General features: G+C 42.2%; 10 protein-coding genes, 1 long non-coding RNA gene, 1 other non-coding gene and 2 pseudogenes across 24 annotated transcripts; 9 read left to right on the top strand and 5 right to left on the bottom strand.

Annotated features, from left to right (window-relative positions):
• Positions 1-8,488: 8,488 nt before the first annotated feature.
• On the bottom strand, positions 8,489-12,155 carry LOC115679883 (isoprene synthase, chloroplastic-like). Its single transcript, XM_030603602.2, has 7 exons — positions 11,862-12,155; positions 10,645-10,912; positions 9,952-10,324; positions 9,585-9,803; positions 9,359-9,497; positions 9,006-9,254; positions 8,489-8,850 (listed from the first exon to the last, which is right to left on the bottom strand). Exons 1-7 carry the CDS (start codon positions 12,063-12,065, stop codon positions 8,548-8,550), a joined length of 1,755 nt encoding a protein of 584 aa, XP_030459462.1. The 5' UTR covers positions 12,066-12,155; the 3' UTR covers positions 8,489-8,547.
• A 492-nt stretch (positions 12,156-12,647) lies between these two features.
• Positions 12,648-14,326, top strand: LOC130139052 (uncharacterized). Its single transcript, XR_008817306.1, has 2 exons — positions 12,648-12,760; positions 13,956-14,326. It is a non-coding gene; the product is annotated as an uncharacterized LOC130139052 (long non-coding RNA).
• Positions 14,327-17,959: 3,633 nt separating this feature from the next.
• LOC115679885 (geranylgeranyl transferase type-2 subunit beta 1-like) lies at positions 17,960-23,596 on the top strand. 3 transcript variants are annotated; one of them, XM_056315220.1, is made up of 11 exons: positions 17,964-18,106; positions 18,599-18,730; positions 19,135-19,186; positions 19,312-19,462; positions 19,741-19,857; positions 20,194-20,260; positions 20,357-20,505; positions 22,129-22,262; positions 22,345-22,443; positions 22,559-22,634; positions 23,116-23,596. In XM_056315220.1, coding segments are annotated over exons 2-11 (951 nt in total). In that variant the 5' UTR covers positions 17,964-18,106; positions 18,599-18,728; the 3' UTR covers positions 23,220-23,596. The 3 variants fall into 3 exon arrangements, with proteins under 3 accessions (XP_030459471.1, XP_056171195.1, XP_056171194.1); XM_056315219.1 differs by having other exon boundaries at positions 18,599-18,767; positions 19,133-19,186; XM_030603611.2 differs by lacking the exon at positions 18,599-18,730 and having other exon boundaries at positions 17,960-18,106; positions 19,133-19,186.
• Positions 23,597-30,435: 6,839 nt separating this feature from the next.
• Positions 30,436-33,018, top strand: LOC115679978 (xyloglucan endotransglucosylase protein 6). 2 transcript variants are annotated; one of them, XM_030603719.2, is made up of 4 exons: positions 30,436-30,731; positions 31,058-31,158; positions 31,630-31,823; positions 32,364-33,018. In XM_030603719.2, exons 1-4 carry the CDS (start codon positions 30,548-30,550, stop codon positions 32,782-32,784), a joined length of 900 nt encoding a protein of 299 aa, XP_030459579.1. In that variant the 5' UTR covers positions 30,436-30,547; the 3' UTR covers positions 32,785-33,018. The 2 variants fall into 2 exon arrangements, with proteins under 2 accessions (XP_030459579.1, XP_030459580.1); XM_030603720.2 differs by having other exon boundaries at positions 30,648-30,729; positions 31,052-31,158.
• Positions 33,019-38,733: 5,715 nt separating this feature from the next.
• Positions 38,734-39,915, bottom strand: LOC115679996 (calcium-binding protein PBP1-like). Its single transcript, XM_030603741.2, has one exon. The coding sequence runs from the start codon at positions 39,314-39,316 to the stop codon at positions 38,945-38,947; it is 372 nt and encodes a 123-aa protein (XP_030459601.1). The 5' UTR covers positions 39,317-39,915; the 3' UTR covers positions 38,734-38,944.
• A 599-nt stretch (positions 39,916-40,514) lies between these two features.
• On the bottom strand, positions 40,515-45,720 carry LOC115679981 (G-type lectin S-receptor-like serine/threonine-protein kinase At4g03230). Of its 3 annotated transcripts, none has more exons than XM_030603724.2 (8): positions 43,852-45,718; positions 42,750-43,229; positions 42,380-42,526; positions 42,077-42,288; positions 41,787-41,997; positions 41,395-41,632; positions 41,137-41,287; positions 40,515-41,036 (listed from the first exon to the last, which is right to left on the bottom strand). In XM_030603724.2, exons 1-8 carry the CDS (start codon positions 45,176-45,178, stop codon positions 40,728-40,730), a joined length of 3,075 nt encoding a protein of 1,024 aa, XP_030459584.1. In that variant the 5' UTR covers positions 45,179-45,718; the 3' UTR covers positions 40,515-40,727. The 3 variants fall into 3 exon arrangements, with proteins under 3 accessions (XP_030459584.1, XP_056171424.1, XP_056171423.1); XM_056315448.1 differs by having other exon boundaries at positions 40,941-41,036; positions 41,157-41,287; positions 43,852-45,720; XM_056315449.1 differs by lacking the exon at positions 42,750-43,229.
• Positions 45,721-56,608: 10,888 nt separating this feature from the next.
• On the top strand, positions 56,609-56,690 carry TRNAS-UGA (transfer RNA serine (anticodon UGA)). Its single transcript has one exon. It is a non-coding gene; the product is annotated as a tRNA-Ser (tRNA).
• Positions 56,691-59,817: 3,127 nt separating this feature from the next.
• LOC115679982 (uncharacterized) lies at positions 59,818-61,567 on the top strand. 2 transcript variants are annotated; one of them, XM_056315450.1, is made up of 2 exons: positions 59,818-60,649; positions 60,783-61,567. In XM_056315450.1, exons 1-2 carry the CDS (start codon positions 60,009-60,011, stop codon positions 60,943-60,945), a joined length of 804 nt encoding a protein of 267 aa, XP_056171425.1. In that variant the 5' UTR covers positions 59,818-60,008; the 3' UTR covers positions 60,946-61,567. The 2 variants fall into 2 exon arrangements, with proteins under 2 accessions (XP_056171425.1, XP_030459585.1); XM_030603725.2 differs by having other exon boundaries at positions 59,843-60,596; positions 60,783-61,556.
• Positions 61,568-64,341: 2,774 nt separating this feature from the next.
• LOC115679858 (frataxin, mitochondrial) lies at positions 64,342-67,643 on the bottom strand. Its single transcript, XM_030603567.2, has 5 exons — positions 67,384-67,643; positions 67,029-67,101; positions 66,575-66,622; positions 66,385-66,479; positions 64,342-64,670 (listed from the first exon to the last, which is right to left on the bottom strand). The coding sequence occupies exons 1-5, from the start codon at positions 67,605-67,607 to the stop codon at positions 64,541-64,543; spliced, it is 570 nt and encodes a 189-aa protein (XP_030459427.1). The 5' UTR covers positions 67,608-67,643; the 3' UTR covers positions 64,342-64,540.
• Positions 67,644-69,955: 2,312 nt separating this feature from the next.
• Positions 69,956-74,725, top strand: LOC115679861 (uncharacterized). 5 transcript variants are annotated; one of them, XM_056315228.1, is made up of 6 exons: positions 69,956-70,306; positions 71,428-71,675; positions 71,786-71,856; positions 72,452-73,592; positions 73,683-73,829; positions 73,994-74,725. In XM_056315228.1, exons 3-6 carry the CDS (start codon positions 71,806-71,808, stop codon positions 74,605-74,607), a joined length of 1,953 nt encoding a protein of 650 aa, XP_056171203.1. In that variant the 5' UTR covers positions 69,956-70,306; positions 71,428-71,675; positions 71,786-71,805; the 3' UTR covers positions 74,608-74,725. The 5 variants fall into 5 exon arrangements, with proteins under 5 accessions (XP_056171203.1, XP_056171202.1, XP_056171201.1 ...); XM_056315226.1 differs by having other exon boundaries at positions 69,958-70,306; positions 72,392-73,592; XM_056315227.1 differs by having other exon boundaries at positions 69,957-70,306; positions 71,428-71,856.
• A 1,377-nt stretch (positions 74,726-76,102) lies between these two features.
• Positions 76,103-78,836, top strand: LOC115679862 (UNC93-like protein 1). Its single transcript, XM_056315633.1, has 4 exons — positions 76,103-76,261; positions 76,320-77,534; positions 77,672-77,891; positions 78,662-78,836. The coding sequence occupies exons 2-3, from the start codon at positions 76,375-76,377 to the stop codon at positions 77,889-77,891; spliced, it is 1,380 nt and encodes a 459-aa protein (XP_056171608.1). The 5' UTR covers positions 76,103-76,261; positions 76,320-76,374; the 3' UTR covers positions 78,662-78,836.
• A 113-nt stretch (positions 78,837-78,949) lies between these two features.
• On the top strand, positions 78,950-81,847 carry LOC115679863 (UNC93-like protein 1; annotated as a pseudogene).
• Positions 81,848-84,861: 3,014 nt separating this feature from the next.
• On the top strand, positions 84,862-106,469 carry LOC130139198 (UNC93-like protein 1; annotated as a pseudogene).
• A 4,049-nt stretch (positions 106,470-110,518) lies between these two features.
• Positions 110,519-114,652, bottom strand: LOC115679983 (universal stress protein PHOS34-like). 3 transcript variants are annotated; one of them, XM_030603727.2, is made up of 3 exons: positions 113,842-114,648; positions 111,144-111,194; positions 110,519-110,839 (listed from the first exon to the last, which is right to left on the bottom strand). In XM_030603727.2, the coding sequence occupies exons 1-2, from the start codon at positions 114,542-114,544 to the stop codon at positions 111,187-111,189; spliced, it is 711 nt and encodes a 236-aa protein (XP_030459587.1). In that variant the 5' UTR covers positions 114,545-114,648; the 3' UTR covers positions 110,519-110,839; positions 111,144-111,186. The 3 variants fall into 3 exon arrangements, with proteins under 3 accessions (XP_030459587.1, XP_030459586.1, XP_056171386.1); XM_030603726.2 differs by lacking the exon at positions 111,144-111,194 and having other exon boundaries at positions 113,842-114,649; XM_056315411.1 differs by lacking the exons at positions 110,519-110,839; positions 111,144-111,194 and adding an exon at positions 112,299-112,754 and having other exon boundaries at positions 113,842-114,652.
• Positions 114,653-115,173: the final 521 nt, after the last annotated feature.

The raw sequence follows: 115,173 nt of genomic DNA, 5'->3' as shown, positions 1-115,173 counted from the left end.
TGAAGACAAAGACCTCAGGAGTCAGATAGCACTGCATTGTTTAAACTTACCTAGTTTAATCCATAAATTAAGTAAAATAAAAACAAATGCTAAAATAAAAAATGCCGAAAACTGAAGGGCGTAAAAAAGCAGTGTGCCTAGTAAAAGCAAGGTCAATGCCCACAAATGAAAAAAATGCCGAAAACTAGGGACATAAAAAAGCAATATGCCTGGTAAAAGTAAGGCCAATGCCCAGAGACAAAAAGTGATCAAAAAGTGAATCCGATTGTAAAGGAATCTGTATCCCCAAGCGAATTTGCAATTGTTGGACAAAAGTCCAAAAAAACCAAAGCTTGGAATTATCCAGGGGAGTTTGCAAAAAAAATCCCGACGGTGAAGAAGAAGACCGGTGACAATGCCAATATGATCACCAACTTTCACCCCTTATACACACATTTTTTAGCCCAACGATTCTTTCATCTCTTGACATGTAAACCGAACCTACATTATGTCCCTAATGAAGTCTCTTCTGACTAGGGCACCTGAGTTAACGTAGAGTCTCAAATGTTTATAAACATCGTTGGAGGAAGTGCGAGCAAGACTACTTCTATCTCATTTTGCAGGGTTCTTGACTTGTAAACCCGGAGATGATCGCAGAGTATTTCCTTTCATGGCCTTAACTCGGACAGTCTCTTTTGTTAAGCCATTGATCAACTCTGCATTACAATCCTGATAAAGATCTCTCATATCGGTAAGATCATATCGCTTACGAGAAAATTCATACCCTTGTTGATGTGACAATGGTCAAACTAAGTGCTTTCGATGTTCCCGCATTCATGGTCGGGACAAATAGTCCTTTTCAATGAGAGCAAGTAGAAGGTCCTTTCTGACTAAAAGTCCCTCGTTCAACATCTTAAGAAGTCCACCTTGCTAGCAAAAATTATCTCAATTGATAATTATCCTCAATGGATATATGATGATGCAAACATAGCAAAATTATCAGGCATGAGCTTCCAAATGGGCATTCTAGAATAGCTTAGCTTGTCTATATCCTTGATGAATGCATGCATATTTGTTCTAATCATCTTTGACAGATAAAATGTCCTTAAAGACTCAAAGAGCGCCAGACATTTGGATTGTCTCCAAAGACGTCCCAAAAACTCTCGAATATTCTCTCCAGTGGAGCTGATACCGTTTACAAAAAAAAATTCAGGTAAGTATTTTTACCAATGACTTTTTCAAAAAAAAATTCAGGTAAGTATTTTTACCAATGACTTTTTCAAAAAAAAATTCAGGTACCTGCGATTATTATGGTACCCCCGAACATTGGACCAATCCTCTGTTCACTAACCAAATATTGGACCAACCCTTCTGTTCACGAGGTACCTACAATTATTATGGTATCTCTCGAACATTGAACCGACCCTCTGTTCACCAGATACCTACGATTGTTATGGTACTCCCCAAACATTGGGTCGACCCCCTCTATTTACATCAAGTCTTTTCAGGTACCTCAAACAGGATACAGGTGCTTTATCAAGCAATCTCCGAACATTCGGTTTGATTCTCTTTGTTCACTCAGCTGTTAAAATGCTCTGAATCATCCTAAGCGTTTATTGATCAAGTCTTTTCAGGTACCTCAAACAGGATACAGGTGCTTTGTCAAGCAATCTCTGAACATTCAGGTTAATTCCCTTTGTTCATCAAGCCGTTAGATGCTCTGGACCAACCCAAGGGTTGATCGGCTAACCCTTTTCTTGATTATCCAAAGTGTAATCCGGATATTTCGCAAGATCCCTTTTCTCGATTATCCAAAGTGTAATCCGGGTATTTCATGAATTTTCTTTTGATTATCTGAAGTGTAATCCGGATATTTTGTAAGATATCTTTTCTCGATTATCCGAAGTGTAATACGGGAATTTCATGAATCTCATTTTCTCAATTATCTGACGTGTAATCCGAATATTTTGTGAAAATCTTTTTCAGGTACTTGAATTGTAATCCAAGTACTCCCCATAAGTAACCTCAGGTATGTTTTTATTTGCTTTAGCATGCATTATCTTATATCGCATAAAAAAAATGGGACTCATGGTCCGGCAAAGAATAGCATTCATTGAATATGCACGAGCCAAATTTAGGAGTCATTTTATCTTTGAATACAACCTCTGCAAGCTCAATCTCTGCGAGCTCACCTTCAAAGGGGAGCAGCTATTGACATGTATTTTTAATTGCCCAAAATTAATTACACAAATTTTAGGGGTTAATGTCCTTAATTCCTAAACCCAAAAAATTATTTAGTTTCAATTGCATTGCATATAGACATAGGTGCAATTTGCAATATTAGAATATATTTTTTCTTTTTTTACAAAAAAAATATTTAAAAAAATTAAAAAAAATTCGGAACCCAGCCCGCTCTCTCCCCCCCCCCCCTTCACCAACCCGGCCTCTCTCCTTCTCTCCTCCTTATCCTATGTTCTCCCTTGCCCGGATCGGCCGCCTGGGAACTGCGAATTTTCCGCTCCACCACGCAGCCATGGCCACCAAAGTCGTGGCGCAGGCTAGGCCGATGCAGGGCCATTAAGACGATGACTTCTGGGGCGGAGCAGCGGCTGGCGACCACTATATAAGCGGCAGAGAAGAGAGAGAAAGGGGTCGGCTTTTTGTAGCAAAAACAGAGCATAGAGAGAGAGAGAGATCTGTGAGAGTAACCAAGAGAAAAAGGAGCGAGCTGAGAGAGTTTGCAAGTCACCAAGGGACACCAGCAGCCCGGCCGTTACTAGCAAGATGACTGGAAACCCACCCCGAAAGCAGTGCCGACCGGTGAGTCTTCCTGGTATCACCAAAGCCCTGTTTTTCGCTATTTTTTAGCAAAGTTTGGCTGGGACTCACGCCAGCTGTTTCGCGCGAATCCCGACCCATACCGTCGTTCCCCATAGTCCATACGTCGTCGCCGAAGGTAAGCATATGTCGCCAGAGTACGCCGGAGCCCGGGAGTAGGTCAAAAACCCTCGATTTTCGCCGTGCACACTAGGTGTTCGATGAAATGCCTCAGTGAGGCCAAGTTGGTTTTGGTCGCCGGCAAGCAGGTGGTCGGACGGCGAGTTAAACGGCTGAAAAGGCTCGGTGGTGGTTCCTAGAGATGGTTATAGGCCGAAGTCAGTCTGGGTCGGCTAATAAGAGGTCAAATCTCGCTTGGCCGACGTCCCTACGGCTTTTGCATGCGGGGACCGACCCGACCCGATTCACAACCCGGGTCAACGAACCAAGTTGACCCTCGGACCCGGTTCGGATACGAAGATCCGACTCGGGTTCAACGCTTTTGGTCAAATCCGTTGACCCGGGTCAGATTTGATACAACTCGGGGTCCGCCGACCCGACCCAACCAATATTATATTATTTTTAATTAAAATATATTTTTTTAAAAATATTATTTTTTTATCATCATCATCATGATTATTATTATTATATTTTTTAAAAATCCTTTTTTATTTCTTTTAAAATTAGAAATTAGTTTAGAAATTAATATTTTTGAATATTTTTCTAAATTATGTGAATTATTTGATTAATTATTGTGCTTAAATCTGATAATCCTATAGGGCTATCTAGTAGTATTTTGCATATTATTTTTCCACTATTGTAATATTATTATGCATTTTATTTTTAATCAGAATATAATTGCATAAATTGTCGTGTTCTGAATGTTATAGCCTTAGTTAGGAGTAGAATCCTAGGCTGCATATCTAGTTTAACTGCTAATCGTTTATGATTATGCACTCGCTTGATCACCTCACTTATTAGGAGAAAGGTCCTAAAATCAATTTAAATTGCCTGACAAATATTTTTTGAAATGAACAGGGTAAAAAGGTACCAAAAGGGCATTAGTTACCCAACTAGTGTAATCAAGTCCCCGAACTCATTTAATCTCTGGTTCGGAGTAGAGTGATTCTCCCATCACTTTACTTAGGTGTCTAATCGACCCACTCCAAACCGATTAGTGGCGACTCCTTGATAAAAATCATTTGCAGATTAAAAACCTAAACCTTAAGTTGCGATGTGGTATGGGTTTGAGAGAGCCCGAGTTAAGTCCCAGACCTAAATTTAGTTCGTACCAGGCGAGACCTCCTTTTTTATGTTAAAAACCAGAGGTCAATCGCAACAATAATTGCCACAAAGGAATTTCCAAATAATAATTAGACAAGCAAAAAATATCCAGAAAATCATATTCTCAAGCTCTGATACCAATTGTTGTACTATAACGCAGAAGCTAAGGTAGCGAATGATAACCATTCTGTTCCGGAATGAGTTCCTGAAACAGAAATAGCTTTTTCTATTTCTAGTTCCAGGATGAGTTTCTGATAAAAAAAACCCTTCTGATAACGAAAAAAAAAATTATTTTTGAAACAGAAACCCGTTTGATAACAGTACAAAACTTCTATTTCCTGAAACAAAAACCAGTTTGATAAACAACACAAAATTCTATTTCTAGGAACAAAAATCCATTTTTTTAGAAATGGAATAAAAATAATTAGAAAATCCAAAATATTCCTAAAAATCTCAAAAAAATTCAAAAAATCCAAAAAAATTGAAAAATTCTAGAAAAATTCATCACAATTTTCAAAAAATAAAAAAATTCAGATTTCGGGAAAATAGGAAATTTGTTGAATTTTTCAAAAAAATCAAAAATTTCAAAACTTCATAGAATGGCTTAAAATACCTGTGATCACCCACTTTTAGTGAAATTTAAATTTTTTTAGGTGCCCAAAAAAAATCAAAAAATCAAAAATTTCAAAACTTCACAAATAGTTTAGAATACATGTGACCACCCACTTTGAGTGAAATTTAATTTTTTTAAGGTGCCCAAAAAATTCAAAATTTTCAAAACTTCACTGAATAGCTTAGAATACATGTGGTCACCCACTTTGAGTGAATTTTTAATTTTTTGAGGTGAAAAAAAAGTGAAAAATCAAAAATTTCAAAAATTCACAGAATGACTTAGAATATCTGTGGCCACCCACTTTGAGTGAAATTTAAATTATTTAAGGTGCCGAAAAAAAAATAAAAACATAAAAAAATCAAAATTTTTAAAACTTCACAAAATTACTTAGAATGCCTCTAACCACCAACTTTGAGTGAAATTTAATTTTTTTAGGTGCCCAAATGGTATTTTTTATTTTTTTATTTTTTTCGACAACTAAAGAAAATTAAATTTCACTCAAAGTGGATGGCCACATGTATTCTAAGACATTCTGTGAAATTTTGAAATTTTTTATTTTTAGCTTTTTTTTCTTTTTTTCGGCACCTAAAAAAAAAATTTCATTCAAAGTTGGTGGCCACAGGTACTCTAAGACATTCTGTGAAGTTTTGAAATTTTTGCTTTTTTGATTATTTTTATTTTTTTTCGGCACCTAAAAAATTAAATTTCACTCAAAGTGGGTGGCCACAGGTATTCTAAGCAATTCTGTGAAGTTTTGAAATTTTTTATTTTTTTATTTTTTTCAACACCTAAAAAAATTAAAATTTCACTCAAAGTGAATAGCCACAGGTATTCTAAGCCATTCTGTGAAGTTTTAAAATTTTTGATTTTTTGCTTTTTTTAATTTTTTTAGGCACCTAAAAAAAATAAATTTTTGCTCAAAGTGGATGGCCACAGGTATTTTAAGCCATTCTGTGAAGTTTTGAAATTTTTACTTTTTTGCTTATTTTTATTTTTTTGGCATCTAAAAAAAATTAAATTTCGCTCAAAGTGGATGGCCACAGGTATTCTAAGCCATTCTGTGAAGTTTTGAAATTTTTTATTTTTTTATTTATTTTTTTTGGCACCTAAAAAATTTAAATTTCGCTCAAAATGGATAGCCACAAGTATTCTAAGCCATTCTGTAAAGTTTTGAATTTTTTATTTTTTGCTTTTTTTAATTTTTTCGGCACCTAAAAAAAATTAAATTTCGCTCAAATTGGGTGGTCACAAATATTCTAAGACATTCTGTGAAGTTTTTAAATTTTAGATTTTTTGATTATTTTTATTTTTTTTGGCATCTAAAAAAATTAAATTTCGTTCAAAGTGGGTGGCCATAAGTATTCTAAGCCATTTTGTGAAATTTTGAAATTTTTGATTTTTTTATTTTTTTTTATTTTTTTCGGCACCTAAAAAAATTTAAATTTCGCTCAAAGTGGGTAGCCACATATTCTAAACCATTATGTGAAGTTTTGAATTTTTTGATTTTTTGCTTTTTTTCCCACCTCAAATATCGTGACTTCTAGATGAACATGTGTTTTGAAGAAAGAGTTCTCTCAGAAATGATTCTTATTTTTGGTCTAGAAATAGAAAACGTACTTTTTTTTTGTTCTGATTTCTGGTTCAGAATCAATTCTGGAACAAAAAGTTGTTCCAGAAATAGAAAAATGAAATTACGTTACCAAATGAGTTTCTGGTCCAAAGTTATTTCTGGAAACAGAAAACCAGTTCTGGATAGAACCAGAATGGTTATCATGTGCTACCTAACTTGGATTTTGTAACTTAAATCAATGCGAAATCACTAAAGAAATAAATGAAGAACAATAAATGACACCAAAGATTTATGTAATTCAGTCCGAATATCAGTACCTATCAATAAGGAGAGCCAGTAATAAATAATACACTATAATCGAAGAAGGAATTATAATTATTCACACGCTCGAATGTTTTTCACGTCTATATTATATTCAAATTCAAAGTGTTTATAAATAAAATAATTCAATATGATATAAAACTTACAGCAGAAATCACCGGATGTTCAGGCTTAAAGCAAAGCTGTACGTACGGCTCAAAAACAAGAACGTCTAGACGTTCTTTCTCTTTTTTTCTTCGTGCAGCTACTCTTGCTTCAAGGAATCCCACGACTAAAGAACCTACTTTGCGGCTGCTTTCTTGGAGTCCTTAGGCCGCTTCCTTCAACAACCCATTGGCGGCCACGCTTCAAGGAAAAGAACAACCTAGGGCTAAAACTAAAAAGAAAACCTATATATTTTCTTTTCTTAAAACCCTAGCTGAGCCCCCGTTTCCTATATGTTATAGGTAACGTGGGTCCCCTTCTTTGTCTTGTAGTGGCAGAGGACTTCCCATTCATCTTTTTATTTCTTTCTCTTGTGCGGTCACAACTTCAGAAGAAAAAGAACCCACTCAATCCTTTAATCGGGGTCAGGTCTCGTACACGAGCTCAAACTCGATCAGAAACGATTGGCACGCGTGAAGTTGTGTTGTTCACAGGATCGAAGATTTTATTTGGAGACGTTGTCTCCATACAATCATTATTGTCCTGCAAGCTATAGTGACGGAATCTACACGGAACATACACTTAGCGATGATTCGTTGTTCTTCCAAAGAAGCAAGGCCCCACCTTCTGGGAAAGGGATTGATGCCCAGATGTTCAAGAACCGAGTTGAAGACTGGGTTCAAATGCTAGAATCGAGTGGTGTCGTATGGACAGTCCCTTGACTTGCAGGCCTCATTGCAGGATTAGCAGATCCTTAGAATTATCTGGGCTCATGCTCGTCTTGGGACCATCAATTTTGCTGGATTGATAAACCGATCGATTTTCCTCGTTATTTCTGCAATTCTCTTAACATGCACCGCAAATAACGTCGATTTCTTTTTCAGGGTCTTCTTCAAGTCCGAGCAGTCTTTACTTACTTCAATTGTGCAGAATGAAATCCTCACGAGACACCAAGAGTACTCCCACTGCTGATACTAGAAAATTCCGAACCTGAGTATTTTCGGATTCAAACTCGACACATGGAGGCGGGATCGCAATAACACCTCCACACACGTCTCCATTCATGGGGCAAGGTGAGGAAGGGAGAAATTGAACCCTCAGCAAGTTGTGCAGCTGGATTTAGTGGTATCACGAAACATATATAATCGAGTAAATTACCGCAATTCGGTAAGAAGTCCTTTTCTTTTGTCAAACTGGATTATTGTCACTGGGTCTGATCTTTGTTCATGTGTTTCTTTTAATGCAAAACTAATTCGAAATTAGCATCAAATGTATGCACTTAGGGAAGAAATCAAAGGGACAAGGTAGAACCTCTGAAACAATGAGTCGTCTTGATAGTAACTTAATGATCGAGATGAACAAATATAAAATAATCTGCGCGTGCTGAATTTATGTGGCAGCAATAAACTAATGTAGAATAACGAGACGTTAAACCACTATTGCCATACTAGTTTTGAAGTCCCATGCATTGCACGGACCTGAAGTTGATTGACTGAAATATTTCTCGTTAACAGATAGATATTCACAGCCATTAATTATGACCACTGCTCAACATCTGAAAAGTTCTTTTATAAAAAAAAAATGATTGATCTTCTCGTCATTGGAATCTTCTCTCCCAAAATATATAAAAAGATCTTTCAGTCCGATTAGATGGATTGAATTAACTTTTGTACATTGAGGGCCTTATAGTATAGTAGGATCCACCTACTTTATTTATGGACCGGCTGGACTCGACTGTTTGAATGAACCAAGGCACATGCATCAAGTCCACACAATACTTTTTTTCATGTCTATTTGACATGATTTTGTGCAAACTAATTTAACCATGCGCAAGAGAAACAGGTGTGATTATCAAGGAGTGCACACGGTTCCATGACTGGTCGTCTGGAGCTCCAATCGCATCTCCATCCTGGTACACACAATGCGCCATCCGGGCAAGGTTATAAGCCATCTGCACGAAAGATTTATTGAAAGTCGAGTCGTCGACCATATATTTGTTCATTTTCTTCCATGCCGTGTCGATCTGTTCTGTAACGCACTCGCGAGCCTCTGACTCGGAGACCCCCTTTTCTTGCATGTAACACCGTATTGAATTCGTGGTCTCTCCCCTCTCCAGCTCAGCCTGTTAGGATCATAATTTTGCCATAATAAGCTATCTAAAAGATCATGAATATGTGGTTATTAACTTCACTTGTTTCGCTACAAAAAAAAATGCTTGTATAAGGTTAATTGCGACACAAGAAAAATTGGACTAGAGAAAGCCGAAAGAATGCGTACCGATGAGGTAGCGAGATCATTGGTAAGACGGAAAATCAAGGACGGCAACCGCAAGAGATCATGGTAGTGTTCTAGCGATTCGAGTTCCTCCTTTCTCATGCTTGGGCTTGATAAAAAGTAGGCATGAGTCAACATGACCTGTCCTGATGATGATACCCACCCATTGTTCAAGTACTCTTCAACTCCTGGGACGATCTTATTGTAACTCCATTTTGCTTCTTGCAAGAAGGCTTTGCACAGATCATACCACTGCAAAAGAATAGAAACACTCAATTTCCGCATTAGGTAGGAAATTCCTAGAACTCGGATGCATATATGGTCAATTGATACACCAAAGAGGTTTTTGTGCGTACCGCTTTACTTAGATACGGGAGGACATTTTCCCCGGTCTCCTTTAGAGTGTCGTAAGCCATCTCGTTTACGCTGTTGTAGAGAGCTAAGAAGCACAACTTCATATAGCCAGGAAGATCTTCCACAGCATTGATGTCCCATCTGAAACCACACAGATGACAAGGTAAAACTTCCACTTCTAAAATGCATGAACATTAGTATCTCCAAGTATATCGAAGAGAGATGGACCTGCGGACCGCCTCTGTGAATAGCTCCAGTTCGTCCAATGTGCCAAAAACATCGTACACATCATCGAGGACAAGGATCAGCGAGAACGCTTTCGTCACCCCTTTCCGACAAATGCTGAGTGAAGGTTCGTGTGCAATTCCAACCGCCCAAAAGAAGCACTCCATAAGTCTATCCCTCGCAAAGCTCAACCTTTTTGCGAGGCTAACATTATTCCACCATCTGCAACAACTCAGAGAATTAAAATTTCAGAGTATGCATTGCAATTTTTTCGAATGCATATCAAGCTTTCGCAAGTCTAATATCCTTATTGCCCCCATCAATTCCATCATCAAATATAGGATTTATCCTTATGAGTTTGTAGACTAACCCTAACATTTCCTGAAGATCTCTTTGGAGAGTTGATTGCGAAGTGTTGAACTCCGTCGCGGCAAGTTCGAGAATTGGATGATTCGTGTATCCATATCTGCCATAAGCTTCAATGGATCTTCGAGCTTCTAGCAATGGCATTCTACGGTGCAGAGGCAGTTCCAATTCATGGATCACTTGGTCTTGAAGATCTTTGCTAACGTCGCTATTGAGGTTTTTGAGATGCTTGATGGCGAATGTTTTAGCCTTGTGCAAGATGTCTTCTTCTTCGAAGGCCAAATGGGAGGCTTCGTATAGACTCAGCATACCTTGGACATCACCACCAAGGATCTTCATAAAACTGCCGCTTTCTTCCATGAAAATCTTAAAAACATCTGTTTATTCGTAGCCAAGATTAGTCCATCTGATTAGAGAAAGATACTATGCAGTTGTTCATTAATAAATTCTCTAATTCCCTAATATATATGTTCATGGGAGGATATGGTGAGGTCCTATGCTGAGAGCCGTTATAGATGTCACTACAACAAGTGTTTAGCGTCTCATAGTGATTACAGAATATTTGTCTGTCTCTTATAATCATTTCGAACCTTCACACACAAAAGTTAGTATAACAAGAATTGCAAAAGCATCTTGATCCGAATTTTGAGAATTACCTTCTAATTGTTTTTGTTTCATCAAATTTACGATGAATTACCTTGAGAAACTTCGAAGCCGTGCTGTCTAAGAACCCTAAAGCTGAGAGCTGTGCCGTGCAGAGACTTGTCAAGGCGCTTATTGACCGCACCCGGAGAGAGACATCTGCGAAGAGCTCTCGAAATGTCTTCCCCAAAGTGATGTCCCAGTCCTAGGCGTTGAATGTCATCAACCAGAGCAAATATGGTCATGGGTTCAGCAGTTTCGTCACTAAGAGCACCTCTCACTTGTTCTTCCAACACTTGTGCCTTTTCTTTCCGTTGCTCAACCTACGTTAGAAGAAAGTAAAATCCATAGCTTAGTTTTTGAACCCTAGGAAAAAAGCAAAGAAGGAAACATAATTTTTCAAACCTACATATTGGGTCTCCTATAAAGTGTTGATACTTCAAAGAAATAGGAGGAAATCTACTATCTCAAGATCACATTTGTGTCAAATGCCTAGGATAATGACACCTATGACTGACTTCTTAAAATTGAAACAGTGTCGAATGTGTGCAACAAACGTAAAGAGAAACGACGATAGAGGAATTCCACATGCTCTAGATTTTGTTTGGCTTATGTTGCTATCTAATCACAATCGATAGAGGCTCGTATTTTTCTCCATTCTTGTTTAGAAAAAATTCTCTCCATCACAGTATTCTGATTAGTCGATACAAACATGGATATCACCCACAGCTTGCAGTTCATCCATCATAGACATGGTTGGAGGAAACTAGGGACGAAAGAAAATATAACCAATTAACAAAAGTGATAAATCTTAGTGATGAGGCCACATGACCTACCAACTACGACGATATAGAGATCATTAAATCAAATTTCATAGTCATAAAGTTATTAGTCTGGTGCCTAACATAAAAGTATGACACAACCGGATTTGATCAACAATTTGTCCTAGGATAATTGTCCTTTTCAATACCGAGAATTTATTTATGTTTAGTCGAGAACGAGAGGATAATCAAAATTTCAATAAGACTAATTCTCCCACCAATGCACTGAACTACCCCATCCAGTGGCTAGTGTACGATCCAAGTGTATTTTGAGTGAAAGACGTTGTAATTTGAACACTGAATCTATCGTATTCGAAACAAGTGTTTGATTACTCAGCTAATCATTATAATTAAGTTGGATCCAAATTACAGAAACTGTCTTTATTTTTTAAAAACTTTAGCATAAAACATCTCGTTGAGAGAACAAATGGCTAGGCGAGCGGTTCTTCACCTCACGACGAGATCGACGAACTTCATCGGCCACAAGGGACTGAAGGTAATTGTAAGTCCAGACAGATGGCTGATAATTGGCCGATCTTCGTCCTCCCTGAGGATCAGAGACCTGCGTGCTCGCGGAACAATGGACTCGACCATTAGCAACCCTCTGAGAGGAAAGCTCCGGGAGGTAAGGTGCGAACAAAAGATGAAGTGCCATGAATCTCGCGAACTGAGCCGAACTGAACCAAGCCAATAATATAGAAAGTGAAGACTCAGCGACCAGTGCACGCTCTCGTTGTCGACAGTCCCATATTTATACTATCTTTTCGATTTCCTACAACACGTCGTTGGAATATACTGATAAATTTTCTGATGGTCTCAGGTACTTCGCTTGCCTTTCGGTTTCGAAGCGATGTCGCCGTCGACGCGGTGGATCACATCTTCTTGTCCTGTGTTTTTCCATGTTTGCTCGATCACACGTTGCTGGATTCGTCTCTCGTCCAATCTTTTGTCGGTGTTCTGCTCGATCACACGTTGCTGGGCTCGTCTCTCGTCCACCCATTGGCGTCGTCGTGTTTTTTACTGCAACACCCGGTCGGAAACGTTTGGTCCACGTGTAGCTGTGTCGTTCATAGGATCGAAGATTTTATGTGGAGTCCTTGTCTGTATACCATCATTATTCTCCTGCAAATCTACATAGAGCATGCACTTCGCGACGATCCGTTGTGCTTCTAGAGAAAGCAAGGCCCCCACCTTCTGGGAAAGGGATTGATGCTCGAATGTTCAACAACCGAGTGGAGGACTGGGTTCAAAAGCTAGACTCTAGTGGTGTCATATAGAGGGTCCCTTGGCCCGGGCTTGTAGGCCTCATTGCAATCGGGCTTTGAGCGCTGAGTTTCCAAACTAAGGCGCGTGACAACGATTCTCGTCTTCGAACGTATTCTTCGAAATGATTCTTTTTATTCTCATGCCGAATTGATTCGAGCGCATTTAAGGCGTTTGTTAACGACCCAAAATTCCATCTCTGGAATAGAAAAAGAACAGAAATGCGTTTGGTAACGCCACAAATTTTTTTTTTATTAATAATATTTTTAAATATTTTAATATTTCTTTCTTTTTTTCTTTTCTTTTTTTCTTTTCCTCCTTCTTGGCCATAGCCTGCTCGCCGGCCATGACCCGTAAAATATTTTTTTATTAATAATATTTTTATTAAAAGTATTTTTTCTTTTTTTTGGTCATGGCCTGGTCGCCGGCCATGATCGATAAAATATTTTTTATTAAATATTTTTATTAAAAATATATTTTTTTATTTTTTTTTGCCATGGCCGGTAAAATATTTTTTTTATTAATAATATTTTTTATTAAAAATATACATTTTTATTTTTTTGGGCCATGGCCTGGTCGCCGGCTATGGCCGGTAAAATATTTTTTTTATTAAAATATTTTCATTAAAAATATATATTTTTATTAAAAATATATATTTTTATTTTTTTTACATGCATCAGTCAGCTGCACTATTTGAAATATTTTTTTATTAAAATATTTTTATTAAAAATATATATTTTTCTTTTTTTTTGCCATGGCTCGATCGCGGTCATGGCCGTAAAATATTTTTTTATTAATAATTTTTTTATTAAAATATTTTTATTAAAAATATACATTTTTATTTTTTTTTTGCCATGGCCGGTAAAATAATTTTTTTATTAATAATATTTTTTATTAAAATATTTTTATTAAAAATATATTTTTTTTCTTTTTTATGGCCATGGCCGGTAAAATATTTTTTATTAATAATATTTTTTATTAAAATATTTTATTCTCGTCAGATCCGGCGAGGGCGGTCCTCGGGCTGGACATTAGAAGCTAAATTAAAAACCAAGAAAAGGAAGAAGAAAAAAAAATTGATTCTCAAAATTGTTCCCAGAATCAAGAAGCTACTTTTTTTTTATTCTTGATTCTGCTCCAAAACTGATTCTGGGAACAATTTTTGACAAAATTGTGCCCAGAATCAAAAAATTAAACAAACGCATTTCTGTTCCCAAACTGATTCTGGGAACAAAAGAACAGAATCAAACACTGTTTGGCAAGTTGTCATGCGCAGCCTAAGTGGGTGTGGGCGAGCATTGAGAGACATTTCCCTAGTACGGGGAGGATAATTGACCCTTTTGTCGTTAATGATGACGGCCTGGGATGTCATATCTCAAGATCACATTTGTCACATGCCTAGGATAATGACACCTATTACTGACTTTTTAAAAATGAAATAGTCTCGAATGTGTGCAAGAGACGTAAAGAGAAACGAGGATAGAGGAATTCCATCTTTTCATGGCTTGCTCTAGATGTTGTTTGGCTTATGTTTCTATCTAATCACAATCGATAGAGGCTCGTGTTTTTCTCCATTCTTGGTTGGAAAAAATTCTCTCCATCCTTGTTTGGAGAAAACCTCCTCTAACCATTATTCTGATTAGTGGATACAAACATGGACATCACCCACAGCCTGCAATTCATTCATCATAGACATGGTTGGAGGAAACTAGGGATGGAAGAAAACGTAACCAATTAACAAAAGTGATAAATCTTAGTGATGAGGTCAAATGACTTACTAATTATGATGATATATAAATCATTAAATCAAATGTCATAGTCATAAAGTTATTAGACTGGTGCCTAACATATAAGTACAACACAACCGGGTTTGATCAATAGTTTGTCTTAGGATAATCAAAATTTCAATAAGACTTATTCCCCCGCCAATGCATTGAACTGCCCCCGTCCACGTGCACTTGATAATGCTCCACACCATAAGTGACCAGTGTACGATCCAAGTGTATTCTGAGTGGAAGACATTGTAATTCGAACGCTGAATCTTTCGTATTCGAACCAAGCGTTTGATCACTCAGCTAATCATTATAATTAAGTTGGATCCAAATTGCATAAACCGTCTTTGCTTTTTAAAAAACTTTAGCATAAATTTCTCGTTGAGAGAACAAACGGCTAGGTGAGTGGTTCTTCACCTCACAACGAGATCGACGAACTTCATCGGCCACAAGGGACTGAAGGTAATTGTAAGTCCAAACATATGGCTAATAATTGGCCGATCTTCGTCCTCCTTGAGGATCAGAGACCTGCGTGCTCGCAGAACAATGGACTCGACCTTTAGCAGCCCTCCGAGAGGAAAGCTCCAGAAGATAAGGTGCAAACAAAAGACGAAGTGCCATTAATCGCCCGAACTGAACATAACTGAACTGAGCCAATAATATATGAAGTGAACACTCAGCGAACAGTGCACGCCCTCATTATCGTCAACAGTCCCATATTTATACTATCTTTTTTATTTCCCACAACACGTTGCGAATACACTGATAAATTTTCTGATGGTCTCAGGTACTTCGCTTGCCTTTCGATTTCGAAGCGACGCCGTCGTCGCGGCGGATCACATCACCTCCGTCCTACGTCCTATCTTTTTCCATGTTTGCTCGATCACACGTTGCTGGATTCGTCTCTCGTCCAATCTTTTGCCGGTGTTCTGCTCGATCACACGTTGCTGGGCTCGTCTCTCGTCCACCCATTGGCGTCGTCGTTTTTTTACTGCAACACCTGATCGGAAACGCTTGGTCCACGTGAAGCTGTGTCGTTCATAGGATGGAAGATTTTGTGTGGAGTCCTTGTCTCTATGCCATCATTATTCTCCTGCAAACCTGCACGGAGCATGCACATCGCGACGATCCGTTGTGCTCCTAGAGAAAGCAAGGCCCCCACCTTCCGGGAAAGGGATTGATGCTCGAATGTTCAAGAACCGAGTGGAAGACTGGGTTCACAAGCTAGAATCTAGTGCTGTCATGTAGAGGGTCCCTTGGCCTGGGCTTGTAGGCCTCATTGCAATCGGGCTTTGAGCCCTGAGTTTCCAGACTCAGTGGGTGTGGGCGTTAGAGCATTGAGAGGACATTTCCCTGGTACGAGAGGGACCGGGAAGCAGGATTAGATCCTTCAAGTTATTTGGGATCGTGATGGTCTTGGGCCCATCCATTTTGCTGGATTGACAAACCAATTGTGTGTCTTCTTATCTCTGTGAATTTCTTAGCAAGCACCGCAGGTAACGTCAATTTCTTCTTTAGGACTAAATCTATCAAACCGGATCGTAAACTTTCTTAACCCATATTTGATGGATTGAGTTGTTATATGATTTAATTATATTCAATAAATGGTCATACATGAGTTTAGAATGGTAAAGTTCAAAATAATAAGGATTTTAAATGGGTTCACAACTTATTTAAACCCAACTCACCTCTATGACTCTCTCCCTCTTGCCCTTACTTCACCCCGTGCTTACTCGCTCACCCCGCGCTCTCACCTCAGTTTAGATATGTGTTTTCCTAAATTGAGTTAAATATTAAAGTGTTTTGGCAATATATGTTGGGGTGGCGCTATTTCCACTACCATATTAGCTAAGACACTCCTTTTTTTCTAATAAACTTACAGAAATACCCTCCTCTCTCCCTCTCTCTTCAATTTATTGTTCTTCTTTTATCAGGCCAACCCATTTCTTTTTCTATCAAGCTAACCAACAAAACTGCCTTTTATTTCTATCATCTCTCTTATTTTATCAGTTTCACAATATAAATGTTAAATTCCACCCAACAAGATATTATCTTATCCTACATCCTATTATCATTTTGCCTAGAGAATGTTGTTACTTTTACTTTATGATTTCATATTTTTAATCACAAAAGTTACCTAGAATGTCAGAAATTTCTAGCTTTGATGGCTTATGAGCACACAATTAATTGCCTATTTTTTATCAAATGGTTTGAGGGAACTTTACTTCAAAGTTGGAAATTAAAATTCCACATAATCATCTAGCCGATTTTGACATTGTGGGTGCTTTTCCGAAATAAGTTCGTAGGGTTTTAAAGTTAAACATCGCTGGTTTGTGCTTTCTTATGAGATTTTTACGATTTATAAGAATTGCAAGATGAGTGTTGACAATTTATTTACACCTTCTTCACTTTCAAAGTCACATCAGATTTTTCATAACAGAGTTTTAAGCATATTTAAAAGTTTTAATCCATTTGATATGAGATTGAGTTTATAATCGATATTAATTACTTTCTTCATTGTACGATTAGAAGAGCAAGAAGTTTCATTTTTTTCCCTTTATGTGCCTATTTTTTGTTAATATTTAGTATGATCTACATATAAATATTTTTGACATTTGATCATGCTTCTAACAAATTAAACTTTTTCATATTTTGATCAAATTTTCTATTCCATTTTTTATAAAGATCGGCTAAATAGTTAAATTGAATTTTAATTTTCAACTTTGAAATATAGTTTCGCTCATACTATTTGATAAAAAAAAATGGGCAATTAATTGTGTGTTCATACGCTATCATAAATAGAAACATTTTGTGATTGAAGATATGAGACTATATATTAAAATTGACAATATTGTCTAGGCAAAGTGATAACAAGATGCATGGTAAAACGATATTTTGTTGGGTGTAATGGAGCATTTGTATTGCGAAACTGACATGTGAGATGAGAGAAATAAATGTAGTTTTGTGGATTAGCCTAATAAAAGAAGAAACAATAAATTGAGGAGAGAGGGAGACATGAGGCTATTTCTGTAAGTTTATTGGAAAAAGGAGTGTCTTAGCCAAAATAGGGGTGGAAATAGCGCCACCCTATATGTTGGGTTGGATATGAGTTTGTGATGGATTGGATCGGATATGGGCCACTAGATTTATATTGCATGAAATTGATCAATTTGCGTCAGACCATTTTCAATTCGACCCATTCATTCGATGGATCTATTGAGGATCAGCAGGCAATCCGTGCAGCCTTTACTTACTCCGATTGTGCCAAATAAGACCGGACACCAAGAGGGCTCCCCCATACCTCGTACTAGATAAGTCCCAACTCAAGTATTTTCGAATTCGAACTCAACACATGGAAGCGGGGATCGAAACAGCGCATCCATGCGCGCCTCCACTCGTGGGGGCATAGCTGGTGAAGTGAGAAATCGAACTCCTCACCTTCCGGATCACAATCCCGACCAAACGGTACTAACCGTAGACGCCGTAATCAAATATGCTACATTACGTAGCTCTGGCTCAGTCGACATAGGCTACATCCTTCGCTTCGCTGCTAAGCAAAAGGGACGGACTGTAACGTTCTTCGAGTTCAAAAGACTCCATTTTTACGTGTAACGATCAGTTTAGCAAGGGCCCATTGACTGGGAGCCGATCGCTTTGATAGGTAAAGCTCTTGATTTCGCTCACCAGCATGCAATCTCTCCCTCCGCTTTTCGTAATCCAAAGCACCCATCTTGTCATTCGTCGTCGAAACGATCTGTTTGTACAAATTACCTTGATTCGTGGGTCGTTTGTCAACTAGATTGATTGCGTAAAGTGATTGGAGTTCTTGGTTCGAGGGACAGAAACTGCACTCCATAGTCGGGGTTGGGTGTTTGTTGTCAACTAGATATTGTACTCTAACTGGTTGACGAATTCCCCAGAGGACTTCCCGCAAACATTTCCCGGTGCTTCGACTCGACCAGCACTCACTCACATTGTCACATTTGCCTCCGCTCTCCGTCATCGGCTTGAAAGTAGCTCACGGCTACTAGTTACTTGACATGACTAAATTATGGATCTTGGTTTGAATTGCGGTCGCCCTTGATTCCCCCCTTATTTTTTTGTGTTTGTCGGTTATGATTCTGTCTATTGAATTGTTGCATTTCACGTTCAGGATTTCCCTCATGTAGAGCTCCATTGATTAATGAGTGCCTGCGCGCAAGAAATGGTGCTGGAAATATGTTCCGGGTTCAATTTTGGGCGCGAGTTCTTTGTCAAGCAATTCGCTTAAAGCTTTTGTGCAAATAGGCATCTAAAAATTCTAGCTTGGGGTAGTTAGAGAGGTTGTGGATGTTTCTTTGCCTGCTCTTTTTCTCCTTACAATGAGCATCAGGAAAACTGTAGAGATCAAGCTGAAGCTTGTCAGCTGAATCAGATTCATGCGGGATGTATTGTGTGCATAGAATCTAAGACAACGTTAGGTCAGGAATATGTCGTTGCTTCCTTTTACTGGTTTGACTTTGGAGTATTTTTTTAATAAGTGCAACTAAAAGGAACAGGTGCAAAGGTTCCAATGATGTTGTGACTGAATCCATGTGTTTGATTTTGATGCTACTGGAAGTATATTCTAATTCGGAATAGGAACTCTTGCACTTGAGGTCTGGAGTTGTAATGTTGCATCTGAAAATTTCTGTCTGAATATTGACAGATGGGGGAGCTTGTTGGCAATAAACATGTCGAGTACATATTATCAGTTGAAAGGGTATCAGTATACAATCCCCTTCTTGTGTTTCCTACCAATATATGAAAATGACCAGGTACGTTGATATCTGCTATCCAGTATTTCAGTTTTTTACTGATTTAGTTTTTTGGTGATCTTGTGGTCAGAGGAAAGATGATTTCCATTCTGTGCTTATGGATTATTTGAGAATGAATGGAGCTTATTGGGGACTGACCACACTGGATCTTCTTGGAAAACTTGACACCGTGAATTCAGAGGACGTTGTTTCGTGGATCATGACATGTCAACATGAGTCTGGTTTGTACGAATCTGTAGATCTCTTGGCTTCTTTCTCGTGATTACCCACATCAAAGATGCACCTAAAAGAAACTAACATCTTAAATAGTTCGTCTTTTAGTATAGTCCCAAACTTGAGCTACTTATCTGTTTAAACTTTCCTTTTTTGGGGCTAGGATACTGTGACTCCATCTATTAATGACAGGTCTCGGGGGTGGTTAATGTTGGTGTTGCTGTACTCTCTATAGAACTCTTGTTCAAAGAGCAAGTCTGAGCATCTGTCAGGGCTCTATGTGCAGGCGGCTTTGCTGGAAACGTTGGACATGATCCACATCTGCTGTATACAATCAGTGCTGTGCAAGTTTTAGGCCTTTTTGACAAATTAGATGTTCTTGATATCAATAAGGTGACTGGTTGTATCCTTCATTCTTTTGGAATAGAGCATTCTATAATTTTAAACTCTTGTCATGGATGAAGAGTTCGTGTTGTTCTGCTTTTCATTTTTGGATGTCATCTAGTATTTAACTTATAGAGGACGAACTTGTGAATCTTTATCCTATGTGTTTCTTTTGAAGTGGTCATCAAATCTGTCTACTTTTGGATGTTGTAGAACCTTTGTTAATCTTAGTGCTTTGTCTACATATTGCCAGCCAAACATAAATCAGAAGGCTCTCTCTGAGATTGATTTTCTTGATGTGGGATAATTTCTGGCATGAAAGCTTTTATATTGTTGTGCCTATACTTAAGCTCAGATGTCACATCACTGCAAAAGGAAGATGGATCCTTTTCCGGGGATATATTGGGAGAAGTTGATACTCGGTATTGTCCTTGTCATTGACCTTTGGGATGTTCGTACTTCTTAAGGATGTCGGTCAAATACTCAAAACTCATTTCACAATTTTTTTCTCTTCAAAGATTCTCGTACATTGCCATATGCTGTCTTTCAATACTAAAACGCTTGGATTCGATGGATGTGGAGAAGGCTGTGAAGTACATTTTGAGTTGCAAAAATATGGATGGCGGGTTTGGTTGCATTCCTGGTGGAGAGTCCCACGCAGGGCAAAGTATGTCATAACCTTATGCTGGAACTTTTTCATTGATTTTACTTTCTGAAAGGTGCTTTGGAAGTCAAATATTTGTGTATGCATAGGGTAGCCTCTTTCTGTGGTGAAAAATACTGTTCTATCATCACAAAATAAAATTCTGTTCTAGGTGGTAAGAGAATATTTGAAGTGCTTTTAGTTTGCTCAATTTTGAATCTTATAATCACTTGCAACTTTTGAATCACACAATGATTATTCTATCTGCTCCTCCGTTGTTATTTGGAAGCCAAGCAGTACCTTAGCATATGTAACAAAATTATTTAGAAGCATTTCTGGATGAAATTTGGTCCGGCATATCTCCTGCTTCTATTGATATCCATGATATACTATGTCAGATTCACACAATTAATCTCACTTTCCAGCCAACCATCTTATGGGTTGTTTGGAGAAAGATGTGAAAACCTGGGCTTTGGTCAATGATGATATGCAATGCAATTAAATAAAAAATATTATTTTCTTGTTTTAGGAATTAAAAATTTAATTCCTAAATTTTGTGCAATTTAATTGGGCTATTAAAAAAAATATGTGTCAACATATGCGCAGGGCTGTAATTAAGAATAGCTGGAATTCATTTTTGTAAGACTTTTTGAAACTGGACAAGCTGTCTTGGACTTAATTCCATACTAAGTTCAGTGGCTTTTCCTTTGAAATGGTGGCAACCAGTGATTGTCTGCAACAAAATATGTTTATTGTCACCACCGAGGATGGAGCATAGCAACATGAGACTGATAGGAGTGGAGGAGAGATGGCAATTTTAAAATCAAGGGTTGGAGAATAGTGTATATAGTGTCTAAGGAAAATTAGTTGCCTGATTACTTGTTTAAGATAGAGATGGCAACTGGAAAATCAATTCGAGTTTTATTGTCCTTTTTCATGTCAAGCCGATGGGTGCTTTTGGTTCTCCTTAACAGTTAGTGTCAGTTTCAAATTATCTTTAGCTGTGGCTTTTGCTTTTTAATAATAGTTGTGACTTTTCTCACCTTTAGTAATTGAAGTTGTAATTGTGCAATTGGTATTTCTGCAACCTTTACTCAACATATGATAAAAATGTTGGTGAGTTGTATTTCTACATGTCATCCTATAGCATGTAAACATGTCATTTTTTACATGGATTCTCAATTTGAAACCTAGAAAGCAAGAAGAGGAAACTAGAGAGAGCAGCTTCAGATTTTTATGCATTGCGACTTCTCTCATATTTAGTAATTGAAGTTGTAATTGTGCAATTGGTATTTCTGCAACCTTAACTCAACATATGATAAAAATGTTGGTGAGTTGTATTTCTGCATGTCATCCTATAGCATGCAAACATGTCATTTTTTACATGGAATCTCAATTTAAAACCTAGAAGCAAGAAGTGGAAACTAGAGAGAGCAGCTTCAGATTTTTATTCTGCTACTTGCTTTTATGCATTGGATTTTGATTGGCTCTTGTTGCGAAATACTAGTTGATGGAGAATCCAGTAGGCTGAAAAAGGAAGTCAGTGGCAAAACCCCTTATAGATTCCCTTTGTATTTAATTTTCATTTTTATCTTCATGGATTTAAGCATATGAATCGGAGAGAGATTCACACAGCCATTCCTGCAGTATTTGCTTGTGTGGGTGCTCTGGCTATCACGGGTTCACTCCATCACATTGACAAGGACCTTCTCGGCTGGTGGTTGTGTGAACGCCAAGTCAAATCCGGAGGGTTCAATGGCCGCCCGGAGAAACTTCCTGATGTGGGCACCAGAACTAATGTTTAAGCTATTGCTTGTGAATATTCTTGTCAAAGTCTGTACTCATCTTGTTGCACTATCACAGGTCTGCTACTCCTGGTGGGTCCTATCTAGCTTGACTATGATTGACAGAGTTCACTGGATTGACAAAGAAAAGCTCGTGAAATACATCTTGGACTGTCAGGTTATTTATTTGAATGTCCTTCCTGGGATGCATATAGAACTTCACGGTATAGAGTTCCTGTCTTGTGTTTTGATTATCAGTTAACTCTTTTGATCCGATGGCTTTGTGATTTCAGGACACTGAAAATGGTGGAATATCTGATAGACCAGATGATGCCGTAGATGTGTACCATACGTATTTTGGAGTGGCAGGTAATTAATAGTTAGATCTTGGCATGATCCTTTGCAATCTCTCGGTTGAAATTGGCTAATCCTATCAACTGAATAAGTGCATTCAGTGTTTCTTGATATCCTACCATAAATCATGTGATTTATTGACAATGGCTGCCTCGTACTATGACGATGCGATATCAAATATGTTAGAATCTCCATTACCTGCACTTAAACTCAATGCTCTTGTTAAGGATGAAGATTAGGTAGTAAATTGGTCAAGAATGCAAATATTAGCTGATAAAGAATATCCTAATGAACTCTTTATTCTCCTTGTCTTTTCGGTGTTGTTTTCTCCCTCTTGCTTTTCTTGTCCTTTTTTTCCCTTCTTCATTCTTCTCTTCTTTTGTTGGGTCGGGGGTTGTTTCATGCCTCTCGATTTACTTTCTTCAGCTAGAGTTATCTCCGGGCATATTGCTAGTTAAATCTCTAAGCTTTTTTTCTGCTTGGTGGGTGTTTTCAGGTCTTTCGCTTCTTGAGTATCCGGGAGTTAAAGCCATAGATCCAGCATATGCGTTGCCAGTCAATGTAGTCGATAGGATTTTCTTTGGCAGATGTTCAACCTGACAGTCCGGACCGCAAACAAAAAATATTACACTTTCGTGATTTCTTGAGTCCGTTAGCTTCTGCTTTGTGGGAGGTCGGGAGAAGAGCAGATCTGGAGGTGGGAGACGGCGAGAGAAAGCAGAGAAAAGATGGAAATTTTGCTGTAAAATGCCAAGATTTTGGATTAATTATGATGGTTCCGAGATTGCTCTCATAAAAGCGAACGTGCTCTCTTACATAGTACCGCATATTTCACGGATTTTTTCTCTGGTTTTGGAGCTTGGACATGCGCCTTATCGTGGAAAGTATATGTCCTCAATAGTAGACCAAGATCTCTTCTGCTGCTTCGATGTGTGTTAGAGCTGCGTAGAAAGATTCAAGAGTTTTTCGATTTCGGATGCCCGTGCCCAACAATAGTCCTCAAAAGAGCTATCAGTCCTTGCATCTTTTTCCTCGCAACGTATAGCAGTAAACTGGGCGCATGACAAGTATTGCAACACTTCTGTAGGTAGGTAATGATGGACACGTCAACTTAAGGATGAATCCATGAATCGTGCACGATTGTGAAGCGATGACACTCATCGGGATGTTATTCCTAGAAAAGAACATATTGGTCGAGATCGATGTGATGTGACCGAGTAAAGAAAAATGTCTGAACATCTTTTTCTAGTGTATCCAAATGAAGGGAGATCGAACGTTCCATGAAGCAGTGACGACATTCAAGTTCTTTTCTATTTCCTCCCCAAAAAAGAGACCTTCGCAAACGCTGTGAAAGATCTAATTATGCCTGCGATTCGCCAATTAGTATCCGGTGGCCTATATAATCAAATGGTGCGTAAGGCTAAAGCCCGATACCTTACTCGGAAACAGTTTTCTTTCCATGAAAGGGCGGTGATCGGAGTGAAAACGGAAAATGCTTTGTAGAAGGAGCCGAGCAGAAGCGGCCGACGATCACCATCGATCCAATCGGAGACCGGACAGCGCAAAAAGACATCATCGGGTCCGGTGGTGTCCCTCCCAATTATTTGAGTGGGTGAGCTTCGTTTGGCTGTTCAAGGGAGGTGACCCTTTTCTTTGTCTCTTCTCTACGTGTGTCTCTTCTCGAGGGCATAAAGAAGAGCCACCATTTTCAACGTGCCCAGCAGAAATTTCCTCAGCCACGATGCCCAAGTTGATACAAACCAAGAAAATTTCCTCACTTTTAACGTATCGAGGGTTCTTTTTTATACCTTACGGGGGTCTCCGCAGCCTGCTTTTGGTCCTGCGAGAACTTCCATGGCTTGTTCTCATCAAGCGGGCTTCATAATATGTTCCTTATTTTAACTTGTCAGTGCTCGCACACCATGCACCATCAATTTTCCATCTTTATCTTTTAAAGGGAAAACGAATACCCTTTAAAAGTTTTATATTCTAGTGATCTCAAGGTCCGGACGAGAACCGAGATTGAGCCATTTTAGGACCTGCTCAGTTCCGTACCACGATTCTCGAGTGATAAATCGAGAAAATTTGTAAACTTTTAACGTTTTGTCCTTAATAAAATTGAATTATTCCAAATCAAATATATATGTCCAATAAACGTTTCGAGTATGTTCATTAGCACCATCGCACGGGATGGTGTTTTTTCTGTTTTTGGTCATTTTCTATTGTGCTTCTTTTATAATTTTCTTCCCTAAGATTTTATTGGGTGATGCGAAGATTAGGAAGAGAGTTGGGGGGCATCGTCAATCCATAGGGATCACGTGCGACGGCCTACATCGGCACGAAGGTCAACTTGTTGTGTTCTTCAACCTCCGTCCTTTTTTGTTACGTGGTTAGACGGATTCATCAACCCAAGCACTCCCACTCCCCGATTTCGACTCACGCGCAATCCCCCTTGTCTTTTCTTCACACATCCGTACGAGGAGTGTACACGGGAACCGAACCGGACCTATCGGTTCTTGGCAGTTCCAGCGAGAACCGGAAATATTTAGTTCAGTTCCCGATTTCAAATGCGGAACCAAACCGCCAGAACTGGACCAAACCAATGGTTATAATGTGTGAAATTGATCGTGCGAAAGGTAAATATGTCAATAGGTACAAGATAAAAAAAAATTTACGATAAATGTGTCACAGTGGGTATCGTTTGAGGTTTTTTATGTTAACGAAATTTATGGTAAATGTGTAACGGCGAGCCTAGTTTGAAATTTTTTGTGGATTTTCAACAAAAAATAAAAAAATAATTCTTTATGTTGACGGTAGAATTCACCTTGTCTAGGGCGCTCTTAGAAAGATTTGATTACATGACCAAGATATAGATTAGAACTAATGGTTAATATTACGAAAAACCCAAAACGGGTATATCTGTGATAAATTTACTCCAAATTAATTTTTTGACTACCAAAAACCCTAAACTGGTATAATTGTGACAAATTTACCCCGAACTAATTTTTTTACCATCAAAAATCTCAAACTGGTGCAATTGTGACAAATTTATACTCAGTTAGTTCTAGTTAAATTGGATTAATACCACAAAAAAATCACAAACCAATATATTTGTGATAAACGGAGGGTAAAACCTCAAACTAGTACACCCGTCAACTGCCACGTATCATCTAACTCGGTAATTTGACGGTAAATTTTAACGGAAACTAACATAGAGCAAATTTGTCACATATACACCAGTTTGCGGTTTTGGTTTGTAGTAAATTTGTCACGGTGGATCAGTTTAGAGATTTTCGTGATATTAATCTTAGAACTAATCAAATGGGTGATCCTGGACGGCGCCATTCCTAGTACGAGACCTTTAAAAAATTTATTCATACCCGCCGATGATTCGAAAGCATTTGTTTACATGAAATGCTCAGGGCAAGCCTCCACCAAAGTTGCGTGCGTCAAGTTCTCTCGTGTAACATGGCCCCCGTTTAATTGACCTCTACCGCTTAGAATTTGCATCGATTAGCCGCTTTAGGTCTTCATTATAGTCGATTACATCGGCCATAAGTGAAGATAGGAAAAACATGAAGATGTTCCATGTGAAAGAAAGGGGAAGTTTATCCATGAATGAGCTCGTGGCGTGTCGAAACCGACACGTTATTTTGCGGGAAAGGGTAGGAATTTCTGAGAGCAGAGAAAGACGTCATGCTTGTAACAAAGCGTCTACTCCGTCAACAATGCCTCTACACTCGGGGCCATGTGGTGTGATTTTCTCCCCGAAGTTTTCTAATTATGGAATTGAACTTCTATTTAAGGTCGAGCATCGCCCATGTGCCAAGGTAAGTAAAAATTTGGTATTTATCCGCTTCGAAATTGACCCGGTGACAAGGACATGTCATATATTCTCAATTTAGAGAACGATGTTTGTGGGTTCCATTTTTGTCCTGAGGAACTCGGATTTTAATGAGGTTGTGGTGCTTGTTGGTCGTTGAGGACGATGCCGACGAGGACGATTCCGATGAGGAACAACCACCGCTTGGAGCAGAGCGGCCATTATTGTGACCCAAATTGAACAACGGTTCAAAAGCTAGATGAAGAAGAAGATGATAAGAAAAACAAATATGAGATGCATGAGCTCGCCGGCCGGCAAGCTCGGATTTTATTTGAGACTGAGTGTCACTTCAGTTCTTTATTTCAGATTAAGTGATTACTTCATGCCCTTATTGTAGACAAAATTCATTCTATGCCCTTTTTGAGAAAATAATATCACTTCGGACTTTTATTTAAAATTTTCTCAAAATAAAATAGTAAGGCATTTGGTAGAGAGTTTCGTCTATAAAATTTAGGAATTTAGATCACAAGGAAAAGTTTGTGTGATTATTGGAAACTCGAGATAAAATGCACCCTAGAAAAAAAACCTAAATGCAAAATGACAAAGAGGGATCGCTCGCTCGTACCTCGCCCTTGCTTGTTTGAGTCTCGCAACCCTTGCTTGTTCAAGTCTTGCAACCCTTGCTCGTTCTTAACTTACCCTCGGCCCTCGCTCGCTCGCACTCGCCCTCGTTCGTTCGATCCTCGCAACCCTCACTTGCTCAAACTAAGGAAATTAGGGAAAAGTGTCAAAAAAGTCTTAAACATTTTATATAAGTGCCGATTTGGTCATAAACATTTATTTGGTGCCAATTCAGTCCTAAATCTTTTAATATAGTGCCAATTTAGTCCTTCCGGCTAATTTTGGCTGTATATTGCTAATGTGGACTCCAACCGGATTATGTGGCACCGCCGGCGTTGACGCGGATAATTTTTAATAATATTTTAATTTTTTTATGATTTTTTTCTTTTTTCCTTTCTTCTTCATCTTCTTCTTCCTTTTCCGGTGACCGGCCATTGGCCATGGCCCAAAGGGCTAGCCTCGCCTGAGCGAGGGTCGCCGTCGCCCGGCTAGGCGAGGGCAAGGCCTGGCGAGGCCGACCCTTGCCCAGGCCAGGGCGACCTCGTCGAGCGTCGCTCGGGCGAAGGAGACGCCCGGCGAGGCCACCTTGGCTTGGGCAAGGGCCAACCTTGCCAGATCTGGCCTGAGTGACGAGTAAAAGCAAAGACAACTGGGCTGGCTGTGCAGTGGCGTCGGGCGAGAGGAACGATAGCGCAGCAAGCAGCGAACAGGAGCCTGGACTGGCTGTGCAACGTGAAGACTAGCGAACATGGACTAGATGATGGTTTAGGATTGAATTGACACCAAAAAAAAGGTTTAGGACTAAATTGGCACAAATGTAAAAGGTTTATGACTTTTTTGACACTTTCCCCATGGAAATTATGTTAGTTAACTTTTACATATTATTTTGTTATAAAAATGAAACAAAAAAAAAAGAACAAAAGAAAAACAAGTTTTCAGGTAGATCTTGCACTCTGCTATAGTACTTTTCGACAACGAACAATTTATTCAGACGCGCTTTCCATGTATTTACATGTCGTATATATGGATTAGCTCTTCTATGTTATTATCATTGTAACTGTTTGAGCAATCTCCATCCTTCTTGTCTTTTGTATTGCCTGATGCGTCTTTCAACCTCAAGAATTTCTAGAGATACCTCTTCACAAAGTTCTGAAGATTTCTTATTTTTTCTGTGGAGACGGATGGGAATAGCTGGAACGTCCGCAATTCCAAAATCGGTTTTAGGGCAAATAGGATAAGTTCCAGGTTTTAAAAATTAGGAACCGGTTTTGACAAAACCGGTTTCAGATTTCAAGTTAGAAATCTACTCATCTTAGAATTAATTACTCTAGGAAAAAAAAGATTTTACGATATTTTTTACAAGCAGAAAATGAATCTAGTGACGACATTATTAGGAGATACATCGTCATTTCGTTTTGCGTCGAGCCAAAAAAGAGTGATGATACAGGGGAGCACCATAGAAGCGCCAAAAAAAGGCCGTGCGCAAAAACATCTCGTGCCACGTGGGAAAGCGCGACTGGTCCGTCAGATATCCTTTCGGTGTGGGGGGCTGTCGTCGTACAATTGGATACACGACTTTTTCAGGGTATTCGATTTTCCAAAATATTAATTAATTAATTAATAAAAACTGACGGATCCATGATGCTGCCCTGCCATTGGCGGCACCGAGAGCTCGCTCGAAGACGGGACGACGACCGTACGTCACGTACCATCTGTTTTTTTTTTGTCATCATCACGATCAGAGGACTTCCAGGCATGGCAGTCCCACCTTGATCAGCGTGGACGCGGCTGCAGAGTAGTCCCATCCATCCCCCGGCTCCGTCCCTCGCTTGTTTCAAAATTTTCATTTATTCCTCCTCCTCCTTTTTTTTTCTTTTTTTTTTCATTTACTAACTATGAAATCCATTATGGACAAGGCTAATCTTGAAAAAAAAAAAAATTCACACCGATAATATATGCTATAGTTACATACTATGGTTACCTCAATCCATCATTTAAGATGTTTTAACATAGGATGATACAAGACAGTCCCTGAACTTCAGCAAAATGTGCAACGTTACACGTATATACGTTGCACATCGTGCAACGTTATAAGAAGTTACGTTGCACATTTTGCCGAAGTTCAGGAACTGTTTTGTATCATTTTTTCTTTTTAACAAAAAAAGAAAATGTCCACCCCTTACAATAACGAGCTTACGAAAGTCTCGTGGAGCCGGAGTAAATTTAACTCGAAAAATTTTACTCTAAAGAATAATGGTAGATGTGCACCATATGGACAGAGTACCAACGTACACATAAACTGGACCCTTACTCGTCCCGACCCTCTTTCGCCTAATTCCCTCACAAAAGAGGCAAAGCCCGTACCCCATTCAATTCCCTTGAATCCCCACCATGCCAACATGTCCATCTACTTCAACCAAAACAAAAAAAAACATGTCCATCTACAAATTGCTGAAAGACACCATTAACCCTAAACACAACTCCATACATACATACATACATACATACATATATATATATTTATGTGTTATATGTGTGCGTAGAACCCACCTTATAAACGTGATCGACATTCCCGGATTACCCATCTAATCATTACAAAGCTTCATAAGTATTTAACCCCCCCTTTGCACCTTTTTCAAAACTTCTACGCCAATTATACGCATTGGATTTGACAAATTGCAAAAAGAAGTTACACGTTACATCTGTCACGTTGAAGGTGTGGTTCGCGCACCCCGAGGGCCCCGAAAGATTGAAATAATTGCATGGCCCGGACGATATGATCTCTTCCTTCTTCTTTCTTTTTTTTTTTTTTTTTACATTACGTGACAGACTGACAGTGCATGAATCCACTTTGGGTCAGTGTCCAGCTGGCCGCTGACGTCAGCAGAAGTAAAAGAAGCAAGAACGAGGAAGGCAGGAAAAGGAGGAGACTAAAAAAAAAACAACAGAACAGGTGGACCCCACTCGCCCCCGTTCCCAAAAACCCCGAAAAAGGAGGACCCCTTTTTTTTTTTTTTTTACTTCGGGACAACTGGACACAACCACTCCCCACCCAGCTGTAGCTGCCCACGTGTCGCAACTCCACTGGCCCTCATCTGCCCGCCGGTCGCATTTCGGACAGCGACGTGTCGTACGGCGTTGCCCCCCCCCCCCCCCCCCCTCTTCAGTGACCAGCTCTCGCCAGCTCATTGGCCACGGCAACGGCTACAATTTCGATTTCGATTTCGAGAGTCAGACCCAAAATCCGAAAGGGGGACGTGGCTGCACGCGTGGCGCGCGGCCCGCGTGACGTGGCAAGTGGGTGTCGCGTTGCGGAGCCGACGCGAAGCCAATGCGACGCGGCTATAAAAAGGTAGGGGGTTGGTCTCGCTCCGAGCAGACCCCGAGTGAGTTTGAGCGAGTGGTGAGAAACAGAGCAAAGACTTCAGAGTCATTGTGAAGAAGCCTCTCTCCCTCTTCTTCTTCTTCTTCTTCTTCTTCTTCGATGGCTGTCCTGGTTTTCTCCAAAATGTCTGTTGTGTCGTTCGGTTTGGTCGTGGGTCTTGCGTTTGCGCTGGTGGGTCTGGTCACGAGCGCGAGGTTTGATGAGCTTTACCAGCCGAGCTGGGCTATGGATCACTTTGTCTATGAAGGAGAGGTTCTTAAGCTCAAGCTTGATAACTACTCCGGTAAATATTGAGCAGAATCCTCTCTTGTTCTTCGACGAAATGGGACCTTTTGCGGTTCTTAAAACCAAGAAAGAGAAAGGCGAAACCCCAAACACAGTGCGTTTCTCGATGTTGAGATGAAATACCCATAACCGGTCCTGCGTTGGTCGATGCTGTTTCTGGTTATCCATCGTCACTTCACTGTTGGGTTGGGGCGTGTGTTTTTTGCATGTGATCCGTGTTTACTGTACTTCTAAGAGAGGCTTAATAAGAGACCAGTTCATTGGCGAATGAAAAGAGTCGATGAAGGTGATGGGTTCTAACTCCTCTGGTGTGTTTTTTTTTAGGCGCTGGGTTCCAATCGAAGAGCAAGTACATGTTCGGCAAAGTCACCATCCAGATCAAGCTCGTCGAGGGCGACTCTGCCGGGACTGTCACTGCTTTCTACGTGAGTATATCAACCGATAATGCCTTTGTTTTTCTTCATTCCAATGGGTGGATTCATTGAAACAAGGCTATGATAATGATGGAGGAAAGGAAAAGGAACGAACGAAAAAACTGAGCCAAGAGCTTTTATTTCATGGCTCTGGGTCCCCCCAGTAAATAAATAAATGAAGCGTCACCATCAGTCCCATTGAATTCAGTTTGACATGTTTCCAGCTGTGGACAATTTAATCTTGGATTCTACTGAAAAACAATGCGCATGTAGTAGTACCATTCACCGTAGCTTGCTAGGAAACCTAGCCTGCAGACCTAGTTATGAATCTCGTGAACACCTTTAATGTAAGATGGGAAAATATTTCGCTTGACCAGGATCGTATTGACGTCGGCATCAAGCCGCCAATAATTGCATGTTTTATCTAAATGTGTGCTTACGGGTTTATTAAATGTCGTGGTGTGTCATGTGGCATGGGTACAGATGTCGTCGGATGGACCGAACCACAACGAGTTCGACTTCGAGTTTCTGGGCAACACCACGGGGGAGCCATACCTGGTGCAGACCAACGTGTACGTGAACGGGGTGGGCAACCGAGAGCAGCGGCTTGGCCTGTGGTTCGACCCCACCAAGGACTTCCACTCCTACTCCGTCCTCTGGAACCAACACCAAGTCTTGTATGTTTACTCCACTTAACTACGTTACACAAATGCCATTAGGGATAAAAACACGGTAAAACATTAATTACAGCACGTGTCGCGCATGTTTTATGCACTTACTTATAAAGCCCTAGTGAGAGATATTGATGATAAATCTTGGTTGTCATGTGACTTGATCTAAATCTGGTGCGGTTTCATCTTTCCAAAGTTGCGTCCAAAGACAAAAGAGAGTACCCTGAGAAAAGAGGATGGAATCTTGGGGAGGAAACTACAATGTTGAGTGGACTACACATGCCAGGGAGGAGAGAGGAGAGAGAGGGACCTCCATTTGTCTATTCTCTCCTGCTTTTGCTTTGTCACGTATATCATTTCTGCACATCCACATTCCTTTTCCGTACTGAAAACACGGGTTCATTGTCCTTATCCCTTGATCTACTAAGCAAGATTTTCAAGGTTAATATTTAACATATTGAGAGCGATCACATGGTATTATCTACTGCAGTACAACAGTCTGAGTCGATGAGTCAATTGGGTGGTCCTTGGTCTTTTGTCGTGTAGGTTTCTTGTGGACGAGACTCCGATCCGCGCCCACACCAATTTGGAGCACCGAGGCATCCCGTACCCGAAGGACCAGCCCATGGGCGTGTACAGCTCGATATGGAACGCCGACGACTGGGCCACGCAGGGCGGCCGCATCAAGACCGACTGGACCCACGCGCCCTTCGTCACGTCCTACCGCAACTTTGACATCGACGCATGCGAGTGCCCGGTGACCGTGGCGGCAGCCGACAACGCCAAGCGGTGCAGCAGCGGTGGGGAGAAGCGGTACTGGTGGGACGAGCCCACGGTGTCCGAGCTGAGCCTCCACCAGAACCACCAGCTCAAGTGGGTGCGGGCCAACCACATGGTCTACGACTACTGCATGGACACGGCCCGGTTCCCGGTCACCCCGGCCGAGTGCGAGCACCACCGCCATTGAGCGAAATTCCCATGTGAAATGGGATCAACTGGCCCGACGCCGGCGGGTCATGGAGGTCGGATTCTAGGGTGTGAAGGAGGTTGGGTTTTGTAAAAAAAAATCATAAGAAAAGCCAAACATGTTCTCCATGTTCTTTGATATCTTTCTTTTAAATCTTTTGGTGGTGTTGGATCTTCTTGCAGCATGTAATATAATTTCGTTTCGAATGAAAAGCCAGGGCTATAAATATTATAATTTTCTTGTCATTGGCCAAAATGGGTATTGCAAAAAGCTTGCAAAATACGTTGGTTTCCATGTCTAAGTCTAGCCTCTAGGGATGATGCTGGGAGAATGTTTCGGTGCACTGAATCACGTGTCTAGGGAGAGGATGCTGGCGTGATCGGTTCAAGTTTTTGGCGGGGTTTCGATCCAGTAACTGCGACATTGTCGCCACTCACGAGTCATGATTTGAATCATAAAAAGACTGGATGAGGTATGGACCACACCCCTCCATGATTTTTGTTGCGGAGTTGCATCCTATCAAAATCTCCTGTGCTGTGTGGCCCTCTTGTCGTAACAATCGTCCGAATTCACTAGCGTCGTTCCGATCTTTTGGCAAACTAAACGTTACAATCGATCGATTACAGCAGCAAAAGATCAAAGCTGCGGTGATATGTGGGGGGTGAAATGAAATGATTAGAAAGATTCTGCACGTCCCACTACCACCATCATCCATAGCTACAGCTATAGGACAGAGATGCAGAAAGATGGGATGCAGAGTGACGTGTTGAGCAAAAGCCAAAGCCACCCCTCCTGTCATAAACTGCCATGATTTTGAAAAATAAAATTCCCGCAACAGGAGCTCAAAAGAACGTGCATTTAATTTTTAAACCAGCTAACGTTCTGCACAAGAAATTGGGTCGATATTGAATGGTGATTTGACAGATCAGTACGAGAGCGCTCATGAGCTACCAGCGGCAATGATTCGTAAGAGAAGATATTTAGGACTTTGAAACGAGATTGGAGCGCCGGTCAAGTGTTTCTTGGGATGTTCATTTGAATTCTTAAAATAATATATTCAAATATCAATGTAACTTCATGTAAGTTTTGCATTGCCACACTAATAACATTTTAACATCTCGATAAGAATTTTTCAATCTTTCGAAACCCAAGTCGAGGCTCCTGCACCCGTCGATTTACACTCAAAATGAACGGTTCGCTAACCAATGAGTTCTCGATTGTCGAGGACCCAACGGGTCTCGACCTTGGAGGCTTTTATGAGGTCGATCCATCGGAACCGAATCTTAGGCAAGTTTTCGCTAATGTTTAAAGATGAATTATTGCTGCCACTTGAAATCTGCCAATGACTCCATGAAAAAGCACAGCAAGTTCCGTGAGATTGGGAGGAAGTAGCTGAGGAAGTGATGGCGATCTTTATAGCCACGTTAATGCATTACAAGGGCAATACGCACGCGCCCATACAGTACGAAAGAAAGGGGAAAACATTAACCGGGAACGAACCGATTGCCTGGCCGGGGGTCCCTCTTTTTGCCCAAAGAACCAAAGTTTGGCACAAAGGGTTGAAAACTGTGGATTCATAAGTGAACATGAATGAAGAGGCATTATTGCATGTCTCCTATCTTCTCTTACCTGACATTCACATGCACCACAACCACATATGCATTGCCATTGCATGGCCATGCTCCAAAAAAATCTAATGGTTCAAATATAGATTAGATCTCCACCCTTTTAGGGAATATTTCTTTTGAAGTATTTGGTGTATTAAGACACTTTATATACGAATTATGCTGAGGTTATGCCATATTGATTGTGGAATGAGCTAGTGGTCGGTTTATAAGTGTGTGGGAAAACCTCACCGTTCGAGTTAGTTTTTGGGGTGAGAGAGATTCAAGATCACTCAACACTGGTATCAGAGCAGGTTACCGACAAGTCTGGACCTAACAATCTCTTGGGAGACACGAGTTGTCACGGCTCCGATCCAAGCCTGATGTGTGAGGGAGGGATTATTAGTGCGAGGGAAAATTTCACCCTTTAAGCTAATTTTTGGAGTGAGAAAGGTTCAAGACCAGCTTACAAACAAGTCTGAATCCGAGTATGAGGGAAAATTTTATTCTTTAAGATAAATTTTGGAATGAGGGACGCATAAAACCATCCAACAAATTATAATTGAAATTGCCTGTTTGCTAAAGATAAAATAAAATTGGAGTGAGATTCCACTATCACAGCACAGTTTTTACCATGTGAATGATTTGACTCTCTACCAACTATTTGGATTGTAAAGTGAACTTTTTCCATACGTAAAGAAGAGGGTTAAGGGTTTGGAGGAAATTAAAGAGGAAAAAAAAGAAGAATTTCCCATCACTAATCAAAACTGGACGACCTACTTTTTTTTCTGGTGTCGGAGCGACTTTGGGCAGTCGAGTCCAAAAGCAAAGGCATATTATAATGACATCCGGACAAGACCCCATGATCGATAAAGATGGCAATTTTAGGAGGTGCTAATTGGAATTCCAAAAGAATAAACTAGTTTGTTTAATTCGATCAGAAGAGAAAAGATTCGTGCTTGTGAATTGGGCAGGTCAATTCGACCAAATAAAAAATGGGCAGGTGAAATTATTGCAAAAAGCAGTTCATCACTAGGCTACCACAGCTGATAAAAAATAGTTTTATTTATTTATTATCTCTTGTTTTGCTGAGATTTGATAGGCACTACGACGTTGCAAAGCATATTTATCACATTCGCATAATTGAAGGCCGATCTAGAAGTGACTAAAATTGGATTTTAAGGGCACCTTAAAATGTCAGGACGAGCTTGCTTTTTTTATTGAATAAAAAGCTACGGTATACTTTCCGGCGACCGCTTAGAAAAATATTATAACTTTAAAAAGATATAATATAAAGAATGAAAAATGCATGTAATCAAGTTAAACAAACAAAATTAAAATGCAAATATTGCGAAATTTGAAAGGAAAAAAGAAGAAGAAGTGTGTTGTTTTAAATTTTTCGTGGGTCGTGATTATGGTCAGAAATTAGAAGTATGAAAATGGTCTGCATCCTCTCTCTCTCTCTCTCTCTCTACAATTTATATTAGGAGGGAAAATGACAAAAATGGTTCATGAATTTTATTCCAATATGCAATATGATTCATGAACTTTTAATTTATTCAATATAGTCTATGAACTAATGTATAATATCGTTCCTGAACTTTTAAATTGTTTAATACGGTCCTTAAACTTTTGGTACATATTCAATATAGTTTGTGGACTAAATAGAACATTTATCAAAAGATTAGGGACTACATAGAATAAATTGAAAGTTCAGGGACCACATTATATGTTGAAGTAAAGTTCAGTGACTACATTGATCAAATTAATAGTTCAAGGATCGCATTGCATATTGGGCCAAAATACAAAGATCATTTGTGTCATTAATCCTATTAGGAGTGATCGATTTTAAGGTGGATAAATTTCAGTTTTTGGAACCTATAACCTATTCCGTACACCTTGGAATCCACCCTATCTATTTGGTCCGATTCCACAATTTACCAAGGAACCGACCAATATTTTTTTATTGTTTCATTTTTTTACATTACATTGGAAATTTCAAAAGAATATCGTTCAAACGTTACTTTATGCTTTTTTAAAGAGTGTTGTGTTGTATTCTCTATTCAAGAGCAAGAGCAAGAAATGAGAGAAGAGAAGCTGCAGTCCGAGAAATAAGAAAGTAATAGGGTTTGGGTTTTCAAAATAAGTTCCAAACAGCTAGTTCTCAGGTGGGTTCAGAACTTAGAATTGGGAACCAACTGGCATGGTACCGGTTCCATTTGGAATCGGGAATTGGACCAGAATGAACTGGGTAGGGCTAGTTCAATTCTGGTCTCGACTGGACTCTGAATCGGTGCTCACCCAATATGCCCTTTGCTATGACAAAAAAATGTGAAAAAAGTTGTTACAATAATGAAATATCACTAGCCTTCTTGAAACTTAAAAGAATAGAAGTGAAAATTGTGGAAAAGGATAAGCCTCTAGTCGATCAAATCCGACAATGACCAGAGCAAAGCTTTCAAGGTAGCTAAATGTCGAGGCAATAATTAGTCATCACTTTGACAATTGTATTGTCATTTAGTATAGACTTGATTTGATTTGCAATTGCAATGTGATTTAACGGGAGACAGTCCCCCACTGCCATATTCCCCCCATTGTCTATGTCCCTCGAATCATATCAATTTCTGGGACTAATTTACTTTATTCGACTGCTTTTTAGCTCCCCCATCAAAGGTCATGCACTATGTGCACCGAAAAGTTGAATGGGATTGATTGGTGAAAACTTTGGGAAAAGAGCAGCTCTTGCATGAATGATTTGTCAGAGTTTTATTAAGGTAATCCGCTGAAAACTCTTGTCCTAATGTGGTATGCATCGAAGTCTACAATAATAGTAGAACAGTGTACTTCTCGCTGGAGAGGAAACATTCCACTTCTCGTCTAGTAGACTACGAAATCAAGGATCGCCCTCGTGTGAGATAGTACACAATGGAGAGATCGACTTCGATAATCGAGTAAACATGAGGCTTGATGACTCATATCCAGCCTCCCCAATCTCATTGGCTGTATAGAGACGAGATAGCTCGCAGGCTCTGCGAGGTTTCATTCCAAACGGTTAATCCGAGCAAGTGTGGGTTTGTGTTATGTCACAAAGAGAAAAGGATTGCTGGCTCATTCGGGATACGGTGTAGATATGTTCCGACCTGCCCTTGAGAAGTGGAGACGCAAACTCCAGGAAAATTATTTGCTTGAATAATCCCGTGCTCCTATTCTAAAGCTATTTCTAAAGATGAACGATTTCGCTCGCAATAAAGTAAGAAAAATTTTGCTAATGTCTCGACGAGAGAATGTAGATCGATTGATCACGCAGAGAACGTCGAAATGAAAAGCGCGAAAATATGGCTGAGTCCCCTGGAATGGTTGTCAAGCAAGCATCCATTAGGAGATACGTTCAAACTAAACGAGCATGATGACATTGAAGTGCTTCAGATGAACATGGACAGAGAGCGAGAGAGCTGATGCATCTTATGCTTCAAGGCAATGAAATGCTGTCAAGAGGTTGCAAACGGGGTTTGGAGCTGTCTCAAATAGCCCATTGGACTTGGAGATTGGGAGATAAGGAGCTCAAATGGGCCACCTTGAGAGAGAATGGACCTGGTGTTTTCCCTCTTCATTTTGTGGTTTTTCTCCCGTGACAAAGACCAATCTGAGCTGATCTCCAGGGACACCGGGACAGCATCAAAGATGGTCCGGCACGTGGGGACAAGGAGCTGCAAAACTCGCGAATCTGACACTGCCATTCGTTCATTGAATGCTTCTCATTTTGGCCCGGTGGGATCCTAAAGCCTGCGTGCAGCAACGGATTTCAAATGACAGATCCTTTGCAATGCTTACTGATCTCCATTGGGGTTCATCCAATCAAAAACAAACAGGAAAAAGGGTATCTCCTTGTGCCGGCCATCTGGTACAATACGCCAACATGAAATGTGTTCTTTACATTTGATACGAGGGTTCTGCAAAGTTCGATGAGACTTGGGGCATTTCAAAGAGGTTTTGTGCAAGCACAAGGGGCAACTGGGAAAAAAGCACAGTTCAAGAGTAAATTTGAGATTTCTCGTAGCAATACATAAGGGACATTTTGAATTTTTTTCCTTCATTGGAAATCTGGGAACTTCCTATATAACATGATGCATAGTATAAGATCCGCTCCATGTTGTTCCTTCACATTTCGGAGCTCGATGCAGATAGCGGAATAACATGGATGTAAAGTTTGATTCCGCGAACTTAATACATATCAAGAATCGGTCGACCGCAATGACCATAATCAGGATCGGTGGAGATTGGTTTTCGGGTGGATCGATTCTTGACCTGGATTGGAATTACAGCGGTGCGGCAATTGCGAAAGCCCTTTCAAACATCACAGTAAATCCATCATTTATTGCTTGATGATGATGTTGTTCTTGATTTTTCTCGAATTCAACATAAACCAATGAAAAAATTCAAAACAAAGAGGACATAAGTACAGGGGCAAAGACTAGAGAGAGGAGGAATCGAATTCAGATCTCCGGCCAAGCAAAAGTCGCCTCTCCGATCTTCTTTTTCCCGGAAAGCCATACGCTTCACGACGACCTCTTCCTCCCTCTCCTGAACTCGCCCTCGACGATCTCCTCGAACCACGCCCTCGACTGCTCCATCAGCTCCGGGCTCAGCCGGAACATGAGGACGCAGAACTCCATCTGGCTCAGCACCCCGTCGCCGTCCACGTCGCCCTCCCGGAGCATGCCGGCGAGCTCGTCGTCCCCAAGGCCCTGGAGGCCCAGCACGGCGCTGTTCCTCCTCAGGCTGTCCAGCGTGATCACCCCCTTGTCCCTGTCCATCAGGAGCTCGAACCCGTTGCACAGCTCGAGGATCAGCCCGTCGCCGCCCAGCTTCTCCGCCATCGCCGGCAGCATGTCCTCGAACTCCACCCTCTTCTCGACGCCGCCGTCCATGGCCCGGATTCAACGGAGCAAAAAAGCCGGAAGCTTTCCTCTTTCTTTCTGGGCACGAAGAGCGATGCGATCGTGGGTAGCTCTGCTTTTCGATGTCGATGAATCGAACGCAATGCGTGCAGACGAATTTATACCCGGGCGCGCGTGTAGATAAGAGGGTGACATAATATTAAAGAAAGAAAAAAACGGCGAGACCGCCATGGATGACAGCAAAGGAACAGGGCGTCATGTTGGTGGTCGGGGTGGGTTGATTCCCTCCCCGTGCAGAGCGAGACAGACAGCTCTGTTTCTGAGAAGCAATGTCGGGGGCAGTCCCGTCACTCCCCCGCGCCACGCACCGCTTCCGTCGAGCACCGCGAGGGGCAACCCGGTCAATTCGCGGGAGCCGTGTCTCCTCGAGCAGAGCTTCCTTGTCTGGGTTGACTTGCGGGGTGGGTCGTGCCTGGATGCATGGGTACAGGGTGTACATCTGTTCACATGCAGAGGCAGAGAGGATGAAGATGCTGCGGCACACGGGGTTTGACAGTACTACTCTCATTTTTTAGTTCTAATTGTCTAACTTTGGTTCGGAATCTTAGGAACGGGTCTGTTTTGCTTCCGCATTATTCTGTTTAGTTTATTCAAATGCAGGTCGCGAGGATCAAATTCAAATGGCGCAACCAGAAATCCGAAATTCGCTGGTAGGATCATCACCTCCTCAAGTCAAGCATCGAGACTCGTTCTACGGATGATATGATTGATGATTACCGATCACCACGTAGAAAATACATGCCAACTTGTGTTTTTCCACGGGATCGGTATGGATTACACTGTTCCTCGACGATCGATTCAGCTGGTCTACTAGACATTTTCGCGTGAAGACTTCTCAGATGCGGAAAACCATGGCCGTATCTACGGCCATTAGCATCTGTTTGGTCAAATTTTGACTGCTGAAATAAACAGCAAAAGAAGGAAGTTGAATAGCGCATGTACGCATTTCTTCAGCTGCAAATGGGTTTGCACTTGTCTTGTACGCGTACACTAAGCACAGAACATACATCTTGGTAGAGCAATGGAAGATTATAATTAATACATCATAACTCTTGACGATCAGACCTAATCGTTTGACATACTTGATCTAATTTATAGGTCCGGATACGAATCTAGACAAACTGCTGAAGAATGTAATATCAGTTCAAGCTCGAGTTGAACGTGACTGAACCAATACGATATGGCCATGTAGCTGATTCGTCCAGTCAAATGAATGATATTATACATTGTACAGTACATCTCCACAAGAAAAGCATTGAACGTAGAGATCAAAATTGCCTCAACACATTTTCAAACCAACAAATGATTGCATCGATGAGATTCATTTCTAATGCACATGAATTCGATACCGAACTAAAAAGTAGGGCCCGCGCTCATTCTGCTACCGGCCGTTCACCAGAGTAACTGTCAGTCCATTGAAAGAGCAGCTTTCCAATTTGCTAGACGTGGTTGCCCTACTCGAGGGGCATCGTCTCACGACAAAAGCCGGTTGCTTAGGGGTCGGAAGAGTAGCAGTTTCGTTGCCTAGCATGAACACCGCATTCGACATGGTGGGGCGATCGTTCGGGTCTTCTTGTACGCATAATAGCCCAAAGTTGACGCACCTCAGATACTCGTTCGTGTTGCAGCTTTTACGGAGTGTCGGGTCCATCAAATCCAGCGCCTTCTCTTCTTTCCACAACAGCCATGCCTGACATTTTTTTTTTGAAGTTCCAGAATCATTATGTGTTGGGACATAGAAAGAAGGAACTTACTTAAGATGCATATATAGGAGTCTAATTATCACTCACATAGCCTAAGAGACTCAAACCTTGCTCAGCCTGATAGAATCCCGTGTTTCTTTTCCCGCTGAGCACTTCGAGTACCACAACACCAAAGCTGAAAACATCGGACTTATCTGAGAAGAATCCGTCCAGTGCGTACTCTGGGGACATGTAGCCGCTGCCAAGTAAATAGTCAGTCATATAGTTAGAACATGAAAATGAGAGGAACATCAATAAATTTAGCCTTCTAGGACCAGAAAACAAGGGATAACTACTACTACTCACTAAGTTCCGACTACTCTCTCTGTGTTCACTGATGTTTCTTTGACTCCAAATATCCTCGCCAATCCAAAGTCGGATATTTTGGGATTCATCTCCTCGTCCAGCAGGATGTTGCTCGTTTTCAGGTCCCTGTGGACGATTCTCAACCTAGAGTCTTGGTGTAGATACAAAAGCCCCCGGGCAATTCCGAGTATGATCTTAAAACGCGCGTTCCAATCCAATGACACGCATAAAGTCCTATCTGCAACATATTGATATATCCCATAAGGAGCATAGAACTTAGATTATGTTAAAAGAATTATGGGCTTGCCTGAAATGTTGATTTTTGAATCGGTTTGTTTGGTGAACGTACTATAGGAGTGAAAGAGGTTAGTTACATGAGTATACAAACTAACCAAATATAAAGGAGTCTAAGCTTTTATTGGGCATGTACTCATACAGCAAAATCTTTTCATCTTCTTCCACACAGTAACCCAAAAGCCTCACGAGATTCCGGTGTTGAAGTTTGGCGATCAAGACAACCTCGTTTTTGAACTCCTCGAAACCCTGACCAGAAAAACTCGAGAGCCGTTTCACTGCCAATACTTGTCCTCCAGGAAATTTGCCCTGCTAGGAGAAAAGCATTCTTTTAGCTGTGTGGCGAATTGAAGTTAAGCTTTTAACTGAGTGATTGGTAATTAAGTACCTTGTAAACAAGCCCAAATCCTCCCTGTCCTAGCTTGTTTATATTTGAGAAATTATCGGTAGCTGCTAGTATGCTCTCCAAATCATAAGACGGAACATCAATCCCATTTGTACTATTCTCTTTGAACCGACCCGAGTCGATCAATTCTTTAACTTGTCTCTCGCTGTCATATAGTTGACGTGCAGAATATCTCCTTATGTTTGTCCAGTTCTCTGAGTAATGACAAAAGCGGCACACATCAGTTGCTGTCCATATGAAATAGAGTTGAAGTCACGGCCAAAGAGCAGATATTTACTCATTTACCTTTTCTCTTGCCGGAGTTTCTCCTATGTATGTAGAGAAAAGCAACAGTGCTTAAGAGAACAATCAGAACAAGAATACACGCGAACGTTATGGAAATGATGACAGACGGTGGCAGCTTTTTGCTCGATAGACTTCCATGCTTGTTACCTGCAAAAAGGACTGGTCCTTTAGTTGGAGACAAGCCGATGCTAGTCTATCCTTTCTTTAGGCGACAAGCAAGTCCAGAGAAGTACGTAATTAGAACTATTGCTAAACACTCAGAGTAACTTGAAAGCAATGAAGATGATTGACTCTGATTCTATCAGCTGGGTACTAGCTGTCTATTTAAGTCGTTAGATTGAACAACATTTTTAGTTAATAGCATGCTCACCTCTAGTACAATTAAGGGATAGAGGATTCCACCGAAAATTGGGTTTGCAGAGACACCTCCTACCATCTAATGTTGTGCTACAAGTTGAATCGGGCCAATCTGTGCAGTCTGTGGATGTAATGCAGGTCGGCTCCGGTGGTGGATCCCAAGTAATCTCTATCTCGTCTATGCCTCCTATTAAGGATTTGGGTTTACTGCTTGTTTTGCCACCGCACGAGCTTGTCAAGTGAAAAGGCAGAGACCAATTGAATTCCAGGACCTTGCAACTATCTGCTTGTTTCAATTTGATAAGGAATTTACGTGATTCGGGGATGATTCGTGTCACTTGGTAGGTGCCATTAGGCAATTTGAAATCGACTGTTCCTGTAGATGTGTTGCAGTAGAAACTACTATACATGGGGTCTCCGCATTGTGATCCAGTGCTGAGGGGATATGGAACCAGGTTTGTTCCACAAATTTCACAATTTCTAGCTGTAGATTCTGCAATATCAGCACATGGTAGGGAGTTTTAGGAGCCATGGAGTTCAAGTGGAAATGTTGTAAATGCATAGATTTAAGGTACATATATGGACACTGATGCTGTTTTCACTCTGAGATTGACAGGCAGTTCCTTTTAGCGCACTTCAGAAATGCAATCGATCATCATAATAGAATCTCTTTTTGTCTTTAAACACAAGGGCATGATCAGAAGTATCTTGTGACACTACAATAGAACTGTCAAATGATTTTACTAGTTACCGTACCAAACAAAGGATGGTAATGTTTGTCTGAATTCAATTTTTTATTGTTCCCCACGAACTCAAGGATGTTGAAAGCTCGAAATTCATTCGAGAAAGACACGGACATGTATTTAACGTCTGAATTATCCAAAAGTCAGTTTGCTGAGATAGTTCAATATATAGTGAGGGACTCGCACTCCGATTATTTCTGTACCATTGTACCAGGAATACAGAGCAGAATAGAGACTTTTTGTCTCACCAGCTGCATAAAAGGGCCAGGAACGTTATTGAGGATAAAGCTCCCAAAATTAGCCATTTTCTTGTCAATTCTTTTTAGTGTTGAGTAGTGAAGTAGGAGACCGTTTTAGGATGAAAAGACTTACCTATATCAGAAACTGCAACACGGATGAACAGATCGCGGCCTTCATCATAACCGTCCTGAAGATTATTAAGATTCTCTGACCAAATCCAGCAGAGCCCACCACCTGAACCTCCATGTGCCGCAGCAGATTCGCCTTCTTCAAATGAGTAAGCCTGGCACTGGCAATTATTAAGGCACTCTTTCTTGCACTCCATTTCGTCTGCAGCCACGAATTCTGAGTCCGGCTTTCCCACTTTCATCGCCTTGAAACTGAGGAATGTCTCGCTCCCGGCGCTCTTGCTGCACAATATCGACTTCCTAATGCACCCGCCAGAAAAGTCCCCTGAATTCCACAAGTCCGGTGAGCTTGGATCAAAACCCGGCAAGCACTTGCACGCCACATCGGCATCACTGTTGCAGCTTCCGAAATCCCCACACATGTTATACACACTGCATCTGTCCCTCGGCTCCGCCCAAATGAAAGCCCAGACCTTTTCCGTGTCGCGCTTTAAGTACTGAACTTGGCCCGAAACACTCATGATCAGCCTCGTATCGCTGTACATCGACGATGTGAGGTATGGGATGGAAGCGTTGTTGTCTATGCTGGTCGTGAAGTTGGACAAGAAGTATGAGATCGAGTATGGCATGTCGTCCGAGGTGATGAACTTCCCCGAGACTCCGCTTTTCCAATACCGGATAGATCTCCTCCAGACCACAAACTGGTACTGCCCATCTTGATCCAGCTGAAAAGTGTAGTTCCCTGGCGACGGGTCGTCGTAGCTTCGCCACGAAGTGAGGGTCATGTTCTCATCCATCTTCATCCCCGGAAGGAACGTGTCGGTCGGGTAATCAAAGCTCTGCCACAGAATCCTCATCCCCAAGTGAGACTCTGGCTCTCCACTCTCTCCTCGTCCGGCCACGACTAAATTACCTGTGTCCTGTAGCTGAACTTTCAATGCAAGACGTGATGATTCTTCAAGATTTGTTGCCCAGTAAGATTTTCCAGTTTTGTCCAACACTTTGAGGTTACCATCTTGTGCCAGGGTCAAAACTCCACTCACATCCAACACAGGGTGGTCTCTGTTAGCAACCCAAACTACGGTCCGTGGGTTGGACTCGTAATACCATATTCCGAGGTACCTTCTGTGATCAGAGCCTGAGCTTCCATTGGGGCTGAAGAAGCCAAGTTGAAAGGTCTCTCCATCAGAAACGAGAGTGTCTCCGTGTTCATCACTAAGTGGACCGCCAAGTGTCATGTTGTCTCTAGCAGAAGAACAACACAACAGACTGGCAATGATGATTGCTGTCCTCACGATCCATCTTCTTCTTTTAAGTGTCGTAAATCTCATGATCCTGAACGAATGATGATGAGAGAAAGGTGGGTCTTTGGGTCAGTTCAGGTCTTGGACTGGAGACAAACAGTGGCACTTAATAATGTCTTGAAAGAAGTTAAAAGGAGAAAAGGTTCCAAATGTGGCGCTGCTCGGGAAGAAAAGCTGACCACTGCCTTTTGCACCATTGACAGTGTTGTCCACCGAAAGCAGAAATTTAACGAGCGTCAGGTTGCAAGAGGAGATGATGGCTGTGAGGTGATGCTAATGAAAACTGATGACTCGTGTGATTTGGGGAAGACGAAGTGCCTCAGCACATCAAAATGCCTGTGTTTCAAGGAGTGCGAGGTCTAAGGTTTGAGTCATGTAAGGTGTAAGCTCTTAGGATAGCGTGACCTCTAAGGTCCCGGAAAAGTAAATCCTAGCAAGTCCTTCGCCCCCACATGAATGGCCTACACCTTTGGTCAAATCTGTGTGCCTGGCATCGTGTTATACTTACCGCATCCGCGCATTCGGCAGTGTGTATTGCTTATACGACGGGCTCGTTAGCTAATATTTGCATCTCTCTAGCATTCTTCCTTTTCTTTTTCCAGAAAAAGGGCGTCGCTGCTTTTGAAAGACATTTAGCAAACGCTTCGTAGTTGCAGTGCTGCTTCTAGAAAACTATAATATCCAATTCCAAGTTGCTACAACTTTAAAACATGCATTACTAAACGCACAAAGTACAACACTTCAACGAAGTAAGTGTTGGACAGCTTTGATTATATCCAACATACTTTCCATCCACCGACATATTTATATCATAGATAACATGACAAACGAAGTTGATCACGGTACAAATAATGCATTAAGCCGATACTTTTCTCGGCCGAACTTAATGAGGTTCTCATTAAAAGTTAACGCGTGTATGATCTAACCAAATGTTAGCTCATTAATAACCTGTAATTAGGAAAAACAAAAGTATGATAAATTATTGGGGGCGCAAAAGGGGGAGCATTAGGTCAAGATTGGTAGCTGATGTTTATGGTTTGTTTATTCACCCCCTTCTTTCCCGTTTCTGGGATCAACATGTCTGCAATCTTTAAACTTTAAACACGGATTACGCGGGGTCTCAGTTTCTTGAAAAATCAAAAAAGTTAGAAACGATCATGGCTAAATTCTTGTTTTTGGCTCTTTCTGGTTTCCACCCAGCAGATGGGGACCTCCCTCCACTCCCGTCAACATCACAAGTGGATTTAACTTTGTAAAGTCGAATGGACAAAGAAACACGTGCATGTCCTCGGCGCAGATGGAGACAGCGAAACCTAGAATTGGCTGAAATTACGACCCTTCTCAATTATTATTACGTGCTCATTCTAAACATCAGTTCTTGGCAATAGGGTTTGATGATTCGACACTTTCAGTGGCCGTCTCATTCATATACCAGCACCCTATGTAGATGAATGTTCGCAGGAAGGTGCCGGCAAAGGTTGAAAAGAAGATGATCACAAGGCCACAAATGCTGATTTGTTGATTCTTTCATACACAGGTGCAGTATACAGAGTCCAGCGAGAGAAGTGACTGATCCAAGGAGTTCCGTTTTCTTTGCGCCCTTTGTTTCGCATGTGGGACATCACTCCATGCTAATGTTGCTGCTGTCTTCTTTAGGACGTTGTGCCAACACGATGATTGAGCACTCGCAAGTGAGCACAGAAACGTTTAAGGAAGAAAGGGAGCACGGATATGGTGCTTTAAGGGACCTTGAATAAGTAAACTTAGGTTTACAGAATAACGGAACATATATAGATGATCAAATCATTAAGCATTTAGCGAACTGGAGATCCCGTGCGGTAGTGATGGACATATCGTTTCTCGATGAAGCTGGGTATCTTCACTTTTCAAGAACTCTGATGTACCGGCATGAATTTCACCATGCCCTCTTAAGCTTCATTCTTCTGAAACTACCATGGAAGTTAGCCAAAATGGATGGAAATCAAAGCCTTTACGTGGCCTGCTCAAGGTGAAATGATGCGGATATAGATATCTAGGAACGGATTTAGAGTGGGGGGAAAGGCAACATCATAGCTGTAGTTGTGAATTAGACATGAGTGGGCCAATAAGTAAAGGTGACACATCACGGGAGCTTAAGAAGGCAAGAGGAAACTCAAGAAAGCTTGCCCATTTTCCCTGATGATCTTTGTCTCGTAGCATTTGATTCGCTAACTTTAGAACGCAGATAGAGAGAAGTGGGGCACGAGAATGATTTGTTTGGTTTCTGGGTTTCTTCTGCCCGACAGGGACTTGGATTTACCTGCGAGTTAAAGCTTATGCTAGGGTTGACGATTGCGGTGGGGATCGATGTTGTTATGAGGTGACAAAAGGCAATTGTACTAACTTGTCGAGGGTTGAGTTGACGGGCATGCGAGATGATGACGAGGGCTAGGCGTATGGATGACGAGGTTGACTCATGTTATTGGTTTTGGATCGATTGAAAAATTATCGCCAAAATTATTGAAATCTTAAAACTGTCACCAGAAAAAGTATATGCGAATCTACATGTCAACGTATGTATATTGTGAAAGTTTCAAGTGATCGGGATTGAAAAAAAGTCAAATTAACTGCATCGTGGGATTTAGAGTAAGTAAAAACTGAAAAGTAAAAATCTGTCCAAACACATGATACCGTTACGTGGAATGATTGTATTAGACGGAAATTGAAATCAATTCATATATCTTTGGAAGGAATCTCTTGCTTTTCAAGAAAATAAATGGGGTCATAATTTTTAGGTATTAGCATAAAACGTGATGAACTAATTTTTGTCAAAGAATGCCTTGATTTCTACCAGAAAAAGAAGGTGAACTTTTGTGAAAGTTGAAAGCAGGTGATAAGCAATGTAAAACGTTAAGAGTTTAGAAAATTGAGCATGTAATAACCGTTTTATTCTTTGGGGAAAAAAAAGTTGCAAAGGTGGCTATGAGCCATTCTTTTGGATATTGAGATCTTATGCAATTGATTCAATTATTTCCTTAAAAAAGATTATGAAACATTGTGCTTCAATTTTTTTTTTTTTTATAACCCGGGAACCGCCGTACAGCCGACAGCCGGCGTTTGTGCTTCAATGTTAATAGCAAATCACGACATTAAAAGCAAAAAAATCAAGTCGATTTACCCCCTAACTCAAATAGGAGTTGTTAATGCCAAATTAGTTGGTAAACTCTAATTGAAATTAGTAATTTCTAAAAAGAGTTAATAAATTTCGAAAGTTGTCAGCCAAGGCAAATCAAAGTGATACCTCAATTTTGACAAAAACAAGTGATATCTCAATTAAAAAACAGTTTGTGAATTAAACAAAAAAAGAAAATAAATGTTGGTACGAAGCAACTTACTCTAAGTTAGTAACCGAAAACTAGCTGAAAACTTAATCGGAAAAAAGCGGTGCATGACTCACATAGATGTTTGTAATTTCTTATGGTAATTGGTAAACTCAAGGTGTCGGTAACAATTATATATAAAAGTTTATAAATAATAAGATAGGTTGTTTCCTTACAAATTGTCAAAAGCCACGCAATCATCCGCACTAATGACCGAGTTCTTTGGTCATACAAAATCGTAGTAAACCTTACTAAATATGTTTAAAGAAGACTATTATGGGTGCGTTTGTTTTAGGAAAAGTATTTTTCGGAAATCCGTTTTCCACACTTTTTCACCGAAAATGATTAGTTAACCGAAAATACTTTCCGATCAAGAAAAACATTCATGTATAAAATTAGGAAAGTGAATTCCCTAATCTAAGAAGGTGAAAATACTTTCCGAAATTACTTCCCTTTACTTTTTTAATATTTTATGCTCTTCTTTCTTTTTTTCTTCTTTTCTTTTTCTTTTTTTATTTTTAAAAATAAAAATATTTAAAAATTCGATTTTTTTTTTTGCCAAAGATAAAATCATGGGATTGAAATCATTTTCCAAACATTTTTCAAATGAGATCCAAACACCAGAAAATATTTTCGATCACATATCACCAAACAAAGGAAAACTAACTATTTTCCTGAAAATTAATTTTCCGGAAAATATTTTCAAAAAACGTTACATTTTTCGCGAAACAAACGCACTTTATGTGACCAAATGAAAAGAAGGCTATTTGGATAGCTTACTTATGAGCATGTGATGACTCGATTCTAATTCCAATTTCGAGAAAGAAAGCTAGCTGAGCTAAGGAGACGCTCGAATTTCCAAGGTAATTATTTAAATGATTCATTCAGCGTTCGACCCACAGCTCGAAAAAAGAGTTTGACAAAATCGCCTCCCAACAAAGTCAATGGTATTCAGACAAAATCATGACTCTGTTGAAAGAAGCTTTCTGCAGCAGTGGAGTAACCGAGATTGACCATATATTTCCAGGCTATCACATCTTTTGGACCACCTGAATTGCAAGATTCAAGGCAATGATTAATTTGTTATTACCTAAGTCCCATTTCTAATGCAACCAAAAAAAAAAACAGTCATCTCCGTGCCGAGAAACTTCTGTCGCTAAAGCTGTAGACTAGCGTTCTCTTCTGGTCGCAATGGCGGACGTGAAATTTTGAATGAAAAGGGACGTAAGCTAAGAAGCCCTGACCTACAAGGACGAGGTGCAAACATGCCGGATGAAATTTGTAAGAATGTTGTATCGAACACCTAGCAATTGAGATGGCAATGGCCACTGTTGGGCCCTCTATGGTGAAGGGACGTATCGAGAACCGAGACAGAACGGTCACGCAGAAAACAGAGAAAATAGACGATGCACGAATTTACCCGGGTTCACCTCGATTAGGGTTACGTCACCGCAAAGAGATTTCACTATGTTTTTTTCGATTCTGACCACTCAACTCGTACAATGATCGGAAAAACGAGCAAAATATATATATGCCCCAAACGGGCCCAAAACCTAAACCTATATGAAATCTCTTAATCTCGCACTATACGGGCCAGCCCAAACCCGTTGAGGTTTCGGGCGCCGCCCCGAGCCCCCGCTCCACTCACCGGCGAGCGGGCCGCCATGGCCAGGCGGCGGAACCCTCGTCGGGGCGCGCCCGAACCCCCGCCGGACCAGGCGTAGGCACACGTGTCGGGGGCGCTACCCCCGAACCCCCGCATTCCGCACGCATGGGTCATATGTCGTCGGACAACACTTCAGTTTCCCTAAGCTCACATGGGCGTACCCGGTGTGAGAAATAAGGGTCCCCGAAGTATTCGCCAACTCCAACATTCTCCCACTTGGTGGATACTTCGCGCAAATGAGGGCCTTTCCAATATCATTCTTCTTCAATCCAATCGCAGTAGAGCACCATTCAAACTTCGCACCTGTGACGGCTTTAGTAAGGAAGTCAGAACTATTTTCTACCGTGTCAACCTTTACAAGCCGAACCTCTTTCTTCTCTACCTTTTCTCGGATGAAATGATATTGTATATCAATGTGTTTTGTGCGTGAGTGAAATGCTGGATTCTTAGCTAAATAAATAGCCCCTTGATTATCACATCTCACCTCTATGGCACCTTGCTCAAAACCGAGCTCCAAGCACAACCGCCGTAACCATACGGCCTCTTTTCCAGCATGAGTAAGAGCCATATACTCAGCCTCAGTAGAAGAAAGCGCTACCACGCTTTGCCTCCTGCTCATCCAACTCAATGCAGCACCAAACAATGTGAAAACATATCCGCTAGTGGACCGTCTACTATCAATATCTCCACCCCAATCAGCATCTACATGGCCTACGATATCAAACATGTTTCCATTCCCTGTACCTTCAAAACATAAAGAAAAATTCAAAGTTCCACGAAGATACCTGAAAACTCTTTTGATCGCATTCCAGTGTTCTCTACCTGGGTTAGACATGTATCGACTCAAGACTCCCACTGCTTGGGCTATATCCGGACGCGTGCACACCATAGCATACATCAAGCTACCCACTGCACTCACGTATGGAATTCGTGCCATCTCTTCAGCTTCTTCATCCGTTTTTGGACATTGTTCCGCAGATAGCTTGGTCCCTAAAGGTATAGGGGTACCAACAGGCTTGCAGTCTATCATATTGAATTTCTTCAATATTTCTTTTATGTATTTCTCCTGCCCTAGCCACAGCTTCCGTTTCTCACGGTCCCTCCTAATCTGCATGCCCAAAATAAAATTTGCAGGCCCCAAGTCTTTCATTTCGAACTTTTTGGCCAGCAAACTCTTCACAGAATTCACCATCTTCACATTATTCCCGATCAACAACATATCATCCACATATAGCGTGAGAATGACAAACTGATCGCCCGTTCTCTTCACATAAACGCAATGGTCAGAATTTGAACGCACAAAATTAAGCTGGAGCATGTACGTGTCAAACTTCTGGTACCACATCCTCGGTGACTTGCTTCATCCCATATAAAGACTTTTTCAATTTGCACACCAAATTCTCCTTTCCTCTTACTTCAAAGCCTTCTGGTTGCCTCATATATATCTCCTCCTCCAAGTTCCCATGAAGGAATGCCGTCTTTACATCCATCTGTTCTACCTCAAGATCATATGCAGCTGCTATAGACAGAACAAACCGTATCGAGGTCAACTTCGCCACGGGAGAGAAAATCTCGTCATAGTCAACTCCCTCAATCTGAGAGTACCCCTTGGCTACAAGCCTAGCCTTGTACTTCTCTACAGTCCCATCCGGTTTCAGCTTTCGCTTGAACACCCATTTACACCCAATTGCCTTTCTATCCTTAGGCAATTTACACAAGCTCCATGTTTCATTTTTATCAAGCGACTGCATCTCATCTATCATTGCGAGCTCCCACTGATTCGCATCATCCATAGATCTCGCCTCTTTTACAGAACTAGGATCATCTCCGGTAATGCTCAAAGCATGAAACGTACTTAAAGCACTAAGTGAGTATCGAAGTGGTACCTTTCTTTCCCGCGTCGATCTCCCGAGAGCCGGCATGCTATCGTATCCAGGGTCTTCATCCGAATCTGCATCCTCGACTTCATTAACCGAGTCCCCTTGCTCCGATTCAGAATCAGACTCTACTAGCGTGCCTTGTGGAACCATCTCCACAGTTTCAGTTTTAGGACTTTCTTCAAGCACTACCACTTTCTTGGGCTCATCACCTTTCTGTGTGCCAACCTGGGGTTGTGATTCACGAAAGACAACATCCCTGCTATATACAATGGTCTTTGATTCTGGATTCCACAGCTTATAGCCTTTGACCCCTTCCTTGTATCCGACAAATATGTTCTTCTCAGACTTGTTGTCAAGCTTGCCCCGCTTCTCCTTGCGTACATGAACATATGCGTCACACCCGAACACCCGAACATGGGACAGATTCGGCTTCTTCCCAAACACTGCCTCATATGGTGTACGATCCTTCACTGATGAGGTCGGTGACCGGTTCTTCAAATAACTGGCTGTGGCTACAGCTTCTGCCCAAAATTCTGTCCCCAAACCTGCCCAACTCAGCATGCATCTTGCCTTTTCTATGAGTGACCGATTTAATCTTTCGGCTACCCCATTCTGTTGAGGCGTATATGGAGTCGTCTTCTGCCTTGCAATACCATTATCCACACAAAATTGCTCGAACTTATCCGAACAGAATTCACCTCCATTATCTGTACGAAGGACCTTGATTTTCCTGCCCAATTGGTTTTCAACCAAAACCTTAAATTCTCGAAATTTCTCGAATACATCTGATTTACTTTTAATAAAATAAATCCAACTATATCTCGAAAAATCATCTATGAACGATACATAGTACCTGGATCCTCCAATAGATGGAGTCGGAGTAGGTCCAAAGACATCGCTGTGAATCAGCTCGAGAACCTCAGTTGCTCTTGTACCAGTGTGTTGGAAGCTAACTCGGTTCTGTTTTCCATGGAGACAGTGTTCACAGAACCCGAAACCCATAGAGCATTTTGGAATTCCTTCTACCATCTGACTTGAAGCTAAGGTAGACAATCCCTTTTCTCCGATATGCCCTAACCTCTGATGCCACAACATGGACGTATCATGTCCATCTTCCTTGGCCTCTTCAGAAACGAACCCACTACCAACAGTCACTGTTTCCCCGAGCAGCTTGTATAATGTCCCGTAACGGACTCCTCGTGCAATCACAATAGAACCTCGAGTCATCTTGCACGAATCCTTATCACAGCTAAAAATAACCCCCGAATCAGCCATCGTACCGACTGATAACAAATTTCTACTCATCAAGGGTATGTGCATCACGTCTGGAATAGTCTTCACCGTGCCATTACTCATCCTCAGCTTCACCCTGCCACGCCCGACAATTTGAACTGCAGTATCATCTCCGAGCATGACATCCCCACCATTATATTGCTCATATTCACAAAACCAGTGTCTATGAGGCGTCATGTGGTATGAAGCACCGGTATCGATCAACCATATATCCTTGTCTGACTGCGCCATACACGCAGCAGCCAAATACATATCTCCCGCATCGACCTCCTTTTTACCCGAGGATGATTCAGCTTCTTTCTTAAAAACTGGCTTGTTTTTACAGTCCCGCTTCACATGGCCCCACTCTTGACATTTCCAGCACTGTACCCTCCTCTCCCTACTCTTCGATCGCCCACGAGATTTGGATCTGGGTCCTCTCGGATTCAGAGTCTTCTCTGCTGGCCTTCCCCTAGCCGCCAATGCCTCTTTACCGGAATTTCCTGATCCCTTTCTTCGTGTCTCTTCCGATAACAAAGCAGAACACACACTTTCATACGATAATTCCTTATCCCCACCACCGATCACCACAATCAGGTTATCCCATGAATCCGGCAGTGAACAGAGCAGTGTTATTGCCTTATCATCATCTTGGAACTTAACACCGATTGATACGAGTTGACTAATCAATGTGTTAAAGTTATACAGATGTGCAGAAAACGATTCGCCCTCATGCATCCGAAGATTATACAGCTTTTTCCTCAAAAACAGCTTATTAACCAACGACTTACTTTGATACAGCGACTCCAGTTTCTGCCATAGGTCCCTGGCTGTAGGTTCCCCCATCACGTTTGTCAGAATCGAGTCTGCGAGACAAAGCCGAATCAAACCCTTTGCTCTCCGATCAATCCGATTCCAGTCTTCAATCTCCTTTGGATCTGCCGGTTTGGAAGTTGAATCCGTTTCCTTCACCGCTTCCTTGCCTATCACAACACCAGGTTGTGCAGCAACAGGCCTTTCCGTTTCGATTGCCGACCAAAGTTCTCGATCACAGAGAAGATCCTCCATCTTCATCTTCCACAGATCAAACCGCGTTCCGTCGAATTTTTCTATCTCAATTCGTGATCCTCCTGACATCTCGAATAAACCCTAATTCCTCGAACAACTCCGGCTCTGATACCAATTGAAGGGACGTATCGAGAACCGAGACAGAACGATCACGCAGAAAACAGAGAAAATAGACGATGCACGAATTTACCCAGGTTCACCCTCGATTAGGGTTACGTCCCCGCAAAGAGATTTCACTATGTTTTTTTTTGATTCTGACCACTCAACTCGTTACAATGATCGGAAAAAGCGAGCAAAATATATATATGCCCCAAACGGGCCCAAAACCTAAACCTATATGAAATCTCTTAATCTCGCACTATACGGGCCAGCCCAAACCCGTTGAGGTTTCGGGGCGCCCCGAGCCCCCGCTGCTCACGAGCGGGCGGCCGTCCGTACCGACCGGCAGGAACCTCGTCGGGGCGCGCCCGAACCCCGCTCACGCCCAGCACAAGACGTGCACGTGTCGGGCGCCGCCCGAACCCCGCATTCCGCACGCATGGGTCATATGTCGTCGGACAACACTTCGGTTCCCTAAGCTCACGTGGGCGTACCCGGTGTGAGAAACAAGGGTCCCCGAAGTATTCGCCAACTCCAACATATGGGATCTCGTTCATGCCCGTCATTTCGCTAGTTATATCCACGAGTAAGGTCCAGTCGTACAGAACCCGATGGCATGCCCTAGAATTAACCCTGATCACGAGCCTACCGATCCAGTCAGCATGCCGAGCGGCCAAGGCTCGAAACACAGTTTTGGGTGAGCGTAGGGCGAGATGTTTCCACCCTACATCGGCCTTCTTTAGCCAGCCGAAAGCCCGAACGGAGAAAAACCGATACTTCTCGATTCATGGGCGGGTTTGATGAAGACTTCTGAGCTCGACATCTTGTCCGACTCGCCTAGACACACCCATTGGTCGGGTCTACATAGGTAGCATCACGTCCGTGGTGATCGCCGATATGTTGGTTGGAAACCGGTCGTGCCGCGAGAGAATTTGATTTGCAATTGGCCCCTCGACTTTTCTCGCACGACCACAAATGTTTTTTTTTTTTACTTTGGGCAAAACCCCACATGGAGTTGAATTATTTGCAAAGGCAAAGCGAAACCAAAAGTCAAGGTCCGGTCGTCGGGCTTGTCGTCCCGCGATGTGGTGATGCATGTGTCCCCTCCCCTATTCGCTGGCGACGGCAATGAAAATTGGTGCACGGTGGGGAACAAGATTTGACTTCTTCGCAACTTTGGAAGGTGCAACGCAGCTCTCTCTCTCTCGAGGAGCTGGTTTTTCCATGATTAGACATTCGAATTTTTGATTTTGCGACAGCCAATCGCGCGTCGCGAACCGACGACGGATGTGTTGGAAAAAAAAAATCAATAAGAAAAAAATGAAATCGAATTTTGAGACGGGGAGCACCCCGTTTTTAGAAATTATTTTACCTCGTAACGTTACTAATGGATATTCATAAAAATCCTTCAAGATATAAAAAAGTCTCGAACGATAACACCAGATAACGATTATGGTATTTTTCAAGGAACTCTCATAGAGAAACAATTGAAAACAGTGGCGGTATATCTTATGAAAGGAACGAAAATAGAAGTTAAAAGTATTGAACCGGAAATATTAAATAGACTGAACAGATACGATCTTTCAAAGGTAGTATCTTCATTCGTTTACAAACAAAATACCAACAAGATGCTCGGTTCCTTTGTTTGTTCTCGATTTTCCCCGTTAGGTATCCCTAACATTTCCGAGTACTTCTTAAGCAGCCGACGGCTCGCCAGATCGCCGCTCCTGCTTTGGCCGTCGAATGGCGACTTCATTCCCCGGCACAAGTCGTCCGCGAGTGATTTGACCTCAACTCGCTGACTTCATCCCGATCCGAGCTTAAATAGCTTCGGCATCGAGCTGACTCGGAGCTTGAAAAAACAAAAAACATTTGAAAGCGACATTGCGGGCCGGACCGGGACGTTCAGCCTCGATGCGTGCCAATCAAATCTACGAGATTAACCACGCGAGAAGCAAGAATTAGTTTCTCTTACCGCCGTCGAACTTCGATAGCTCGAGCTCAGTTTTTAACTGCGCGTTCATTTCTCATCAGAATCTTACATTCCACGGTGGCGTGAGCGAAGTGTGACTTTGTTATATATTAAAATTGACGAATGAAGTAGCAAGAACGAGTCGATATGTCCGAGTGGTTAAGGAGACAGACTTGAAATCTGTTGGGCTTCGCCCGCGCAGGTTCGAACCCTGCTGTCGACGTCCTTTTTTACCTTAAAATTCTCGAATCATTTTTTTATTATTTTATTATTCCAATTTTTGTGGGCCTTCTTTGCACGTATTGTTTGGGTCACTCGGCCCATTCCGAAGGCTCTCTGGGCTTCTCTAGAGAATTTCAGCCTTCTCGCATCTTGTGAAGTTTGGACTATCACCAACAAAAAAAAAAAACAAAGAAAAAAAAAAGGTCTAATCACTTTTCACTCTTTTTTTTTTTTCCATCTTCAGTGACAAAAACTCGAATTCTTTCCCCTTTTTTTTTTTCTCCCCCTCCCGGTTTCTCCCGAACATTTCGGTTCGTTTCGCCCGTCTCACGACACCGTGAGCATGTCGTGAAACCGAGATGAAAAGCCGACCGTGTCAAGTGAAACGCTCAACCTCGGCCAATGAGTCGACCAAGACGCACAACACCTTGAAAAATAGTGAAAAATGTTCAAGACCTCGTTTTAACAAGTGCTTTGAGATTCTTTTCTCTTTCTATTTTTTTTATTTAGCCGCGTCGGGGTCGGCTTTCACGCGCTTCGACGAGTCCGCCTCCCCGGACGATCTAACTCGATGCATTCAAAATTACACTCTACGAGAACTCTGACATCAGCCCGAGATATTGTATTAACCATGCTTAAGAATTAAGGGCGTGCAAAACGGACAGCCCGAACCGGACCGGACCGGACCGACCGGTTTGGTTCCCAATTGCAAGGGGGGAACCGGACCGACCACAAATACTTTTTTTTTTTACATTTTTATCTCTTTAAAAAAATTAGTAAAATGTGAACTAAAACCCTAAGTCTACTTCGTTGGCGAAAAATTAATAAAATGTGAACCAAATCATCAACGTAAATTCATGGACAAAAATTAGTAAAATGTTAACTAAAACTCTAGGTGATCGGTTCCATTGGACCGGATCGGAACCGGTAACCGATCACTCCCGTTAAGAATGAACGCACCAAAAGACGGCAAAATTCGTTCGGACTTCCACGCTTTTTTCCCTCAAATGGGGTATCCCCTCTTCGCGCAATTCAAAATGCCTTATCTGGACTTCCCATCCTCGTGGAAAGGAAAGCCACAAATCTCAAAACACCAATTTTTTCCAAACGGTCGATGAGTGCCCCCCCCCCCCCCCCAGCCCAATGGGCACCCTCGTAAGTGCGGGCAGAAGCCCCCAACCCCACCACCCCCACCACATAAATTGCCAATTTCCTCTTTTTCTTTTTCTTTTTCTTTTAAGGTAATTATTTAATTCAATTTGATTTTAAATTTTAAAATGCCATTACTGCCGCTCCAACGCTAAAGTACAAAGAGAAGGAAAAATTCCTGGTCCAGTATCGTCCCCTGCTCGCTGCCCGAGGGTCCGACGAAATGCCCCCCCCCCGCGGGGGGGGGGGGGGGGGCCCCCACCCGACCCGACCCGGGTTGGTTCGGGCGAAAGCCCATGGTGGTCCTGCTCCCGCCGAATCGGATCGCGCCACGTGAGCGAATCTGTATCTTCCAGGCCAGCCGCCCATATCCACGCGCCACGTGTGCGGCGACACGTCACCCGAGAAGCCGAGAGGGAGGGAGGGAGCGGGGATAAATAATATCCCGTGCACGAAGCTGCAGGGGGGAGCAGCGCTCGGTCCAATGAGGTACGAGAAGGTCTCCCTTCCTTGCTTCCTGAGGAGCCGACACTTGGCAGCCCCTCGCCCCCCCTCCTGCGCGCTTTTCTCTCGTTCCCCCAAATGACGAATCTACCCCCGGTCCCGAGCGCGGCGTCTCCCCGTTCTCTCGGGTCGGATGAGGAGCTGTGCAAATTTGTCTTTTCACGTTCTCCCCGGTTGCGAAATGCGAGAAGACGGAGGAGCGCGGCCTCGCCGTCGCTCATTTTCCGTTTTCGAGATTTTGAAAAGCGGAATTTATTTATATTGCTCCGTGTTTTTTTTTTTAAATCGCAACGCTCATTTATTCATTTATTTATTTTCTTGTTTAGCGAGTCTTTAAGATTAAAATGAACGATTCAGAAAATATTATCTCGAGAACAATCGCTCTTCTAATAATCGCTTGAAATAATTAATCGATTGGAAATATTTTATTAATTAACAGTAGTTTATATCTTAACATATATGTGGATAGTGGTATAGATATTTTTCGTCCGTTTATTTTCGTAAGCGATGCGAGCGATCGTTTTCGGGAAAATATTTTTCGAACCGTTCATTTTTTTTCGCGAAACAAACGGAGCTTATAGTCTCGTATCCAAAATCCAGTTGGAGATGCTCTGTTTAATCGAGAATCATAAGAGTCTAATTTTTTTCGAACGCTTACCTCAAATTAGAATAGAAATCGAGAGGTCGAGACCCTTATCCAACTTCCTTCGAGAAGAATGTTAAGAAAGCAACTGCCGGTACACCTATAGTCCATAGAAAGAGATATGGACCTCATGCACCTTTTCATGGAGGCAATCCTTTCCTTTCCACGGATAATACACTCCTTTTAAAACGCGGCAATCACTATTATATCAGCATGAATATATGGTATTTGGATTTCGCCACCTTTTTATATTGATGTCCATTCAGATTTCATTTATTTCACAAAAAAATAGATTCGTTTGAGATAATTAGTTAATAAAATATGTGTATTAATTATCGACAACAATCTATATCCAAATATTTTCGCTTTCGTTGATTTATTTTTCTGGGAGATACAAACAATCTATATCCTCTCATATGGATTGGCGACGCTGAATCATCGACTCAGGGACGTCCAGAATGTCTACGGAATTTGGGGAGGTGAATTGCGCATGCGCGAAGGTGGACACACGAGTTCCGTTACCGCGCTTGAATAACCAAACCAAGAGCTTGGATGGCATATGTCGAGGGAGATCGCACGAGCATAAAGAGAATATAAGCCCCGCCGCCAAACGACGCGAGGCAAAATTGCAACCTCTCAGATAAAATACTCGAGGTGCGTGGATTCTCTCTTTTTCCTAATTTTGTTTTCCTTTTCGATTTCGATTTCGATTTCATTTTATTCAATTAATAATGTGATTATTATTATTCTTGATATCCAAAAACGAGAGACGCACGTGCCAAAGTAATACGAGGTTAATTAGTGGTCTGAAAGCAAAGGAAAGGAAACGACCGTTTCCCACGAGACCACACCGCACCACACCACCACAGGTTGCTGCTGCTGCTTTCTCCTCTGCGCCCTGTGCATCCCCCCACTCGTTCGTACAAGCTAGAGATAGAGAGAGAAAGAGAGCGAAGGAGAGAGAGTTTCTCTTGCAGCAGCAGAGCAGAAGAAGGCGGTGGAAGGAGGAGGAGGAGGAGGAAGATGGATACGGCGAAGACGTGTGCACTGTGCAAGGTGCCGGCGAGGACGTTCTGCGAGTCGGACCAGGCGGCCCTCTGCTGGGACTGCGACGCCAAGGTCCACGGCGCCAACTTCCTCGTCGCCCGCCACTCCCGCACCCTCCTCTGCCACGCCTGCCAGGCCCCCACCCCCTGGAAGGCCTCCGGCGCCCGGCTCGGCCACACCGTCTCCGTCTGCGACTCCTGCGTCACCGGCGCCCGCGGCGGCGGCGCGGGCGGCGGCGGCAATGACGACGATCTCCACGACGAGGACGAGGACGAGGACGACGACGCCGACGAGGAGGAGGACGAGGACGAGGACGAGGACGGCGGGGAGGGAGGAGGCGGCGGCGAGGAGGAGGGAGGCGGCGGGGATCGCGACGAGGACGGCGACAACCAGGTGGTGCCGTGGTCGTCCACGACGCCTCCTCCGCCGGCGGCGAGCTCGTCCAGCAGCGAGGAGTCGATCAGCAATTTGCGGTGCGGGTATGGAGACGCGGAGGAGTGTGGAGCGGGGAGAATGTGCTCGTCGAAGCGGACGATTGACGACCGGACGGATCTTCGCTCTCAGGTTCGTGATCGCGAACATCCGCGAGGTTTCTTGTCTCTGCTTTCCTCGACCCCGTAGTAGATCTGTGCTGACCGATGTGTCGCGCGTGAACGATTTCGTTTCGGACGCATTCGAGTTTCCGTAATTGCCTGTTCGATCCGTACTTCAGTGGTCAAAATCAACGACTCTTGGTCTCTCGATGTGCAGGAGAAGCTCGAGCGCTCGTCCTCTCGGCCGACTCACCGGAGGCCAATGCTGGCGGCGAGGACGCGGTCCAGGGACGGCGAGGCCACCTCGGTTGACTCGTGGAGGCCGTCGAAAGACCGGCGGGTCGGGCGAGACGGGTCCGTACAAGGTCCAACCTGTCTAGATTGAAGGGATGGCGGGGGGCGAGGTATAAGGCTGTGTGATGTTCATGAGCCCCTTCCATCGCGAGTGTCGATTAACAACATCATCGTCTAGCCTCGATCGATCCGATCGAATCCCGGCGTCGGCTGATTAATCGATTCGGTAGCCTTAGCAGTAGCTAGCTTTCGGGGGTGTGGGGAATCGGTTCGGATTGGCTGTGGTGGAGATTGTAATGCTGATTCATTTGGGAGTAAAACCGAATTCGAAAGAGTGAAATAGTACCGTGTGTGCTTTCATTTGAGAGCATCGTCCCCTTCCAATTCTGGTCAGCTCCAATTCAATGGTCCCTGTTTCCTCCATCCATTCATTCACACCATGTAACATGGGGGATCGTGGGGGAATTCGGACACATGGGTATCTCCGAAATCGACAAGAAGCTTCATGTGCAGCTTCCATGATTGTCAAGTGCTTGCTTCGTTTTCATGGGTCTGTCTCTTTTTGGCTCGTAACAGGACATTTTACAGAACCCCCCAACACTCACAAAGGACAGAGGAGATGGGCCGCTGGTGCTGGTGCTTGAGCTTGACGTTGGAGGCCATTAGTAATTTGTCTGCATCTTCGTTCCAGTGACATTGCCAAGACATATTTTGGTCAAGGACTGAACCCCATCCTTTGTCGCGTTCATTTCTTTTCAATTCGATGTGTATGTCTCGAAATCGTGGCTGCGGTGCTCTTGGTATCATCCGTAAGCGAAGGGGCCAAGGCGCCGGACGAGCCGTCTGAAGCTATAACGTATGCGTCTAGAGGGGCCTGAATCTATGAGAAAAAGTCAGAGAACTGCAGCGACGACGCTTGACGCCTCTAGGACCGCATAACATTACCCGCCTGACGGGCACACGTTTCTAATTTAGTGAAGATGGGGTTCCAATATCTCCGTCGAGACCGCCGCCGCCGCCGCCGCCTATGGCTAGGGGACCACCGCGCCGGCTGGCCTGCCGAGACCTTTTCGATTTGCTCCCACTTTCTCTAATCCGGGCCGTCGATTTGAGCCGGGGTCCGGGTCTCGTCCCGGGGTTCCCAACCGGGGGAGACACTTTCCGATCGCTTAATATAATGTTTTCCCAGGTAAATATCTGGGCTTGGCGCACCACCCACTTGACTTCTATTTTAATGCCCAAAGACCGGATTAGAATAAGCTCCTGTCCGTCTCGACTTTAGAATTGATTTGAGGCCACACTTTGTGGCCGCCCATCACCATCAAAGATGTGTGTGGGGGGGGGGGCTGAAGCGCTTCCTTTCTTCCTTTTCTAAAAAAATGCCCCGAGGACTTTTGGCGGAACGAGAAACGATCTCGACCACGTTAACTCGCGACCGCGGAGCATAGAATATGCGGAAGAGGAACCCTCCTCGGGAGAAGTCGCGGTGGTGATGGAGGATGAGGAGGAGGAGGAGGTTGAGGTTCCGATCCCCGCATGGTCGCGGCGGAGGCGGCGGCGGCTTCTTTAATATGCGCCTCGCGCGCCGTCCAAATTGAGGATTTTAAAGTTAAATTTTGACTTTCGGGGAGGGGGAGGGGGAGGTTGCTTGTTGGGCAATGGGACGTATTTGGGTTCGAAAAAGGGGACAAGAGAATATAACTTGGGAGTAAAGGAAAGGGATGCCTCTCTTGTGGCGGAGGTTTCGTTTCGAGCTTTTTCGAGTGTCCTGAGGAGGTCCCCCTCCTCCCCCCTCTTTTGTGTGGTGGAAAATGGGAGGTTTCCTGAGCGACGGTGAGCCAAGGATGATGGGAAGGGAGCTCTTTTTACTGATCTTAAAATTCTGATCGGGCCCCGCCTCCCGATGCTGTTCGGGGCCCGGAAAATTCTTTGCTTAGATTAGGATTCACGTATCCGCATGCGATCAGGTTATCTGAATGCAATTAGATCTCTCATGAGACTCGCGTGATTTTTTTTTTTATATTTTCGATCGGAAGGACTTGCATAGCTAATAGTCATCAGGGACGCGTATCTTGTGAATCCGAGCTTCGGCGGGTTGTTTCTATATCTGACACGGTTTGCTTCGGCATCAATATTGCCCATTTCGCATCTTTTTCTTGTCATTCGTCGCTAGCTCTCAAGAGATACGTAATCCCTTTCGGGGATGGTTTTTCCCAATCGTAATTAGTCGCCTCGTGGCATACGTACTTTTAAAAGCGTTTTGATCAACAACTTTAGATGCATTATCTTGTGATCCAACCGCGTTACAAAACCCCATGGGGCTGGGTTACTCGGGAGCAATAGAAACAGATCTCTCTTTTATTGAGTTAAAAGTTGAAATTCGCCGAAATTAAAAATTAATTATCGAAATATCTCTACCTCAACACATATGTGAACCCCAAAAAACCTCTTGAAACGTAAAATTTCCTTTCCTTTTGTGTTATTAACATGGCTCCAAGGGGGGCACATTACACATTGCATACCAAGCACAATTGAATCTTATCAAAAGATAGGTGAAACGCTGTACGTGCGCGACAACTCATTACACTGACAAGACAGGAAATCCTGAGTGGGACTCATCTTATCTTTGGTCAACATAAGTCAAATCCAACCAGTCTTTTAACTAATCTCTTGTTATCCAAATGGCCTCCCTAGCTCGCATGATTGATTCGAAATCCCAAGGATCAAATTGTTAACGGATAATAGAATAATATCCAACATTTTCGTATAATCAAAAAATAGAATTGAATATATATAAAAAATTTTGAGATGACATTAAATAAATCAAAAATTTCAAAAATGATATTGTACATTATATTCAAGTTCAGAGATCACATTGAACAAAAATTATACATTGAGCCAAATTTCAGGGTACATTTACGTCATTTTCCCCAACGCTAATTACGTGGCATTGCTCAATCTGATCTATAAGCCTTGCATGGGTCAACGAGCAACCACTTTACTTCAGCAGCCGACTTATATCCTCAGCTGCAAACCAAAATGAGCAGGAAGGAAGAACATCTCTGAACTCATCAACGCAAGGAGGATAGACCAAGCTACCGTTCAACCAATTCATCATCGCCCACAATGATGACTGATGGACGAAAGCTTTCAGATTAGGAAGGACGGGATGAAAGACTCTTTAACACTCTTAGCTCAGAGTGCAAGGTATCAAGATAATTGTACCGCATCCCATAAATTATCGCAAATGTTTGCTAAAAGTTGCATTGAGCAGCAAAAGGTCGCAGGACGGCCTACCATAATCCAACCCCAACCGTGATTCGTCCATGGCCGCCAAACGATTTTGGCTGACATACGCGCGCGCGCGCAGAGGTGACATTGAATTGTTATTCTATATCTCCTCACCTCTAGAGAGATGATATGCTTTGCCACGAAAGTTTAACGAAACGGCTGAAACTAGTGTGAAAAGGGTGCCTGTGAGCTTAGAGCAAATCGGCCCTTAGATCAATGGATGGGGTTCAGTGCTTCAATGGTTAGAAGCTCAGTACAGGCCAAGAGACTGTGATTTCACACCCATAAACAGCACATTAATAAAAGCTTAGCCAGGGTCTTACATCAAGCAGCAGTCCTCTCAAAGTTTTTTATTTGAGGAAGAGAACTAAAAATGGAAACTAACATTTGCTAGGAGAGACTAATAGGTTGACCGCAGAGATTCTCCAACTCTGTCTCTAGGACCTTCAAAAGATTAGCCTTGGTTCTTCTGTAAACCCATGACTGAGACTCCTGATCCCAATCAAATCTAGACGGACCACTGCAACAGGAACATAGTATTAGATCAAATGCTCGCAAATCTCTAAACAGAGTCTAAGTTAGGCAGCTTCCATTACGGTCGTCGTTGATAGGAAACAAAATAGTGGCCCACAACATTTACTATAACAAACACCACTAGCATGATCTATGAAGCCGTGCTGGTATCATAATTATTCTGCGTGGATGCACATCAAGTACTAAATCAAGTTCACCATCTTGCCACTCTCGCCATGGAAGCAATGGCAGCCATTGTATTTGAAGATGACCTAATAAGAGTACTATGAATGAGAATTATTTGCCCTTACCCCAGTCTATTATGAACTATGAAATATTTGCTGCTTTCCCCTAGCAACACTTGGAGGCTACTCAGTCCCCTAAACCATCCAATTTTTGCCCCATTTTATACCCTTTCCGATCATTGTAGGCACCATTCGATTTCGTCTTTTGGAAGTCCGGCCAAGGTCTACAGTTTATGACAAGACCGCATTAAATTATTCTTACATCCTCCAACTGTGAAAAATAAAAGTGTTGCAAATATGTAAAGAGAACATGTTTTGTAGATAACGAAGCTGGAGAATTAAGTGTCACCACATCTAACTTATTCTCGAGACCCTTGGAACCAGGTTATCTTTCCACAACCTTTTTTCATCTAGAAACAGGCTTCAAGAACTAGGAACATTTTCAGGTCGCAACAAATTATATAGCTGAAAAAGAGTTATCTATAGGAAGTATTCTGTCCTCAAAATTTTCAATTCAGCACGGTTTGTCCCTCTAGAGCATTTATCTGCCTACTCATTACAGCCAGATCCACTGACTTATGATGTAAAAACTTAATCGAGAGAATCAATCCATCAGGTTATCTAAGTGAACTAATAGCCACCCGTAGAGATTTACAATCAGGGACTAAGTATGACAATCAAAGAAGTTGAGTAGGTTAAGAATGCAAGCTACCCAGTACCGAAGCAATGGTTAGACTTGATTCAATCCACTCTGATGACCATGCCGTTTATTCATCAAGACCATTTACCAAGAATTCAGATCCCTATCAGATGTAAACTCAATACCACTTGTACAGTTTGGCCGCCATCATTCTGAGAGAATTTAGGAATCGGAAGTCCTTCCAGACATATTTCAGATGTACGACACTGAGGTGTTGGAGTCCAATTGGCTTCTAAGATACGTCGCCTTGTTAGTCCGCAGCGAAAGGAGCTACTTCACCAAGAAGAATGTACTCCCAGTATAACTATCTAAAACCACTGGGCTTTTTCAGGCTACAATGCAGCAGAACTAAGGATCATGACACAGCTGGTCAAGCAACACCACCGAAACAGTAAAAGGCATATGGCACAGAAAGCAAGGACAAGCATCCTAGAAGATTTAACTATGGTTTAGAAATTGTTTTCAGATACCAAATTCTTCATCGACGCAAAACAATATAATCCCCAGTTAGTTCGTTATTATGTAAATTCGGTCATTCTGAGGGAGCTAATACAGTTCCAAAGGAAAAGATAGGGACGAACTACCGAAGGATTGGCCCTTCTCCCAGCCACGGCCACTAGTTAAGTGATTGAATATTCTTTAGAGCATGCATCTGGTAAGCAGTGACAGTTCAACAGGAGGTCTTGCTGATTTGTTTATGATACACTCAAAAGTTTGCAACATCAATACATCGAGCATTTAATGTTGGGATCATAATCAATTAACACGTTTCATACCTCACTGGAGAGGAGAGCCAAATTTGCCGGTTTGGTGTCTGTTTGTTCAATACATACGTGCCTAATTCCCCAATTTTGAGGGTTAAAACATCATTCTGCCAACATCCAGAAAAATTGTTCAGGTCAGTTTGACTTTTGAAACTCACCAAATTAAACAACCAAATCTTGAACACTAATTAATCTCTCTTACCCCATAGTCTATATCAAACCCATCAATCTCAACGTCATCCCCATAATCCTGCACGCACACAAAGAGATAAGGATGCATGCCTTGGCATTTGGAGCCATCGCTGGTTTGCACTTGAAGCAAGCATCAATAAACACTTGCATATAATCCCTCCCCAAAATACAGACATTTTCTACCTGCTTCAACAATAGATTTTCCACTTTACAGCGGCATAGTATGAGCATTCAATCAGTTTTGTACTGCATAGCACATCAGAAAAGAAATGACGCAGAAAGCTATGATTTTCAACTTCATTTATACAAAGAGAAAGCGCTCCTGATATCTTCACAGTCAAATTGCATTCTTTTTCTTTTAAAACTGCGAAACAAGAGTTGGCATGCTTGATAGACCAGAACTCTCACAATTAAACAACCCCATCAAATCACAGATTGAACATATTCAGTGCTGGAATCATTACCTCAAACTTCTCTTGCAGGTCATGGATGGTGGAATCTGCTAGCCTGTGGAACTCATCCTCCTGCAGTAAAGAACTGTGTACATATTAATTCATTAGCACAACCGCTGCTTCCCATTGACAACACTCTCGCATTTAAAAAATTTGCAGTCCCTTCCTTCTTAATTAAACTAGCATCATCTCAACGAAACAGTTTCAGCACGGCCTAGCGAACTAGACAGCAGAACCATGATAAGACCCATTCGACCGACAATACGCTAGAGCTAGACAGATTGGATATTAAGCTATTACCCACCATTTTCCCGCGATAGATTCGAACAAATACAGGGAAAAAATCGAAACTTGATAGATAGAGTACCGATAGTCAATGGCGGCAGGGCCCGGGGGATCGCCGACGCCCAACGGGCCGGACGAGAAGCTTCGAGAGACGCGTCGAGACGGGAGGCCGGCACGACCGGCGGAGCCTCGCGGCGCTCCGGATGCCACGAGAAGCTCGCGAGGGGACGCGCCGACCGGAGAAGGACGCGGGCGGCGCTGGAGGGCTCTCGAGAGCCGCCTGAGAAGAAGCGGTTTGGAAGCCATCGTTCGCAGCGACCGGGAGACGGTACGGCGACTTCCCTTTTGCATTCCGGTTGAAAAAACGAGCGCTTTGCCATCTTTGTGGGCTTTGAGATGGTGGGCTTTGATGGCCCAAATGGGTTCCCCCCCCCACCACCCCCACAAAAGTTGACATTTGGCATACAATGAAAGGGCCAAAAATTTGCCCAAAATTGTCCATGAAAAGTCCATAGCTTGTGTGTGCGTGCGTGGGGCATGAAGGCCTTCCATTTGATTACGGTTCTCGGGTGAGCACCGGGTCCGGTTCAAAACTCGATCGCCGGTCGCGACTCCTAGGGGTTTCTTTTCCTTCGAAAAGGAAGAGAGTTTGGCAATGCCGATGGAGTAGGGATATCTTTGGCTATAGAAGGGGGTGGATCATCATTGTCGACCACTACTTACAAATCTAAGCCTATTTATGATATGGTTTAATCTCCGTTTGATTTAATCTCCAGCAAAAATTATGTTGTGAAATTATGAGTAGTGTAGGCATTGAGTGCTCTCTATATATTAGTAAAACAAGTGATTTTTTTAGGGCTATGCCTCTCATGATATTGTATGGCAACTTGGCAAGTTTTATATGAGCAACCAAAAGGGATCCAACCGAAGCAAAGGCAAAGAAGACTAGAGGATTAATGTTAAATTTTGGAGTCGGACTCGTAATCAAACCATATAAATCCGCATTCTCCCCCAAAAATACACACTTTGCGCATCTCGGATACTTGCCGGAGATGTGTGGATGGAGCGATCTCACATTCGATGGAGATTAACAGGGTGTTCAAAAGAGCCATCAATATTTAGACATGAATTGTGGTGCTTTAAGGATCGGATTCAAAGCAGGCCCCGTTTCAATGTCTAATTCAATCAAGCACAAAGACCGCAATTAGTACTTGCCGGGGTTCTTCCCGGATGCTAAAGCAGTGGCTTTGGGAGCACCTTTTTGCACTTAACATGCAAAGCAAAAAGCAGCGGTTTGCCGATTTTGATAAAGTCGATCTCGTTGTTTCTATTATAAAAGAAATGAATAGGATCTTGATATCTCGACGAATGTTGTCCATATTGTGCATTTTGATGCTTAATGTCTGCCCTATATGATCACGTGTAATCGCATGGACCGAACGTTTACATCCCCCATTGCCCGAAACGAAAAGAAGATTGCCCCATTGATTCGTTCTTGTTCTTGTCTGTATAAATGTACCACGCCTCCAAAAATTTGTCCCTTTTTCCCTTCTTCTTTTTGGCCATATACATAGAAAGTACGTATATTTTTATCGACCGAGTCGGATTCCTTTGTCTTTTAGTGATATTGAGCCCTTTTATTTGTTTGTCGTCAAAAGGGTATCCTGCTATCGACCCCTTATTTATCTCGCCTCCTCGATTATCAAACTTCATCATATAAATTCAGGGCAAAGCTTGAATTTATTGCATCGGCAGAACCGTATACCACCTTCAAGCAATTATTTCACGGCTTCTAACATTTCATATGGCCCTTATGATTTTTGTCGATTTCTTTTTGTGGGGAAGTCTTTTGCTAACACATTATAACTGCACGGGAAATGATTTATCGTTCTTCCTGTACGGTATCCCTCTCGTTATGAGTAACCGGTGTAATAGAAAATGGAAAAGGTCTCTTAAAGATGGCTAGGTATCGAACGATGAAGAGCTAAAATTTTAAATTGGAAATATAACACAAACAATCTCTAACTTTGGCCCAATGTGTAATGGGGTCTTTGAACTTTTAATTTATTCAATGTGATCCATGAACTTTAATCAAATGTTCAATACAGTTCTTGAATTTTTAATTTGTTTAATACCGTCTCTGAACTTTAAATATGTATTTAATTTATTTTTTAAATTATATAAAAATATTCAATGTAGTCATTTTTAACGATTATATTAAACAAATTAAAAATTTAAGGACGACGTGATTTTGCGTGATTGTCCCTTTCAATTTTTTCCAACCTCGTAGCTTTTTTAAATTTTGTGGACGGTTGAAGCCATCAGCTCACGTTCGGGTGGGAGGTTGATTTCCTGGGGGAGGGAACCGAAATGCGGGAAAAATTGTCGCTTTCCGGGGAAGAAGACAATCCATCGCCAGTGTATAGGAAACTGCAGATATGGCGGCAACTTGTTCGGTGATTTATAAAAGGACGACATTCTCTCTCCTGAACGATTCAATTCGTGGACGCCAATTTCTCCCCCTTTTCTCCTTCCGTCCTTTTATCAAATTTCCTTCCTGTTTTTCCGTTTTTCCTTGGGGCCTGATTCGAAAGGAAAGTGGGAATTTCAGTCCCACCCGATTCAAATTCGCGTTCAAAATTCGACCCCCACGTCGTCTTTTCGCATCTTTTTCCGTGGGAGCTGTGTTCGATTCACGTACCCTTTTTTCTGGAGTGGAATTTAGGCGGCGAGTAAAGTAAAACCCAGATGGTATAAATTGCGTCCCCGGGCGGGCCTTTCTAGGGTTTGCGTCACCGTGTTGTCCTCCTCCCTCTCTCTCTCTCTCTCTCTCTCTCTGTCCTCCCACCACCAGCCTGAAGCCGAGCGTGCGCTTTTTTGCTTGAAGATATAAAGAGGGGTTCGAGAAAGTTGGGATTTTGGCGTTGATTTTTGGGTTGGCATCGGAAGACCCAAGAAGGGTAATCTCCTGAACGAGGGGTCGCCCGCAATCTGGCTTGAAAAAGGTTGAATCTTTGTTTTCTACTGGGGGCGTTGGATGTGTGGGTCAACTGGGTTTTGCTTGTGATTCGTCAAGATGTTCGTTTGTGTTTTCTCTCGAGCATATGACGTTTGACAAGAAGAATTTTTTGTGAGTTTGTGTGAGGGGAAGAAGAGACGTGTGCGGTGGAGAAAGTGGTTTCTTGTGAGCTATCCTATTGAATTTGATGAGCTGCTGATCTATTCAAAAATAGGTCTTGGCTAATTTCTGGTCAAAAGAGAAGACCGAAAGATATTCAGGCTTCAGAGAGGCATTTGTCAACGTTGGGATTGTCTTGACTTCTGGTCGATAATTTTGTTATTTACTTATAAGCGGATTTCTTGAAAAATGTGAGTATTGCCTGTTCAAGAATCATCAAGCAACGAGCAAATTGATTGTAGATTGCATGGATAAGGTCACCGCCTCAGGATTATAGGGAGGTAGACACAGGCAAAAGAGAAACACAAGAAGAATCTAGATTCTGTTATGGTAGAAAAATGTTGGATGAGGTGGTTGTTAGGTTCTAAAGTTCCTTTGAATTCAGTTCTGGACGGGTTCATTTCTAGTCTCGATTCCAATGTTGTTCATTATTAATCCGGACCGTTGGTCTCTCTGCCCTGTTGATTGCTGTACACTTTGTTGTTAAGAAAGAGAGTTACATAGGCATCATGTTTTGTTTCGCCTTTGGGATAAATAAAATTGTGGCTTACTATCTGCTGGGTTTGGTTCAAGGAGGTAGCTTGCATATATAAGATTGAGACGCCCTTTTCTTTTAAGAGTTTGCTTTATCGCGTGGCAGAGAAATATAAGAAGTTTCGTATTATCAGGAGCTATTTCATAAATTCGGGGTTAACGGATTTTTGTTGTGAACTTTTGGCGCACGTATCATTGAGTTTTTGCTGCAAATACTGCCATCAATCTCATTGAGTTAGTCCATACAAATCACTTCATCTGTGTCTGGTATACCTTAGTACCTTTTGAAGCATGGTTAATACGTAACTCACCTTGTTTTTCTTAAAGCTTAGTTTTTTTTTTTTTTTTTAAAGCTTGTTGGATCTTTTCCCCATGACAATAATGCAAAACTTAATCATTTTCACGTTCTATCAGGCCAGGATCCTGTGGATGTTTGGAATTTGAATTTATAGCTGCTCAGATTGCTTTTCACTCTGGCCGCTGCTGCAAGATTGAAGGCTTCTCCCACCTTTGTGAGGGTGTGGGGTAGTAATGAGAGAGCAACTTTGCTTTGTGTGTTGAGACGATCAAGATCATCATATGCTTGGAGACTATGCCGTGTTTCTGAAGGCTTGTTTCTTGATTACGGTTAAAGCCATTGCTGACTAATCTGAACTTCGATGGTAGCTTCTTATCACATTGTTGGGGAAGTCCGTTTTTTCTTTTCTTGGGCAGAATAAATTGCCATATATAGCTTTTGATGTGATACAAAGTAGATTGTGTGTGGATGTAGCTCTGCTCAGTATTAGCACGATGGTTCGATTTTCCTGCTTCAATGGTCACATGTATGGTCACAAACCAAAGGTAACTCATCACTCTACTCTCTTTTCTTCTTTCTTTTTCAATTTTGAAGACAATTACTTGCATTCTTTTGTTATTTTGTTTGACATTAGCGCACACCAAATTAAGCTACTTCCAACTTGCACTCACATAATTAGTCCCTTGTACTGCACTTCAAGTAGTCCTGAAGAAGTTTACTCCTTCATTTCAAAAGTTGTTTGGGTGGAAGAGGGTATGCTTTTAGGCAGAAGTTCAGTGTACTCATTTGAAATTCCGAGAAATTACAAGGAGAATTTGTAGTGTGAGGCTTGATCATAAATAAATTTAAATCTGAGGGCATAATTGCTTATTTTATTATTTAGGTGATTTAATCTAAACTTCACTAAACATGTAAGGGCTTACATGCTGTTAGTTTTTCTTGGTGGATTTACTGAAGTGGTTTTGTTTTGAATCACATCTGATCTAAAAGTTCATACACTGTTACAGATTGGACTTGTGTCCACAGTTTGATTCACTCATTCCCCTTCTTAATCCTGTATCCTTTCCTTTTCTCAAGCAGAAATCAGCACATCCACCTGTTGAAGCAGTTAGTGAGTTTCAGGGTTCTTCTGAATTTCAGGCTTCGGAGAATGCCATGAGCCCAAATTCATTGCTTTCAGAATTGCATGGAGATGGTGAGATGAACAAAATTGTGGACAAGGTTGCAGATTCTCTATCCATTGGACGAGGTTGGAAATCAGAAGAAATGGGGAGTAAAGTTGATAATATGGAGATTGATACAAGGGATCTAAACACCGGCCATCTCAAGAAAATTCAATCTCTTGCAAGTAATTTGCATGGATTCTCATTTGACCACTGTAGCAGGTCAGTTACGGAGGACGTCAGCGATGAATTGGGCTTTATGCCATTTGGTGAATATCGTAAGAATGGACCCTTTGATACATGTCAAGTGCCTAACCATAACAAGAAATCAATTTTTTCAATTGGAGATTCACAAAGTACTGAGAAAGGGGTCCTAGAAAATTCTGAAGCCCAATATTGTGGAGAAAATGCGGGTGACTCTGGGGATCACACACCTCATACTTCTCCAGAGTTAGTTAGACCCCAATCGATGCCCAACATTGGTGGTTGGTCTCCTAAGTCAGGTGAACATCCGAAGGAGCACTTGGGACTCAGAACAAAATCTTCTGGGGACCTGTTCGATCTCAGCACGAGCCAAATAGGGCCATCCATTCCTGAGCTTAAAGATCAGTTCTCCCCTCAAGAAGAAAGAGATGTCAATGTGTGCAAAGGTAAAAATATTATCTATGAAGATGCTGTTGGTAATGATTATCATGATTATGATTATGCTGGTTCAGCCCAAGGGGGGATTACTCCTATTTTTGATGAGAACTTCTTGAAACCCCATAGAGGGGAAAGCTCATCTCAACAACAGTATGATTTACCAAACAAGGATTTTAAGACCAAGCGGATTGAGGAGTGGGTCACAGATCTCCAGCCTTGCAGCCCTTCGGAAGAAGTGGAGGAGCCATACCGGCCAAATGATCAGAACAAGAGAGAATACCCTGTTTTGAATGGTCTGACGACAGCAAAAGTTGAGCCTAAGGTGAGTCTTGGAAACGAAGCTGCTAAGAGATACATTTCATCCCTGAGTGCCTCAGCAACTACAGCTCAGCTGGCGAACCATGGTTTGGTGGTGATCCCGTTTCTTAGTGCATTCACGAGCTTGAAGATGCTTAATCTGTTGGGAAACAACATAGGTATGCTCATCAGTCTGCATTCTGAACTGTTGGCTTCTTATGCTTTTAGTAGCTGTTGCGTTTCCTGATGTTTGATCTTACCTTTCCCAGTGAGGATTATAGCTGGTGCTCTTCCTCGGGGACTTCATATGTTAAATCTGTCAAAAAACCAGATTTCCACTATTGAAGGCTTACGTGAATTGACTCGATTGCGTGTACTGGACTTGAGCTACAACAGGATAGTCAGAATTGGACATGGTAATGCTTATGTTATACTGCATTATTTGTCCGTATCTCATTCAGAAAGATGGGATGTTTACCCAATTATTTCGTCCGACATACTTTGAATAGAGACATGCAAGCTTTGTATCATCTTTCTGTAAGGTTCTGCTATTGATTAATCTTTACATTTAAATGATCAGGCCTAGCTTCTTGTTCATCGCTGAAGGAGCTATATTTGTCTGGGAATAAGATCAGTGAAGTCGAGGGTCTTCACCGCCTTCTGAAACTGAATGTTTTGGATCTCCGTGCCAACAAGATCTCCACAGCAAAATGTTTAGGCCAGCTTGCAGCAAACTACAATTCCTTGCAAGCTGTTAGCCTGGAAGGGAATCCAGCCCAGAAGAATGTGGGAGACGACCAGCTTAAGAAGTATCTGCAGGGCCTTCTTCCTCACCTGGCATATTACAACCGACAACTCATAAAAGTGGGTACACTGAAGGACGCCGCCGATCGATCAGTTCGGCTGGGGGCTAGTTCCCATCAATTCGATCGCAGTGGCCTTAGATCAGAACACAAATCGACAAGGAAGGGTGGTTATGGGCTGGTTAGCAAGCCATCATCTGGTCGGAGAAGTCAAGCGCCTGTTTCTCCTAAACATTCTAAGGGGAAGCATGCACGCCTTCCCCCGAGTGGAACCAAGGGAGCAACTCATCACCAGCACTACAATTTGGACTTCAGTGACAAACTCCGCAACATGAAGCAGGATCTTGCAATTCGTAGAAGTCGAAGTGAAGGTACTTTGGGAGTGCTTTGAGATGAATTTGGTGCATTTCTCTATATTAAGTCATATGGTACGTTTGCAAGGGCGACTCCTTTTCTATGTCCTAAGGATCATTTATTTTGAGGCTTTATAATTATAAATGTTCAATAAATTCTTGCTCTCATTACTAATATGATTCCTGCTCCTTGTATGGATTGACAGTGATTGTGGGTTTACAATTATTCATTGCTTGCTTGAATTTACGAGCATAGGGTTGAACAATTCCTGTATCATGTATATTTGGGTCGCTTCAACGGCGCGCCTCTATACCGGAATTTGTTACACATGGAGGCTTGCAAGTGATCAATTTTACTAAGGAGAAGTGCTTGTCTGTTTGATTTCTAGCTTTGATTTACATTGTTCTGCTGAAACTGTTTTATTCACGGGGAAACAACGCAAAGATAGTACAGTTTTTCCCGAGTAACTGGGCGGAGCTACGCACATCCCATGTTCTCACGTTTGTAACAGTCCACTGAAATCACATAATGGGATTTGGCTTAACTCCTTTACAGCTCCTTTCTTCAGCTGTCTTGATCCTTTTCTGCAATTTCAAGGCAAGTTGGAGCTATCAGTCTTTGCACAAGAATGTCTGCAGGCATATACATCTCGGGTTTCTCAGGTCAGGACTCCATAGATCCAATAACTAGTTACCGGTTAGAGATTCCAGAAAACAGAGCTCGCAGTAGGAAGTCAAAAACAAGTTGCTTGCATGTCAAGATTATCTCAGTTAATAAATTTTAGTGGCAAAAATTTTACAATGTAAAACTGCGATGTCAATGCTGCGGTTTTTTCACCTCGTAATTTTTTTTGCCCTCTGCTCGTTTTCACTCTCTCTTTTCCTCCGCACCAGAGCCGATGGCTGGCCGACGCTAAAATCCGAGAACCAATAATTGAATAATGAAAAGGAAGATTAAGAATCTGAGGATTGAAGTCCAATCCCTAGATTCCAAACACATCTCCATCTCTCATTGTCTACGGTTTTGTCGCGCTACTTGAAAACAAAATAATTTCCCAAAGAAAAAATAAAGGGAGAGCGCTACTTGAAAACAAAATAATTTCCCAAAGAAAAAATAAAGGGAGAGAAAGAGAGAAAAATACGTCGCCTGCCGACTCAATTAGGTTTCATTCGAATGCGAAATGGACATTTCCTTGACGAGAGAGAAGAATTCAAGTTGTGGACATGGACCACGAAAAAAACCCAAAGATTTAGGACATTTTCTTACTATGCTTTGTTGTTAAAATATCGAATTATTTCGATTTGTACTTACTTAGATTATAAAACTGCATTAGTCATGTTAGGAGTAAAACTTCGATGGCTCATTGCAATCAAAAGATGGAGGTCGAGTTAAGTTCGAACTCGAGACATTATGATTTCGGCGCAAGATCTAAATGACCTCGTCATCATCCTATCACCCAGACCTTTTCTTTTGTACTGAAGCAACACCAGATTCTTTTGCCGAGTCAGTACAAAATTCCTGATGGCGAGCACCAAAGGCACAGGTCACCACAGGCATGGATTCTTCCTCCAATTGAATCCTTTTCACCGACATAATGAGCTCCCTTTGAAAACCTGTTGCCATTTGCAATTTAGCTCCACTCAAGACTCACGTTGGTCACTCGTTTCCACTTCTCTCCTCTCACCCCTCAGAACCTGGAAATTTTTCTCACTCAAATCTCGTCTTTTCTGGAACCCCATCTCCCCAAAGTCCCTCGTTTCTCACACCCTCGATCGAAAACCGATCTTTTTTCGAAATCTCCGACATGGGTTACGAGGGCAATCTTGATCAGGAATCGGCTACGCCGCCGAAGAAGTCCCTCTTCAGGTACAACTCCCCCCTGGTCCAAGTCAGCCTCATCGGGCTGGTCTGCTTCTGCTGCCCTGGCATGTACAGTGCCCTCACCGGCATGGGCGGCAGCGGCCAGGTGGACCCCACAGCGGCGAACAACGCGAACACCGCCCTCTATGCCACCTTCGCCATCTTCGGCATCCTGGGCGGCGGAATCTATAATGTCCTAGGCCCTCGCTTGACTCTTGCCTCTGGTTGTAGCACTTATGCTCTCTATGCAGGCTCTTTCTTGTACTACAACCACTACCACCACCAGACCTTTGCCATCGTCGCCGGCGTGATCCTTGGCATCGGCGCAGGCTTCCTTTGGGCCGGGCAAGGCGCCATCATGACCTCGTACCCACCGCACGACCGAAAGGGCACTTACATCTCCCTGTTCTGGGGTATTTTCAGTATGGGGGGCGTCATTGGTGGGTTGATCCCGTTTTTCATGAATTACAACAGGAGTGAGGCCAGTTCTGTGAATGATGCAACCTATATTGGATTCATGTGTTTTATGACTGCTGGTGCACTTCTTTCCCTCGCAATCTTGCCGCCAAGCAAGGTGATTCGCGACGATGGGACCAATTGCACTAAGGTGGAGTACTCGAGCGTTTCGACTGAGGCGACCGAGATTCTCAAGCTGTTCCTCAACTGGAAGATGCTCTTGATTGCCCCGGCCGCTTGGGCTGGCAACTTCTTTTTCAGCTACCAGTTTACTAATGTGAACGGGGCCTTGTTCAATTTGCGGACTAGAGGGCTGAACAGCGTGTTCTACTGGGTGGCCCAGATACTGGGGTCGATTGCAATCGGTTATGTGTTGGATTTCAGCCTTTTGAGCCGGAAGATGAGGGGTTACGTCGGGATTGGGATTGTTGCTTCACTTGGGACTGCGATTTGGGGGGGTGGCCTTGCTAATCAGCTGAAGTACTCTCGCCACGACATGCCCGAGAAGTTGGACTTCAAGGACTCCGGTGTCGATTATGCCGGGCCATTCGTGTTGTATGTCAGCTATGGATTGCTGGACGCAATGTTCCAGACCTTGGTTTATTGGTTAATTGGATGCTTAGCTGATGATTCTGAAACTCTTAGCAGGTATTGCATAAGTTTCTCCACTATTGAGAAAGAGATTCTATTTTGGCATGTCGGCCTAGGAAATTTGGATTCTTCTAAATTAGCACCAATTATATGTCTAAAACTGAAACTGATATCTGGTCTTCAATATTCTGCAGGTACGCTGGGTTCTACAAAGGAGTGCAGAGTGCGGGAGCGGCGGTTGCTTGGCAAATCGACACGCGCAAAGTCCCGTTCCTCTCGGAGCTTATCATCAACTGGTCACTTATGACGGTGTGCTATCCCTTGCTGCTGGTTCTCGTTAAGTTGGCCGTGAAGGACGATAAGGAGGGTGAAGAGGGAGCTGAAAGGGAAGTTGCTCCATCTTTTGCTCAATAGGTGATGATCCAAAACGTCATATGAAGTTTCATCGGGCTTAGCAAGACAACCACCTGAAAAAGATTACTTCTTTTGAGGTTTAATACCACAACAAATTTTTAAATTGGTATACCCATATGCTACATTTACCCCAAATTAACTTTCATGTCACAAAAAAATCTCAAACTAGTACATCCGTAACAGCTCTACCAAAATTATAAGTCAAAATTAGGGATTTTCTATGAGGGTGCTCTTGGGGCAAAATTAGCAGATTTCGGAATTTCTTCGGATATGACCCCGAATGACATCGTTTAGGAGGCCCATTTATTTTTAATTTCCACATTGGATTCACGTCGCATGCTGATCATTCAAGTCGTTTGCCACGTCATTCACTGACGGATGATATATTTGTTATAGGTGTGTGACACATAAATTAGTTTGGGATAAATGTATTATGAGTGTACCGGTATGAGATTTTTGTGGTACGAAAATTAGTTTAAGATAAATGTGGTACGAGTGTACCATTGGAGTTGTAATCTTTGGCATTAACACGGCAATTGTAGATGAATGGTACACTGTTACCTTTTCAGTGTATCGAAAGTGTAATCAAAGTCATGTTCCATCTAGAAGAGCTGTGACAACCGGTGTGGCTTATGAGTAAAAGAGCTGTGACTTCCTAAGGATCGTTTATTTCGAAGGCTTTGGTTGTCAGATGTTACAATAAGTTTTTGCTCTCATTACTAATATGAATCCTGCTCCTTGTATGATTGCTTGCTTAAATTTACGTCCAGAGGGTTGAACAATACGCGAATCATATATATCCGGGTCGCTTCAACAACGCTGCTGAATCGCGGAATTCGTTACGTATGGAGGTTTGCAAGTGATCGATTTTACTAAGGAGAAAAGTGTGCGTCTGTTTGACTGCCAGCTTTGATTGACACTGTTCTGCTGAAAAAGCTAACTGTTTTGTTCATGGGGAAACAGCGCATAGATTGTCCAGTTATCCCGAGTAACTGGGCAGAGCTACATACATCCCATGTTCTCGCGTTTGTAACAGGCCACTGAAATCACAAGAAGAGCCCACAAATGAGATTTGGCCAACTCCTTTACAGCTCCTTTCTTCAGCTGTCTTGATCCTTCTCTGCAATTTCAAGGCAAATTGGAGTCGTCAATCTTAGCACAAGAATGTCCGGAGGCATTTACATCTCGGGTTTCTCAGGTCAGGACAGGACTCTGTAGATCCAAACATTATTTACCGGTTAGAATGCGGCGGTTTTTTCACCCTGTGATCTATTATTATTTTCTTTCCTTCGCTCATTTTCCCTTTCTCTTTTCCTCCGGACCGGAGCCGGTGGCCGGCTCATGCTAAAATCTGAGAATCAATAATTGAATAATGAAAAGGAAGACTAAGACTCCGAGGATTAAAGTCCAATACCTAGATTCCAAACACATCTCCGTCTCTCATTGTCTATGATTTTGTCACGCTATCTGAAAACAAAATAATATCCCGAGGAAAAAAGAAAGAGAGGAAGAAAGTAGGTCGCCTACCAACTCAATTAAGTTTTATTGAAGTGAACACACATTTTCTCGACAGGGAGAAGAAGAACTATAGTGGTAGATGTTTACTTACCAAAAAAAAAAACTATAGTGGTAGATGTGGATCATGAAAAAATGAAGATTAAGATCCGACTTCTCTTTCTTCCTACTATGCTTTGTTGTTAGGAAATCAAATTAGTTTGATTTGTGTTTACATATCAGATTATAAAACTGCTTACTCATGTTAGGAGTAAAACTTTTATAACTCATTCCAATCAAAAGATGTAAGTCAAGTTAAATTCGAACTCGAGACATTACGATTTTGGTGTAAGATCTAAATGATCTCGGCATCTTCCTGTCACCCAGGAAGCATCACCAGATTCTGTCCTACTCTAATGAGTACAAAATTCCTGATGGCGAGCACCAAAGGCACGGGTCAACACAGGCATGGATTCTTCCTCCAATCGAATCCTTTTCACTAATATAATGAGCTCTCTTTGAAAACCTGTTGCCATTTGCAACTTAGCTCGACTCAAGACTCACGTTGGGTAACTCATTTCCACTTCTCTCCTCTCACCCCTCAAAACCTGGAAATTTTTCTCACTCAATCTCGTCTTTTCTTGAACCCATCTCCTCAAAGTCCCTCATTTCTCACACCCTCGATGGAAAACCGATCTTTTTTCGAAATCTCGGACATGGATTTGGAGGGCAATCTTGATCAGGAATTGGCCACGCCGCCGAAGAAGTCCGTCTTCAGGTACTGCTGCCCCCTGGTCCAAGTCAGCTTCATTGGGCTGGTCTGCTTCTGTTGCCCTGGCATGTACAACGCCCTCATCGGCATGGGCGGCGGCAAGGTGGATCCTAAGGTGGTGAACAATGCGAACACTGCCCTCTACGCCACCTTCGCCATCTTTGGCATCCTGGGCGGCGGAATCTATAATGTCCTAGGCTCTCGCTTGACTCTTGCCTCCGGTTGTAGCCCTTATGCTCTCTATGCAGGCTCTTTCTTGTACTACAACCATTACCACCACCAGACCTTTGCCATCGTAACCGGTGTGATCCTCGGCATCGGTGCAGGCTTCCTGTGGGCTGGCGAAGGCGCCACCATGACCTCGTACCCACCGCATGACCGAAAGGGCATTTACATCTCCCTGCTCTGGAGAATTTACAGTATGGGGGGCGTCTTTGGTGGTTTGATCCCGTTTATCTTGAATTACAACAGGAGTGAGGCTGGTTCTGTGAATGATGCAACCTATATTGGATTCATGTGTTTTATGACTGTTGGTGCGCTTCTTTCCTTGCTATCTTGCTGCCAAGCAAGGTGATTCGTGATGACGGGACCAGTTGCACTAAGGTGGAGTACTTGAGCGTTTTGATTGAGGCGACTGAGATTCTCAAGTTTTTCCTTCAACTGGAAGATGCTCTTGATCGCCCCAGCCGCTTGGGCTGGCAACTTCTTTTACAGCTACCAGTTTACTAATGTGAACGGGGTCTTGTTCAATTTGAGGACTAAAGGGCTGAACAGTGTGTTCTGCCGGGTGGCCCAGATACTGGGGTCGATTGGAATTGGTTATGTGTTGGATTTCAGCCCCTCGAGTCGGAAGATGAGGGGTTATGTCGGGATTGCGATTGTTGCTTTGCTTGTGACTGAGGTTTGGGGGGCTGGCCTCGCCAATCAGCTGAAGTACTCCCGCCAGGACCTGCCCGAGAAGTTGGACTTCAAGGACTCCGGTTCCGATTATGCCTGGCCATTCCTCTTATGGGTTGCTGGACGCAATGTTCCAGACCTAGGCTTATTGGTTCATTGGATGCCTAGCAGATGATTCTGAAACTCTGAGCAGGTAGTGTACTATTGATCAACACCAATTATAGGTCTAAAACTGAAACTGATATCTGGTTTCCTATACCCCGCAGGTACACTGGGTTCTACAAAGGAGTGCAGAGTGCGGGAGCGGCGGTCACTTGGCAAATCGACACTCGCAAAGTCCCGTTCCTCTCGGAGCTTATTGTCAACTGGTCGCTTATGACAGTGTGCTATCCCTTGCTGCTGGTTCTCGTTAAGTTGGCCGTGAAGGATGATGAGGAGGTTGAAGACGGAGCTGAAAAGGAAGTTGCTTCATCTTTTGCTCATTAGGTGATATGATCCAAAACGTCGTCTGATCTTTCTTGTGAAGCTGCTTTGTTGATGGTGGGCTTAGCAAGACAACAACCTGAAAAAGATAAATTCTTTTGAGGGTTAATATCACAAAAAATTTCAAATTGGTACACCTTTATCACATTTATCTAAAATTAATCTTCGTGTCACAAAATTAGGGAAAATCGAGGTGAAATTAGTGATATCACTAGATTTTGGAAATTTGAGTGAGCTCTTGGGGCAAAATTTGCAGATTTCTCAACGACGTGGTTTAGGAGGCCAATTTATAGTGAATTTCCACTTCGGATCCATGTCACGCGCTAATCATTCGAGTTGTTTGTCAAGCGTGTTTCCATGTTTGCAATTTAAAATGATTTTGAATGAAAGTTGATGGAGGGTAAATTTGTCATTGGGTGTACCGGTTTGAGACTTTTTGTGATAAATAAATTAATTTGGGATACATGTGACATGAGTGTATTTGTTTAAGATTTTTTGTGACACGAAAATCTGTTGAAGATAAATGTGGCACGAGTGTAGTACCGAAGTTGCAATCTTTGGTAGTTAACACAACAATTGTAAATGACCAGTATATTGCTACTGTTTTGAGTGTATCATAAGTGTAATTCAAAGTCATGTTCCTTTAAAATTTCTCACCCCCTAAAAGAGCTGTGAAAACGGATGTGGCTTATGAGTAAATCACTATTGTCATCGTTGCAGGTATGTAAATCACTAAATCATTGATTATCGCACGGAACGTCAAGTAACGGCAGGTGATCCATTATTTTGTTGCTATGATCTGCCTGCTTGCATATTTTAATATAGTCTTCTTCTGAAAATGCCTAGGAACTTTACGAGTAGCCAATTCCAACGTTGGGTGTGTTTGGGAGAGCCCTTGAGGAAATGACTTTGCATTTTCCCTAAGTTCTTTGGCTCAAGGTGTATTTGTTCAAAGCAAATACTGTTTGGATGATTTGCTTTTGGTACACTTTCGCAAAAGCAACTTAAAAATGAAGGAAATGAAGGGAAAAAACACTTGGCTTTGAGCTAAATCTGGAGCTACCAAAGGAGACTTGGTGTCAGTGGACATCGCTTGAGACATCGACCAGCATCCCGCGACGGTCGGCGAGCTAGATCTGGAGAAAAGGAAAATAAAGACCTTTGGCATCACGAGCTAAATCTGGAACGTCATCTAAAGCATGGCGTCTCGTGACCCTTGGCCCGAGTTTTGTGAGACCTTAGCCACGTAACTGTCAGCAAGCTAAATCTAGGAAAAAGGAAAGCAAAGACCTCGGCAAGCCGAGCTTCATTTGGATCTTGGCATCGGCCTGCGCCGCACAACCATCGACTAGCTAGTTATGGAAAAAAGGAAAACGGAGACCTCAGCAAGGCAAGCTAGATTTGGAGCTCCATCTAGAGCCTGATGTCAATAGATTTAATTGTATAGGTGACCGAATCGACGAGATGTTGTATTGATTGACAGCGGTCGTGGGTAACGATTATTCATTGCTTCCTTGAACCCAAACCATATATATTTGGGTCGCTTCAACCAGGTGGCTCAGTCACGGGTTTTGTTACATGGAAAAGATTGCAAGTGATAAATCTCACCACGGAGAAGTGCTTTGTCTATTTGACTACTACCCTTTGATTTTTCCGGGCATCTCAAAGAAAACCCGCGAGCTTTTAGATCACCATTCTTCTGCTGAAAAAGCAACTATTCTGTCGACAGTGAAACAACGCACAAAATCTACAGTTTCCCCGAGTAACTGGGCGGAGCTACACACATCCCATGTTCTCGCGTTTGTAACAGTCCATTGAAATCACAAAGAGAGCCAACAAATGGGATTTGGCTGACTCCTTTACAGCTCCGTTTTCTTCAGCTGTCTCGATCCTTTTTCTGCAATGTCAAGGCGAGTTGTCGTCATCTGTCTTAACGCAAGAATGTCCGGAGGCATTTACATCTCGGGTTTCTCAGGTCAGGACTCAGAAGATCCAAACATTAGTTACCGGTTAGAGATTCCAGAAAACAGAGCTCGCCATAGGAAGTCAAAAAACAAGTTGCTTGCATGTCAAGATCCATCTCAATTAATAAATTTTACGACGTAAAATCCCGATGCCAATGCTGTGGTTTTTTCACCTTGTAATTTTGTCACGCTACTTGAAAACAACATAATTTCCTAATGAAAAAAGAAAGAGAGAAAGAAAATACTTCGCGTTACGACTCGATTAAGTTTCATTGAGATGTGAATGGACATTTTCTTGATGAGAGAGAAGAATTGAAGTCGTGGACGTGGAGCATGGAAAAACCAAAGATTACGGCTCCGTTTCTTTCACGAAAAAATGAACAATTTTGAAAATATTTATCTAAAATTAATCGTGCGCATCACTCGAAATAATTAGTCAATAAAAAATATTTTCATTACCGACAACAACTTGTATCTAAATATTTGTACAGACGATAAAAATATTTTTCGTTCATTCATTTCTGTCAACGATCGATTTTTGTAAAATGCTTTCCAAATCATTCATTTTTCGTGAAACAATTGGTGTTGAAGAACATTCAAGATTTTCTTACTATGCTTTGTTGTTAGGATATCAAATTAACTTGATTTGTACTTACATAAAGGGGAAAATGATACAAACAGTCCATGAACTTTGGTCCAATGTGCAATATGATCCATGAATTTTTGATACACGTTCAATTTAATTCTTAAACTATATAAAAATGTTTAATGTAGTTCTTCCATTAATTCAAATTCAGGAACTATATTGAACATGTAATAAAAGTTCAGGGATTATATTGAACTAATTAAAAGTTTATGGACTATATTAAACATCAGTTCATATATTACATTAAACAAATTAAAAATTTAGAGATCACATCATAAATTAAGCCAAAATTTAAGAATTATTTATGTCCTTATCCCATTATAAAATTGCCTCACTCGTGTTAGGAGTAAGACTCGGATAACTCACTGCAACCAAAAGATGGAGGTCGAGTTAAATTCGAACTCGAGGCATTACGATTTCGGAGTGACGTCTAAATGACCTCGTCATCAACCTGTCACCCAGACCTTTTCTTTGTACTAGATTGCCAGCAGATTCGTTTGCCTACTCTTTTTTTTTTTTTGGGGGTCAAAGTTTGCCTGCTCTAATGAGTACAAAAATCCTGAACCAAGGGCACAGGTCCGCCCCATGCATGGATTCTTCCTCCAATCCAACGGGAATCCTTTCGCTAATATACTAATAAGCTCCGGAAAACCTGCTGCCATTTGCAATTTTAGCTTGACTCAAGACTCAGATTCAGACTCATGTTCTGTCGCTCGTTCCCACTTCTCTCCTTTCACCCCTCAAAACCTGGAAATTTTTCTCACTCAATCTCGTCTTTCCTGGAACCCCATCTCCCCAAAGTCCCTCATTTCTCACACCCTCCATCGAAAACAGATCTTTTTTCGAAATGTGTGACATGGGTCTCGAGGGCAATCTTGATCAAGAATCGGCCACGCCACCGAAGAAGTCCCTCTTCAGGTACAACTCCCCCCTCGTCCAAGTTGGCCTCATCGGGCTGGTCTGCTTCTGCTGCCCCGGCATGTACAACGCCCTCTCCGGCATGGGCGGCGGCGGCCAGGTGGACCCCACGGCGGCGAATAACGTGTGTTGAGCATCAGAGATGCGGCAATAACTTGATTTGATGGAAGAAATTTATGAAGGTGAAACAATCGCAACTAGCACAAAGAAAAGAAGATGATAGATAGAATTTTCTGATTCAATATATTTCACTCTCATAAAAAAAATTACAAGACTCCTCTATTTAAAGAAAAGTTACGTGACCCTTATCTTTCCTAAAATATAACTAGAAAGAATATCTCACAATATCTCATCTTATCTCTTAATATCTAACCATATCTCTTAATATCTCACCATATATCTAAAAAAACAATTATTTCACCTAAAAACACAAAAAATCAAAATATGGAAATACGAATAGACTCAAAAAAGAAAGAAGTACTAACAAATTTGGTTTAATTTCTAACACTCCCCCTTAAACCAAATTCTCTTCCATCGATCATTCCAAGCAGGCTCTTGAACTTTCGAAAAGTATCGATCTTGAGAGGTTTAGTAAAAATATCTGCTACTTGATCTCCGGTCTTCACATGCAATACTTCAACTTCATTCTCTTTAACCTGTTCTCGGATGAAGTGATATCGAACATCGATATGTTTATTTCGTTAATGAAAAACTGGATTTTTCGCCAAAGCAATAGCAGAAACATTATCAACAAAAATCTCCGTTGCTTTCTTCTGCTCCATAAGAATATCTTTGAGTAGTCTTCTCAACCATATTGCATGACAAATACATGAAGATGCAGCTACATATTCAGCTTCACATGTCGACAGAGTAACACTTGGTTGCTTCTTTGATGACTGTCGCGACCTAAATTTTCTTAGGCTAATGGATTATTAAGACTAAGCTTAACTCGGGCCCTCCCAAGCCCTACCAATTCGCAACTTAGGATTTAAGTTTTTAACATGCAAAAGTTTTCATGCTTGGAGTCGCCACTAATCTATTTGTGGTAGGTCGATTAGAAACCTAAATAAAACATAGGGAGATATGTTTTATTTCTACGAACCAGATATTCTAAACTCGGGGACTTGGTTACGCTAGATCTAGTCTAACGCCCTTTCGGTACCTTTTCTTTTCAAAAATATTTATGCAGATAGTCTGGATCCATTTTATTACCTAATCACTAACATGTGAGATGTTCATGCGGGTGCGCAAATCACCAATTTAACACCCAAGAAAGCAGTAAATAATAGCGGGATAACATACCTTAAAGCCACACAAGCATCTGCATTGTTGGTAGAAAATCACATAGACAATCCTAATATGATTTCTAATTAACAAAGCAAGGTACTCAAGGTGTTCATTAGGGTTTGCGCTTTATTAAAATGCAAACCAACCTATATGCAATGACGTGCAAAAAATGACATGCGATTAATGCAACCTAGCATGCGAACTATATGACATGCGACGACGTGACCTAATTCTAATGACGGACAAATGATTTATTTTTGAATGAATTTCGGAATTAAAAAAAATGCCTAAATTAACATGCAATCTATTCTAAAAAAGGATAATTTAATCTATCCTAAAGTGACTTCTTTTTGATATTTTTATGAAAATTTGAAATCAAGAATTACCCTAAAATGAATCATCGAGATTAGGATAATATCTAAATTAAACTAGGAAATAAATTACTCTAATTCCTAATTTAAATTAAAAAGTCATCCTATCAACTTATTCAAAGAAAGTTATTCTAAACCTATCCTAAACATGCATCATTATCTTCTAATAAGATCAATTCAAATCTTAACTAATCTTTTTTTGGAATTTTCTTTTTAAAGGAAATAAATCAAACAGACAGATAACCACCACGATCAAAACCAATCCAAGCGATCCGCAAGATTTGTTTTTGTAACGACCCGGTTCGACGAAGGCGGGGAGTGGTCGCCGGGGCCAGAGGGCCTGGACAAGGAGCGGCTCCTGGTAGGCTTCTAGGATGGCGAGGGGGGGCATGTCTCTTGTCCCACATCGCTTAGGGGGGAGTCCTGAGCTAGTTTATAAGGCTTGGGTTCTCTATTCTGTGTAACGCGTTTCACACGAGCTTCCGCTGCGTGCTGAGAACAAAGCCTTGAGGGGAAGGGCCAGAGAGCGCCCCAAAGAGGACAATATTGGGCTTGGGGGAGGAAGGGCCAGAGAGCGCCTCTGCCCAATACAACGCGTTTTAAAACCGTGAGGGTCAGTGGGCCCAAAGCGGACAATATTACACAGTGTAGACCCCGGGTTGTTACAAATGGTATCAGAGCCGACTCCCGACCGCGTGTGGGGCCACAGCGAGGACGCTGTGCTCGAAGGAGCGGAGAATGTAACGACCCGGTCCGACGAGGGCGGGGAGTGGTCGCCGGGGCCAGAGGGCTTGGACAAGGAGCGGCTCCTGGCAGGCTTCTAGGATGGTAAGGGGGGCATGTCTCTTGTCCCACATCGCTTAGGGGGGGGAGTCCTGAGCTAGTTTATAAGGCTTGGGTTCTCTATTCTGTGTAACGCGTTTCACACGAGCTTCCGCTGCGTGCTGAGAACAAAGCCTTGAGGGGAAGGGCCAGAGAGCGCCCCAAAGAAGACAATATTGGGCTTGGGAGAGGAAGGGCCAGAGAGCGCCTCTGCCCAAGACAACGAGTTTTAAAGCCGTGAGGGTCAGTGGGCCCAAAGCGGACAATATTACACAGTGTAGACCCCGGGTCCTTACAGTTTTATTATCTTTGAATTAGGGAAACGATATAAACCGGCGATCATATCCATGTGGTTATGGATATTGATGGAAGGCTATTCGTTTGAATTTGGGAACAAAATAAAATCTACTATCGTATCCAAATAGTTATGGACAGGATAAAGATTTTGCGTGCCACCGAGTATCGTATCTCATGGTTGAGATCGGATAGTCGTCCCGACACGTTGTTAAGTTAGGAAATTCCTAACTTAGTGTATTTTTTTGGAATCTTGCGAATATGCCATGCATCATTCAAATATATCTACTAACCAACCAAAGACAACAAAATCACTCAAATTAGGAATTTAAATATTTGAAACGATATCAAATAAAGTTTCTTACCTAATTTACGGATAACTTCCAAATTCGAGCTTGATGCCGGATCGGGTTTACGGATCACGAGACGGCCGACTGTGGCGGACCGGCAGCAGTAGCGGCGGTGCACGCGGTGGTGCTCCCGGTCAATCGAGGCGGCGGTGGAGGACTCGCAGCAACTATTGGACACTCGTGCTCGAAGAGGATTCACGGCAATGATTGTCGATCTTGGACCACGATGGACGCCTAAAAACTTTCAATCCCAAGGATCGCACCTGCACTCACCGAACGCTCTTACACATAATCTCTACACAATTTTTTACCACTCGTGTTCCTCTTGCTTGTAAATGATCCAAGTGCACCACTCCAGAATTCTTTCACCACTTCACTCACGAATCACACCTTCTCCGCGTACGCGAGCGTTAAACACGTAGAAAAGTTTGGATGATGAGGTCTCGGGACTCGCCGCAGGGAGCGTCGCCAATGTTGGTGTGAGGACTGGATACTTCGGAAGTGGTCTGGAAGCAGCGGGGACCGCCAATTACTTGTTAATCACCCGCCGGGAAACTTGATGTTGCTGGTCTGCAGGGACTCGGCTGGTTGGTGCAGGGAAGGCTCAAATCAGCAGCTTCTCATCTCGACAGCCTCGTCGCAGTCGTTGTCGGATAGAGACTTGTGGTGTAGCTGTTTCGCAGGATGAAGCAACGAGGCTGTGCGGGTCTCTAAGATGAAGAACCGGCGTGGAAGAGAGTTCGTTGATGCCGGATTCACCGTGGAGAATTGCTTTGACTTTGCAGAACGTGTGTATGGTGAGACAGCAGCTCGATGGTGCACCTACGTGGAAGGAAGCTCCCTCTCTCTTTTCATGTATAATTGTTGCATTGTCTCCTCCCTAACCACTTCTTTCTCGTCTTTTGAATAATGGCCGTGTGTTTCAATGTGTGGCCTCCCCTGCTCTCCGAAATTGTGTTCTCCGAAAATTATGAGAGCCCCCCCTCTGATTATGACGCATAACGACATATTTATATCGCAACCCTAGATTAATTAACCGGGCTTCCTAGTCCTAATGGGCTTAGACTTAGGCTTTATAATTTAATTTTATTTTAATTCCAAATGGGCTAAATTAATTCGGGCTGATTTAAGCTCAAATTAAAACAACCAAAGCCTTTTAGACTTGTGAATTTTGGCCCCCAATCCCTTGTGTGAACCGAGTGCTCGAGCTCGATTTACGCGATGAATTTTCAGCTTTCTCGCCACCGCTGGTCCGATGCGAAATGCAACTAACCTATATTAACTTAAACTATATGCTACGCAATTTTAATATTTTTGTTTAGGGGTTAAAATTTAATCCCTAATTTTCTATGCAAATTATCATTAAAAGGTCGATCGAAATTTAGGTATCAACAGCCGCCCCTCTTTGAAGGTGAGCTCGAAGAGGTTGCATTCAAAGACTAAATGATGCCTAAATTTTGACCATGAAAATGCAATGAATGTTATTTTTGGTGGGAGTATTAATCCCGTTTTTGGAATGTAATATGTCATGATGGATGCTGGCGTAAAATAGAAAACATACCTGGAGTTACTCACCTAACTTGAGTGGTGAAGTAATTTGAGGCATTGCCATGATTCTTGAGATTGTTTGGCAAATGTTTGGACTCTATCCCAAAGGTATTGCCTGATGAAGGCTGATGAACTCCGGTGACCTGCAATTCAGTCAAGACAAGCGAAGAAAGCTCGACGTATCCAGTTATCATCTGGGGTTCTCGAGAGAAAAATTTAGCAAAATGGAAAATGTTCCGACCTTTACAAACTACCTATACATCGCCATAGGTATTCGTAAAGATTTGGCCGCTGCACCTAATTATCATCGTAGGTGCGACACGGGGGAACTTTTCGAGATCAGGAGGATATTCCGATCTTTACGAGATACCTATACATCGCCATAGGTATTCGTAAAGATTTGGCCGCTTCACCTATACCTTCCTCATAGGTGAGCCGCAGGGGAACATCTGGGATTGGGAGAACATTCCGACTTTTACGAGATGCCTATACATCGCCATAGGCACTTGTAAAGATTTGGCCGCTGCGCCTATACCTTCCTCATAGGTGTGTCACAGGGGAATCTTATGAGATTGGGAGAATATTCCGACCTTTACGAGATACCTATACATCGCCATAGGCACTTGTAAAGATTTGGCCGCTGCACCTAGTTATCGTCGTAGGTGCGACACGGGTGAACTTTCCGAGATTAGGAGAATATTTCAACCTTTACGAAATACCTATACCTTCCTCATAGGTACTCGTAAAGATTTGGCCGCTGCACCTAGTTATCGTCGGAGGTGCGACACGGGAGAATCTTCCCAAAATTGTGAGAATATTCCGACCTTTATGAAATACCTATACCTTCCTCATAGGTACTCGTAAAGATTTAGCCGCTGCACCTAGTTATTGTCATAGGTGCGACACGGGAGAATCTTCCCGAGATTGTGTGAAAAGTGTGCCTAACAAAATATCTAGTTATCATCTAAGATATTTGAAAGGACTTGATTGATAAATATATGGATATCGTCGCAGGTACCTAACGATTGGCTGAACCAGGGGCTAGCCCGAATGTTCAGGGGTTCCTTGACAAAGTACCTGGATATCATCAGAGGTACTTGAAAAGGCTTGATCAATAGATGCCTAGATATCGTCAGAGGCATCTAGAGATCGCAACAAAATGATCAAATATGGGACCTGACAATTACTCAAACAGGTTAGGGATACCTGGATAGTCACAGCCATCCAAGGGATAGAGATATACTTACCTGGTGATATCTCCGACTCTTGAGGGCGTGTCTCCTGTTGGACACGATTTTAGGCAACATGTAATATGCATTCATGGACAATCAAGAACACATATACTCATACACTATAAATTCAACTGGTTTTCATGCATGACGGTTTTTTCAAATCAGCATTACTAAATTTCACTGGGGAAAATCATGATAAGACAATCCGAACTCACAAGTGGGTGTCTTGAAAATGTCAAATGAGGGACTTCCGGTCTAAAGGGCTTTCACTCACTTTCATCAAAAAGCGGCTAATTTATGAGAATCACTCCATCTCACCTTCATCATGTGGACAAGGGTCCGAGTATTCTCGCAAGCGGTACGACCTTACCAATCTGAGAGGTCTTTGTTAGGACCGTAACGTGGGCTTGGTCAATGGCTTAGCAAAAGGGGACTCTTTGAGTCAAGGTTATTGAAAGAACAATACTCCGCAATTGTATACGGATTTACAAGTCAAGAACCCTGCAAAATGAGATAGAAATGGACTTGCTCGCACTTCTTCGAGCTAAGCTTATAAACATCTGAAACTCTACGTTAGTTCAAGTGCCATAATCTGAAGAGACTTTGCAAGGGACGTAACGTAGGCTAGGCTCATGGGTTAAGAAATGAATGGATCATAAGGCTAAAAAATGTGTATAAATAGGGTGAGAGTTGGTGATCATCTCAGCATTGTCACCAGTCTTCTTCTTCATCCTCAGGCATTGTCATTTCAATAAATGCTTCATTGGGCTTGAATTCACCACTTTTATAAATTTGTAGGACTATGACTATCCCACTGGAGATGATTTTGACACACCTATTTTTTCATTGGGCATCGGCCTTGCTTTTACCAGGCACACTGCTTTTTCTTGCCCTTGTTTTTTGTGACACTTGACATACGTTGTTTACAATGTAAACATTGGCCAACCATACTCTGACTGAATGACTCGCCATTTGGACTTTCAAGGATTTCTGTCTTCTATCGACACTCCGGATATGCTGCTTAGACAGTGATGGCTTTTACCTTACCCCAGTGTGGGGGATGATCACCAACTGGGTTTAAGAAACGAATTTGCAGGCTCAATTGGGCTTAGCAAAGGATAAAGTGTGTATAGGATAGAGAAAGAAATGCTTTTCGTCATCCTAAGGCACTTGAACTTCGCGTGAATTCATCTGAAAAAGCAACACTTGAAGATTGATGCAAGTGAAAGCAGGACAATCTCTATTCATTTTTCACCTTATAACGATGACTTACCTCCAGTTTGCCCCGATGTGGGGTGGTTCTTGACATGGGTAATTTGAAAGAATTTCTCCAAGTGTTTAGGCTCAAAGTGGCGAAACAATGGATAACTTCTGGTGTTTGGGATAGAGAAATGAACCGCCTTTCATCACTTCGGTTGCCGTACCTTTTGCGAGATAACCCTTTACCTTACCGACATGGAATTTTTCTTCACTCAACTCACTGGAGATTAGTGTATGAAACCGTATATGGGGTGTGTTTTGCCTTTCTTCATCCCTATGCACCTCATTCAACACATTTAATTCATTCCACATGAGTTATCGGATTGTCCAAATAGATTCCCCCTTTTGAAATCAATGATGCAGACTGACAAAATGATCAAGTAGAATTTAAAGTAAATGTACACATTCCATCTTTAAATTGATTGAAAGCATTTATTCATAAGTGAAATGTTTGTGACTCAGAGTATAAACCAGACATTTGAAAACTTTTGCCGCAAAAATGTTAGATCCTATCAGGGATAATACATCCTCACAGCATCAGAATTAACAGGAGTAGAAAACTCACGACCATCCACTTCTGCGAGAATCAGAGCACCTCCAGGAAGCACCTTTTTGACCACATATGGGCCGATGTAGTTTGGGGCAAATTTACCCCTAGGAACAGGAAAGATTGGCAGTACCTTCCTTAGGACTAGATCATTTACCTCGAAGTGTCTTTGACGCACTTTTTGGTTGAAAGACTTACCTACTCATGCGGCAACTGGATCGGGCGTTTCGTCTCACTCTCAGGGGGATTTGCCCCTCTCTTCACTTCTCTGGTTTCTCCGGAATCACTCAGGTTAACGGTGACAGTTTGGTCTGATGTGAGGACTTTGGGCCTTTCATGACGCTCTAGATCGCGCTGAATATCTGAGGAATCGTCGAGTTCATCGGTGTCATTGGGATCAAGCTCGGCTGCACATAATTCATTAGATTGGACCGTTCCCATACCCTCACGTGTCACAAGATTGCCCCTGAAACATAAAGTAGGGGATTTAGAAGGACAAACAGGGCTAAACGGTGTATTTTTTATTTCTTTTTTGATTTTTTTTTGACTTTTTTCGAAATTCTTTTCAAAAAAGTTTTAACACGAGGAAGCATGAAGAAGCCCAGGCCTCAGAATTCTCCTTGGACTATATTTTTTTTTATCGGTTGGATATCATCACCGAGTTGGTTTGATGTACCTCAACATGCCCTAAAAAATGAAAACAACTTGTAATTTCATTGATTATCACCAAATGAATTACATTTATTGAATGGAAATTGCACCAATCGAGTTCTAGAAATGAAAAATCCTAAAAAGCAGCTCCCGAGACGTGGCAAGTCCTCAAAAGTAGTAAAAAATTCCCACGCAGGGGAGTGTGCGAAAAACTAAAGGTTTTACTCTTGTGGCCCAGTGCCCATTCCCTCCAACGGTCCTTCCTTGATAGCTCCAATGAGTATGTTATTGAACAGGGCAGTGATTCCCTCTATCTCATCATCAGGATCTTCTGTCACTGGAGGTGTTGGATCATCCATACCTCCCCATCCATCGGGGACAATATCACGCGGGTCAATATAGAAGCTCGGGGAAGCCGAGTATTTCACGTAGTAGTCGAACTTTCCGCTCGGTTGCCCCAGGGTGTCGATCACCTCCTTCTCTTCATGTATCGTTCTTGCAGGACTCGGGGGTGTGGTCCGGATGTTTGGAACTATGAGAAGATCGTCTCGGCCTTGGCAGAGCCACGAAGCACGGAATGTGAATGCCCCAGTATCTAAGAGGTCCTGAACCTTGTGCTTTAGAACATAGCAGTCATCAGTGGAGTGACCGACTTCTCCCAGGTGATAGTCACACTTTTTGGATGGGTCGTAGTTGGAGAACCGCTCAGGATTAGGCCGCTTCGGCTCAATGGAAAGCAAGCCCTTTTCCCGGAGGATCGTCAATACTTGGGATAGAGACCCGGGGAGAGGAGTGAATTGACTTCTAGCACCTTATCGTCGATTAGAGAATGGGTGCTCGGTGGGCTATCTTGACATCCAGGGAGTAGTCGTGCTTTGCTTTGCTGGGGGCGCGATGTTGGAACGAGTGGATCCCGATTACCTTGTTCATGCTTTACGAACTTTGGACGCAAGGTGCTCAACTCCCTAGGATCAGGAGACTCAATAGTACTGCCAGGTACGACTGCTTTATCATTCGAGTCGGTGCTGAAGGGCTTCGTTTGAATCATCACCCTTGGCCCTTGAGGAAAGGGACGGGTCATGGTGAGTTGTTTCAAGCAGTCCGACAGATGCGCCGTTTGCCTCGAGAGTTGTTGGAGAATGACAGAGGCTTGCTTCAGGTCCTTCTCGATATTAGCGAGGCGATTCGGCACTTCACTCTGAGCACTTTCTCTCATGGCCAGGCGGGAACGGCCGGTGGTCGACGATTTGTAATCACTTAGCTTGAGAATCAACTTCCTCGCGGTGGTGGCTCACAGCTAGGGGCATTTCGGCTTGGCGGCTGGCCGACGTATGGGGCTCTGAGAAACAAAGACAAGGACGGCGTTTATGCAGAGAGGCCACAGTCGCCGGGAGAATGGCAAGTGGTGGATGGAGCTGCGGTTTGTGTTGGGCGGTGAGCTCACGGTGGCGAAGGAGCAACAATGAAGGAACTTGGCAAGGTTGCCCCTTGGTGAGGCTCGAGCGATGGATCGATAACTGTGGATGATCCGTAGTCACCTGATTCAAGAGAAATGAACCAAATAAGCACATGGTCAAGACAAGGTTGGTCCATGACACATTTTCTAGTCTTTTTTTTTTTTTGGTAACCGAGGTGTCCGGGCCAGCTTGCGCGCACCTCGACTATTCCTCGGGGGAGACTAGCACAGCAACCCACCGCCATGGCCCCCCACTTAAATCACAAGTGCTCAGCTGGGGAATCGAACTTGGGACCAGTGCGTCTAACCACACAATCCCAAGTACGCCCTAACTAACTGAGCTACCCATGGGTGGGTCGCTTTCTAGTCTTTTTCATTCTTCGTTTATTCATAAAAATACTCGTATATGAACAAGACTTTATGGAAAAGTGATCTAGGCAAAAAAATAAAAACAACACCGTAGACGCAACCTAGGAAATAGAAGCACAAAAATTCCTAATCATAAAACTAGGAAAAACTAAAATTGAGACTCCCTAGAAACTGAAAACGAATTCTCTAAAGCTCTTTTTTTTTTTACGCCATTTTTCTTCTTCTTTTTTTTTGTAAGAAGAAAAAACAACGGCAAACTTCTTAGGGAAATAATTACCTATGACACATCCAGGAAAATGAAGACATAAATTGAAAATAAATTCTCTAAAAAAGCTTTCTTAAAAAAAAGGACTCAATGATTATTACTTTTAAATTAAAACCTACCTAGACCTGTCATGGACCGACCAAAAAAAATACGAGAAAATAAGTAAAATGCAAGATAAAGGTTCAGAAGACTTAGTTCACCTAGTAGGACCATGGCAACCACATAGACATGCGCATGAAATGTGAGGTTCGATTTCTATCTAGACTCTGGCTTGCAAAGTGGAGGCGCGAGGATTACCGGGCTAAACCAGTCATGGTAGTGGTTAGGCCGAGGTTCCCCTGACTCCGGCTTAGTCAAGGAGCCGACCTGGGTTGCAAAGGGTGCAACCGTGGTGGGAACTCAATGACACCGTGAAACAACTTTCGGGACCAAGGAGGGCGACCCATACCAGACAGGTGTGGTTGGGGTGTCCGCTGTCTCAGTACCATCCTAAACCTGTGCCGCCCAGGTTCGGCAGCGGGTAGTGTGTGCGGTGTAGTGTAAATGCAAGATATGCACAGCAAGTTATATCATATAGCGCTTCGTGCATAAGATAAACCATACATTCAAACACCTCCCTGCAAAACAAGGGTTAACAATCACGCCTCCCCTTATACCTCCAATTCTGCAAAAACATTTAACACCTAAAATGTTAGGGACATACCTGGGATCCTCGCTACCAAACAAAAATATTTTTTGAAAAGAAAAACTGGCTTAAGTCCACTAAGAGTTTTAACTCAATTCCCCAGCGGAGTCGCCAAGCTGTCGCGACCTAAATTTTCTTAGGCTAATGGATTATTAAGACTAAGCTTAACTCGGTCCCTCCCAAGCCCTACCAATTCGCAACTTAGGGTTTAAGTTTTTAACATGCAAAAGTTTTCATGCTTGGAGTCGCCACTAATCTATTTGTGGTAGGTCGATTAGAAACCTAAATAAAACATAGGGAGATATGTTTTATTCCTACGAACCAGATATTCTAAGCTCAGGGACTTGGTTACGTTAGATCTAGTCTAACGCCCTTTCGGTACCTTTACTTTTCAAAAATATTTATGCAGGCAGTCTGGATCCATTTTATTACCTAATCACTAACATGTGATATGTTCATGCGGGTGCGCAAACCACCAATTTAACACCCAAGAAAGCAGTAAATAAATAGCGGGATAACATACCTTAAAGCCACGCAAGCATCTGCATTGTTAGTAGAAAATCACACAGACAATCCTAATATGATTTTTAATTAACAAAGCAAGGTACTCAAGGTGTTCATTAGGGTTTGCGCTTTGTTAAAATGCAAACTAACCTATATGCAATGACGTGCAAAAAATGACATGCGATTAATGCAACCTAGCATGCGAACTATATGACATGCGACGACGTGACCTAATTCTAATGACAGACAAATGATTTATTTTTGAATGAATTTCGGAATTAAAAAAAATGCCTAAATTAACATGCAATCTATTCTAAAAAAGGATAATTTAATCTATCCTAAAGTGACTTCTTTTTGGTATTTTTATGAAAATTCGAAATCAAGAATTACCCTAAAATGAACTATCGAGATTAGGATAATATCTAAATTAAACTAGTAGCATGCGAACTATATGACATGCGACGACGTGACCTAATTCTAATGACAGCCAAATGATTTATTTTTGAATGAATTTCGGAATTAAAAAAAATGCCTAAATTAACATGCAATCTATTTTAAAAAAGGATAATTTAATCTATCCTAAAGTGACTTCTTTTTGGTATTTTTATGAAAATTCGAAATCAAGAATTACCCTAAAATGAACTATCGAGATTAGGATAATATCTAAATTAAACTAGGAAATAAATTACTCTAATTCCTAATTTAAATTAAAAAGTCATCCTATCGACTTATTCAAAGAAAGTTATTCTAAACCTATCCTAAACATGCATCATTATCTTTTAATAAGATCAATTCAAATCCTAACTAATCTTTTTTTGGAATTTTCTTTTTAAAGGAAATAAATCAAACAGACAGATAACCACCACGATCAAAACCAATCCAAGCGATCCGCAAGATTTGTTTTGTTATCTTTGAATTAGGGAAACGATATAAACCGGCGATCATATCCATGTGGTTAGGGATATTGATGGAAGGCTATTCGTTTGAATTTGGGAACAAAATAAAATCTACTATCGTATCCAAATAGTTATGGACAGGATAAAGATTTTTCGTGCCACCGAGTATCGTATTTCATGGTTGAGATCGGATAGTCGTCCCGACACGTTGTTGAGTTAGGAATTTCCTAACTTAGTGTATTTTTGTGGAATCTTGCGAATATGCCATGCATCATTCAAATATATCTACTAACCAACCAAAGACAACAAAATCACTCAAATTAGGAATTTAAATATTTGAAAGGATATCGGATAAAGTTTCTTACCTAATTTACGGATAACTTCCAAATTCGAGCTTGATGCCGGATCGGGTTTACGGATCACGAGACGGCCGACTGTGGCGGACCAGCAGCAGTAGCGGCGGTGCACGCGGTGGTGCTCCGGTCAATCGAGGGCAGCGGTGGAGGACTCGCAGCAACTATTGGACACTCGTGCTCGAAGAGGATTCACGGCAATGATTGTCGATCTTGGACCACGATGGACGCCAGAAAAAACTTTCAATCCCAAGGACTGCACCTGCACTCACTGAACGCTCTTACACATAATCTCTACACAATTTTTTACCACTCGTGTTCCTCTTGCTTGTAAATGATCCAAGTGCACCACTCCAGAATTCTTTCACCACTTCACTCACGAATCACACCTTCTCCGCGTACGCGAGCGTTAAACACGTAGAAAAGTTTGGATGATGAGGTCTCGGGACTCGCCGCAGGGAGCGTCGCCAATGTTGGTGTGAGGACTGGATACTTCGGAAGTGGTCCGGAAGCAGCGGGGACCGCCAATTACTTGTTAATCACCCGCCGGGAAACTTGATGTTGCTGGTCTGCAGGGACTCGGCTGGTTGGTGCAGGGAAGGCTCAAATCAGCAGCTTCTCATCTCGACAGCCTCGTCGCAGTCGTTGTCGGATAGAGACTTGTGGTGTAGCTGTTTCGCAGGATGAAGCAACGAGGCTGTGCGGGTCTCTAAGATGAAGAACCGGCGTGGAAGAGAGTTCGTTGATGCCGGATTCACCGTGGAGAATTGCTTTGACTTTGCAGAACGTGTGTATGGTGAGACAGCAGCTCGATGGTGCACCTACGTGGAAGGAAGCTCCCTCTCTCTTTTCATGTATAATTGTTGCATTGTCTCCTCCCTAACCACTTCTTTCTCGTCTTTTGAATAATGGCCGTGTGTTTCAATGTGTGGCCTCCCCTGCTCTCCGAAATTGTGTTCTCCGAAAATTATGAGAGCCCCCCTCTGATTATGACGCATAACGACATATTTATATCGCAACCCTAGATTAATTAACCGGGCTTCCTAGTCCTAATGGGCTTAGACTTAGGCTTTATAATTTAATTTTATTTTAATTCCAAATGGGCTAAATTAATTCGGGCTGATTTAAGCTCAAATTAAAATAACCAAAGCTTTTTAGACTTGTGAATTTTGGCCCCCAATCCCTTGAGTGAGCCGAGTGCTCGAGCTCGATTTACGCGATGAATTTTCAGCTTTCTCGCCACCGCCGGTCCGATGCGGAATGCAACTAACCTATATGAACTTAAACTATATGCTACGCAATTTTAATATTTTTGTTTAGGGGTTAAAATTTAATCCCTAATTTTCTATGCAAATTATCATTAAAAGGTCGATCGAAATTTAGGTGTCAACAATGACCACGTGAAAGCAGTGTCGCACAAGAAAAATACAAATCCCGTGGTGCTTTTTCGATCGTCGATATCTCCACCATAATCACTATCCGAATAAGCTCTAAGTTTGAAAGATTCAGAGCAATAATAGTGTAAGCCATGAGAAATAGTACCTTTGATGTACCGAAGTATTCTCTTTGCAGCTTTAAGATGAGATGATTTCGGCTTCTCCATGTATCGACTCACAATTCCAACACTATACATAATATCCGATCCCGTGCATGTCAAGTATCTCAAACTCCCAATCAAGCTTCTATAATATGTCGAATCAACATCGGCACCATCATCAAACTTCGAAAGCTTGGTTCCGCACTCCATTGGTGTATTGACCGTCATATAGTTCTTCATGTTGAATTTTTCAAGGATATTTTTTGCATATCGTTTTTGGGAAATAAAAATCCCATCGGCACTTTGCTTCACTTCGATACCAAGGAAATAATTCATGAGACCATTATCGGTCATCTCAAATTCTTTCACCATCGATGCCTTAAAAGCATCAATCATCGCCGTATTATTTCCTGTAAAAACAACATCATCAACATATAAACAGGCGAGCAGAATATCACCTTTTTCTTGCTTCAAATAGAGTGCATGCTCGTATGGACATTGAGAGAATTCATTCGCCTTGAAATATGCATCAATTCTGGAATTCCATGCTCTCGATACTTGTTTAAGCCCATATAGAGCTTTCTTCAACCTTAGCACTTTGTCTTCATGACCTTTCACAACAAACCCCTTGGGTTGTTCGACATAAATTTCTTCTTCAAGGATGCCATTCAAGAATGCTTATTTGACATCCATTTGATAAATCCGCCAATTATTTTGAGCAGCAATGGAAATAATCAATCTAATCGTTTCCATGCAGATGATAGGGGCAAAAACTTCATCATAGTCGATTCCGGCTTTTGCTTGTACCCCTTCGCGACTAATCTAGCTTTGTACCTTGTCACTTCACCTTTCTCATTCTTCTTGGTCTTGTACACCCATTTAACACCAATCGATTTCTTGTCCTTCGGAAGATCAACAAGCTCCCATGTTTGATTTTTCTCGATGGCTTCAATTTCTTCGTTCATGGCTTTTTTCCACTTTTCTTCTTTAGCCGCATCATCATAAGCAAGTGGTTCATAATCTACAAGAAGACATATAAGACGAAGCTCTTCGGTAGCTTCGTAAATTTCAGACAATCTTCTCGATCTTAGCACTAGCGGTTCATCGACACTATTTGAAGAGGATGGTGTTGATGAACTTGAAGAAGATGTTGGAGAAGAAGGTGAAGGTTGATCCTTCAACTCCGTTTGATTGGAATCACCACGAACATTCGCTTCTTCTTTTAGATTTTCTTCCCACATTCCATCTTCATCGAACTTGACATCTCTACTTACATACACTTTCAAAGTATTAGGGTCAAATAATCGATAGGCTTTGGATGATGAGTCATACCCGATAAAGATGAGCTTTTTGCTCTTGTTTTCAAATTTCGATCTTTTTTGGTCCGGGACATGAGCATAGGCAATGCTCCCGAAAATTCTCAAGTGCGAAACACTTGGTGTTCTCCTAGTCCATGCCTCTTGTGGAGTTACGCCTTCAAGTCCATATGTGGGACATCTATTTTGAAGATAGACGGCACGCGAAACAGCATTAGCCCAAAGTTCCTTGGACAAATTTTTGCTCTTCAACATGCTTCGAACCATATCAAGAATGGTTCTATTTTTCCGTTCAGCCACACCGTTTTGTTGAGGAGAATACGGGGCCGTCAAGAAATGCCGAATGCCATGATTTTCACAGAATTTGTTGAATATGGCTGAGGTGAATTCTCCACCACGATCAGTCCTCAAAGCCTTGATAAAATAGCCGCTTTCCTTTTCAGCCAGGTTCTTGAATTGTTTGAAAGTATCAAACACTTCTGTCTTTTCTTTCAAAAAATACACCCAAGTTTTCTGAGTAAAATCATTAATAAAAGTAACAAAATATCGATGATTACCATATGAGTGAGGATTGATCGGGCCACACAAATCAGAATGAATCAACTCAAGCGGCTTCTTCGCTCGATAAGTCGCCTCATTCGGAAAGCTAGTTCTGGAATGCTTGCCGATAACACACCCTTCACATAATTGATCGGGATAATCAATATGTGGTAAGCCATAAACCATCTTCTTGCGAGAAAGCAAATTGAGTCCGCCAAAATTGAGATGGCCGAACCTCAAATGCCACAACCATGAAGGATCATCTACGCACGCCTTTAGACATCGAGACATCTCACTCTTTATATTAAGAATAAACATCCTGTTCTTCGATATCTTCACATTTGTAATCAGTTTATTATTTCGATCTCTCAACATAAGATTATGATCTCTCATATGAACAGTATAACCTTTCTCCAGAAGTTGTCCCAAACTCAAGATATTGCTTGATATTTTTGGAACATAATAAACATTGGTAATAAACTGACGTGCACCATTCTTTAAGCGAATCAAAATTGTACATTTTCCTTCAACAAGAATTTTAGAGTTATCACCGAATGAGACAGTCCCTTTAATTATCTCATCTAACTCGGCAAACATCTCCTTTCTCCCGTACATGTGATTGCTTGTGCCGGTATCCAAATACCACGTATCGCTTTGACCTTCTTCATATTCTTTGAATGCCAATAAGAGAACTTGATCAGCATCATTCACCAAGTTCGCCTTTTCGTCTGCTCTGCTACTTTCTTTGTTCTAGCAGTTAGAAGCATAATGGCCAAGTTTATTGCAATGATAACATCGGATTTTAGATTTATCATACCATTAGCTTATCGAGTTCTTTCCTCTTCCATGAATGCCTCTTTGGTACTGGTATCCTCCATCACTTCGAGCAGGATCTCCTCTACTTCGTCCATGACCTCTTCCTAGAAAGTGACCGCGGCCACGACCTCGATCACGATCTTGATTTGTCCCGCGATTTTGTACGGGATCTCTTCTTTGCTTTTTCTCATCTTGAATGGTCAATTGCGTTTGGAGAACTTCCTCCACCAGTTCAATCTTTTTCTTTCTAAACCTTTCTTCATGGGCTTGTAATGAACCCATAAGTTCATCGACCGTCATGACATCCAAGTCTTTGGATTCTTCAATTGCAACCGCAATATGATCATACTTCTTGTCTAAGGACCGAAGTATTTTCTCAACAACACGAACATTGGAAACGTCTTCTCCATTTCTTTTCATCTGATTAACAATTGCCAAAATTCTCGTGAAATAATCAGCAATCGATTCAGATTCTTTTATATAAATTACCTCGAATTCGCCTCTCAAGGTTTGAAGGCGAATCTTCTGAACTTTCTGAACTCCTTGATGTGTGTTTTGAAGAATCCCTCATGCCTCTTTAGCGGTGGTGGCGTTCGAAACTTTTTCGCACATGGAATCATCTAACACTTGATAGATGATCGACAGGGCATATTGATCTTTCGTTCGAACCTTCTCCAAGGCATTCCTCTGGTTTTGGTTCAACGTGGCTTCATCCTCTGGCTCATCATAGCCAGTGTTAACAAGTTCTCACACACCGTAGGCGCCGAGTAGAGCTTTCATTCTAACAGTCCAGTTACCATAATTTTCTTTGGTAAGACGAGGGTATTAAAGAAGAAGCTGATTGTTCGTTGAGGCCATGATCACGAACTGTAAGCTCTGATACCAATTTGTTGAGCGTCAGAGACGCGGCAACAACTTGATTTGATGGAAGAAATTTATGAAGGAGAAATAATCGCAACTCGCACAAAGAAAAGAAGATGATAGATAGAATTTTCTGACTCAATATATTTCACTCAGATTTCACTCTCATAAAAAAAATTACAAGACTCCCCTATTTAAAGAAAAGTTACGTGACCCTTATATTTCCTAAAATATAACTAGAAAGAATATCTCACAATATCTCATTTTATCTCTTAATATCTAACCATATCTCTTAATATCTCACTATATATCTGAAAAAACAATTATTTCACCTAAAAACACAAAAAATCAAAATATGAAAATACGAATAGATTCAAAAAAGAAATAAATACAAACAAATTTGGTTTAATTTCTAGCAACGTGAACACCGCCCTCTACGCCACCTTTGCCATCTTCGGCATCCGGGGCGGCGGAGTCTATAACGTCCTTGGCCCTCGCTTGACTCTTGCCTTCGGTTGCAGCACTAATGCTCTCTATGCAGGCTCTTTCTGGTACTACAACCACTACCACCAACAGACCTTGGTCATCATTGCCGGCGCAATCCTTGGCATCGACGCGGGTTCCTGTGGGCCGGCCAAGGCGCCATCATGACCTCGTACCCTCCGCACGACCGAAAGGGCACTTACATCTCCCTGTTCTGGAGTATTTACAGTATGGGGGGCGTCATTGGTGGGTTGACCCCGTTTATCTTGAATTTCAACAGGAGTGAGGCTGGTTCTGTGAATGATGCAACCAATATTGGATTCACGTGTTTTATGACTGTTGGCGCACTTCTTTCCCTTGCTATCTTGCCGTCAAACAAGGTGATTCGCGACGACGGGACTAGTTGCACTAAGGTGGAGTACTCTAGCGTTTTGACTGAGGCGACCGAGATTCTCAAGCTGTTCCTCATCTGGAAGATGGTCTTGATTGCCCCGGCCACTAGGGCTGGCAACTTCCACTACAAAAAAACTGAATTTTTGCCATGAAAATTTGTGACGAAAAAATTTTCATCGCAAATTTGCGACAAATTTTCCAACGAAAAGTAAAATTCGTCGGAAATTAACGACGAAAAATTTTTCGTCGCAAAATTCGTTGGAAATTAGCGACGAAAAATTTTTCTTTGGAAATTTCCAACGAATTTTGCGACGAATTCAAAAAAACCCGGTATTGTTCGGCATTTTTTAAATTCATGGGAAAATTCGTTGGAAATTTCCAACGAATTTTCCCACGAATTTCAATTTTCCAGGCAATTATTTTAGTGTGTACAATTTTCGTTGCAAAATTCGTGGGAAATTCTCCTTCCTTATTCAACATTTTCGCGCTCATTATTCCAGCAACGATTCTCAATTTCCACATTCTCTCTCTCTCTCTCTCTCTCTCTCTCTCTCTCTCTCTCTCTCTCTCCGCGATCAACGCCTCCACCTGCTCCATCGCGTCCGCGTACTGGTCGGCGCACTCGCTGAGGCACTGCTCCACCGCCGGGCCCAAGCTCCCCCCGCCGCCGCCGAGCATCCGGCCGATGAAGGGGGTGGTGTCCGTCGCGTTCGCGGCGGCGAGGCCGAGTGCGACCGCCGTGAGCCAGGCCCTCACCATGGCGGGCGAGCTCGAGCTCGCCCAGATCTGGGCGAGTTCTGGGCGACCTCGAGCTCGTCGGCCATGGCGAGGGCCGAGCTCGCCATGGCCGGCGAGCTCGAGGTCGCCCAGAACTCGGCCAAATCTGGACGACCTTGAGCTCGCCCAGAACGCTCGCCATGGCCGGCAAGCTCGAGGTCGCCCAGATCTGGGCGACCTTGAGCTCACCGGCGACGAGGCTAGCCCTCGCCGGTCATGGCGAGGGCCGAGCTCGCCATGGCCGGCGAGCTCGAGGTCGCCCAGATCTAGGCGAGCTCGAGCTCGCCCAGACCTGGGCGACCTTGGGCTCGTCGGCGACGAGGCTGGCCCTCGCCGGCGGCAAGGCTGGCCCTCGCCCGCACGATTTTTGTCACGACGAAACTAATTTTGCCACGATTTTTCGACCAAAAAAAAATTTCGTTGGATTTCCAAATTTTTCGTTGGAAAAAAGTTGTTTTTTTGTAATGTTTCCAACGAATTTAGCCACGAATTTTCCAACGAATTTTCCAACGAAAAAAATTTCGTTGCAAATTTCCAACGAAAATTGAAATTTTTCGTTGGAAAAATTTGCGACGAAGAATTACCGACAAATTTTTTTTCGTTGGAAAATTCGTTGGAAATTCGTTTTCCAACGAATTTTTCCCAATTTTTCGTTGGAAATTTCGTTGGAAAAAAGATGTTTTTTTGTAGTGTTCTTTTGCAGCTAGCAGTTTAATAATGTGAACGGGGTCTTGTTCAATTTGCGGACTAGAGAGCTGACCAAAGTGTTATACTGGGTGGCCCAGGTATTGGGGTCGATTGGAATCGGTTATGTCTTGGACTTCAGCTTTTTGAGTCGGAAGATGAGGGGTTACGTCGGGATTGGGATTGTTGCTTTGCTTGGGACTGCGGTTTGGGTGGGGGGGGGGGGGGGGGCGCGGGTGTGGTGGGGGTGTGGCCTTGCTAATCAGCTGAAGTACTCTCGCCACGACCTGCCTGAGAAGTTGGACTTTGAGGACTCCGGCTCCGATTATGCCAGGCCGTTCGTGTTGTGTCTCAGCTATGGATTGATTGATGGTCGCAATGTTCCGGACCTTGGTTTTTTGGTTCACTGGATGCTTAGCTGATGATTCTGAAAGTCTTAACAGCTAGTGTATAAGTTTCTCCACTATTGAGCAAGAGATTCTATTTTGGCATGTCGGCCTAGGAAATTTGGATTCTTCTTGATTAACACCAATTATAGGTCTAAAACTGAAACTGATATCTGGTCTTCAATATTCTGCAGGTACACTGGGTTCTACAAAGGAGTGCAGAGTGCGGGAGCGGCGGTTGCTTGGCAAATCGACACGCGCAAAGTCCCGTTCCTGTCGGAGCTTATCGTCAACTGGTCGCTTATGATGGTGTGCTATCCCTTGCTGCTGGTTCTCGTTAAGTTGGCCGTGAAGGACGCTAAGGAGGGTGAAGAGGGAGCTGAAAGGGAAGTTGCTCCATCTTTTGCTCAATAGGTGATAATGCAAACGTCGTCTGATCTTTCTTGTGATGCTTCTTTGTTGATGTCGGTCTTAGCAAGATAACCTGAAAACAATAAATTCTTTTGAGGGTTAATACCACAAAAATTTCAAATTGGTACGCCCGTGCCATATTTTTCTGAAATTAATCTTTATGTCACAAAAATTTCCAAACTAGTACATCTGCAACATATCTACCAAAATATTAGTGCTAAATTGGGGCGATATAAACGATATTAGTAGATTTTGGAAATGTGAGGGAGCTCTTCGAGCAAAGTTAGTACACCTAAGCAGATTTTACAATTTCAGTTCATTTTCTTTGGATTTGACTCCAAACGATGTGGTTTAGGAGACCCATTTATATTGAATTTCCACGTCGAATCCATGTCATACACCGATCATCTGAAGTTGTATGGCACATGTGTTTGCACGTTAGAAATTAAAATGGATTTTGAATGAAAGCTGACAAAGGGTAAATTTATCATTAGATGTACTGGTTTAGGATTTTTTGCGAGACTAAATTAGTTTGGGATACATGTATTATGAATGTATTAGTCTAAGATTTTTTGTGATCCGAATATTAGTTTAAGATAAATGTAGCACGAAGTGAAGCATTGGAGTTGTAATATTTGGCAGTTAACACAACAATTGTAGATGACCAGTACTATGTTACTTTTACAGGAGAAAAAGATATTAAAAGTGCAAAAACTTTCGTACGATCCTCACTTTAATGTCAAAACTTTTCGCCGAATCATTTAAATGCTCAATCGGAAAAACGATCACTTAAGTGCCTCCAGCAACAAATTCCGGCCAAAAGTCATACGTGTCATTTATAATTAGATATTAATGTCTATGTGGAATTTTTTTTTATAAATTACGTGACTATTTTAATAAAATGTTCATTCCAACGTGGCTTTTTCTAAAAAAATAATATCCAACGTGGAATTGATGGTCTCTCTTTCTTCTATCAACTTTGCTCTCTCTTCTCTTCCATTTGCGGCCATTATCACCAACCTTCACTCCTCCTCCCGCCGAAGCCCCGTTACAGCGACGGACTCGCCAGCGCTGCATCCAAGCCGACACCGTCGCGGGTCCTAAGTCGAGCCGCTCCTCCATCGTCCTTGTTGTCCATGACCGATGCCTCAAAACTTGGCTCGTCCGAATTCCAAATCTGGGGCCATCGTTGTCCGTGGCCATGGCTCGAAACTTTGAAGCTTGGGCAAATCTGTACGAGTAATTTTCGCTTGCCACCGCATGATAGACTACGAGGGGTCACTAAAGACGTTAATTTGCTCTCTTTTTCGTTGTCGTCCTCTTCTTCTGGTCTCGATTTCAGACGCTCCTACTACTTTATCGTAAATGCCATTGCAACTAATAACTTTCTCCTCCTAGAGTGTCGGGCAACGGTGGCTTTGTCTCCACACAGTCTCTCTCGGGCTCAGCTCGCTTGCCACCATACTCTCTGTTCCTTCTCTCTTCCCAAACCTCTCTTCTTAATCATCATTTTCTTTCTAGTCTCAACACTGCTCACGTCTCGTTTCATCCCAAGCATTGTCGAAGCTTCCGTGGACGAGGGCACCGTTGTGGACGGAGGTACCTATGTGGAGGAGCCGCAGTCCATGGCCAGCTACTGCCATCTAGATCTAGCGGCCAGCCATCACCGTCCGGTTCTGGCCCAAACCCTAAGCACAGTAATTTGGGTTCTCTGTTCCACAAATTAGGGTTTTAAATTGGGGAAAACATGTTTAGCGACGTTGCTTATGCTATGTAGGCTGAGTCAGAGTGCCGACGGCCTATGTCGGATAAAAAAAATGATAAAAATTTGGCAAATCGGATTTTCGGAGGTCCAAATCAAAGTTGTCAATCAAGTGATCATTTTTTTTTTAAGGTGGCACTTAAGTGATAAAAAAAAAAGTTTTGATATCAAAGTGAGCACTATACGAAAGTTGTAACATTTGTAGTATCTTTTTCCCCTTTTTCAATGTATCAAAAGTGTAATCAAAGTCATGTTCCATGAAAATTTTTCTCCCCCTAGAAGAGCTATGACAACCGGTGCGGCTCATGAGTAAATCACTGCTATCATGGTCATCATCGCTCGCTGGTACGTAAATCACTAAATCATCGATTATCGCATGGAACGTTAAGTCACAACGGGTGATCCATTATTTTGTAGCTATGATCTGCTTGCTTGCATATTTTAATATAGTCTTTCTCTCATTATGCCTAGAAACTTTCTGAGTAGCTGATTCGAACATCAGGTGCGTTTGGGAAAGCTTTCAGGATATGATTTTCCATTTCCCTAACTTCTTTGGCTCAAAGTGTGTTTGCTCAAAGCAACTAGTGTTTGGATGATTTGCTTTTGATACATTTTCGCCAAAGCAACTTTAAAATGAAGTAAAAAGGAGAAAAAAAAAAAAGAAGACCTTGGCTTTGAGCGTTATCTGGAGCTACCAAAGGAGACTTGCTGTTAACGGACATCGCTTGAGACATCGGCCAGCATCCCGCAATGTTCGGTGAGCTAGATCTGGATAAAAGGAACATAGTGACCTCGGCAACGCAAGCTAGATCTGGAGCTACATCTAAAGCCTGGAGTTGTGCGACCCTCGGCAGGCATCTCGCAAGACCTTGGCCATGGGACCGTCAGCAAGCTAAATCTAGGAACAACAAAAACAAAGACCTCGGCAAGGCAAGCTAGATCTGGAGCTACATTTGGAGCTTGGCATGCGACTGTAGGCTTAGCTAGTTATGGAAAAAAAAGGAAAATAGAGATGTCACCAAGGCGAGCTAGATTTAAAGTTCGATGTCGCACGAACCTTGGCTGGCATCGTGCGATCGTCGGCGAGCTAGATCCGCAGAAAAGGAAAACATACACCTAAATAAGGTGAGCAGAGCCACATCTGGAGCCTGGCATCGTGCATCCCTCAACCGGCGTCTCTCGGCCTCTTCCGCGAATTTCCAGTCAAAATTCTGAGACAGAATACGACATGGGTTTAAAACAGGATTATCAGTATATATATTATTGAGGCTAGATTGGAATTTAAAAAAAAAAACACAGAAGGGTAACATTACCTATATGTCTGGTCCTCTTGTTGTTTGTTTGGGCCAAAAATTTAGTATTTTATTATTCGCCTGGAAAATGATGTTACAGTAGTGTTCTTGGCCTTCTTTCAAATGTGACCTCTGCATTGTTCAGGATGGAGAGCTTTTATCAGTCGTGATATAAAGCATCTCAAGATGTCCTATCACGTTATCGCTTTAGAACATCAATTACCGTCTCTTCAGGATCGACATAACGTGATGAAAAGGTCATTTTTGGATGCATTATCTCGAGTAGAACTGTCAAAATGGATTATAAACCTATTTTTTAATCCTTATTTGACGGATTGAGTTATTACATGAATTAATTATATTCAGTAAATGAGCCATAAATGAGTTTATAATAGTAAAGCTCAAAATAATATGAATGTTAAATGGATTCACAATTTACTTAAACCCAAGCCACCTCTATGACTGTATCTTGCTCGCTCGCTCCACGTTCTCACCTCAATTTGGGCATAAGTTTACAAGATTGGGTTAATATGATAGTGTTTTAGGAATATAGATCGGATTGGATATGAATTGAGTGTAGGTCACTAGATTTGTATTTCATAAAAATAGGTCAAACAGATTAAATGGATCAATTTAGATCGGATCATTTTCGAACTGACCCACGTGTTTGACGGGCCTAATCTCGAGTAATTGCCAAATCGCAGGAATTGGAAATAGAGGCTTTAGTGAACTGAGCATTTGACATCGCTTGTTTCCTAGAACTAGAAGCTTTCTGATTCCCTAAAGCAAAGACATTGTTTACCGCACAAAACTTTGCTTCCGAGCAATTTCCTTTTCTTTTGCCAAATGCTTCTGAGCAGTTAGGTTCATGGACATTTGACATTGACTTGTATGTTGAACAGAAACCAGAACTCTCCATGTGATATATATATAGCTGAGAAAGGCGCACCGAGAAGACGTCGTAGATCATCTTACAAATTCTATACTATGAGTTCCCAGAATCGGAGTCTATGATGAGGCACATTTCATGGTATGATCCCTCCTAGAATCCATTTTCCGGGAATTTCTCTGTCTTCTCGCTTCTCTGCATCAACCGTCTAGGATTTTGCGTATGAATCTCCACCACCCACACGAAAATGCAGAAATTGTACTATGTAGTTTGGACCGATCGGGACAACAGTGACATGTATCGTGGATTGTCTTGATAGTTTCTAATTTTGCAGACAGTTATAGGAAGCACTGAGAAATTGTGTACCTCTTCTATTTTCTGTATCCGAACTTTTCTCGAGATAGGCTAATGTAAACTGTCGAAGAACGAAATATCTTGCTGCTTTTTCTTTGATATTACAACAAAAGGAGAAAAATACCCGACATCATTTTTTTACATCAAAGTCCAACTGAAAAACATTCTGAAGGAAAATATTTGCAGGAAACAAGTTTTCAAGCACATTATGAAATGAACACGCAGTTGTTCTGCCTCTATGTGAAGAAAGCGAAGCTGCGAAAGGAGATCGACTGCGCTCATCAGTATGACATTCTTGAACTCAAAGTCACCTTTAAGTCAACTTTCAACAGATGGGGAAGAAACTTAACAGGAGATAGGAAGGATGAATTAGAGGAAGTGCCCTGTGCACCAGAAAAGAGTGATGTGAATCTGAGTAGGACTCCTTAGATCCAAAGATTAGTTACCCCATAGAGATTCCAGAAAACAGAGATTGCAATAGGAAGTCAAACGATGCATCCTCATAGTTCACCCCGATGGAGATCAAACAAGTTGCTCGCATGTCAAGATTATCTCAATTCATAAATTTTCCTATGGCAAATATATACAAATGTAATGTAAATGCCAAAAGAACCCACGGACATCACAATCAGTGCAATCCATATTTTAAGAAAAGTGTGTTACTTAAGATAGGAGCTCGATGATCACCTGACATGAGACCGAGAAGACATTCAGAAGCAGCATTTACTCCTTATAAATCTACAAGAATGGGAGAATAAAGTCAAGTTATATATGGAGATGCTAGAAATGCCATTCTCAGAAGTTAGTAGTCGAGGCTTGAATCCTTAAAAGGAGATTGGGAGTGGGATCACGATTTGCTGGTTCTTCCATAGATCTATTTTTTGGTTCCAGACAGTTGACAGATACTAACTTAAACACAAGTAGAAACCATAAAGAGACTACCCTTGGTCGGGCCTTGCAGCAGTATAAAATTAATTTGGTCCTCGTGGCAAAGTCATCAAAGCATAAAAAACATAGAGGAATCCTTAAATTGAAAGAAACCGATGACGGAATTGAGTGTTGTAGCAGAGACCTTGCAGAAGTTAATAGAAGATAGCATTGACTGGTAATAGGACATTAAGTGGTTTTCAAAATTCTTGTCAAAGAATATCAGCTTGGGAGAAGGCACATATGACTGGTTCACGTGCAATCAACTATGTCAAACTCCAAATGACCTAATTCGCTCAAGCGTATGCACTTCAGTTATCTTGAGAAGTGCTAATGCTGACTAATGTATGGTCTAGTAGCTCCCCGATCTTCATGCACTTTTGATGTGAGGATAAAGTGGCCTCCTCACAACATGCATGCAAAAAGCAATGAGGACCAGGTGAACATAATGTCACCAAGGGCTCGTAAGGTGGTTTCTCACCAAGGGCTCATAAGGTGGCTTCTCTTCTATACTTCCCCTTATAACTCCACAATATGTCCTCACAATGCTTGAGGAACACTGCTAGTTTCGAATACATTTTGACTGCAATCTCAACTCCTCGTCAAAGGATAAACAAAAATATATTTATGCTAGATATAAAAAACCATCTTGTAATTTCCCAAGCTACATATTCAAAGAATTCGATCCATTTTCTGATATCCCACGAAAAAAGTTGGAGTGGAAAAACAGACTATACATCAATCAATTCATCACATGTTATCCCATGATTATCGTAAATCAATTTGTGGAAGTTGTGAAAACTGAAATTCTTTTATGGCTGTAAGACAGGCCAACAAATGAGAAGCCCACAAACAAGAGAAATGCTTAGTTGTTTGAGAAGAACCATGTCACCACCTCCTCAAGGGAAATTCAAGTGCAATGAAAATAAGCTTTCCTTGTTTGGAAAAAAATGAGAATGATCACGACAGTAGGCACAAAGTGACTGGTTTGGGTGGACAATATAAGGTGGTGATGTGGTGCTCCATGGGGATTCACTATTCCCACAGACATGGTAGGATCAACATAAGACTGAATTTCTTACATAACATTATTTATAGCATGGTTAACGGGAAAAGACAGCGGAAAAAGTACCATAGAGACAAGAACTTGAACACATGGAGATATATTTTTCGGAACAAGAGTCTCATTGGTCCTGATTACGAACTTAAACCTATAAGGATTAGCGCCCTAACAATCTACCAAACTGAAGCCCAGATTGTATCTACAATTCTGGATATTCAGTCAGACAAATTGACCAGCTCGAAAGTTCTCATGGCCCCCAAAGACCCATCTGACGACATGGACTGCAGTAACTATAGTAGATGGAGCACCTGAGTTAAGGAACCAGCAAGAGAAAAAGCTATAATAGATCAAAATAAGTTCAATCATGCATATTCTACTTAACAATTCACATCAACCATATCACATGAATTTTTATCACATTCAATCAGTTGACTTTGAACTTGTCCTGGGCTAGAAATGAATGCAGTAGATCACAAAGAAATTGTCGCTTCACGCTTATTCTGTCTTTCCACTTCCACTGCATCTATCTACCATCGCCTTAACTCAAAAACCTCCACAACCATTCCCATAGTTGCACATACTTGTTCATACTGGCATGTAACCAGAAGGCAGTCGCCAAGCAGAACATATTACCATAAGGTGAATCTTTATCTTTATTTTTTTGGGTTCGGCATATATAAGCCTTGGCTTAAAGAGTCTATTACACCCATCAAACATTATGCTACAGAACACAATCAACTGTCAGTCCAACCCGCCTAACAAGTCATCAACCCCGAAACCTTTAATTCCCATATCAATAATAGCAAAATTCAGTTTCCCTTGTTGTTACTTCTCGAAGAAGGCAGGATTTTTAGTCCAAACATCTAACGATGGCGAGACTACACTTGCATACCTACTTAGCCAACACCAAAGAACAAGAATCTGATGGAACACGAATAAACCTTAGAGCCAATGGTAACCAATGATTCTCACGACCAAAATATGAAACTGATGGTCCCCAACCTAAACACCAGTATGGAAACTGCTAGATTATGGACAGAGATCAATCTATCCTTTGCAACTCCATGGAAAAGGAGACACAGAGATTCGTTATGCCTCCATCTGTCTATCTATCCCACCTAATCAACAAGGCGAAAAATGCAAAAATGCAACTTTCTCGAAAGACTTGAAATGAAAGAAAGAAACAGAGACAGAGACAGAGAATTGCAAAAGAACCGTCGAGTAAGTCTAGGAGAAAAACCAAGAAAATGGAAAATTTCCTACCTTTACTCAAGATTAAGAACTTCCCACACAGAAAAGCCAGCAAAAGTGCCAATTGCCAACCCAAGCCAAACAGAATCAAACGAAAAGAAGAATAAAAAGGAAAAGCACGAAAGCAACGCCGAAAACACTGACCTTTATGCTCGTCGGAAGCATCGGTATCCTCCAGATCCTCCTCCTCCGGCACCGGATGCAGCTCCAGCTCCCCCTCCTCTCCTTCCTCCTCCGCCACGCCTTTCCGGCCGCCCTCCTCCTCCGGGAACCGAACCACCACCACCGGACATATGCAGTGATGGACGCAGTAATCGCTCACGCTCCCCAACCTCCCCTTGCTCGCCCTCCTCGCCGCGCCGAACCCCCGGCTGCCCATTATCATCGCGCTCAGCCTCAGCCTCTCTACCTCCAGGCACAGCCTCTCCTTCAGGTCGTGATCCTTCACTATGTGGACTTTGAACGGGAAGTCCGCCTCCACGAGCGGCTGCGCCAGGTCGTTCACCTTGGTCGCCGTGAGGCTGTCGAAGTCGGACTCCAGCTTCTCCGACTCCTCCCCCCTGGAGAGGCGGTCGGCGGCGGTGGCGGCCGCGGGGGAGCTCACGGCGCCCCAGTCGGCGCCGTAGAGGACGGAGGTCGGCCTCACGTGGAGGAGGACGACGGCGTCGCCGGGGCGGAGGTAGTTCTGGACGGCCCACCGCACGGCGTAGGCGCTCTCGTCGCTCAGGTCGACGGCGATGGCGACCTTCCGGCTGGCGCCGGCGGTCGGGGACTCGTGGTGGGTGCGGATCGGCGGCGGCGGAGGGGCCGGGAGGTCCGGCTCCGGGAGCGTTTGCGGGTTCGCCATGGGAAAATTTTCCGGCTTGCTACTTTGCGTTGACCGATGAAGAAGAAGAAGAAGACTTTTTGCTTCTTGCACTGAGGAATTCGGGCTCGTATTTATTTCAAAAAAAAAAATTGGCAAAATGAACTTTTGTCATTTTCTATTTAACGGCGCATCTGTTTTTTTACGACAAGGAATATATTTCTAGACATTCAAATGTTGATGATTATGCACACCAAATACTATAATATAATATAATTATAATGATTTTTTATTTCTAGATGTAATGATTGTTTCGCTTTGCTAACATAAAGATAATGTTCGCGAGAAACGTTGACATTTGATTACTGAACAACTAAGATTTCGAGTTGAATGTCTGATATTATTATCGTAGTTAGATTTTATTTTATTTTTTCCTAAATAATAAGAGAACACTCGAGATTCTAAGCGTCAAAAGTACTTTCTGTTTTGAAATCGATCTAAGGTGCAAGAACACTTCGAAATACTTTTTTTATTTATCTTATTTCGAAATTGAAATATACTAATTCTTTTTTCCGTGATTGAAGGATTCAATCTCAAGAGTATATATATGTTAGCCAGGTATCACAATAGTGACCCAAATTAAGAAAATACGATAAGATATGACATTTTGA

The sequence above is a fragment of the Syzygium oleosum genome, unplaced genomic scaffold (assembly GCF_021117445.2).
Source record: "Syzygium oleosum isolate NSW1041296 unplaced genomic scaffold, Sole_v2.1 Sole_v2.10, whole genome shotgun sequence".
NCBI lineage: Eukaryota > Viridiplantae > Streptophyta > Magnoliopsida > Myrtales > Myrtaceae > Syzygium > Syzygium oleosum.
This window is presented reverse-complemented; position numbering and strand designations above follow the sequence as displayed.

Bases quoted from the DNA above. Each gene is read 5' to 3' on its own strand.
- LOC115679983 (XM_056315411.1), bottom strand. From the start codon at position 114,544: ATGGCGAACCCGCAAACGCTCCCGGAGCCGGACCTCCCGGCCCCTCCG. The intron at 112,755-113,841 runs GTCAGTGTTTTC...TCCTTAACTCAG, and splicing joins TGCTTCCGACGAGCATAAAG to GTGCTCCATCTACTATAGTT.
- LOC115679978 (XM_030603719.2), top strand. From the start codon at position 30,548: ATGGCTGTCCTGGTTTTCTCCAAAATGTCTGTTGTGTCGTTCGGTTTG. The intron at 30,732-31,057 runs GTAAATATTGAG...GTTTTTTTTTAG, and splicing joins CAAGCTTGATAACTACTCCG to GCGCTGGGTTCCAATCGAAG. The intron at 31,824-32,363 runs GTATGTTTACTC...TTTGTCGTGTAG, and splicing joins TGGAACCAACACCAAGTCTT to GTTTCTTGTGGACGAGACTC.
- LOC115679862 (XM_056315633.1), top strand. From the start codon at position 76,375: ATGGGTTACGAGGGCAATCTTGATCAGGAATCGGCTACGCCGCCGAAG. The intron at 77,535-77,671 runs GTATTGCATAAG...AATATTCTGCAG, and splicing joins GATTCTGAAACTCTTAGCAG to GTACGCTGGGTTCTACAAAG.
- LOC115679982 (XM_056315450.1), top strand. From the start codon at position 60,009: ATGGATACGGCGAAGACGTGTGCACTGTGCAAGGTGCCGGCGAGGACG. The intron at 60,650-60,782 runs GTAGTAGATCTG...CTCGATGTGCAG, and splicing joins TCTCTGCTTTCCTCGACCCC to GAGAAGCTCGAGCGCTCGTC.
- LOC115679996 (XM_030603741.2), bottom strand. From the start codon at position 39,316: ATGGACGGCGGCGTCGAGAAGAGGGTGGAGTTCGAGGACATGCTGCCG.
- LOC115679861 (XM_056315226.1), top strand. From the start codon at position 71,806: ATGGTTCGATTTTCCTGCTTCAATGGTCACATGTATGGTCACAAACCA. The intron at 73,593-73,682 runs GTATGCTCATCA...TACCTTTCCCAG, and splicing joins TCTGTTGGGAAACAACATAG to TGAGGATTATAGCTGGTGCT. The intron at 73,830-73,993 runs GTAATGCTTATG...TTAAATGATCAG, and splicing joins GATAGTCAGAATTGGACATG to GCCTAGCTTCTTGTTCATCG.
- LOC115679885 (XM_030603611.2), top strand. From the start codon at position 19,133: ATGGGGGAGCTTGTTGGCAATAAACATGTCGAGTACATATTATCAGTT. The intron at 19,463-19,740 runs GTTTGTACGAAT...CTCTATGTGCAG, and splicing joins GACATGTCAACATGAGTCTG to GCGGCTTTGCTGGAAACGTT. The intron at 22,444-22,558 runs GTTATTTATTTG...TTGTGATTTCAG, and splicing joins AATACATCTTGGACTGTCAG to GACACTGAAAATGGTGGAAT.
- LOC115679858 (XM_030603567.2), bottom strand. From the start codon at position 67,607: ATGGCTTCCAAACCGCTTCTTCTCAGGCGGCTCTCGAGAGCCCTCCAG. The intron at 67,102-67,383 runs GTACTCTATCTA...ATATGTACACAG, and splicing joins CCTGCCGCCATTGACTATCG to TTCTTTACTGCAGGAGGATG. The intron at 64,671-66,384 runs GTATGAAACGTG...TTCCTGTTGCAG, and splicing joins TGGCTCTCCTCTCCAGTGAG to TGGTCCGTCTAGATTTGATT.
- LOC115679883 (XM_030603602.2), bottom strand. From the start codon at position 12,065: ATGGCACTTCATCTTTTGTTCGCACCTTACCTCCCGGAGCTTTCCTCT. The intron at 9,498-9,584 runs GTCCATCTCTCT...GTGTGGTTTCAG, and splicing joins TTCACAGAGGCGGTCCGCAG to ATGGGACATCAATGCTGTGG. The intron at 9,255-9,358 runs GTACGCACAAAA...ATTCTTTTGCAG, and splicing joins TCCCGTATCTAAGTAAAGCG to TGGTATGATCTGTGCAAAGC.
- LOC115679981 (XM_030603724.2), bottom strand. From the start codon at position 45,178: ATGAGATTTACGACACTTAAAAGAAGAAGATGGATCGTGAGGACAGCA. The intron at 43,230-43,851 runs GTAAGTCTTTTC...CTGATATTGCAG, and splicing joins TGTTGCAGTTTCTGATATAG to AATCTACAGCTAGAAATTGT. The intron at 41,288-41,394 runs GTGAGTAGTAGT...TTTACTTGGCAG, and splicing joins GAGAGAGTAGTCGGAACTTA to CGGCTACATGTCCCCAGAGT.